This window comes from Phyllobates terribilis, unplaced genomic scaffold (assembly GCF_046119375.1).
Source record: "Phyllobates terribilis strain yellow unplaced genomic scaffold, ASM4611937v1 Scaffold_5__5_contigs__length_657084704, whole genome shotgun sequence".
In the NCBI taxonomy this organism is placed as follows: Eukaryota; Metazoa; Chordata; class Amphibia; order Anura; family Dendrobatidae; genus Phyllobates; species Phyllobates terribilis.
The window spans coordinates 296,291,334-296,435,512 of NW_027362765.1; the positions used below are offsets into that span (position 1 = coordinate 296,291,334).

The 144,179-nt window shown below is 46.5% G+C and overlaps 3 protein-coding genes across 3 annotated transcripts; 2 read left to right on the forward strand and 1 right to left on the reverse strand.

The window, feature by feature from the left end:
- The first annotated feature begins 2,622 nt into the window (after positions 1-2,622).
- On the forward strand, positions 2,623-80,493 carry ZDHHC5 (zDHHC palmitoyltransferase 5). Its single transcript, XM_073684352.1, has 12 exons — positions 2,623-2,817; positions 19,621-20,086; positions 23,850-23,971; positions 25,460-25,617; positions 64,410-64,582; positions 66,367-66,469; positions 66,576-66,667; positions 67,482-67,614; positions 70,864-70,987; positions 71,970-72,049; positions 76,759-77,189; positions 79,720-80,493. The coding sequence occupies exons 2-12, from the start codon at positions 19,983-19,985 to the stop codon at positions 79,856-79,858; spliced, it is 1,659 nt and encodes a 552-aa protein (XP_073540453.1). The 5' UTR covers positions 2,623-2,817; positions 19,621-19,982; the 3' UTR covers positions 79,859-80,493.
- Positions 80,494-106,206: 25,713 nt separating this feature from the next.
- TMX2 (thioredoxin related transmembrane protein 2) lies at positions 106,207-112,293 on the reverse strand. The gene is made up of 8 exons (XM_073684354.1): positions 112,010-112,293; positions 110,070-110,130; positions 109,342-109,455; positions 109,168-109,244; positions 108,618-108,724; positions 108,470-108,535; positions 108,196-108,325; positions 106,207-106,678 (listed from the first exon to the last, which is right to left on the reverse strand). The coding sequence occupies exons 1-8, from the start codon at positions 112,196-112,198 to the stop codon at positions 106,556-106,558; spliced, it is 867 nt and encodes a 288-aa protein (XP_073540455.1). The 5' UTR covers positions 112,199-112,293; the 3' UTR covers positions 106,207-106,555.
- A 219-nt stretch (positions 112,294-112,512) lies between these two features.
- MED19 (mediator complex subunit 19) lies at positions 112,513-120,107 on the forward strand. The gene is made up of 6 exons (XM_073684355.1): positions 112,513-112,837; positions 115,836-115,958; positions 116,835-116,968; positions 117,284-117,377; positions 117,452-117,549; positions 119,966-120,107. The coding sequence occupies exons 1-6, from the start codon at positions 112,579-112,581 to the stop codon at positions 120,020-120,022; spliced, it is 765 nt and encodes a 254-aa protein (XP_073540456.1). The 5' UTR covers positions 112,513-112,578; the 3' UTR covers positions 120,023-120,107.
- The last annotated feature ends 24,072 nt before the right edge of the window (positions 120,108-144,179 follow it).

Consider the following 144,179-nt stretch of genomic DNA (forward strand, 5'->3'; position numbering starts at 1 on the left):
AACAAGTCATCAATTCTGCATTTATCACCCACTCCTGGTTTTGGCTCCCACTCCTGGTTTTGGCTCCCACTGACCAAATACTGATAGTGGGGTCGTGGCCTTACTCTGAGACTGCAGGGTGAACGGTAACATAGGCAACATACTGAACACTAAAAATTAAATAAACCCTCCATTCTTCAGAACGGAGAGGATTTTTAATAGATGAATTGCAAATTTCACATGCACGTTCCAATTTTTACATATTTAGTAACTTGAGACAACTCCTTTTAAACTGACCAGACCCGTAGAAATGTAACAATACTTGAACATATGTGAAAGTAGAAGAAATAAGACACATGCAATTGGATGGAAACATTGTACTCGACAGCACTGCCCTTGAATAATCAAGCTCAGGATAGCCCCTTTAACGAGGTCATATTTAAAGGTAATTTGTCGGCTCCAAAATCTGTAGGTTGGCACTAGTCCTAGGGAAACTTGCACTAGCCATATGCTGAATTTAGGTAAAGGAAAGCTGAAGCAGCATCGTAGTAGCAAAGATTCCAGGAGGGGCTGAAACGTTGCTGTAACTTCATGGTTTAATAAAGGCACAACTTTCTACTTGAATCTTGATGTGCTGCCATTATTTCATCACATATTCTAAGTTTAAACCTTTTTTTGTCCGCATACGAAAATGTGGGAGGACCACGTGGTCCAGAGCACTCGTTCTCCCACAGTTTTGCGGTCTAGCTCCGCAGTATCTGTGCAGCCATGGGTGGTGCTAGATGGTGAAACACTCTGGACCTCAAGGACCTGCTCAGTGTTTCAAGCACCATAAATGGTTATATGTCAGCATAAGGTTTTCTCCAAAACTATTCAGTGGATTTTTAAACTAAAGAGTTGAGTCGGTCGGCGCTCGTGCAGTGACAGGGCCGTAAACCGTTCCAGCCGATCAGGTGAGCGCAGGTATATCAGCAATGCAGAAGCTCAGCTATGTATAGCCTATTGTCCAGGAACGGCTGGGCTTTCATAGAGGAGCTTTGCTGCATAGTGGGGAGGGGATAGTTCCAGCTCTCATAATGTCGTAGTGACCTTATGCAAGGTATATGGTAAAGTTCACAATTTTTATCCAGAAAAAATGGACGATATTTCATTAGTCTGGCATTTGTTCTTATACAGCAGCAGTGAATAAAATGAACAAGGTGTAAACCAATTTCCAGTGTGAGTAATGACAATGTATCTGGAAAAATCACATGTTGTATAAATGATCCTTATGGATGCACCCATACACTGAAGTAGGTGAGATCTCATCTGAGATACGGGAGAGCCTAATGCATGCTGCCATTTTTTCTTCACGTGGACAATCTGAGTAAAAAACAAAAAGGTCATCTGAACAGCCCAACTGAGTAACATTGGCCTGAGTGCTATCTGTGTGAAGTTAGTTTTTTTGCGGATAGCCCTCGACACGAAAATAGTCATGTGAACGTAGCCTGAGCCTCAGCTGTCAGCGCCCTCAGAGGACGCTGCAGTAAGCGGTGAAACGTGAATGATTTAAAATCAGCTACACTTTCTTTATAAAAATATGTGGTTTGTAGGGATGAGCGGACCCATGGAAGTTTGGGTTCTGGTACCTGACTGAACTTTAGTCCAAAGTTTGGGTACCAGAACTGCAGTCGAACTTGACCCTGAACCCCATTGAAGTCAATGGGGACCCGAACTTAGGACCTGGAACATCTCTCTCTCCATCTCTTTGGAGTTCAGGACCGGACAGTAGGTATCTGGTATGAACCCCCAACCTTACAGTTCGGGTTCGCTTATCTCTTATGGGCACTAGATTCTGTGATGGGGCGTTGATCCAGGGAACTTGTCTGATTGCAGTATGTGGAGTTGGGAAGGAATTTTCCTCTAATATGGGGTGATTAGTATCTGCATCATGTGGTTTTTGCCGTCCTCTGGATGAACATGTTAGGTGATGGGTTGAATTAGATGAACTTAAGTCTACCTTTATCCATTTCTGTACTTAGAGGGATGCTCCCATCTTGTACCTTTATGACATGGGCACAGGATCCTCCATCAGTGCACGGTAGATGCAGATCCCAGTAATGGGTCCAGTAATCCCCGGACCCATCGCTTACTGCTATCAGTCAGTTCATTTGTGGGGGAATTCTGACCACGTCCTCATTGACAGCAGCAGACGATAAGGCCGGATCTTGAGATACATGGGGTCCTCCTGGTGGGACCTGCATCTCCTACACACTGATGGAGGATCCTGAGCATAGGTCATGAATGTAGCAGATGGGAATACCTCATTAATGTGGAAATACTCATTGTTACCGAGTTGCAATGTTCACACATAGGCCTCTAGTAAAGACCAACCGATAGAAGTGTATATGTTGTGTTCTCCTCAGGAAGTGCAGAGTCTCTCCAGGGCTCAGCCTCCTCTGCTGACAGGCGGCGGCCATTTTGTCAGAGCCTATAAAGTGCTCGCAGTATAGCCAGCCTGTCTTCTCCTCTAGTAAATGCCATTCTCCGCGCCAACCAATCACAGCCTCGCTTCTCGTAAAGAACCAAATAGAGCGCAAGAGCTCGGAAATCACTGACGGGGGCGGGGATAACCCCTCAGCGAATCAGAAGCCGAGAGGAACGCCGCTGCTATTGACGTCACTCTCTGTAACATCCAATAGGACGTGACTAGGCCCGAGAGCTAGTTGAGTGAAGTCCAGGGAAACGCGAACCACCGGAGGCTACAGCGGAGAGGACTAACCGCAACAAATCGCGATAGACTCCCCGATTATATGTGGGAGGGGCCTGAAAACTACATCGACACCCTTTAATTGCCAGGTAAGAATAACAAAGTGGTGTTCGGGGCGTCCAGCTCCCGGTTGTTATGTCGACCCGGGATTGGAGCAGATATCACGATCTCTGCTGCTCCCCGCGTGATTATGTGTTACCTGTACTGAACTGTGCCGCCTGGGGTCGCGATGGGCTGCGTGACGGTCTGTGGAGGTACGAGTGGACGTCTGAGATTTCCCGTCTGTGTCCTGCCCGTCTCATCTATACATTACCCTGGTGGTGCCAGTGTGTGCCCGAATCACCCCACCTGTGCATGGCAGCACCCGATCACTACAGATCAGCCGCCCCCTGTGCCTGGCAGCACCCGATCACTACAGATCAGCCGCCCCCTGTGCCTGGCAGCACCCGATCACTACAGATCAGCCGCCCCCTGTGCCTGGCAGCACCCGATCACTACAGATCAGCCGCCCCCTGTGCCTGGCAGCACCCGATCACTACAGATCAGCCGCCCCCTGTGCCTGGCAGCACCCGATCACTACAGATCAGCCGCCCCCTGTGCCTGGCAGCACCCGATCACTACAGATCAGCCGCCCCCTGTGCCTGGCAGCACCCGATCACTACAGATCAGCCGCCCCCTGTGCCTGGCAGCACCCGATCACTACAGATCAGCCGCCCCCTGTGCCTGGCAGCACCCGATCACTACAGATCAGCCGCCCCCTGTGCCTGGCAGCACCCGATCACTACAGATCAGCCGCCCCCTGTGCCTGGCAGCACCCGATCACTACAGATCAGCCGCCCCCTGTGCCTGGCAGCGCCCGATCGCTAGGCATCGCCCCGCCCCCTGTGCCTGGCAGCACCCGATCACTACAGATCAGCCGCCTCCTCTGATGGTCCCTGACACGGGCTTAGATACATGCTTATTAGATACATTACCCTGTGTGCCCTGATCACCTACCCCCTGTGCCTAGCAGCACCTGAGTACAGGTTTCTATGGCCTTACCTATACATTTCCCTGGCTGTACCCGTGTATGCCCTTGATCACCCCCACCTGGACCAGGTATTGGTAGGCTGCCACTGCTTGTCTCTTTCTGTAGGAATCCTCCTAGTATTGACCTGTACCTATTTTCCATTCGTCAGCTCCATACCCCACACATCACCATGGTCCCACCCCAATGTTGGGATCTGGTGGAGGTTGCCTATTTTCTCTGGGGGTCCTCACATGGAGAGGACAGTCAGTGCCCTCTAGCATCCCGCTGCCCCATCCCCCATACATGTGCTGCTTGCTCTACACATCAAAATGTAGGCGGCCACATTGCTCATAGATCTATGTTGTTTTGTGATCGGGTCGTCAGACTGGATTGTCAGGTTTGTGGTCAGTACTTATTGGTGTTCCCTGGTCTCACAGGGCACGGTGCCAGCTGGGTACTCCAGGCATAGCGACACTTGTGCTAATGCCCATGTCTGTGTTAGTGACGCGCCCCCTGGGCCATATTCTTTTAGGGAGAATATCCGGAGCCGGATCAGATGGGGGTTGTAGTCTTCCGAGTGGCTGTGACCCGGTCCGTGCCCAGGGTGTCAAACTGAGTTGTATGTGGCAGTCCTACAGATGTTATTAAGTTCTTTATTGTCGACTACGCCACCCGTTGTATTGCGGTCACAATGGCCGCCGCTGCAGCAGGGTCCGCTGAGGCTGATGGTGTAGGTGCAGCTTGTGATAGTATAACCCCCAACGGGTGGGGTATAGCCTCAGGGGGTCAGGTGCAGAGGATGGGGGTTGTGGTGGTACAGCATAGGTGTTAAATGAAGACAGAGTCGGGTTATGCAGTTAAGGGTATTTACTCACTGCTGATGTTCCGGTCACTCCAGCTTCAAGTGACCTCCCGAGCCGTGCTGCGTCCACCAGGTCCTGGATCCAGCCAACCCCCAAGCGAGTCCGGAGCGTGACCCTGAGCTCTCCTTCTGTCCTTTCTCTGGCCGTCCCCACTAGTGATCCACCCAGGTCCAGCTCCCTCGGGCGTTCTGTTGGGAGACCCTTGGCCTTGGGTTCCCTGACCCTCCACGTGGTATGCCTTCGTGGTGGATGTGGTGGGTGGCCGTGGCAGACGCTGCCCACGGCCTCCGGTCTCTGGCTGGGGTGTGTTTTTGCCCCCACCAGCTTGGGTTCCGGTACCCTGATGCCGACTCTTCACCCGTGGATTGGATTTGGGGTCTTAGAGTCCTCTCTTCTGCTTCCCCCTCTGGGTCTCTCTTGCTTTCTCCTCTCTCTCTCTCTGGGGCTTCTCTGCTCCTCTTCCTCTGCTCTGCTCTGACAGACTGACCGACTGTGGCAGACTGACTGTGGCTGACTGACTTTCTCTCTGCAACTGACAGACTGACTCTGACAGACTGACCCTGATCTTTGATGGTGCCCACCTTATATACACCCTCTATGTGTGAGCTCAGGTGACCAGCACCCAATGAGCTCCTATCTTTACCCAGGCTGCTCCCCCTATCTGCCCCTACACTACTTGGGATGTACCACCCCCCTCCCACTCCAGCCAGGAACAGACTCGGTCGTACCTGCACATTTCTAAGTGGGAGTACCGTCGGCCTGTTCCTCGGAAATGGGATGTATGTAGTGCATGCAGCCTACCGAGCTCAGTTCCACACTCCATCCTTACCCGGGAGTGGAATATCACACCTCTGGATTGAGGTGCAATACCCCTGTAGCAGCCGAATCCTCAGGGTGCTACATTAGCTAACTTCCTTTCCCAGACAGCAAAGATAGAGGTCTTAGGAAAACAAGGGAAGAGTGGAGGGGTCATCCATGGCCTCCAGATGGTAGGCGTGCCCAAGCCTTCCCCGGGAGGAGCTGCTGAGGATCAAAGGTGTCTCAATGTTGCCCATTTAGGATGAGTGTATTCGTCACAAGCGGCCGCGGGTCATGGCTGTGCCCATGTTATCTATTGTTGATCGAGTGCCATGTGGTCTTTATTTACAGGCTGCAGGTATTGTTCTGCAAACATAAAAAGCCTGGTACTGCTGCATGAAGTCAACGTGGCAGTCCCGGCTGCTCCTACAAAGGGGTTTCTGAAACCCATTCCATACACCCCATCAGAGAATTGTAGGTTCAGGATCCTCGCCCCTAGGCCCTGTGAGGGAGCGGTTCTTCATTACACAGGCCATCCATGGATTTACATGGGCACAGTGTGGCCCTTACTTTCCTCTGCAAAAAAAATGTGATCACTTAAGGTATTCTCCCAAAAAAAGCTGCAGATTTCGCTGAATGTATGTCCTCTGTGATGGTGCACTAAAGCCTCCTTACAAATGGAACAAAAACGTCCATTTTTTCCCACCCATCTCCTTCATTTGAATGGGCGAGTTATGTCTGTACAACAGACCAGAGGAGGACATGTCTCCGGACATGTGAATAGCCCCATAGAATGTAATGTGCCCATGTTTGGTCAGTGGGAAAACAGACAGAACACGTATGACTGATAAGGCCTGAAGGATGGGTGATAAGTCATCGATCACTGGGGGTCCGACACCTGCAACCCCTAACAAGAATTCCGGTATATTACGGTCACTAGTTATAATGGGAGAGGTGTTGACAAAGTGGCTGTAATCGGAGGTATCTCCACTCTGGTTCATTCTGGTCAGTCTCCTGGTTCTGAGATTATACATTATAATGCAGTACCGGTGATGATTTTTGCCTCCTATGCACCTCAATGAGTGCAGGTTTACACAGGATGAGCACCGATGGGGGCAGCTCAATATGATTGTTCTGTCCTGCACTAGACAACAGTCTGATCACCCAACGGACAATTGTATTCTTAGTTCTTTGGTTGATCGCTGGTCTGTATACAGGGGCTGATAATGGGGGAAGAATGTCCCTACGAACTCTCATTCACCAATTCTGTACCAATGAATTAGCAGAGTTTCTAGATTATTGGGTTAAAATGTTTCTCATATTTTACACCTGTGAAGGATAGCACTGAAGCTAATGCTAGGCTGTGACTCATGGATGTGTCATTGTTGTGCTGAAGGCTATGCTTGTCACACAGTAGTACTTTCTAATCCTAATGGGAGCTATCACCGGCAGGTTCAGGTTATATAACTGTTTGCCTGAAAAAGTAGAAATCAGGAGTAGAACACTGTGCTTACACCCCCTGTTATGGGCAGGAGGGCTGTACTGCAGGAATGGCCGACAGACCATCACCTGTACGTCTGCCGTCATTGTGTGAGGTTCTGCTATTCTCATACAAGATCTCTGCTTGCTGCCATTCATTAGGGACCTTATGCATGTATGCAATGTGATGGGCCACCCCGTGGTCAATATAGAATAAACATGCACTTAGCGGAAACACCAACAGTAGGTCATCTTCTGAGGATACATGGCACGTCCTCTCTGATGCTATTGGGGGTGGTATTGAAACTGGGCCTATACTAATACATAGGCATTACTGACCAGGGACAGTGCCAACACTAGACTGCGGACTGATTGGTGTCAGCACTTACACTAGACTGTGGCCTGACTGGCGGCAGCCTTTGCGCGCCGGACTGTGGCCTGACTGGCGGCAGCCTTTGCGCGCCGGACTGTGGCCTGACTGGCGGCAGCCTTTGCGCGCCGGACTGTGGCCTGACTGGCGGCAGCCTTTGCGCGCCGGACTGTGGCCTGACTGGCGGCAGCCTTTGCGCGCCGGACTGTGGCCTGACTGGCGGCAGCCTTTGCGCAGTGAGTATGTGTCGCTTCAGGTCTGTGATGGGTTACTCTGCCATCTCCGGGGAATGGGTCACCTGAGTGAGACTTGCGTTGTGCATGTGCTGTATTATGGGTTACACCAGTTTATGATGGGAGATGCCACGGTCTGGAGATGCCGGGGGGCATATGAGAGCAGTATTTTTATCTCTGGAGCCGCCCTGCAAACATATGATCCTGTTAGTGGGAAATCTCTTAGCAGTAATTGGCTTTGATGTCGGTCTGCAGCATGTCGTTGTCTCGTGTACTGTATGTATTTATTAGGACTTGCTTCTCCAAGACCCTACCTTTTATTGCTTGTCCTAAGGGTGCGATTGAAATTCTGCCCACCTTCGGCTTTCAAAGGGCCACATGACCGTGAAAGAAAATGATGCAGCCAGGATGGGCAGAGTGTTGGCCTCTCCATTACCAACCCCCTTAGGATAGACCATAAATGATTGGTGGCTTTGCGACCTCTGGGAACCCCACAGATCAGAACAGAGAAGGGGCTTCATTGTTGTGCCTGTATGAAGAATAATGGGGGCTGATCAGCGGGCGGGGGAATCGGAGAGCAGACCCCAATAGTCAATGATGACCTAAGCTGTGATCTGGCAGGGGGTAGCAGACACTGCTGATATCTCCTTGACTCTTACCTCTTATTCTCTCTGACAGTGTCTTACCTCTTATTCCCTCTGACACTGGGGTTGTACGTTCACAACTTCTGGAGAGTCGTATACTATTGCGCTTTGTCTCCTGCAGCCTTCCCAGCGGCGCTTTGTCTCCTGCAGCCTTCCCAGCGGCGCTTTGTCTCCTGCAGCCTTCCCAGCGGCGCTTTGTCTCCTGCAGCCTTCCCAGCGGCGCTTTGTTTCCAGCAGCTTAGTAAGGTCCCAGGTGATCAAAGAGAGAGCGGAGCTGAGTGACCAGCAGATGTCAGGGAGGCGAAGCCACGATCCAGGGTCCCCAGAAGACTGGAGGCCATAGCACCCGTAGCAGACCATGTCATACTGGTTCTATAGGGCTGCAAAAATTTATTGTTGCAAACTGTACTTCCCCAGGGCCCCCTGCACCATAAATGATGGATGGGTTAATGGTGATCGTTGCGTGCGTGCTCTCCTGTTCCTATCACAGACAAGCAGTGCACTGCGTGAGTAACAGAGCCTCTAGTGCAGTGTGTGCTTGTCCAACACGTGCCCTGAAGGGGGTGCTACATAGCTGGACCTGGGTCCCTGGACAACCACGTATAAACATACTGAACCTCTGGGGCTTTGGGGGTTTGCAGTGTAGAGATGTGTTCCCTTTTTATTTGAGAAGTTGTTCATCCCGACAGTGGGAGACAATGAGCCACTATGGGATTGGGGGAATACCCCTGCTTGTTCCTCCTGGACCACCTTCTCTCTAATCATTTCCAACAGTTGGAATTCTGGGAAGCTGCAGGGCACAGCGGCCACTACTGGAGAAATGTGGTATTACATTCTACTCGTGGTCTGTTCTTTGCAGTGGCTCTCCACTCTGGCCACTAGAAAGGAGTATTGTATCGTCATTTGCGGGTGCCATGCCTGTGACGCGCTTGTCTAAACATTCCCCTTCTTGATAATCTTGGTGCACTCCAAGGCTTGCAGTCATACGTGCTGATTACCTACAGATTCCTTAGCAGAAGTCATCTTTCATTGTTAACCCTGGATTCCCTGTCCTGTTTTTAGGGTATTAAAGGGAATATGCTGCCAGATTTTTGCAATATAATCTGAGAGGAGCATGAGATAGCGACAGAGACCCTGATTCTAGTGATGTCACTTACTGTTTGCTGCAGTTTTGATAAAATCCCTGTTTTCTCTGCTGCAGATCTAGCAGTGCTCAGAATGCTGAGCTCTGTATAACCCTGTCCACACCACTGATTGGCAGCTTTCTGTGTATACTGTACATTGGTAGAAAGCTGCTGATCAGTGGTGGGGGTTATACTGAGCAGGAGGACACCTAGTCCTATAGTGATAATCTTCTGCTGATAAAACACTGATGTAATTGAGACAACAACGCACAGTCCCAGTAAGTGATACATTGCTGGAATCAGGGTCTCTACCTCTACACTATGCTGTTCTCAGATCACTTAGCAAATACCTGGTGACAGATTCCCGTTAAGAACCTAAATCTGACTGTATATTGTGAGGTACGATGCCAATGAATCGCCCCTTGTCTGGCAGCTGGCACTCCGGTGCATTTCTGGGAGGCGCTTTACGCCTTGTAGTTTGGATTACATTGTGCATTACCAGTAATTCTCTGGTGTATACATGTTAATGAAATACTTGGGTGGCGTGGTTAGTAGAGCCGCAGACTGCCATAAAAGTCCTCCTGGCTGAGGCTGCTGTCTGCAGAGTGCCGGGAACATTTAGTGCAGCCTGTGCTCTCTACATAAGCCGAGCAGCGGAGTCTCTTGTGCTGGAGCACAACCGGCAGATCGGGGGTCCGCTCTGGACAGTCAGCTTGGCCCAGCAGGTACAAGGGAAGCCATGACCATTACAGAAGCAGCCATGGACTGTCCAGCACCGATGGTCGGCTCATTGAAGAATAGACATCTGACTGTAGGAAGGAAATGAAAATGCCACATGGAAATTGTCTGAATGAAAACATTGTGAATTGCTTATTATGAACCCGATGGTTGATTCATGGAGCCCGAACCACATGCAGCATGTATCACACATGGGTCTTGTCATTTCAGCCACTTAGGTTTTACTTTAGACAGCTGCGGCGTTTCCGAGAAAACATACTTGTAAAAGCTGTCTACGGACTAAGCTGCACGGGAGACTAGTCCTAAGGCTTCTCCGCACCCTGCTCTCTCCTACTATACACATACAGTACAGACCAAAAGTTTGGACACACCTTCTCATTTAAAGATTTTTCTGTATTTTCATGACTATGAAAATTGTACATTCACACTGAAGGCATCAAAACTATGAATTAACACATGTGGAATTATATACTTAACAAAAAAGTGTGAAACAACTGAAAATATGTCTTATATTCTAGGTTCTTCAAAGTAGCCACCTTTTGCTTTGATGACTGCTTTGCACACTCTTGGCATTCTCTTGATGAGCTTCAAGAGGTAGTCATCGGAAATGGTTTTCACTTTACAGGTGCGCCCTGTCAGGTTTAGTAAGTGGGATTTCTTGCCTTATAAATGGGGTTGGGACCATCAGTTATGTTGTGCAGAAGTCTGGTGCATACACAGCTGATAGTCCTACTGAATAGACTGTTAGAATTTGTATTATGGCAAGAAAAAAGCAGCTAAGTAAAGAAAACCGAGTGGCCATCATTACTTTAAGAAATGAAGGTCAGTCAGTCTGAAAAATTGGGCAAACTTTGAAAGTGTCCCCAAGTGCAGTTGCAAAAACCATCAAGCGCTACAAAGAAACTGGCTCACATTAGGACCGCCCCAGTAAAGGAAGACCAAGAGTCACCTCTGCTTCTGAGGATAAGTTTATCCGAGTCACCAGCCTCAGAAATCGCAGGTTAACAGCAGCTCAGATTAGAGACCAGGTCAATGCCACACAGAGTTCTAGCAGCAGACACATCTCTACAACAACTGTTAAGAGGAGACTTTGTGCAGCAGGCCTTCATGGTAAAATAGCTGCTAGGAAACCACTGCTAAGGACAGGCAACAAGCAGAAGAGACTTGTTTGGGCTAAAGAACACAAGGAATGGACATTAGACCAGTGGAAATCTGTGCTTTGGTCTGATGAGTCCAAATTTGAGATCTTTGGTTCCAACCACCGTGTCTTTGTGCGATGCAGAAAAGGTGAATGGATGGACTCTACATGCCTGGTTCCCACCGTGAAGCATGGAGGAGGAGGTGTGATGGTGTGGGGGTGCTTTGCTGGTGACACTGTTGGGGATTTATTCAAAATTGAAGGCATACTGAACCAGCATGGCTACCACAGCATCTTGCAGCGGCATGCTATTCCATCCGGTTTGCGTTTAGTTGGACCATCATTTATTTTTCAACAGGACAATGACCCCAAACACACCTCCAGGCTGTGTAAGGGCTATTTGACCACGAAGGAGAGTGATGGGGTGCTGCGCCAGATGACCTGGCCTCCACAGTCACCAGACCTGAACCCAATCGAGATGGTTTGGGGAGAGCTGGACCGCAGAGTGAAGGCAAAAGGGCCAACAAGTGCTAAGCATCTCTGGGAACTCCTTCAAGATTGTTGGAAGACCATTTCCGGTGACTACCTCTTGAAGCTCATCAAGAGAATGGCAAGAGGGTGCAAAGCAGTCATCAAAGCAAAAGGTGGCTACTTTGAGGAACCTAGAATATAAGACATATTTTCAGTTGTTTCACACTTTTTTGTTAAGTATATAATTCCACATGTGTTAATTCATAGTTTTGATGCCTTCAGTGTGAATGTACAATTTTCAGTCATGAAAATACAGAAAAATCTTTGAGGTGTGTCCAAACTTTTGGTCTGTACTATAATATATATATATATATATATATATATATATATATATATATATATATATATATATATATATATATATATATATATAATATATATATATATATATAATAAATTTAGTTGTGCTCAAAAGTTTACATACCCCGGCAGAATGATAACAAAAAAGCTTTGTCTCCACTCATGGTTACTGGTTGGGTGAAGCCATTTATTGTCAAACTACTGTGTTTTCTCTTTTTAAATCTTAATGGCAACCAAAAACATCCAAATGACCCTGATCAAAAGTTCACATACCCTGGTGATTTTGGCATGATAACATGCAGAGAGTGTGATACAAATGGGTTTGAATGGCTACTAAAGGTAACATCCTCACCTGTGACCTGTTTGCTTGTAATCAATGTGTGTGCATAAACTCACTCAGCTTTTCTGGGATCCAGACAGACTCTTGCATCTTTCATCCAGCCACTGACGTCTCTGGATTGTGAGTTATGGGGAAAGCAAAAGAATTGTCAACGGATCTACGGGAAAAGGTTGAACTATATAACACAGAAAACGGATACAAAAAAAAATATCCAAGGAATTGATAATGCCAGTCAGTAGCGTTCAAACTGTGATTAACAAATGGAAAATCAGGGGCTCTGTAAAAACCAAACCACGGTCGGGTAGAACAACAAAAATTTCGGCCACAACTGCCCATGAAAATTATTCGGGATGCAAAAAAAACCCCACAAATAACATCAGTTGTAATTCAGGACTCTGAAAATTAGCGGAGTGGCTGTTTCAAGACGCACAATAAGGAGACACTTATGGGCTGCATGGTCGAGTCGCCAGAAGAAAGCCATTACTGCGCAAATGCCACAAAGTATCTCTCCTACAATACGCCAAACCGCACAGAGACAAACCTCAAAACTTCTGAAACAAGGTAATTTGGAGTGATGAGACCAAAATTGAACTTTTTGACAACAACCGTAAACGTTACATTTGGAGAGAGGTCAACAAGGCCTATGATGGAAGGAACACCATTCCTACAGTAAAGCACAGAGGTGGATCGCTGATGTTTTGGGGACGTGTGAGCTACAAAGGCACAGGAAACTTGGTAAAAGTTGATGGAAAGATGAATATAGCACGTTCTCAGCAAATACTGGAGGCAAATTTGCACTCATTAGCCCGGAAGCTGCGCATGGGACGTACTTGGATTTTCCAACATGACAACGATCCAAAGCACAAAGCCGATTCGACCTGTCATTGGCTACAGCAGAATAAAGTGAAGGTTCTGGAGTGGCTATCTCAGTCTCCTGCCCTCAATATCATTGAGCCACTCTGGGGAGATCTCAAGCGCGCAGTTCATGCTAGACAGCCCAGGAATTTACAGGAACTGGAGGTTTTTTGTCAAGAAGAATGGGCAGCTTTACCATCTGAGAAAATAAAGAACCTCATCCACAACTGCCACAAAAGACTTCAAGCTGTCATTGATGTTAGAGGGGGCAATACAAGGTATTAACTTGGGTATGTGAACTTTTGATCAGGGTCATTTTGATGTTTTTGGTTGTCATTAAGATGGAAAAAAAATTTTTTTGTTATCATTCATATTCTCTGAAACAAGACCAAGAAAGGAAAAATTCTGCTGGGGTATGTAAACTTTTTAGCACAACTGTATATGCATGTAATAAATATATTATATTATACTAAATATGAGGAATGGAAGACATGTTTGCCACCATAGATAGATAGATAGATAGATAGATAGATAGATTAGATTTACACATAATATTTTTTATCGTTGAGGTGTAGGATGACTAATTTCAGCACTTCAGGAACTGTTGTGAGGATGTCGGGCACAATCTCCAGCACGTGTCTAATATAGGAGTCTGACCATGGACTCCTGTTTCCTGTCTCTACTTCAACTGCTATAAAAATGGGGAAGGTGGGGTGCAGCACCAATGAGGATCAGTAATTGACAGGGGTATAGGTTTTTGGTGAAGGGTTGTTCTGTTACGATTTTACCATCTGGAGCTGTAGAACCGCCCAGAACCATGGAAAATGCAGCTCATTTTCTTCCATATGCCTTCTCTAACATTGCTTTGGACTTATAATTACATGTATAAGTTTTTCTTTGGGATCTGTAACTGGATTTAGGTTCTTAGGCTGAAAAAAATGGTGTAGAAACACCCATGTCCATATATTCTACAGTGAAGGGGGAAGAATTGAAACCATGTAAAATGAATTTTATGTGGGTATAGCCCCCTTTTAGAGCAATTGCAGGACACCTATATCTGCACACAGCATGCACGATGCCAAGACGGGCTGTTCTCTTGCGCTTTCCCAGTGCTGTATGTGAATGACTGACATGGGGAAGGATACTTGCATAGAGTATATTGATTCCTCATTTACATTGGCACTGCTATAGGTAGTATAATAAGTGCCGGGCTAAATGCCAGCAGGAAGATCCAGCTAGCTGTTGAACAAGCCTGGACATTGCACTGTGAAAAGCTCTGAGTTGGATTTTTTGGCTTTCTTCCATCACACCATGAATGTACTTGCATTACTTGTTTTACTCAAAAATGCACAAATTACTAATGAAAAAAACACCTACTTCAGGCTAAAAGTCATAAATCAGATGATACAGTGCAATTTCCACTCTTATAGCGTACGCTCTCTGGCTGGTTGTGTGTTGCGTGCTGTTTATGCCTGTGTGTAGCATGGTTTACTATATCACTGTTCCTTCTTCTCCCCGGCTGGTTGTGTGTTGCGAGCTGTTTATGCTTGTGTGTAGCATGGTTTACTATATCACTGTTCCTTCTTCTCTCCGGCTGGTTGTGTGTTGCGTGCTGTTTATGCCTGTGTGTAGCATGGTTTACTATATCACTGTTCCTTCTTCTCCTCGGCTGGTTGTGTGTTGCGTGCTGTTTATTACTGTATGTAGCATGGTTTACTATATCACTGTTCCGTCTTCTCCTCGGCTGGTTGTGTGTTGCGTGCTGTTTATGCCTGTGTGTAGCATGGCTTACTAGATCACTGTTCATTCTTCTCCTCGGCTGGTTGTGTGTTGCGTGCTGTTTATGCCTGTGTGTATCATGGTTTACTATATCACTGTTCCTTCTTCTCCCCGGCTGGTTGTGTGTTGCGTGCTGTTTATGCCTGTGTGTATCATGGTTTACTATATCACTGTTCCTTCTTCTCCCCGGCTGGTTGTGTGTTGCGTTCTGTTTATGCCTGTGTGTATAATGGTTTACTATATCACTGTTCCTTCTTCTCCCCGGCTTGTTGTGTGTTGCGTGCTGTTTATGCCTGTGTGTATAATGGTTTACTATATCACTGTTACTTCTTCTCTCTGGCTGGTTGTGTGTTGCGTGCTGTTTATGCCTGTGTGTAACATGATTTACTATATCACTGTTCCTTCTTCTCCTCGTCTGGTTGTGTGTTGCGTGCTGTTTATGCCTGTGTGTAGCATGGTTTACTATATCACTGTTCCTTCTTCTCCTCGGCTGGTTGTGTGTTGCGTGCTGTTTATTGCTGTATGTAGCATGGCTTACTAGATCACTGTTCCTTCTTCTCCTCGGCTGGTTGTGTGTTGCGTGCTGTTTATTACTGTATGTAGCATGGTTTACTAGATCACTGTTCCGTCTTCTCCTCGGCTGGTTGTGTGTTGCGTGCTGTTTATGCCTGTGTGTAGCATGGTTTACTATATCACTGTTCCTTCTCACCGGCTGGTTGTGTGTTGCATGCTGTTTATGCCTGTATGTAGCATGGTTTACTATATCACTGTTCCGTCTTCTCCCCGGCTGGTTGTGTGTTGCGTGCTGTTTATGCCTGTGTGTAGCATGGTTTACTATATCACTGTTCCTTCTTTTCCCCGGCTGGTTGTGTGTTGCTTGCTGTTTATGCCTGTGTGTAGCATGGTTTACTTTATCACTGTTCCGTCTTCTCCTCGGCTGGTTGTGTGTTGCGTGCTGTTTATGCCTGTGTGTAGCATGGTTTACTATATCACTGTTCCGTCTTTTCCCCGGCTGGTTGTGTGTTTTTTTCTGTTTATGCCTGTGTGTAGCATGGTTTACTATATCACTGTTCCTTCTTCTCCTCGGCTGGTTGTGTGTTGCGTGCTGTTTCTGCGTGTATGTAGCATGGTTTACTATATCACTGTTCCGTCTTCTCTCCGGCTGGTTGTGTGTTGCGTGCTGTTTATGCCTGTATATATAATTGTTTACTATATCACTGTTCCTTCTTCTCCCCGGCTGGTTGTGTGTTGCGTGCTGTTTATCCCTGTGTGTATCATGGTTTACTATATCACTGTTCCTTCTTCTCCCCGGCTGGTTGTGTGTTGCGAGCTGTTTATGCCTGTGTGTAGCATGGTTTACTATATCACTGTTCCTTCTTCTCCCCGGCTGGTTGTGTGTTGCGAGCTGTTTATGCCTGTGTGTATAATGGTTTACTATATCACTGTTCCTTCTTCTCCCCGGCTTGTTGTGTGTTGCGTGCTGTTTATGCCTGTGTGTATAATGGTTTACTATATCACTGTTCCTTCTTCTCTCCGGCTGGTTGTGTGTTGCGTGCTGTTTATGCCTGTGTGTAGCATGGTTTACTATATCACTGTTCCTTCTTCTCCTCGGCTGGTTGTGTGTTGCGTGCTGTTTATTACTGTATGTAGCATGGTTTACTATATCACTGTTCCGTCTTCTCCTCGGCTGGTTGTGTGTTGCGTGCTGTTTATGCCTGTGTGTAGCATGGCTTACTAGATCACTGTTCATTCTTCTCCTCGGCTGGTTGTGTGTTGCGTGCTGTTTATGCCTGTGTGTATCATGGTTTACTATATCACTGTTCCTTCTTCTCCCCGGCTGGTTGTGTGTTGCGTGCTGTTTATGCCTGTGTGTATCATGGTTTACTATATCACTGTTCCTTCTTCTCCCCGGCTGGTTGTGTGTTGCGTTCTGTTTATGCCTGTGTGTATAATGGTTTACTATATCACTGTTCCTTCTTCTCCCCGGCTTGTTGTGTGTTGCGTGCTGTTTATGCCTGTGTGTATAATGGTTTACTATATCACTGTTACTTCTTCTCTCTGGCTGGTTGTGTGTTGCGTGCTGTTTATGCCTGTGTGTAACATGATTTACTATATCACTGTTCCTTCTTCTCCTCGTCTGGTTGTGTGTTGCGTGCTGTTTATGCCTGTGTGTAGCATGGTTTACTATATCACTGTTCCTTCTTCTCCTCGGCTGGTTGTGTGTTGCGTGCTGTTTATTGCTGTATGTAGCATGGCTTACTAGATCACTGTTCCTTCTTCTCCTCGGCTGGTTGTGTGTTGCGTGCTGTTTATTACTGTATGTAGCATGGTTTACTAGATCACTGTTCCGTCTTCTCCTCGGCTGGTTGTGTGTTGCGTGCTGTTTATGCCTGTGTGTAGCATGGTTTACTATATCACTGTTCCTTCTCACCGGCTGGTTGTGTGTTGCATGCTGTTTATGCCTGTATGTAGCATGGTTTACTATATCACTGTTCCGTCTTCTCCCCGGCTGGTTGTGTGTTGCGTGCTGTTTATGCCTGTGTGTAGCATGGTTTACTATATCACTGTTCCTTCTTTTCCCCGGCTGGTTGTGTGTTGCTTGCTGTTTATGCCTGTGTGTAGCATGGTTTACTTTATCACTGTTCCGTCTTCTCCTCGGCTGGTTGTGTGTTGCGTGCTGTTTATGCCTGTGTGTAGCATGGTTTACTATATCACTGTTCCGTCTTTTCCCCGGCTGGTTGTGTGTTTTTTTCTGTTTATGCCTGTGTGTAGCATGGTTTACTATATCACTGTTCCTTCTTCTCCTCGGCTGGTTGTGTGTTGCGTGCTGTTTCTGCGTGTATGTAGCATGGTTTACTATATCACTGTTCCGTCTTCTCTCCGGCTGGTTGTGTGTTGCGTGCTGTTTATGCCTGTATATATAATTGTTTACTATATCACTGTTCCTTCTTCTCCCCGGCTGGTTGTGTGTTGCGTGCTGTTTATCCCTGTGTGTATCATGGTTTACTATATCACTGTTCCTTCTTCTCCCCGGCTGGTTGTGTGTTGCGAGCTGTTTATGCCTGTGTGTAGCATGGTTTACTATATCACTGTTCCTTCTTCTCCCCGGCTGGTTGTGTGTTGCGAGCTGTTTATGCCTGTGTGTATAATGGTTTACTATATCACTGTTCCTTCTTCTCCCCGGCTTGTTGTGTGTTGCGTGCTGTTTATGCCTGTGTGTATAATGGTTTACTATATCACTGTTCCTTCTTCTCCCCGGCTTGTTGTGTGTTGCGTGCTGTTTATGCCTGTGTGTATAATGGTTTACTATATCACTGTTCCTTCTTCTCCCCGGCTGGTTGTGTGTTGCGAGCTGTTTATGCCTGTGTGTATAATGGTTTACTATATCACTGTTAATTCTTCTCTCTGGCTGGTTGTGTGTTGCGTGCTGTTTATGCCTGTGTGTAACATGGTTTACTATATCACTGTTCCTTCTTCTCCTCGTCTGGTTGTGTGTTGCGTGCTGTTTATTACTGTATGTAGCATGGCTTACTAGATCACTGTTCCTTCTTCTCCTCGGCTGGTTGTGTGTTGCGTGCTGTTTATGCCTGTGTGTAGCATGGTTTACTATATCACTGTTCCGTCTTCTCCTCGGCTGGTTGTGTGTTGCGTGCTGTTTATGCCTGTGTGTAGCATGGTTTACTATATCACTGTTCCGTCTTCTCCCCGGCTGGTTGTGTGTTTTTTGCTGTTTATGCCTGTGTGTAGCATGGTTTACTATATCACTGTTCCTTCTTCTCCTCGGCTGGTTGTGTGTTGCGTGCTGTTTCTGCGTGTATGTAGCATGGTTTACTATATCACTGTTCCGTCTTCCCTCCGGCTGGTTGTGTGTTGCGTGCTGTTTATGCCTGTATGTATAATTGTTTACTATATCACTGTTCCTTCTTCTCCCCGGCTTGTTGTGTGTTGCGTGCTGTTTATGCCTGTGTGTATAATGGTTTACTATATCACTGTTTATTCTTCTCTCTGGCTGGTTGTGTGTTGCGTGCTGTTTATGCCTGTGTGTATAATGGTTTACTATATCACTGTTCCTTCTTCTCGTCGTCTGGTGGTGTGTTGCGTGCTGTTTATGCCTGTATGTAGCATGGTTTACTATATCCCTTTTCCTTCTTCTCCTCGGCTGGTTGTGTGTTGCGTGCTGTTTATGCCTGTGTGTTGCATGGTTTACTATATCACTGTTCCCTCTTCTCTCCGGCTGGTTGTGTGTTGCGTGCTGTTTATGCCTGTGTGTAGCATGGTTTACTATATCACTGTTCCCTCTTCTCTCTGGCTGGTTGTGTGTTGCGTGCTGTTTATGCCTGTGTGTTGCATGGTTTACTATATCACTGTTCCTTCTTCTCCTCGGCTGGTTGTGTGTTGCGTGCTGTTTATTACTGTATGTAGCATGATTTACTATATCACTGTTCCGTCTTCTCCTCGGCTGGTTGTGTGTTGCGTGCTGTTTATGCCTGTGTGTAGCATGGTTTACTATATCACTGTTCCCTCTTCTCCTCGGCTGGTTGTGTGTTGCTTGCTGTTTATGCCTGTGTGTAGCATGGTTTCCTATATCACTGTTCCCTCTTCTCTCCTTCTGGTTGTGTGTTGCGAGCTGTTTATGTCAGTTTCTGCCTTTTTGTAGCATGGTTTACTATATCATGGATCCTTCTTCGCAGGTTGTGAATTCAACCAGGAGTGCAGCTCCAACACGGACCGAACCCCCGCCCCCAGTGTCATCAGCCACATGGATTACCAAGGGATTACTGCAAAGAGGGAGACGGACTAATAAGGGGAGGGGGCAAAGGGCTGCAAGACATTGTATGCTCCCCTCACTCTGGAGATTTAGAGGAGGGGAGGCTTTCACTATTAGCGACCCCCGAATTATTTGTCGCTGATTTGTTCGATCATGTGGGGACATATCTAATAGCCTTTGTATACTGCCCCCTTTACTTTGCTTTTTGTATATATTTCTCACATTGCCTACTAGTGCTGTGTGGGGATATGCTGTACCCCCTAGTTCCATCCTCCCATCTTCACGATGCCTGCAGGAACTGTCAAGTCATTCAAACCCAGCAAGTACATCCCTGTGGCCGCAGCAACAGTGTTTCTAGTGGGATCCACAACGCTTTTCTTCGCTTTCACGTAAGTCTTGCAAGACAGTAAAAAGCTGTGTATGCAGAATACATGTGTGCCTTCATTAATCTTCTCATTTAGGCTAAGCTTGTACCCGTTTCTGGACACTGTTGGTGCACCTCCTATTACCTGACTCCACATGCTGACCGTCCATGCACTGGACACATTTACTATTAGACTTATTTTATACATATATTTATTGATCCTTTGTTTTCCTACCTGCTTCTTTCTGTGTCTCTTCATTTATCTTCCGTTTATTTGTCTGTCTGACACCCCCATCTGTCCCTTTAATTCTGTCCCAGATTTGGGGATTACTTAGTATATACAAACCATCTAAAGAGATTACACCAGTCTGAACCTCATGATATATCCATCAGCGCCTGACTACTTCGAAATAAAAAAACAACGCGGTGACCTCCCTTTAATCATTTAGTCACGTGACAACACAAAAAAGGGCCAAGCACGATTTATCCGTATAATAGAGGAGAACGCTGTGAAGAATAAAATAGTTCCTAATGTAAAGAAATAGGTATGGTAATAAATATGTGCAAAATATTGCTAACTATATCAAGAAAAGCAATGTAGTAAAATAGTACTAGATAAATAGAATCTAATAACTATGTACTAAAAAAAAAAAAAAAAAAAAAATACGGAAATCAGTAAAATAATAATTTTAATAATATTTTTTTCTATAGCGCCAACATATTCCATGGCAGTTTACATTTTAGATTTACATTAAATGTGCAAAAAATATTAATACCGTACTAAATATGTAAAACTATAGTAGTAAACAATATTATACTAAACACCAAAATAATTCTGTATATGTAATGTACTAAATATCTAAGCAAAACAACAACCCTACACAACGTGCAAGACCTAGGTATTCACATGAATGAATAAAGTGTAGCTTTTATGAAATAAAAAGTTAAAAAACATAAAAGTATGCAACACAAAAGACACTACTAAGAAGGAAACCCCCATGAAGAAGATACCGTAAATGGTACAGAGGGCAAAATGAGCTTGTGTACAACACAAAAGGAGTGATAGATTGGTAAGTACACATAATAAACAATTCACATTGGAGTGCCAAAAAGATAGTAATTCCCTGAAACAAGAGATAGACTAGATCATGTGCTGAGTTTGACAGCTCCCCAACCAAGCACAGCTGATCTGCGTTTCACAAATGCTTTGTCAGGGGTTTCTTTGTTTGTTTTTTAAATATGTAAAAAGAAATAGTGATAATATATAATATAGTACTAAGTATGTAAACCTATAATAATATACTACTACTAAATATTTTATAACACAAATAATACTAAACATAAAATGTACTAAATAGCTAAAAAAAAGTAATATACTAATAAATGTGCTCAAATTAGTACAAAAATGTAGGTTATAGTACTAAATACGTTAAATAGTAGCACTAAGTATAAAAAAAATAGAAATGCCGAGATATATGAAAAAAGGTAAAATAGCGCTTAATGTGTAAAAGTATTTACTACTAAATATGCAAGAAAAAAAATCGCACAAATGATGTAATAAAGTATTATAGAGCGGAGGGAGGCGGAGCAGCAGGGGAGACTTCTGACACCACACCAGGAGGAGCCTGCCCCCTCTGCGGACATGGGGAATAAAGCTGTACCTTCCCAAAAAGGTGCAGTGGGATGGAAAAGACCCCAAAATATGCAGGATAGACTCACCTGGTATCTGGCTGCACTACATCCTATGCACATCTTACCTTGTGATTTATTTTTTTTTTGTACTGTGCAGGATATTAGTTTGTAGAAGTGTAATAATAGGCACAACCTGTAGACAAGTGAGGCATTGTATCTGGTAGAGACACCTTTACATGTATGACATTCATATTCCTCTTACCTCCACACACTGCTTAGTTCTGTAGTTTTGTATTCTATGCTTTTATTCGTGTCTGCTGATACTAAGTCAATACATAGTTTCACTGCTGTAACTGTAAATAACTCTTTCCTAGCTTGTCTCCACACATGAATGATCCCTTAGTGGATTGTATATTGACTTTAGGTATATTTTCCATGGTGTCTCTCTTCTTTTTCTCTCTCCTGTTGCCTTTGAACCTTCTCTGCTTCTCCCACTGTACATTGTTCCCACCGTTTTATGAGCTTGATACGTGTTACTAGCTTGCATCTCTGTTTAGCTTCACCAAAGCAAGTTGTGGGCATGGTAAATGACTCACAGGGTGTAAAATATGTGTTGGATCCTTTTATTACAACATTGTAAAACCTAAGGCAATGTGTCACTGGGCCAATCCACTTAAATCACCCATGCCTATACAGCCCTCACCACTTCAAGGGGTTAACAGATGGAGTTGCACCCACAAATTGATATTTCCAGAGGTTTTCCATTGTCAAATTTCCTTAGCCCTTAGGCTTGAATTAGCTAAAATACTCATAAAATCAGCGTTACTCGCCTTCCCCCCGCTTCAAGTCCGGTTCTGTGCCGCTGCTTCAGTGTGTTTACATGCATCATAGGTAACATCATGACTATAGACTACAGTGCATGTTACCGCTGCAGCCAAACGCTGGACTCAGCGGTAATGCCGATTGTAGACATGAGTCATTGAGCCCAGTGATTGGCTGCAGTGGTCACATATAAAATGTGTAGTCATGATTACACTGAACTGCAGTCTGTAAACAATCACCAGAAGCAGCGGGGGAAGAGGAGTATGGCTAATTTTATTATTTGTAGCTAGCAGAAGTCTGTGAGCTGAAATCATTTGAAAATGGAAACCCCTTCCAAGGAGCATTGGTAGAATGGATTTTATTCCAAGCTCACTCTTTTGCAAAAATCTGCATAGTGACCAGTGGCAGGAGAGTATATTTTTCTAGAAGGCTAGGTTCGCTGAAGGCAATGTCCAGGGCCTTCCTCACAGACCATCATTTTTGGTGTTCTGTACTTATGAGGTATATAACTTGAAAATTTAGAAGCTAGCCTTAGTTGATGTAAATACTTTTATGCCCAAAATTGACAAAATGTCCACCACATTGGAGGATGTACATGGAAAGAAATCCAAGCAAGAATGAATTTACACAGACACACAATTAAGAATGAACTGGACTCTCCTGTGGGAAAACATTTCTCTGGCCCGGGACACTGTATGACAGATCTAAAAGTCTTAATACTGAAAGGTCATTTTAAGGAGGACAGAAAAATTTGGGAATTCAAACTGATAAGAATATTCAATTCCTTGACAATAGGACTCAATTTAACACCTGGATTTATGACTCACTACATGGATATAATTCACACCTCCACCAGAGGGACTCCAGATAATTAAACATTCCCACAGCCTTTCCATTTGTAAGGAAAAACCCTAATTTGATTTCCTTGGCTTATAAGAAGGCATCACCCCTCATGAACAAATGTCCTGCTGTAATATTTCTTGAATTAATAGGACAAACATTTATTTGTGTTATGCCTGATATATATATATATATATATATATATATATATATATATATATATATATATATATATATATATATATATATATACATATATATATATATAATTTTTTTTTTTTTTTTTTTTCCTGGTTAGCCAATAAAGGTATCACTCCAAGAATACTTTTGACAATTTTGGGCATAATAGTATTTACATTGATTTTTCTGGCTAACACAGTACCACAATATAATTTTGTATTGTACATCAAGCTAGGCTTAGGTCATTGGTGTTGAGTTATCCAGTAATATTCATCTACTGGTGATTTGCTGAACTCTTTAACTTGTCTTGTTAGATGCCCGTGGCTCAACGTGGAGGTGTCCCCTGCTCTCCCTGCGTATAATGCCATCATGTTCTTATTTGTTCTGGCCAATTTCAGCATGGCCACTTTTATGGACCCTGGAATATTCCCTCGAGGTAAGAACTGCATGTTTGCAATTCTGGCTCTTCTAATTTGTCTTTATGGCACTTAATGTACAGGTAAATTAATTAATTTTCTATCTTCACATACTGAACTTTTAAGGTCGCAGGTGATGCAAAATATGTTTTATTTTATTATTTTTTTGTTTCTAACTGGGGAGGGGTGATTCAAATGTTTTTATTTGTACATTTTTTATAGTTGTAATTTTTTTATTTTTATTTCTAGTCCCCTTAGGGGACTTGAACCTTTTTCTATCTACTGTAGTAATACTTTCTTGTAAATGAAGAAAATTACTTTCTTGTTTGAAGCCCAGTCACAGACTATTGTTGCAGTCAGATGCCGGCTGTTTAAGACTGCCAGCACCTGCCGTGTGTGGTACGGCTCACCTCTTGAGCCCGATCAGTACTTGGAGGCCTGATGTCAAGAAGGGGTTTATTTGTGTTAAAATCCTCTGCATAAACCTAGATTTAAAAGTAACTTGTCTCCTCTTAAAAATGCTATTTACCTGCAGATATGGGGTTAATCTGCAGGTGAATAGTATCACAATGCTACCTGGCCACCTTACTTTAGTAGCCTGGCCACCATACCTTACCACCTTAGTAGCTTAAATGCAGCTACTGGGATGAAGTTATTTCTTCCCGGGAGTCGCTGGCTTTCTGTTATAGGGGCGGTGCAGGGAGTGATTACTGTCAGCGCTCACAGCTTCGCACACTGTACAGTGAGTGGCAGCTGTAAGCACGCCCCGGCACTTTCACTAGGATCTGGTTCTGCAGCTCATCTATGCTCAGTGAGCTGTCAGTCAAAGTTGCTGGGGTGCACTTACAGCTACCACTCATAGTATAGTGAGCGGTGACTACCGGACAAGCTGCTGCTGGCGGGCATTTTCCCATGACTAAAAGCCAGCTGCTCCTGGGAAGATATAAGTTAATTTTCTCCCAGTAGCTGCGCTTTCAGTGTAGCGGCTGGATAGCATTGATTGCAGCGTTATTTACCTGCAGAATAACTCTATATCTGCAGGTAAAGTAACATTTTCCGAGGTGACCGGTTCCCCTTAAGTTCTTTTTGTTTTCTTAAATACTTGTCTTTTTGGCAGAAAACCATTTCAGGAAAGCAAACAGAGGGTTTATAAACAAAGCTGTCAGGCTGCTTCTATGATAGTCCCGCTCATTGTGAAATCTAACTAACCTGCAAAACTAGCAGAATACAAAAGACAATTTACATTTTTTCATAAAACCCAATTAGATAAATTTTTTCTAACATTTTATTTCAGTAAAACATGCCCCCAAAGGTGTCCATAGTCTATAAATGATAAAATTCTGCCAGGCTATAGCTACCACTAGGGGACGATGTAAGAGCTCGCTGCATGCTGTTCATACATTGAGCTCAATAATACGAATGTATGCAGTGAGCTCCCTCTAGTGGTGGCTGAAGTCAGCTTTAATGCCATTGTTTAAACCTTGGATTCATTGCTCACTTTTCTCTAGCGGAAGAGGATGAAGATAAGGACGATGATTTCCGAGCTCCCTTGTATAAGACAGTGGAAGTAAGAGGAGTACAGGTTCGCATGAAGTGGTGCTCGACGTGCCGGTTTTACAGGCCACCCCGCTGTTCTCACTGCAGTGTGTGTGACAACTGTGTTGAGGTAAGTTCTGTCTGGAGTTGCACTATGAAATACTTTGGTGGCATTGGTGTGACAGCTCATCAGAATGGAGCTAAGTCCATAATGTGTAGTTTTCTCCACTTCAATGGGCTATGAGCTGTTTGGACCTCCAGTTAATATGTAAGGTTCATTTCTTCATGACTTAATTGGAAATAGAAATTCTGTGCTGGTTCATTTTTATTTTTATTTTTTTATTATTGCTCCAAATTCTCATTTTTGTATAAATGTGTCTTCAGTAGGCTCCCTCTAGTGGCAGCTGTGGGCAGACACAATGGTATCATCTATAGTTAGGTCCAGAAATATTTGGACAGTGACACGTTTTGGCATTTTGGCTGTTTACCAAAACATACTCAAGATACTGTTATATCAATGGGCTTATGTGCAGGCTCTCAGCTTTGATTTGAGGGTATGCACATGCTAATTGGAGTAAGGGTTTAGGAATTACAGCTCTTTAATATGTAGCTGCATCTTTTTAAAGGGACCAAAAGTAATTGGACATATATCTTAAAAGCTCTTCAGTGAGCTGCACGGGCCATTCCCTTGTTAATCCATAAATTAAGCAGGTAAAAGTTTGGATCTGATTCTGGGTGTGGCATTGGCATTTGGAAGCTGTTGCTGTGAACCCACATCATGCGGTCAAAGGAGGTCTCAAATGGAGAGAAATATACCATCATTAGGTTTTAAAAAAGAAGAAATCCATCAGGGAGATGCCAGAAATGTTAGGAGTGGCCAAATCAATGGTTTGGTACATTCTGCAAAAAAAAAAGCACATTGTTGAGCTTTGGAACTCGAAAAGGTATGGATGTCCACGGAAGGCAACAGTGGTGGATGATTGCAGAATCCTTTCCATGGTGAAGAAAAATCTCTTCACAACATCCACCCAAGTGAAGAACACTCTCCAGGAAGTAGGTGTTTCAGTATTTGAGGCCACCATAAAGAGAAGACTTCATGAGAACAAATACAGAGGGTTCACCACAATATGGAAACCATTAATCAGCCTTAAACATAAAAAGTCCACATTAGACTTTGCCAAAAAACCTCTAAAGAATCCAGCCCAGTCCTGAAAAAGCATTCTTAAGACAGATGAAATTAAGACCAACCTGTACCAGAATGATGGGAAGAAGGAAGTATGTAGAAGGCTTGGAACTGCTCATGATCCGATCCAAAGCACAGCACATCCTGTGTAAAACATGGTGGAGGCAGTGTGATGGCCTGGGCATGCATGGCCTCCAATGGCTCTGGGTCACTAGCAGGGCCGGCTGCAGGTTTTTGTGGGCCCCAGGCAAAGGAGTCTCAGTGGGCCCCTTTATCACATTCCACGATTCATGATGCACAGATACGGCAGAGAAATATAGGTATAGTACAAGGCCAAAGATTTCACTTCTTCCATTACATGAGTGACATCTATTGTAATTTCTACAATAGCTCCGAAACCGGCGAATCCTCACAGCGCACAGTGTATGCCCTGGGGGGATCCAGAAGTTTTCATTTTAGACCGCACAGTATAGTCCTCCATACAGTATTATGGGCACCACAGAGTGCTCCATACAGAATAATGAGCCCCGTGTATTGCTCCATACAGTATAATAGGCCCCATATATTGCTCCATACAGTATAATAGACCCCATATAATGCCCCATATATTGCTCCATACAGTATAATAGGCCTCATATATTGCTCCATACAGAATAATGGACCCCATATAATGCTCCATATAGAATAATGGACCCCATATAATGCTCCATACAGAATAATGGACCCCATATAATGCTCCATACAGAATAATGGACCCCATATAATGCTCCATACAGAATAATGGACCCCATATAATTCTCCGTACAGAATAATGGACTCCATATAATGCTATATACAGCATAATGGGCCCCATATAATGCTCCATACAGCATAATGGGCCCCATATAATGCTCCGTACGGTATAATGGGCCCCATATAATGCTCCGTACGGTATAATGGGCCCCATATATTGCTCCGTACGGTTTAATGGGCCCCATGTATTGCTCCGTACGGTTTAATGGGCCCCATGTATTGCTCCGTACGGTTTAATGGGCCCCATGTATTGCTCCGTACGGTTTAATGGGCCCCATGTATTGCTCCGTACGGTTTAATGGGCCCCATGTATTGCTCCGTACGGTATAATGGGCCCCATGTATTGCTCCGTACGGTATAATGGGCCCCATGTATTGCTCCTTACGGTATAATGGGCCCCATGTATTGCTCCGTACGGTATAATGGGCCCCATGTATTGCTCCGTACGGTATAATGGGCCCCATGTATTGCTCCGTACGGTATAATGGGCCCCATGTTTTACCTCACAAAAAGAATCATCTGTGATCCCCTGCTGTAATGTCTGTATACTCTTTTGCTCCCCCCCCTGCCCAGGAGCTGTGGTATGATCAGACCATTTTCCAGCACGGTCAGACACAGCCATTACACAGTACACAGCAGGGGCACATTTATAAGATTATCTCAGCACAGGAACATTGTTTATGAACACATCCAATTGTGAAAGTTATTATTCCAAGATCTATTGATTAAAATGAACTTTCGTTCGTGGGTAAACCCCTTTAACTAAGGGTCTGATTACATTAGTCGATGTGTGCCACTTAATAACGACGGCCAATCAGCAACTTGCCATTTGGTGATTAAGTAATAGCCTGTATACACAGGTCCACTGCGCTTCAGATTTGCACTTAATGATCAGTAATAGATCGCTCAGTGCACATACGCTTCCATTGTTCTCAGCAGCACAAATCATGTACACACAGGACGATGCACTGTCAAGAACGATTATTTTTAAGACTGCAAATCATTTCACCCAACGAGCGAGAGTTTTGCTCACTTAGGTGATTGGCAGTCTGTTTACAATGCACGATTATCTTTCCTGGAAATGCTTGTTCATGATAATCTTGCAGTGTAGATACACGTTAAGGAACAAGGAAAGTGAAAATGTAGTGGAAGATGGGCAGTGCCTCGCCAGCTCTTCCCTATATATAATCAGCCACACACTGCAGCCTAGCACATATTATTCCCATCCATTTAGCTCCTTGGTACAATAGTGCTATCCAATCAGGAATCTCCAGGAACATCCACATGGCTGCTGATTTTCATACCTTCCAAATTGGATTAGAGACTGAAGGGTCCTATCACAGCTCTCCTGGACTGGTCACTGTCACACAAGGCCATGGCATTGTCCACAGCCAGTGTACACTGGAGACCAGCTTTATTATTCGAGACACTTCATTCCTCAGGAGACAAAGGGTTTCTGCAATATGTAAATGTCCAGAGACCCTAAGAACAGGGCATTTACAAGTACATACATAGGGGAACTTACCTAAGGGCCTGATTACACTAAGCAACTAACTAAATGACTGCTGATCAGCCATCATTTAATATCCTGTCCACACAGGCCAACCCCTACTTTAGATGCGCACTGAATCACCAGTCATAGATCAGCCAAAGCGCATAGGCTGCCATTATTCTCCACAGCACAGGTCCTGCTCACACAGGGTGGTAGGCTGACATTATTCTCCACAGTACAGGTCCTGTTCACACAGGGTGGTAGGCTGACATTATTCTCCACAGTACAGGTCCTGCTCACACAGGGTGATAGGCTGCCATTATTCTCCACAGCACAGGTCCTGTTCACACAGGGTGGTAGGCTGACATTATTCTCCACAGCACAGGTCCTGTTCACACAGGGTAATAGGCTGCCATTATTCTCCACAGCACAGGTCCTGTTCACACAAGTGATAGGCTAACATTATTCTCCACAGCACAGGTCCCGTTCACAGAGGGTGGTAGGCTGACATTATTCTCCACAGCACAGGTCCTGTTCACACAGGGTGATAGGCTGCCATTATTCTCCACAGCACAGGTCCTGTTCACACAGGGTGGTAGGCTGACATTATTCTCCACAGTACAGGTCCTGTTCACACAGGGTGATAGGCTGCCATTATTCTCCACAGCACAGGTCCTGTTCACACAGGGTGATAGGCTGCCATTATTCTCGACAGCACAGGTCCTGTTCACACAGGGTGATAGGCTGCCATTATTCTCCACAGCACAGGTCCTGTTCACACAGGGTAATAGGCTGCCATTATTCTCCACAGCACAGGTCCTGTTCACACAGGGTGGTAGGCTGACATTATTCTCCACAGTACAGGTCCTGTTCACACAGGGTGATAGGCTGCCATTATTCTCCACAGCACAGGTCCTGTTCACACAGGGTGATAGGCTGCCATTATTCTCCACAGCACAGGTCCTGTTCACACAGGGTGATAGGCTGCCATTATTCTCCACAGCACAGGTCCTGTTCACACAGGGTGGTAGGCTGACATTATTCTCCACAGCACAGGTCCTGTTCACACAAGTGATAGGCTAACATTATTCTCCACAGCACAGGTCCCGTTCACACAGGGTGGTAGGCTGACATTATTCTCCACAGCACAGGTCCTGTTCACACAGGGTGATAGGCTGCCATTATTCTCCACAGCACAGGTCCTGTTCACACAGGGTAATAGGCTGACATTATTCTCCACAGCACAGGTCCTGTTCACACAGGGTGGTAGGCTGACATTATTCTCCACAGTACAGGTCCTGCTCACATAGGGTGATAGGCTGCCATTATTCTCCACAGCACAGGTCCTGTTCACACAGGGTGGTAGGCTGACATTATTCTCCACAGCACAGGTCCTGTTCACACAGGGTAATAGGCTGCCATTATTCTCCACAGCACAGGTCCTGTTCACACAAGTGATAGGCTGCCATTATTCTCCACAGCACAGGTCCTGTTCACACAGGGTGATAGGCTGCCATTATTCTCCACAGCACAGGTCCTGTTCACACAAGTGATAGGCTGACATTATTCTCCACAGCACAGGTCCCGTTCACACAGGGTGATAGGCTGACATTATTCTCCACAGCACAGGTCCTGTTCACACAGGGTGATAGGCTGCCATTATTCTCCACAGCACAGGTCCCGTTCACACAGGGTGATAGGCTGCCATTATTCTCCACAGCACAGGTCCCGTTCACACAAGTGATAGGCTGACATTATTCTCCACAGCACAGGTCCCGTTCACACAGGGTGATAGGCTGACATTATTCTCCACAGCACAGGTCCCGTTCACACAGGGTGGTAGGCTGACATTATTCTCCACAGCACAGGTCCTGTTCACACAGGGTGGTAGGCTGACATTATTCTCCACAGCACAGGTCCTGTTCACACAAGTGATAGGCTGCCATTATTCTCCACAGCACAGGTCCTGTTCACACAGGGTAATAGGCTGCCATTATTCTCCACAGCACAGGTCCTGTTCACACAAGTGATAGGCTGACATTATTCTCCACAGCACAGGTCCTGTTCACACAGGGTGGTAGGCTGACATTATTCTCCACAGCACAGGTCCTGTTCACACAGGGTGATAGGCTGCCATTATTCTCCACAGCACAGGTCCTGTTCACACAGGGTGATAGGCTGCCATTATTCTCCACAGCACAGGTCCTGTTCACACAGGGTAATAGGCTGCCATTATTCTCCACAGCACAGGTCCTGTTCACACAAGTGATAGGCTGACATTATTCTCCACAGCACAGGTCCCGTTCACACAGGGTGGTAGGCTGCCATTATTCTCCACAGCACAGGTCCTGTTCACACAAGTGATAGGCTGCCATTATTCTCCACAGCACAGGTCCTGTTCACACAGGGTGGTAGGCTGACATTATTCTCCACAGCACAGGTCCTGTTCGCACAGGGTGATAGGCTGCCATTATTCTCCACAGCACAGGTCCTGTTCACACAGGGTGATAGGCTGACATTATTCTCCACAGCACAGGTCCTGTTCACACAGGGTGATAGGCTGCCATTATTCTCCACAGCACAGGTCCTGTTCACACAGGGTGGTAGGCTGCCATTATTCTCCACAGCACAGGTCCTGTTCACACAAGTGATAGGCTGCTATTATTCTCCACAGCACAGGTCCTGTTCACACAAGTGATAGGCTGCCATTATTCTCCACAGCACAGGTCCTGTTCACACAAGTGATAGGCTGCCATTATTCTCCACAGCACAGGTCCTGTTCACACAGGGTGATAGGCTGCCATTATTCTCCACAGCACAGGTCCCGTTCACACAGGGTGGTAGGCTGACATTATTCTCCACAGCACAGGTCCCGTTCACACAGGGTGGTAGGCTGCCATTATTCTCCACAGCACAGGTCCCGTTCACACAGGGTAATAGGCTGCCATTATTCTCCACAGCACAGGTCCCGTTCCCACAGGGTGGTAGGCTGACATTATTCTCCACAGCACAGGTCCCGTTCACACAGGGTGGTAGGCTGACATTATTCTCCACAGCACAGGTCCCGTTCACACAGGGTAATAGGCTGCCATTATTCTCCACAGCACAGGTCCTGTTCACACAGGGTGATAGGCTGCCATTATTCTCCACAGCACAGGTCCTATTCTCACAGGGTGATAGGCTGCCATTATTCTCCACAGCACAGGTCCCGTTCACACAGGGTGGTAGGCTGACATTATTCTCCACAGCACAGGTCCCGTTCACACAGGGTGGTAGGCTGCCATTATTCTCCACAGCACAGGTCCCGTTCACACAGGGTAATAAGCTGCCATTATTCTCCACAGCACAGGTCCCGTTCACACAGGGCGGTAGGCTGACATTATTCTCCACAGCACAGGTCCTGTTCACACAGGGTGGTAGGCTGACATTATTCTCCACAGCACAGGTCCCGTTCACACAGGGTGGTAGGCTGACATTATTCTCCACAGCACAGGTCCCGTTCACACAGGGTAATAGGCTGCCATTATTCTCCACAGCACAGGTCCTGTTCACACAGGGTGATAGGCTGACATTATTCTCCACAGCACAGGTCCTGTTCACACAGGGTGGTAGGCTGACATTATTCTCCACAGCACAGGTCCCGTTCACACAGGGTGGTAGGCTGACATTATTCTCCACAGCACAGGTCCCGTTCACACAGGGTAATAGGCTGCCATTATTCTCCACAGCACAGGTCCTGTTCACACAGGGTGATAGGCTGCCATTATTCTCCACAGCACAGGTCCTGTTCACACAGGGTGATAGGCTGCCATTATTCTCCACAGCACAGGTCCTGTTCACACAGGGTAGTAGGCTGCCATTATTCTCCACAGCACAGGTCCTGTTCACACAGGGTAGTAGGCTGACATTATTCTCCACAGTACAGGTCCTGTTCACACAGGGTGATAGGCTGCCATTATTCTCCACAGCACAGGTCCTGTTCACACAGGGTAATAGGCTGCCATTATTCTCCACAGCACAGGTCCTGTTCACACAGGGTGGTAGGCTGACATTATTCTCCACAGTACAGGTCCTGTTCACACAGGGTGGTAGGCTGACATTATTCTCCACAGTACAGGTCCTGTTCACACAGGGTGATAGGCTGACATTATTCTCCACAGCACAGGTCCTGTTCACACAGGGTGATAGGCTGCCATTATTCTCCACAGCACAGGTCCTGTTCACACAGGGTGATAGGCTGCCATTATTCTCCACAGCACAGGTCCTGTTCACACAGGGTGGTAGGCTGACATTATTCTCCACAGCACAGGTCCTGTTCACACAAGTGATAGGCTGACATTATTCTCCACAGCACAGGTCCCGTTCACACAGGGTGATAGGCTGACATTATTCTCCACAGCACAGGTCCCGTTCACACAGGGTGGTAGGCTGACATTATTCTCCACAGCACAGGTCCTGTTCACACAGGGTGGTAGGCTGACATTATTCTCCACAGCACAGGTCCTGTTCACACAAGTGATAGGCTGCCATTATTCTCCACAGCACAGGTCCTGTTCACACAGGGTAATAGGCTGCCATTATTCTCCACAGCACAGGTCCTGTTCACACAAGTGATAGGCTGACATTATTCTCCACAGCACAGGTCCCGTTCACACAGGGTGGTAGGCTGACATTATTCTCCACAGCACAGGTCCTGTTCACACAGGGTGATAGGCTGCCATTATTCTCCACAGCACAGGTCCTGTTCACACAGGGTAATAGGCTGCCATTATTCGCCACAGCACAGGTCCTGTTCACACAAGTGATAGGCTGACATTATTCTCCACAGCACAGGTCCCGTTCACACAGGGTGATAGGCTGACATTATTCTCCACAGCACAGGTCCCGTTCACACAGGGTGGTAGGCTGCCATTATTCTCCACAGCACAGGTCCCGTTCACACAGGGTAATAGGCTGCCATTATTCTCCACAGCACAGGTCCTGTTCACACAGGGTGATAGGCTGCCATTATTCTCCACAGCACAGGTCCTTTTCACACAGGGTGGTAGGCTGCCATTATTCTCCCCAGCACAGGTCCCGTTCACACAGGGTGATAGGCTGCCATTATTCTCCACAGCACAGGTCCCGTTCACACAGGGTGGTAGGCTGCCATTATTCTCCACAGCACAGGTCCCGTTCACACAGGGTAATAGGCTGCCATTATTCTCCACAGCACAGGTCCCGTTCACACAGGGTGGTAGGCTGACATTATTCTCCACAGCACAGGTCCCGTTCACACAGGGTGGTAGGCTGACATTATTCTCCACAGCACAGGTCCCGTTCACACAGGGTAATAGGCTGCCATTATTCTCCACAGCACAGGTCCTGTTCACACAGGGTGATAGGCTGCCATTATTCTCCACAGCACAGGTCCTGTTCTCACAGGGTGATAGGCTGACATTATTCTCCACAGCACAGGTCCTGTTCACACAGGGTGATAGGCTGCCATTATTCTCCACAGCACAGGTCCTGTTCACACAGGGTGATAGGCTGCCATTATTCTCCACAGCACAGGTCCTGTTCACACAGGGTGATAGGCTACCATTATTCTCCACAGCACAGGTCCTGTTCACACAGGGTGATAGGCTGCCATTATTCTCCACAGCACAGGTCCTGTTCACACAGGGTGGTAGGCTGCCATTATTCTCCACAGCACAGGTCCCGTTCACACAGGGTGATAGGCTGCCATTATTCTCCACAGCACAGGTCCCGTTCACACAGGGTGATAGGCTGACATTATTCTCCACAGCACAGGTCCTGTTCACACAAGTGATAGGCTGACATTATTCTCCACAGCACAGGTCCCGTTCACACAGGGTGATAGGCTGACATTATTCTCCACAGCACAGGTCCCGTTCACACAAGGTGATAGGCTGCCATTATTCTCCACAGCACAAGTCCTGTTCACACAGGGTGATAGGCTGCCATTATTCTCCACAGCACAGGTCCTGTTCACACAGGGTAATAGGCTGCCATTATTCTCCACAGCACAGGTCCTGTTCACACAAGTGATAGGCTGACATTATTCTCCACAGCACAGGTCCCGTTCACACAGGGTGGTAGGCTGACATTATTCTCCACAGCACAGGTCCTGTTCACACAGGGTGGTAGGCTGACATTATTCTCCACAGCACAGGTCCTGTTCACACAAGTGATAGGCTGCCATTATTCTCCACAGCACAGGTCCTGTTCACACAGGGTAATAGGCTGCCATTATTCTCCACAGCACAGGTCCTGTTCACACAAGTGATAGGCTGACATTATTCTCCACAGCACAGGTCCTGTTCACACAGGGTGGTAGGCTGACATTATTCTCCACAGCACAGGTCCTGTTCACACAGGGTGATAGGCTGCCATTATTCTCCACAGCACAGGTCCTGTTCACACAGGGTGATAGGCTGCCATTATTCTCCACAGCACAGGTCCTGTTCACACAGGGTAATAGGCTGCCATTATTCTCCACAGCACAGGTCCTGTTCACACAAGTGATAGGCTGACATTATTCTCCACAGCACAGGTCCCGTTCACACAGGGTGGTAGGCTGCCATTATTCTCCACAGCACAGGTCCTGTTCACACAAGTGATAGGCTGCCATTATTCTCCACAGCACAGGTCCTGTTCACACAGGGTGGTAGGCTGACATTATTCTCCACAGCACAGGTCCTGTTCACACAGGGTGATAGGCTGCCATTATTCTCCACAGCACAGGTCCTGTTCACACAGGGTGATAGGCTGACATTATTCTCCACAGCACAGGTCCTGTTCACACAGGGTGATAGGCTGCCATTATTCTCCACAGCACAGGTCCTGTTCACACAGGGTGGTAGGCTGCCATTATTCTCCACAGCACAGGTCCTGTTCACACAAGTGATAGGCTGCTATTATTCTCCACAGCACAGGTCCTGTTCACACAAGTGATAGGCTGCCATTATTCTCCACAGCACAGGTCCTGTTCACACAAGTGATAGGCTGCCATTATTCTCCACAGCACAGGTCCTGTTCACACAGGGTGATAGGCTGCCATTATTCTCCACAGCACAGGTCCCGTTCACACAGGGTGGTAGGCTGACATTATTCTCCACAGCACAGGTCCCGTTCACACAGGGTGGTAGGCTGCCATTATTCTCCACAGCACAGGTCCCGTTCACACAGGGTAATAGGCTGCCATTATTCTCCACAGCACAGGTCCCGTTCCCACAGGGTGGTAGGCTGACATTATTCTCCACAGCACAGGTCCCGTTCACACAGGGTGGTAGGCTGACATTATTCTCCACAGCACAGGTCCCGTTCACACAGGGTAATAGGCTGCCATTATTCTCCACAGCACAGGTCCTGTTCACACAGGGTGATAGGCTGCCATTATTCTCCACAGCACAGGTCCTATTCTCACAGGGTGATAGGCTGCCATTATTCTCCACAGCACAGGTCCCGTTCACACAGGGTGGTAGGCTGACATTATTCTCCACAGCACAGGTCCCGTTCACACAGGGTGGTAGGCTGCCATTATTCTCCACAGCACAGGTCCCGTTCACACAGGGTAATAAGCTGCCATTATTCTCCACAGCACAGGTCCCGTTCACACAGGGCGGTAGGCTGACATTATTCTCCACAGCACAGGTCCTGTTCACACAGGGTGGTAGGCTGACATTATTCTCCACAGCACAGGTCCCGTTCACACAGGGTGGTAGGCTGACATTATTCTCCACAGCACAGGTCCCGTTCACACAGGGTAATAGGCTGCCATTATTCTCCACAGCACAGGTCCTGTTCACACAGGGTGATAGGCTGCCATTATTCTCCACAGCACAGGTCCTGTTCTCACAGGGTGATAGGCTGCCATTATTCTCCACAGCACAGGTCCTGTTCACACAGGGTGATAGGCTGCCATTATTCTCCACAGCACAGGTCCTGTTCACACAGGGTGATAGGCTGCCATTATTCTCCACAGCACAGGTCCTGTTCACACAGGGTAGTAGGCTGCCATTATTCTCCACAGCACAGGTCCTGTTCACACAGGGTAGTAGGCTGACATTATTCTCCACAGTACAGGTCCTGTTCACACAAGTGATAGGCTGCTATTATTCTCCACAGCACAGGTCCTGTTCACACAAGTGATAGGCTGCCATTATTCTCCACAGCACAGGTCCTGTTCACACAAGTGATAGGCTGCCATTATTCTCCACAGCACAGGTCCTGTTCACACAGGGTGATAGGCTGCCATTATTCTCCACAGCACAGGTCCCGTTCACACAGGGTGGTAGGCTGACATTATTCTCCACAGCACAGGTCCCGTTCACACAGGGTGGTAGGCTGCCATTATTCTCCACAGCACAGGTCCCGTTCACACAGGGTAATAGGCTGCCATTATTCTCCACAGCACAGGTCCCGTTCCCACAGGGTGGTAGGCTGACATTATTCTCCACAGCACAGGTCCCGTTCCCACAGGGTGGTAGGCTGACATTATTCTCCACAGCACAGGTCCCGTTCACACAGGGTAATAGGCTGCCATTATTCTCCACAGCACAGGTCCTGTTCACACAGGGTGATAGGCTGCCATTATTCTCCACAGCACAGGTCCTATTCTCACAGGGTGATAGGCTGCCATTATTCTCCACAGCACAGGTCCCGTTCACACAGGGTGGTAGGCTGACATTATTCTCCACAGCACAGGTCCCGTTCACACAGGGTGGTAGGCTGCCATTATTCTCCACAGCACAGGTCCCGTTCACACAGGGTAATAAGCTGCCATTATTCTCCACAGCACAGGTCCCGTTCACACAGGGCGGTAGGCTGACATTATTCTCCACAGCACAGGTCCTGTTCACACAGGGTGGTAGGCTGACATTATTCTCCACAGCACAGGTCCCGTTCACACAGGGTGGTAGGCTGACATTATTCTCCACAGCACAGGTCCCGTTCACACAGGGTAATAGGCTGCCATTATTCTCCACAGCACAGGTCCTGTTCACACAGGGTGATAGGCTGACATTATTCTCCACAGCACAGGTCCCGTTCACACAGGGTAATAGGCTGCCATTATTCTCCACAGCACAGGTCCTGTTCACACAGGGTGATAGGCTGCCATTATTCTCCACAGCACAGGTCCTGTTCTCACAGGGTGATAGGCTGACATTATTCTCCACAGCACAGGTCCTGTTCACACAGGGTGATAGGCTGCCATTATTCTCCACAGCACAGGTCCTGTTCACACAGGGTGATAGGCTGCCATTATTCTCCACAGCACAGGTCCTGTTCACACAGGGTGATAGGCTACCATTATTCTCCACAGCACAGGTCCTGTTCACACAGGGTGATAGGCTGCCATTATTCTCCACAGCACAGGTCCTGTTCACACAGGGTGGTAGGCTGCCATTATTCTCCACAGCACAGGTCCCGTTCACACAGGGTGATAGGCTGCCATTATTCTCCACAGCACAGGTCCCGTTCACACAGGGTGATAGGCTGACATTATTCTCCACAGCACAGGTCCTGTTCACACAAGTGATAGGCTGACATTATTCTCCACAGCACAGGTCCCGTTCACACAGGGTGATAGGCTGACATTATTCTCCACAGCACAGGTCCCGTTCACACAAGGTGATAGGCTGCCATTATTCTCCACAGCACAAGTCCTGTTCACACAGGGTGATAGGCTGCCATTATTCTCCACAGCACAGGTCCTGTTCACACAGGGTAATAGGCTGCCATTATTCTCCACAGCACAGGTCCTGTTCACACAAGTGATAGGCTGACATTATTCTCCACAGCACAGGTCCCGTTCACACAGGGTGGTAGGCTGACATTATTCTCCACAGCACAGGTCCTGTTCACACAGGGTGGTAGGCTGACATTATTCTCCACAGCACAGGTCCTGTTCACACAAGTGATAGGCTGCCATTATTCTCCACAGCACAGGTCCTGTTCACACAGGGTAATAGGCTGCCATTATTCTCCACAGCACAGGTCCTGTTCACACAAGTGATAGGCTGACATTATTCTCCACAGCACAGGTCCTGTTCACACAGGGTGGTAGGCTGACATTATTCTCCACAGCACAGGTCCTGTTCACACAGGGTGATAGGCTGCCATTATTCTCCACAGCACAGGTCCTGTTCACACAGGGTGATAGGCTGCCATTATTCTCCACAGCACAGGTCCTGTTCACACAGGGTAATAGGCTGCCATTATTCTCCACAGCACAGGTCCTGTTCACACAAGTGATAGGCTGACATTATTCTCCACAGCACAGGTCCCGTTCACACAGGGTGGTAGGCTGCCATTATTCTCCACAGCACAGGTCCTGTTCACACAAGTGATAGGCTGCCATTATTCTCCACAGCACAGGTCCTGTTCACACAGGGTGGTAGGCTGACATTATTCTCCACAGCACAGGTCCTGTTCACACAGGGTGATAGGCTGCCATTATTCTCCACAGCACAGGTCCTGTTCACACAGGGTGATAGGCTGACATTATTCTCCACAGCACAGGTCCTGTTCACACAGGGTGATAGGCTGCCATTATTCTCCACAGCACAGGTCCTGTTCACACAGGGTGGTAGGCTGCCATTATTCTCCACAGCACAGGTCCTGTTCACACAAGTGATAGGCTGCTATTATTCTCCACAGCACAGGTCCTGTTCACACAAGTGATAGGCTGCCATTATTCTCCACAGCACAGGTCCTGTTCACACAAGTGATAGGCTGCCATTATTCTCCACAGCACAGGTCCTGTTCACACAGGGTGATAGGCTGCCATTATTCTCCACAGCACAGGTCCCGTTCACACAGGGTGGTAGGCTGACATTATTCTCCACAGCACAGGTCCCGTTCACACAGGGTGGTAGGCTGCCATTATTCTCCACAGCACAGGTCCCGTTCACACAGGGTAATAGGCTGCCATTATTCTCCACAGCACAGGTCCCGTTCCCACAGGGTGGTAGGCTGACATTATTCTCCACAGCACAGGTCCCGTTCACACAGGGTGGTAGGCTGACATTATTCTCCACAGCACAGGTCCCGTTCACACAGGGTAATAGGCTGCCATTATTCTCCACAGCACAGGTCCTGTTCACACAGGGTGATAGGCTGCCATTATTCTCCACAGCACAGGTCCTATTCTCACAGGGTGATAGGCTGCCATTATTCTCCACAGCACAGGTCCCGTTCACACAGGGTGGTAGGCTGACATTATTCTCCACAGCACAGGTCCCGTTCACACAGGGTGGTAGGCTGCCATTATTCTCCACAGCACAGGTCCCGTTCACACAGGGTAATAAGCTGCCATTATTCTCCACAGCACAGGTCCCGTTCACACAGGGCGGTAGGCTGACATTATTCTCCACAGCACAGGTCCTGTTCACACAGGGTGGTAGGCTGACATTATTCTCCACAGCACAGGTCCCGTTCACACAGGGTGGTAGGCTGACATTATTCTCCACAGCACAGGTCCCGTTCACACAGGGTAATAGGCTGCCATTATTCTCCACAGCACAGGTCCTGTTCACACAGGGTGATAGGCTGCCATTATTCTCCACAGCACAGGTCCTGTTCTCACAGGGTGATAGGCTGCCATTATTCTCCACAGCACAGGTCCTGTTCACACAGGGTGATAGGCTGCCATTATTCTCCACAGCACAGGTCCTGTTCACACAGGGTGATAGGCTGCCATTATTCTCCACAGCACAGGTCCTGTTCACACAGGGTAGTAGGCTGCCATTATTCTCCACAGCACAGGTCCTGTTCACACAGGGTAGTAGGCTGACATTATTCTCCACAGTACAGGTCCTGTTCACACAAGTGATAGGCTGCTATTATTCTCCACAGCACAGGTCCTGTTCACACAAGTGATAGGCTGCCATTATTCTCCACAGCACAGGTCCTGTTCACACAAGTGATAGGCTGCCATTATTCTCCACAGCACAGGTCCTGTTCACACAGGGTGATAGGCTGCCATTATTCTCCACAGCACAGGTCCCGTTCACACAGGGTGGTAGGCTGACATTATTCTCCACAGCACAGGTCCCGTTCACACAGGGTGGTAGGCTGCCATTATTCTCCACAGCACAGGTCCCGTTCACACAGGGTAATAGGCTGCCATTATTCTCCACAGCACAGGTCCCGTTCCCACAGGGTGGTAGGCTGACATTATTCTCCACAGCACAGGTCCCGTTCCCACAGGGTGGTAGGCTGACATTATTCTCCACAGCACAGGTCCCGTTCACACAGGGTAATAGGCTGCCATTATTCTCCACAGCACAGGTCCTGTTCACACAGGGTGATAGGCTGCCATTATTCTCCACAGCACAGGTCCTATTCTCACAGGGTGATAGGCTGCCATTATTCTCCACAGCACAGGTCCCGTTCACACAGGGTGGTAGGCTGACATTATTCTCCACAGCACAGGTCCCGTTCACACAGGGTGGTAGGCTGCCATTATTCTCCACAGCACAGGTCCCGTTCACACAGGGTAATAAGCTGCCATTATTCTCCACAGCACAGGTCCCGTTCACACAGGGCGGTAGGCTGACATTATTCTCCACAGCACAGGTCCTGTTCACACAGGGTGGTAGGCTGACATTATTCTCCACAGCACAGGTCCCGTTCACACAGGGTGGTAGGCTGACATTATTCTCCACAGCACAGGTCCCGTTCACACAGGGTAATAGGCTGCCATTATTCTCCACAGCACAGGTCCTGTTCACACAGGGTGATAGGCTGACATTATTCTCCACAGCACAGGTCCTGTTCACACAGGGTGGTAGGCTGACATTATTCTCCACAGCACAGGTCCCGTTCACACAGGGTGGTAGGCTGACATTATTCTCCACAGCACAGGTCCCGTTCACACAGGGTAATAGGCTGCCATTATTCTCCACAGCACAGGTCCTGTTCACACAGGGTGATAGGCTGCCATTATTCTCCACAGCACAGGTCCTGTTCTCACAGGGTGATAGGCTGCCATTATTCTCCACAGCACAGGTCCTGTTCACACAGGGTGATAGGCTGCCATTATTCTCCACAGCACAGGTCCTGTTCACACAGGGTGATAGGCTGCCATTATTCTCCACAGCACAGGTCCTGTTCACACAGGGTAGTAGGCTGCCATTATTCTCCACAGCACAGGTCCTGTTCACACAGGGTAGTAGGCTGACATTATTCTCCACAGTACAGGTCCTGTTCACACAGGGTGATAGGCTGCCATTATTCTCCACAGCACAGGTCCTGTTCACACAGGGTAATAGGCTGCCATTATTCTCCACAGCACAGGTCCTGTTCACACAGGGTGGTAGGCTGACATTATTCTCCACAGTACAGGTCCTGTTCACACAGGGTGGTAGGCTGACATTATTCTCCACAGTACAGGTCCTGTTCACACAGGGTGATAGGCTGACATTATTCTCCACAGCACAGGTCCTGTTCACACAGGGTGATAGGCTGCCATTATTCTCCACAGCACAGGTCCTGTTCACACAGGGTGATAGGCTGCCATTATTCTCCACAGCACAGGTCCTGTTCACACAGGGTGGTAGGCTGACATTATTCTCCACAGCACAGGTCCTGTTCACACAAGTGATAGGCTGACATTATTCTCCACAGCACAGGTCCCGTTCACACAGGGTGATAGGCTGACATTATTCTCCACAGCACAGGTCCTGTTCACACAGGGTGATAGGCTGCCATTATTCTCCACAGCACAGGTCCTGTTCACACAGGGTAATAGGCTGCCATTATTCTCCACAGCACAGGTCCTGTTCACACAAGTGATAGGCTGACATTATTCTCCACAGCACAGGTCCCGTTCACACAGGGTGATAGGCTGACATTATTCTCCACAGCACAGGTCCCGTTCACACAGAGTGGTAGGCTGCCATTATTCTCCACAGCACAGGTCCCGTTCACACAGGGTAATAGGCTGCCATTATTCTCCACAGCACAGGTCCTGTTCACACAGGGTGATAGGCTGCCATTATTCTCCACAGCACAGGTCCTTTTCACACAGGGTGGTAGGCTGCCATTATTCTCCCCAGCACAGGTCCCGTTCACACAGGGTGATAGGCTGCCATTATTCTCCACAGCACAGGTCCCGTTCACACAGGGTGGTAGGCTGACATTATTCTCCACAGCACAGGTCCCGTTCACACAGGGTGGTAGGCTGACATTATTCTCCACAGCACAGGTCCCGTTCACACAGGGTAATAGGCTGCCATTATTCTCCACAGCACAGGTCCTGTTCACACAGGGTGATAGGCTGCCATTATTCTCCACAGCACAGGTCCTGTTCTCACAGGGTGATAGGCTGACCTTATTCTCCACAGCACAGGTCCTGTTCACACAGGGTGATAGGCTGCCATTATTCTCCACAGCACAGGTCCTGTTCACACAGGGTGATAGGCTGCCATTATTCTCCACAGCACAGGTCCTGTTCACACAGGGTGATAGGCTACCATTATTCTCCACAGCACAGGTCCTGTTCACACAGGGTGATAGGCTGCCATTATTCTCCACAGCACAGGTCCTGTTCACACAGGGTGGTAGGCTGCCATTATTCTCCACAGCACAGGTCCCGTTCACACAGGGTGATAGGCTGCCATTATTCTCCACAGCACAGGTCCCGTTCACACAGGGTGATAGGCTGACATTATTCTCCACAGCACAGGTCCTGTTCACACAAGTGATAGGCTGACATTATTCTCCACAGCACAGGTCCCGTTCACACAGGGTGATAGGCTGACATTATTCTCCACAGCACAGGTCCCGTTCACACAAGGTGATAGGCTGCCATTATTCTCCACAGCACAAGTCCTGTTCACACAGGGTGATAGGCTGCCATTATTCTCCACAGCACAGGTCCTGTTCACACAGGGTAATAGGCTGCCATTATTCTCCACAGCACAGGTCCTGTTCACACAGGGTAATAGGCTGCCATTATTCTCCACAGCACAGGTCCTGTTCACACAGGGTAATAGGCTGCCATTATTCTCCACAGCACAGGTCCTGTTCACACAGGGTAATAGGCTGCCATTATTCTCCACAGTACAGGTCCTGTTCACACAGGGTAATAGGCTGCCATTATTCTCCACAGTACAGGTCCTGTTCTCACAGGGTGATAGGCTGCCATTATTCTCCACAGCACAGGTCCTGTTCACACAGGGTGGTAGGCTGTCATTATTCTCCACAGTACAGGTCCTTTTCACACAGGGTAATAGGCTGCCATTATTCTCCACAGCACAGGTCCTGTTCACACAAGTGATAGGCTGCCATTATTCTCCACAGCACAGGTCCTGTTCACACAAGTAATAGGCTGCCATTATTCTCCACAGCACAGGTCCTGTTCACACAAGTGATAGGCTGCCATTATTCTCCACAGCACAGGTCCCGTTCACACAGGGTAATAGGCTGCCATTATTCTCCACAGCACAGGTCCCGTTCACACAGGGTGGTAGGCTGACATTATTCTCCACAGCACAGGTCCCGTTCACACAGGGTAATAGGCTGCCATTATTCTCCACAGCACAGGTCCTGTTCACACAGGGTGATAGGCTGCCATTATTCTCCACAGCACAGGTCCCGTTCACACAGGGTGGTAGGCTGCCATTATTCTCCACAGCACAGGTCCTGTTCACACAGGGTGGTAGGCTGACATTATTCTCCACAGCACAGGTCCCGTTCACACAGGGTGGTAGGCTGACATTATTCTCCACAGTACAGGTCCTGTTCACACAGGGTAATAGGATGCCATTATTCTCCACAGCACAGGTCCTGTTCACACAAGTGATAGGCTGCCATTATTCTCCACAGCACAGGTCCTGTTCACACAGGGTGATAGGCTGACATTATTCTCCACAGCACAGGTCCTGTTCACACAGGGTGGTAGGCTGACATTATTCTCCACAGCACAGGTCCTGCTCACACAGGGTGATAGGCTGCCATTATTCTCCACAGCACAGGTCCTGTTCACACAGGGTGGTAGGCTGACATTATTCTCCACAGCACAGGTCCTGTTCACACAGGGTAATAGGCTGCCATTATTCTCCACAGCACAGGTCCTGTTCACACAAGTGATAGGCTGCCATTATTCTCCACAGCACAGGTCCTGTTCACACAAGTGATAGGCTAACATTATTCTCCACAGCACAGGTCCTGTTCACACAGGGTGATAGGCTGCCATTATTCTCCACAGCACAGGTCCTGTTCACACAAGTGATAGGCTGACATTATTCTCCACAGCACAGGTCCTGTTCACACAGGGTGATAGGCTGCCATTATTCTCCACAGCACAGGTCCTGTTCACACAAGTGATAGGCTAACATTATTCTCCACAGCACAGGTCCTGTTCACACAGGGTGATAGGCTGCCATTATTCTCCACAGCACAGGTCCTGTTCACACAAGTGATAGGCTGACATTATTCTCCACAGCACAGGTCCCGTTCACACAGGGTGATAGGCTGACATTATTCTCCACAGCACAGGTCCTGTTCACACAGGGTGATAGGCTCCATTATTCTCCACAGCACAGGTCCCGTTCACACAGGGTGATAGGCTGCCATTATTCTCCACAGCACAGGTCCTGTTCACACAAGTGATAGGCTGACATTATTCTCCACAGCACAGGTCCCGTTCACACAGGGTGATAGGCTGACATTATTCTCCACAGCACAGGTCCCGTTCACACAGGGTGGTAGGCTGACATTATTCTCCACAGCACAGGTCCTGTTCACACAGGGTGGTAGGCTGACATTATTCTCCACAGCACAGGTCCTGTTCACACAAGTGATAGGCTGCCATTATTCTCCACAGCACAGGTCCTGTTCACACAGGGTAATAGGCTGCCATTATTCTCCACAGCACAGGTCCTGTTCACACAAGTGATAGGCTGACATTATTCTCCACAGCACAGGTCCTGTTCACACAGGGTGGTAGGCTGACATTATTCTCCACAGCACAGGTCCTGTTCACACAGGGTGATAGGCTGCCATTATTCTCCACAGCACAGGTCCTGTTCACACAGGGTGATAGGCTGCCATTATTCTCCACAGCACAGGTCCTGTTCACACAGGGTAATAGGCTGCCATTATTCTCCACAGCACAGGTCCTGTTCACACAAGTGATAGGCTGACATTATTCTCCACAGCACAGGTCCCGTTCACACAGGGTGGTAGGCTGACATTATTCTCCACAGCACAGGTCCCGTTCACACAGGGTGGTAGGCTGACATTATTCTCCACAGCACAGGTCCTGTTCACACAAGTGATAGGCTGCCATTATTCTCCACAGCACAGGTCCTGTTCACACAGGGTGGTAGGCTGACATTATTCTCCACAGCACAGGTCCTGTTCACACAGGGTGATAGGCTGCCATTATTCTCCACAGCACAGGTCCTGTTCACACAGGGTGATAGGCTGACATTATTCTCCACAGCACAGGTCCTGTTCACACAGGGTGATAGGCTGACATTATTCTCCACAGCACAGGTCCTGTTCACACAGGGTGATAGGCTGCCATTATTCTCCACAGCACAGGTCCTGTTCACACAGGGTGGTAGGCTGCCATTATTCTCCACAGCACAGGTCCTGTTCACACAAGTGATAGGCTGCTATTATTCTCCATAGCACAGGTCCTGTTCACACAAGTGATAGGCTGCCATTATTCTCCACAGCACAGGTCCTGTTCACACAAGTGATAGGCTGCCATTATTCTCCACAGCACAGGTCCTGTTCACACAGGGTGATAGGCTGCCATTATTCTCCACAGCACAGGTCCCGTTCACACAGGGTGGTAGGCTGACATTATTCTCCACAGCACAGGTCCCGTTCACACAGGGTGGTAGGCTGCCATTATTCTCCACAGCACAGGTCCCGTTCACACAGGGTAATATGCTGCCATTATTCTCCACAGCACAGGTCCCGTTCCCACAGGGTGGTAGGCTGACATTATTCTCCACAGCACAGGTCCCGTTCACACAGGGTGGTAGGCTGACATTATTCTCCACAGCACAGGTCCCGTTCACACAGGGTAATAGGCTGCCATTATTCTCCACAGCACAGGTCCTGTTCACACAAGTGATAGGCTGCCATTATTCTCCACAGCACAGGTCCTGTTCACACAAGTAATAGGCTGCCATTATTCTCCACAGCACAGGTCCTGTTCACACAAGTGATAGGCTGCCATTATTCTCCACAGCACAGGTCCCGTTCACACAGGGTAATAGGCTGCCATTATTCTCCACAGCACAGGTCCCGTTCACACAGGGTGGTAGGCTGACATTATTCTCCACAGCACAGGTCCCGTTCACACAGGGTAATAGGCTGCCATTATTCTCCACAGCACAGGTCCTGTTCACACAGGGTGATAGGCTGCCATTATTCTCCACAGCACAGGTCCCGTTCACACAGGGTGGTAGGCTGACATTATTCTCCACAGCACAGGTCCTGTTCACACAGGGTAATAGGCTGCCATTATTCTCCACAGCACAGGTCCTGTTCACACAGAGTGATAGGCTGCCATTATTCTCCACAGCACAGGTCCTGTTCACACAGGGTGGTAGGCTGACATTATTCTCCACAGCACAGGTCCCGTTCACACAGGGTGGTAGGCTGACATTATTCTCCACAGTACAGGTCCTGTTCACACAGGGTAATAGGCTGCCATTATTCTCCACAGCACAGGTCCTGTTCACACAAGTGATAGGCTGCCATTATTCTCCACAGCACAGGTCCTGTTCACACAGGGTGATAGGCTGACATTATTCTCCACAGCACAGGTCCTGTTCACACAGGGTGGTAGGCTGACATTATTCTCCACAGCACAGGTCCTGCTCACACAGGGTGATAGGCTGCCATTATTCTCCACAGCACAGGTCCTGTTCACACAGGGTGGTAGGCTGACATTATTCTCCACAGCACAGGTCCTGTTCACACAGGGTAATAGGCTGCCATTATTCTCCACAGCACAGGTCCTGTTCACACAAGTGATAGGCTGCCATTATTCTCCACAGCACAGGTCCTGTTCACACAAGTGATAGGCTAACATTATTCTCCACAGCACAGGTCCTGTTCACACAGGGTGATAGGCTGCCATTATTCTCCACAGCACAGGTCCTGTTCACACAAGTGATAGGCTGACATTATTCTCCACAGCACAGGTCCTGTTCACACAGGGTGATAGGCTGCCATTATTCTCCACAGCACAGGTCCTGTTCACACAAGTGATAGGCTAACATTATTCTCCACAGCACAGGTCCTGTTCACACAGGGTGATAGGCTGCCATTATTCTCCACAGCACAGGTCCTGTTCACACAAGTGATAGGCTGACATTATTCTCCACAGCACAGGTCCCGTTCACACAGGGTGATAGGCTGACATTATTCTCCACAGCACAGGTCCTGTTCACACAGGGTGATAGGCTCCATTATTCTCCACAGCACAGGTCCCGTTCACACAGGGTGATAGGCTGCCATTATTCTCCACAGCACAGGTCCTGTTCACACAAGTGATAGGCTGACATTATTCTCCACAGCACAGGTCCCGTTCACACAGGGTGATAGGCTGACATTATTCTCCACAGCACAGGTCCCGTTCACACAGGGTGGTAGGCTGACATTATTCTCCACAGCACAGGTCCTGTTCACACAGGGTGGTAGGCTGACATTATTCTCCACAGCACAGGTCCTGTTCACACAAGTGATAGGCTGCCATTATTCTCCACAGCACAGGTCCTGTTCACACAGGGTAATAGGCTGCCATTATTCTCCACAGCACAGGTCCTGTTCACACAAGTGATAGGCTGACATTATTCTCCACAGCACAGGTCCTGTTCACACAGGGTGGTAGGCTGACATTATTCTCCACAGCACAGGTCCTGTTCACACAGGGTGATAGGCTGCCATTATTCTCCACAGCACAGGTCCTGTTCACACAGGGTGATAGGCTGCCATTATTCTCCACAGCACAGGTCCTGTTCACACAGGGTAATAGGCTGCCATTATTCTCCACAGCACAGGTCCTGTTCACACAAGTGATAGGCTGACATTATTCTCCACAGCACAGGTCCCGTTCACACAGGGTGGTAGGCTGACATTATTCTCCACAGCACAGGTCCCGTTAACACAGGGTGGTAGGCTGACATTATTCTCCACAGCACAGGTCCTGTTCACACAAGTGATAGGCTGCCATTATTCTCCACAGCACAGGTCCTGTTCACACAGGGTGGTAGGCTGACATTATTCTCCACAGCACAGGTCCTGTTCACACAGGGTGATAGGCTGCCATTATTCTCCACAGCACAGGTCCTGTTCACACAGGGTGATAGGCTGACATTATTCTCCACAGCACAGGTCCTGTTCACACAGGGTGATAGGCTGCCATTATTCTCCACAGCACAGGTCCTGTTCACACAGGGTGGTAGGCTGCCATTATTCTCCACAGCACAGGTCCTGTTCACACAAGTGATAGGCTGCTATTATTCTCCACAGCACAGGTCCTGTTCACACAAGTGATAGACTGCCATTATTCTCCACAGCACAGGTCCTGTTCACACAAGTGATAGGCTGCCATTATTCTCCACAGCACAGGTCCTGTTCACACAGGGTGATAGGCTGCCATTATTCTCCACAGCACAGGTCCAGTTCACACAGGGTGGTAGGCTGACATTATTCTCCACAGCACAGGTCCCGTTCACACAGGGTGGTAGGCTGCCATTATTCTCCACAGCACAGGTCCCGTTCACACAGGGTAATATGCTGCCATTATTCTCCACAGCACAGGTCCCGTTCCCACAGGGTGGTAGGCTGACATTATTCTCCACAGCACAGGTCCCGTTCACACAGGGTGGTAGGCTGACATTATTCTCCACAGCACAGGTCCCGTTCACACAGGGTAATAGGCTGCCATTATTCTCCACAGCACAGGTCCTGTTCACACAAGTGATAGGCTGACATTATTCTCCACAGCACAGGTCCTGTTCACACAGGGTGGTAGGCTGACATTATTCTCCACAGCACAGGTCCTGTTCACACAGGGTGATAGGCTGCCATTATTCTCCACAGCACAGGTCCTGTTCACACAGGGTGATAGGCTGCCATTATTCTCCACAGCACAGGTCCTGTTCACACAAGTGATAGGCTGACATTATTCTCCACAGCACAGGTCCCGTTCACACAGGGTGGTAGGCTGCCATTATTCTCCACAGCACAGGTCCTGTTCACACAGGGTGATAGGCTGACATTATTCTCCACAGCACAGGTCCTGTTCACACAGGGTGATAGGCTGCCATTATTCTCCACAGCACAGGTCCTGTTCACACAGGGTGGTAGGCTGCCATTATTCTCCACAGCACAGGTCCTGTTCACACAGGGTGATAGGCTGACATTATTCTCCACAGCACAGGTCCTGTTCACACAGGGTGATAGGCTGCCATTATTCTCCACAGCACAGGTCCTGTTCACACAGGGTGGTAGGCTGCCATTATTCTCCACAGCACAGGTCCTGTTCACACAAGTGATAGGCTGCTATTATTCTCCACAGCACAGGTCCTGTTCACACAAGTGATAGGCTGCCATTATTCTCCACAGCACAGGTCCTGTTCACACAAGTGATAGGCTGCCATTATTCTCCACAGCACAGGTCCTGTTCACACAGGGTGATAGGCTGCCATTATTCTCCACAGCACAGGTCCCGTTCACACAGGGTGGTAGGCTGACATTATTCTCCACAGCACAGGTCCCGTTCACACAGGGTGGTAGGCTGCCATTATTCTCCACAGCACAGGTCCCGTTCACACAGGGTAATAGGCTGCCATTATTCTCCACAGCACAGGTCCCGTTCACACAGTGTGGTAGGCTGACATTATTCTCCACAGCACAGGTCCCGTTCACACAGGGTGGTAGGCTGACATTATTCTCCACAGCACAGGTCCCGTTCACACAGGGTAATAGGCTGCCATTATTCTCCACAGCACAGGTCCTGTTCACACAGGGTGATAGGCTGCCATTATTCTCCACAGCACAGGTCCTGTTCTCACAGGGTGATAGGCTGCCATTATTCTCCACAGCACAGGTCCCGTTCACACAGGGTGGTAGGCTGACATTATTCTCCACAGCACAGGTCCCGTTCACACAGGGTGGTAGGCTGCCATTATTCTCCACAGCACAGGTCCCGTTCACACAGGGTAATAAGCTGCCATTATTCTCCACAGCACAGGTCCCGTTCACACAGGGCGGTAGGCTGACATTATTCTCCACAGCACAGGTCCTGTTCACACAGGGTGGTAGGCTGACATTATTCTCCACAGCACAGGTCCCGTTCACACAGGGTGGTAGGCTGACATTATTCTCCACAGCACAGGTCCCGTTCACACAGGGTAATAGGCTGCCATTATTCTCCACAGCACAGGTCCTGTTCACACAGGGTGATAGGCTGACATTATTCTCCACAGCACAGGTCCTGTTCACACAGGGTGGTAGGCTGACATTATTCTCCACAGCACAGGTCCCGTTCACACAGGGTGGTAGGCTGACATTATTCTCCACAGCACAGGTCCCGTTCACACAGGGTAATAGGCTGCCATTATTCTCCACAGCACAGGTCCTGTTCACACAGGGTGATAGGCTGCCATTATTCTCCACAGCACAGGTCCTGTTCTCACAGGGTGATAGGCTGCCATTATTCTCCACAGCACAGGTCCTGTTCACACAGGGTGATAGGCTGCCATTATTCTCCACAGCACAGGTCCTGTTCACACAGGGTGATAGGCTGCCATTATTCTCCACAGCACAGGTCCTGTTCACACAGGGTAGTAGGCTGCCATTATTCTCCACAGCACAGGTCCTGTTCACACAGGGTAGTAGGCTGACATTATTCTCCACAGTACAGGTCCTGTTCACACAGGGTGATAGGCTGCCATTATTCTCCACAGCACAGGTCCTGTTCACACAGGGTAATAGGCTGCCATTATTCTCCACAGCACAGGTCCTGTTCACACAGGGTGGTAGGCTGACATTATTCTCCACAGTACAGGTCCTGTTCACACAGGGTGGTAGGCTGACATTATTCTCCACAGTACAGGTCCTGTTCACACAGGGTGATAGGCTGACATTATTCTCCACAGCACAGGTCCTGTTCACACAGGGTGATAGGCTGCCATTATTCTCCACAGCACAGGTCCTGTTCACACAGGGTGATAGGCTGCCATTATTCTCCACAGCACAGGTCCTGTTCACACAGGGTGGTAGGCTGACATTATTCTCCACAGCACAGGTCCTGTTCACACAAGTGATAGGCTGACATTATTCTCCACAGCACAGGTCCCGTTCACACAGGGTGATAGGCTGACATTATTCTCCACAGCACAGGTCCCGTTCACACAGGGTGGTAGGCTGACATTATTCTCCACAGCACAGGTCCTGTTCACACAAGTGATAGGCTGCCATTATTCTCCACAGCACAGGTCCTGTTCACACAGGGTAATAGGCTGCCATTATTCTCCACAGCACAGGTCCTGTTCACACAAGTGATAGGCTGACATTATTCTCCACAGCACAGGTCCCGTTCACACAGGGTGGTAGGCTGACATTATTCTCCACAGCACAGGTCCTGTTCACACAGGGTGATAGGCTGCCATTATTCTCCACAGCACAGGTCCTGTTCACACAGGGTAATAGGCTGCCATTATTCTCCACAGCACAGGTCCTGTTCACACAAGTGATAGGCTGACATTATTCTCCACAGCACAGGTCCTGTTCACACAGGGTGATAGGCTGCCATTATTCTCCACAGCACAGGTCCTGTTCACACAGGGTGGTAGGCTGCCATTATTCTCCACAGCACAGGTCCTGTTCACACAAGTGATAGGCTGCTATTATTCTCCACAGCACAGGTCCTGTTCACACAAGTGATAGGCTGCCATTATTCTCCACAGCACAGGTCCTGTTCACACAAGTGATAGGCTGCCATTATTCTCCACAGCACAGGTCCTGTTCACACAGGGTGATAGGCTGCCATTATTCTCCACAGCACAGGTCCCGTTCACACAGGGTGGTAGGCTGACATTATTCTCCACAGCACAGGTCCCGTTCACACAGGGTGGTAGGCTGCCATTATTCTCCACAGCACAGGTCCCGTTCACACAGGGTAATAGGCTGCCATTATTCTCCACAGCACAGGTCCCGTTCCCACAGGGTGGTAGGCTGACATTATTCTCCACAGCACAGGTCCCGTTCACACAGGGTGGTAGGCTGACATTATTCTCCACAGCACAGGTCCCGTTCACACAGGGTAATAGGCTGCCATTATTCTCCACAGCACAGGTCCTGTTCACACAAGTGATAGGCTGACATTATTCTCCACAGCACAGGTCCTGTTCACACAGGGTGGTAGGCTGACATTATTCTCCACAGCACAGGTCCTGTTCACACAGGGTGATAGGCTGCCATTATTCTCCACAGCACAGGTCCTGTTCACACAGGGTGATAGGCTGCCATTATTCTCCACAGCACAGGTCCTGTTCACACAGGGTAATAGGCTGCCATTATTCTCCACAGCACAGGTCCTGTTCACACAAGTGATAGGCTGACATTATTCTCCACAGCACAGGTCCCGTTCACACAGGGTGGTAGGCTGCCATTATTCTCCACAGCACAGGTCCTGTTCACACAGGGTGATAGGCTGACATTATTCTCCACAGCACAGGTCCTGTTCACACAGGGTGATAGGCTGCCATTATTCTCCACAGCACAGGTCCTGTTCACACAGGGTGGTAGGCTGCCATTATTCTCCACAGCACAGGTCCTGTTCACACAAGTGATAGGCTGCTATTATTCTCCACAGCACAGGTCCTGTTCACACAAGTGATAGGCTGCCATTATTCTCCACAGCACAGGTCCTGTTCACACAAGTGATAGGCTGCCATTATTCTCCACAGCACAGGTCCTGTTCACACAGGGTGATAGGCTGCCATTATTCTCCACAGCACAGGTCCCGTTCACACAGGGTGGTAGGCTGACATTATTCTCCACAGCACAGGTCCCGTTCACACAGGGTGGTAGGCTGCCATTATTCTCCACAGCACAGGTCCCGTTCACACAGGGTAATAGGCTGCCATTATTCTCCACAGCACAGGTCCCGTTCCCACAGGGTGGTAGGCTGACATTATTCTCCACAGCACAGGTCCCGTTCACACAGGGTGGTAGGCTGACATTATTCTCCACAGCACAGGTCCCGTTCACACAGGGTAATAGGCTGCCATTATTCTCCACAGCACAGGTCCGGTTCACACAGGGTGATAGGCTGCCATTATTCTCCACAGCACAGGTCCTATTCTCACAGGGTGATAGGCTGCCATTATTCTCCACAGCACAGGTCCCGTTCACACAGGGTGGTAGGCTGACATTATTCTCCACAGCACAGGTCCCGTTCACACAGGGTGGTAGGCTGCCATTATTCTCCACAGCACAGGTCCCGTTCACACAGGGTAATAAGCTGCCATTATTCTCCACAGCACAGGTCCCGTTCACACAGGGCGGTAGGCTGACATTATTCTCCACAGCACAGGTCCTGTTCACACAGGGTGGTAGGCTGACATTATTCTCCACAGCACAGGTCCCGTTCACACAGGGTGGTAGGCTGACATTATTCTCCACAGCACAGGTCCCGTTCACACAGGGTAATAGGCTGCCATTATTCTCCACAGCACAGGTCCTGTTCACACAGGGTGATAGGCTGACATTATTCTCCACAGCACAGGTCCTGTTCACACAGGGTGGTAGGCTGACATTATTCTCCACAGCACAGGTCCCGTTCACACAGGGTGGTAGGCTGACATTATTCTCCACAGCACAGGTCCCGTTCACACAGGGTAATAGGCTGCCATTATTCTCCACAGCACAGGTCCTGTTCACACAGGGTGATAGGCTGCCATTATTCTCCACAGCACAGGTCCTGTTCACACAGGGTGATAGGCTTCCATTATTCTCCACAGCACAGGTCCTGTTCACACAGGGTGATAGGCTGCCATTATTCTCCACAGCACAGGTCCTGTTCACACAGGGTAGTAGGCTGCCATTATTCTCCACAGCACAGGTCCTGTTCACACAGGGTAGTAGGCTGACATTATTCTCCACAGTACAGGTCCTGTTCACACAGGGTGATAGGCTGCCATTATTCTCCACAGCACAGGTCCTGTTCACACAGGGTAATAGGCTGCCATTATTCTCCACAGCACAGGTCCTGTTCACACAGGGTGGTAGGCTGACATTATTCTCCACAGTACAGGTCCTGTTCACACAGGGTGGTAGGCTGACATTATTCTCCACAGCACAGGTCCCGTTCACACAGGGTAATAGGCTGCCATTATTCTCCACAGCACAGGTCCTGTTCACACAGGGTGATAGGCTGACATTATTCTCCACAGCACAGGTCCTGTTCACACAGGGTGGTAGGCTGACATTATTCTCCACAGCACAGGTCCCGTTCACACAGGGTGGTAGGCTGACATTATTCTCCACAGCACAGGTCCCGTTCACACAGGGTAATAGGCTGCCATTATTCTCCACAGCACAGGTCCTGTTCACACAGGGTGATAGGCTGCCATTATTCTCCACAGCACAGGTCCTGTTCACACAGGGTGATAGGCTTCCATTATTCTCCACAGCACAGGTCCTGTTCACACAGGGTGATAGGCTGCCATTATTCTCCACAGCACAGGTCCTGTTCACACAGGGTAGTAGGCTGCCATTATTCTCCACAGCACAGGTCCTGTTCACACAGGGTAGTAGGCTGACATTATTCTCCACAGTACAGGTCCTGTTCACACAGGGTGATAGGCTGCCATTATTCTCCACAGCACAGGTCCTGTTCACACAGGGTAATAGGCTGCCATTATTCTCCACAGCACAGGTCCTGTTCACACAGGGTGGTAGGCTGACATTATTCTCCACAGTACAGGTCCTGTTCACACAGGGTGGTAGGCTGACATTATTCTCCACAGTACAGGTCCTGTTCACACAGGGTGATAGGCTGACATTATTCTCCACAGCACAGGTCCTGTTCACACAGGGTGATAGGCTGCCATTATTCTCCACAGCACAGGTCCTGTTCACACAGGGTGATAGGCTGCCATTATTCTCCACAGCACAGGTCCTGTTCACACAGGGTGGTAGGCTGACATTATTCTCCACAGCACAGGTCCTGTTCACACAAGTGATAGGCTGACATTATTCTCCACAGCACAGGTCCCGTTCACACAGGGTGATAGGCTGACATTATTCTCCACAGCACAGGTCCCGTTCACACAGGGTGGTATGCTGACATTATTCTCCACAGCACAGGTCCTGTTCACACAGGGTGGTAGGCTGACATTATTCTCCACAGCACAGGTCCTGTTCACACAAGTGATAGGCTGCCATTATTCTCCACAGCACAGGTCCTGTTCACACAGGGTAATAGGCTGCCATTATTCTCCACAGCACAGGTCCTGTTCACACAAGTGATAGGCTGACATTATTCTCCACAGCACAGGTCCCGTTCACACAGGGTGGTAGGCTGACATTATTCTCCACAGCACAGGTCCTGTTCACACAGGGTGATAGGCTGCCATTATTCTCCACAGCACAGGTCCTGTTCACACAGGGTAATAGGCTGCCATTATTCTCCACAGCACAGGTCCTGTTCACACAAGTGATAGGCTGACATTATTCTCCACAGCACAGGTCCCGTTCACACAGGGTGATAGGCTGACATTATTCTCCACAGCACAGGTCCCGTTCACACAGGGTGGTAGGCTGCCATTATTCTCCACAGCACAGGTCCCGTTCACACAGGGTGGTAGGCTGCCATTATTCTCCACAGCACAGGTCCCGTTCACACAGGGTGGTAGGCTGCCATTATTCTCCACAGCACAGGTCCCGTTCACACAGGGTAATAGGCTGCCATTATTCTCCACAGCACAGGTCCCGTTCACACAGGGTGGTAGGCTGACATTATTCTCCACAGCACAGGTCCCGTTCACACAGGGTGGTAGGCTGACATTATTCTCCACAGCACAGGTCCCGTTCACACAGGGTAATAGGCTGCCATTATTCTCCACAGCACAGGTCCTGTTCACACAGGGTGATAGGCTGCCATTATTCTCCACAGCACAGGTCCTGTTCTCACAGGGTGATAGGCTGACATTATTCTCCACAGCACAGGTCCTGTTCACACAGGGTGATAGGCTGCCATTATTCTCCACAGCACAGGTCCTGTTCACACAGGGTGATAGGCTGCCATTATTCTCCACAGCACAGGTCCTGTTCACACAGGGTGATAGGCTACCATTATTCTCCACAGCACAGGTCCTGTTCACACAGGGTGATAGGCTGCCATTATTCTCCACAGCACAGGTCCTGTTCACACAGGGTGGTAGGCTGCCATTATTCTCCACAGCACAGGTCCTGTTCACACAGGGTGATAGGCTGCCATTATTCTCCACAGCACAGGTCCTGTTCACACAGGGTAATAGGCTGCCATTATTCTCCACAGCACAGGTCCCGTTCACACAGGGTGGTAGGCTGACATTATTCTCCACAGCACAGGTCCCGTTCACACAGGGTGGTAGGCTGACATTATTCTCCACAGCACAGGTCCCGTTCACACAGGGTAATAGGCTGCCATTATTCTCCACAGCACAGGTCCTGTTCACACAGGGTGATAGGCTGCCATTATTCTCCACAGCACAGGTCCTGTTCTCACAGGGTGATAGGCTGACATTATTCTCCACAGCACAGGTCCTGTTCACACAGGGTGATAGGCTGCCATTATTCTCCACAGCACAGGTCCTGTTCACACAGGGTGATAGGCTGCCATTATTCTCCACAGCACAGGTCCTGTTCACACAGGGTGATAGGCTACCATTATTCTCCACAGCACAGGTCCTGTTCACACAGGGTGATAGGCTGCCATTATTCTCCACAGCACAGGTCCTGTTCACACAGGGTGGTAGGCTGCCATTATTCTCCACAGCACAGGTCCCGTTCACACAGGGTGATAGGCTGCCATTATTCTCCACAGCACAGGTCCCGTTCACACAGGGTGATAGGCTGACATTATTCTCCACAGCACAGGTCCTGTTCACACAAGTGATAGGCTGACATTATTCTCCACAGCACAGGTCCCGTTCACACAGGGTGATAGGCTGACATTATTCTCCACAGCACAGGTCCCGTTCACACAAGGTGGTAGGCTGCCATTATTCTCCACAGCACAGGTCCTGTTCACACAGGGTGATAGGCTGCCATTATTCTCCACAGCACAGGTCCTGTTCACACAGGGTGATAGGCTGCCATTATTCTCCACAGCACAGGTCCTGTTCACACAGGGTAATAGGCTGCCATTATTCTCCACAGCACAGGTCCTGTTCACACAGGGTAATAGGCTGCCATTATTCTCCACAGCACAGGTCCTGTTCACACAGGGTAATAGGCTGCCATTATTCTCCACAGCACAGGTCCTGTTCACACAGGGTAATAGGCTGCCATTATTCTCCACAGTACAGGTCCTGTTCTCACAGGGTGATAGGCTGCCATTATTCTCCACAGCACAGGTCCTGTTCACACAGGGTGATAGGCTGCCATTATTCTCCACAGCACAGGTCCTGTTCACACAGGGTGATAGGCTGCCATTATTCTCCACAGCACAGGTCCTGTTCACAAAGGGTAATAGGCTGACATTATTCTCCACAGCACAGGTCCTGTTCACACAGGGTAATAGGCTGCCATTATTCTCCACAGTACAGGTCCTGTTCACACAGGGTAATAGGCTGCCATTATTCTCCACAGTACAGGTCCTGTTCTCACAGGGTGATAGGCTGCCATTATTCTCCACAGCACAGGTCCTGTTCACACAGGGTGGTAGGCTGCCATTATTCTCCACAGTACAGGTCCTTTTCACACAGGGTAATAGGCTGCCATTATTCTCCACAGCACAGGTCCTGTTCACACAAGTGATAGGCTGCCATTATTCTCCACAGCACAGGTCGTGTTCACACAGGGTGATAGGCTGCCATTATTCTCCACAGCACAGGTCCTGTTCACACAAGTAATAGGCTGCCATTATTCTCCACAGCACAGGTCCTGTTCACACAAGTAATAGGCTGCCATTATTCTCCACAGCACAGGTCCTGTTCACACAAGTGATAGGCTGCCATTATTCTCCACAGCACAGGTCCCGTTCACACAGGGTAATAGGCTGCCATTATTCTCCACAGCACAGGTCCCGTTCACACAGGGTGGTAGGCTGACATTATTCTCCACAGCACAGGTCCCGTTCACACAGGGTAATAGGCTGCCATTATTCTCCACAGCACAGGTCCTGTTCACACAGGGTGATAGGCTGCCATTATTCTCCACAGCACAGGTCCCGTTCACACAGGGTGGTAGGCTGCCATTATTCTCCACAGCACAGGTCCCGTTCACACAGGGTGGTAGGCTGACATTATTCTCCACAGCACAGGTCCCGTTCACACAGGGTGGTAGGCTGACATTATTCTCCACAGTACAGGTCCTGTTCACACAGGGTAATAGGCTGCCATTATTCTCCACAGCACAGGTCCTGTTCACACAAGTGATAGGCTGCCATTATTCTCCACAGCACAGGTCCTGTTCACACAGGGTGATAGGCTGACATTATTCTCCACAGCACAGGTCCTGTTCACACAGGGTGGTAGGCTGACATTATTCTCCACAGCACAGGTCCTGCTCACACAGGGTGATAGGCTGCCATTATTCTCCACAGCACAGGTCCTGTTCACACAGGGTGGTAGGCTGACATTATTCTCCACAGCACAGGTCCTGTTCACAAAGGGTAATAGGCTGCCATTATTCTCCACAGCACAGGTCCTGTTCACACAAGTGATAGGCTGCCATTATTCTCCACAGCACAGGTCCTGTTCACACAAGTGATAGGCTGCCATTATTCTCCACAGCACAGGTCCTGTTCACACAAGTGATAGGCTGCCATTATTCTCCACAGCACAGGTCCTGCTCACACAGGGTGATAGGCTGCCATTATTCTCCACAGCACAGGTCCTGTTCACACAGGGTGGTAGGCTGCCATTATTCTCCACAGCACAGGTCCTGTTTACACAGGGTGATAGGCTGCCATTATTCTCCACAGCACAGGTCCTGTTCACACAGGGTGATAGGCTGCCATTATTCTCCACAGCACAGGTCCTGCTCACACAAGTGATAGGCTGCCATTATTCTCCACAGCACAGGTCTTGTTCACACAGGGTGATAGGCTGCCATTATTCTCCACAGCACAGGTCCTGCTCACACAGGGTGATAGGCTGCCATTATTCTCCACAGCACAGGTCCTGTTCACACAGGGTGATAGGCTGCCATTATTCTCCACAGCACAGGTCCCGTTCACACAGGGTGGTAGGCTGACATTATTCTCCACAGCACAGGTCCCGTTCACACAGGGTGGTAGGCTGCCATTATTCTCCACAGCACAGGTCCTGTTCACACAAGTGATAGGCTGCCATTATTCTCCACAGCACAGGTCCTGTTCACACAAGTGATAGGCTGCCATTATTCTCCACAGCACAGGTCCTGCTCACACAGGGTGATAGGCTGCCATTATTCTCCACAGCACAGGTCCTGTTCACACAGGGTGGTAGGCTGCCATTATTCTCCACAGCACAGGTCCTGTTTACACAGGGTGATAGGCTGCCATTATTCTCCACAGCACAGGTCCTGTTCACACAGGGTGATAGGCTGCCATTATTCTCCACAGCACAGGTCCTGTTCACACAGGGTGATAGGCTGCCATTATTCTCCACAGCACAGGTCCTGTTCACACAGGGTGATAGGCTGCCATTATTCTCCACAGCACAGGTCTTGTTCACACAGGGTGATAGGCTGCCATTATTCTCCACAGCACAGGTCCTGCTCACACAGGGTGATAGGCTGCCATTATTCTCCACAGCACAGGTCCTGTTCACACAGGGTGGTAGGCTGCCATTATTCTCCACAGCACAGGTCCTGTTCACACAGGGTGATAGGCTGCCATTATTCTCCACAGCACAGTTCTTGTTCACACAGGGTGATAGGCTGCCATTATTCTCCACAGCACAGGTCCTGCTCACACAGGGTGATAGGCTGCCATTATTCTCCACAGCACAGGTCCTGTTCACACAGGGTGGTAGGCTGCCATTATTCTCCACAGCACAGGTCCTGTTCACACAGGGTGATAGGCTGCCATTATTCTCCACAGCACAGGTCCTGTTCACACAGGGTGATAGGCTGCCATTATTCTCCACAGCACAGGTCCTGTTCACACAGGGTGATAGGCTGCCATTATTCTCCACAGCACAGGTCCTGTTCACACAGGGTGATAGGCTGCCATTAGCAATGATCTTTTTTACTGCACATAAGATCATTTCACCCGACAAGCGTTTTGCAGCCTGTTTAGAGTTCACGATAATTGTGAAACAATCTCTCCTAGGAAAACTTATTCAAGATAATCATTCAGTGTAAATGGACTCTAAAGGGCAAGGGTACAAGGAAAGGGAATATGTTATAGGGCAAGGTAGTGGAAGATGGGAACTGCCTAATTATCTGTGTGCTACCTTTTATATATCAGCCACACACTGAAGCAAAGCCCATATTATTCCCATCCCTTTAACACTTCCATACAATAGTACCATCCAATCAGGTCATTGTCTTCCAGGAGTTCTCCAGGAACAATAACATGGCCGCTGATGTCCATACCTTCCTAAATGGATTAGAGATTCAAGGGTCATTTAGAGGGTGATATCACAGCTCACCTGACTGGTTATTCCTGCCCAAGGCCATGGCATTGTCCAGCAATCACAGCCACTGTACATTGGAGACCAGCTTTGTTCTTAGAGACACTTCATTCCTCAGGAGACTAAGGGTTGATGTAATATGTTAATGTCCAGAGACCCTTCCTAGAAATTTAGTTTTTTCTTTGCAGCAAATGGTCCTGTTAATATTCATCCTTCCAGCCACAGGTTGTAAAGACATTTCAATGTTGGCTTCTAAGAATGCGTGCTTTATATTTACATGATATACATCTCTTATCCTACAACCTTTTAGTATGAGAGTCACCACAGTGACTCCTTGATGGGCTCCTTAAGCCCATTATACACATGAGCTTGCTTACTAATGATGCTTCGACTGATTGATCCTTCGACAGCTATCTTGGCAGTCTCTCCAATACACAGGAGCACTCATTCAGCTGAACACTCCTGTGTTCTCTATGAGAGAGCCAATACCAGAATATATGTCTGGCAGAGGCTTATCTTCAGGAGAACAAAACGATCAGCATTCTGAAATTGGACAATCCAAATCCTTAAAATTGTTGTCCGGCTTTAAGGCCCCGTCACACTTAGCGACGCTACAGCGATCCCGACAACGATACGACCTGTCAGGGATCGTTGCTGCGTCGCTATGTGGTCACTGGTGAGCTGTCAAACAAGCAGGCTCACCAACGATCAGGGGAGCAGCGACATCGTGGAAAGAATCTTTCCACGATGTCCTTCTTCTGGTTACCAGTCTGCTGAAGCAGGAGCAGGCTGGTAACCATGATGAACAGCGAGTTACTAGGGGCACACGCGCACCTAGTAACCCGCTGTTTATCATGGTTACCACTCTGCTATGGTGAGCGGGAGGTTACCGCTAACAGAGTGGTAATCATGATAAACAGCGGGTTACTAAGTGCGCGTGCGCCCCTAGCAACCCACTGTTTATCATGGTTACCAGCCTGATCATTGGTCCCGCTGTTCACACACAGCGATGTGTGCTGGCCAGCGGGAGGGCAAAGACCAAAAAAAGGTCCAGGACATTCTGCAGCGATCAGCGACCTCACAGCAGGGGCCTGATCGCTGCAAAGTGTCACACATAGCGACACCGCTGGTGAGGTCGCTGTTGCGTCACCAAAACCGTGACTCGGCAGCGATCTTGCTATGTGAGACTGGGGCTTTAGGCTATGTGCCCACGATGCAGAAATGCTGCATATTTTTTCCGCTTCTCCCTGGCAGGAAAAAACGCATGCGGTTTTTACATGCTTTTTTCCCGCCAGGTAAAGTCGTTTGTCAAGCGTTTTTGCATGCATTTCTGCATGCGGGTTATCAAGCGCTTTCCAAGCGATTTTAGCATCACTTGGAAAAGTGCTTGACAACTTGTTCACACTATATAAATCCATGCAACCGGCATGGATTTATAGTAGTGTGACCACGTTGGTTAAAAAAATAAATAAAATTATACTTGCCTTCCAATGTCCTCCCGGTGTTTTCTCCGCTGCGTCCGGTGTTTTTGGCGGCTTGCGGTGGTGTGAAGGACCTGTGGTGATGTCATTGAGTCATGTGACAGGTCACATGACTCAATGACATCATGGCAGGTCCTTCACAACACCGCGACCCATACAGCAGACCAAACGGAGGGGAGAAAACACCGGGAAGACATCAGAAGGTGAGTATAATCTTTATTTTTTATTTTATTTATTTTTTTTTTACAGGTTCTATGGTACTGAGGTCTGGAGGAGAGTCTCCTCTCCTCCAGACCTGGGTACCATATCCGCACATTGAACCGTGTGATATCCGCATGTGCAGATACAGTGATGCGGATGTCATGCGGTCCAATGCAAGTCAATGGCGGCGATTACGCTGCGTGTCCACAAAATTAATGGACATGCTGCGTATTTTTACGCAATGATAATCCGCAGTGGAAATTTCCGCAGCATGTGCACAGCACATGCGGATTATCATTGGGGAACATGGAGCACGTATTACCAAGCGTTTTTTAAGCGTTTTCGCTGCGTAAATTCCATGGCAAAAACGCTTGAAAAACGCATAGTGGGCACGCAGCCTTATGATACAAGTCTGCAGTCACCTTGTGAGAGAAATCTCCAGTGCTAGTGCCAACAGCAAGCGGTCATGTGACAGTAAGTATGGGATTTGCATACTTTCGGCCACATTCTGACTAGATGTGTCCGGCCTCACTCAGTACATTTGTTTTGATCGAGGCCGTGCACATCTAGTTGGCACTTGACCGCATGTATCCAAATCACATACTTGCGGTCATGTGCCTGCTACTCAAATAGAGGGCTTGAAAGCTTGTACCCCAAGGCCAGACAACCCCTTAAACTCCCCTGACAAGCAATTGTCCATGTCCCCCATACACACTATATAGTCAGGCAAACCTGTCAATATCAATGGGTTCAGCTAATATTAGTCTAATGTGTATGAGGGGCTTTAGACCCCTAGCAAACACTAGATTGAGAACCACTTCTTGTCAGTGGCTCTCTGGTTCCTGAGTGGGGGACTTCCCTGCATGACCTCCATATGCCCTAACAAAACCACATTTGCTCCTGCCTTGATTTGGATGGTTGACCACTGCTGATTTGTATTCTTTCTCCTTGCAGGAGTTTGATCACCATTGTCCATGGGTAAACAACTGTATTGGACGTCGGAACTACCGCTACTTCTTCCTTTTCCTGGTGTCTCTGACATTGCACATAATGAGCGTCTTCATCTGTGGCCTTTTCTATACATTAGGACATCCAGACCAGCTCCGAGACATTCCAGCAGCTGTTACGTATCCTTCTATCTGACCCTACCAGAGTGGTGTCTATGTAGATGGATTATTACACATGACCCTGTGGTGCTCATCTGTGCCCTTGTGACTCCCGCCCTGTCATTTATTTCTCCACTCCCTATTGTACCTTTGTATATTTCTCCTCTTCCTATTGCACCTTAGTATATTTCTCCTCTTCCTATTGCACCTTAGTATATTTCTCCTCTTCCTATTGCACCTTAGTATATTTCTCCTCTTCCTATTGCACCTTTGTATATTTCTCCTCTTCCTATTGCACCTTTGTATATTTCTCCTCTTCCTATTGCACCTTTGTATATTTCTCCTCTTCCTATTGCACCTTTGTATATTTCTCCTCTTCCTATTGCACCTTTGTATATTTCTCCTCTTCCTATTGCACCTTTGTATATTTCTCCTCTTCCTATTGCACCTTTGTATATTTCTCCTCTTCCTATTGCACCTTTGTATATTTCTCCTCTTCCTATTGCACCTTTGTATATTTCTCCTCTTCCTATTGCACCTTTGTATATTTCTCCTCTTCCTATTGCACCTTTGTATATTTCTCCTCTTCCTATTGCACCTTTGTATATTTCTCCTCTTCCTATTGCACCTTTGTATATTTCTCCTCTTCCTATTGCACCTTTGTATATTTCTCCTCTTCCTATTGCACCTTTGTATATTTCTCCTCTTCCTATTGCACCTTTGTATATTTCTCCTCTTCCTATTGCACCTTTGTATATTTCTCCTCTTCCTATTGCACCTTTGTATATTTCTCCTCTTCCTATTGCACCTTTGTATATTTCTCCTCTTCCTATTGCACCTTTGTATATTTCTCCTCTTCCTATTGCACCTTTGTATATTTCTCCTCTTCCTATTGCACCTTTGTATATTTCTCCTCTTCCTATTGCACCTTTGTATATTTCTCCTCTTCCTATTGTAACTTGTATATGTCTCCACTCCCTATTATACCTGGTTTATTCTTTTAAACCTAATTATTCCTAGTGTAGTCCTACAATCCCTACAACCCTTGCTTTATTTATTTGATCCCTATTTTACCTTGTGTATTTTTATTTTTTGCTGTATCTGGTTAATTCTTCCAATACTTACAATACCTGGTTTATTCCCCCACTCCCTATTATAGCTTGTTTATTACAACAATCCATACCAGATCTTTTTTTCTTTAATTATGTTTTTTATTGAAAGCTTTTTACATTTTACAAAAAAAAAAAAACACGGACAATACAAAACCCAACCCACCCTCCTCCCCCTTACAAAGAGAATACCCCAAAACGAAATGCTTATTGTGCATCATCACATAAGAAAATATATAATGTACAGTAAGTATAGAATGACCTAATGCCTCAAGTCCCCACTATATACTTATTTTTACAATCCCTGCTGTGCCGATTGTTTTCCTTCAATCCCTACTGTACCTAGTTTATTCTTCCAATCACCTCTGTACTAGTTGTTTTCCTTCAATCCCTACTGTATCTAGTTTATTCCTCCAGTTCCTATTGTACTTGATATATTCCTCCAGTCCCTACTATAACTGATTTGGTACTCTCCTGATATTTCTTCAATCCCTACTGCACCTTGTGTATCCCTTCAATCCCTGCTGTAGCTGATTTATTTTTCGAGCCCCTGTTCTATCTGGTATTTCCAATTCCTACTGTAGCTTGGTATTTCCTCTAGTCCCTACTATACCTGATTTATTCCTCCAATCCCTACTCTACCTAGTTTATTATTACAACAATATTGCTAGCTCTTTTCTCTTAACACAGTCTCAGTATTTCAGTCATGTGCGTTGCTGGCCTATTTTTCTTTCCCGTGGCTGGTCTCACAGGATTTCATATTGTTCTGGTTTCCCGAGGTCGTACGACAAACGAGCAGGTCAGAACCCTTTTATAATGTACTAATGTATAATTTGCTGTAGGTTCAATGTATGTGTTAGTCAGCGTGGGATCCTTGATTTTTACTTTTTTCTACTATCCTAAAGGTCACTGGAAAGTTCCGAGGAGGAGTTAATCCTTTTAGTAATGGATGTTGTCGGAATGTGAGCCATGTACTTTGTAGCTCTCCACCACCCAGGTAGGTCTTTAGTCCTGGTTTCTGTCACTTTAGAGATGGGACACTACATTTCCAACAGAAAGGAATACTCCAGGAGAATTTAATACTAACTGTTTCTAGACTGCCAATAAGATATTTTATTAGAACACAAATGAAAACACAAAAATGTAAAAAAAAAATGCAGCGTAGGGGACTCTGAAATATTTCCAATGAAATAGAAATATAATTATGAAATAATAATACCCAGGGATCTGTAAACATCAAAAAATATTTCTTATCACATCAATCCATAAACCAATGTTATACAACATATAGCGCATTTAACTGATGGAAGCATACCATGATGCTATGCTAAGTATCTAACTGATTAATCAGGTATATCACACAATGAATTCAAAACAAGCATGGGTTGGGTGGAGATCAGGTAAGTAAAAGCTCCACTAAATGGCTGTGTATATAAATAAGGTGCTGGAAGGTGCTCCACCATACACCCTTACATCCCAGTGTAAACCATGCTTGTATAGACAGATAAATAGTGAACCGAAAATAATCAAATACCTTAAATAAAGCAGTGATCCCAGGAAAATGAAGTATATGGTCAGCGTCCCCTCACCCCGACGTGCGTTTCACCGTCAGCTTTCTTCTTTCAGCAACCCCTACTCGCCATTCTGCTTTTGTATACATTTTTGTGTTTTAATTTGTGTTCTAATAAAATATGTTTTTAAATTGATGGATCGCTTCTGTACTCGGACATAAAGTTCTCTGGGTTGTTTGTTGAGACTCGGTGAATGTAAGCCTGTGTATAATATGCCGATATGTTGTCTCTTTTTTTCAGATATATAAAGCGCAGTCCTAATCAGTCAGTTTTGCCTGTATCCCCTCCATTTTTACGACCTGAAGTGTCGGAGAGTCAGATTGGCCTTAAAATACTGGATAATGGTATACAGAGCCCTCTTCAACACTACCAGGTATGATGTCTCCAAGGAACCCTCTTTCTTGTAACCTAACTTGGGCAGCATTGCTTGTATCTGCTGGCTGTGGAGCTGCCATGGTAACATTATCCTGCTAGCTCAGGATGACCATCCTGCTTTGTGACCTTTACACTTAGGAGAGATGAGGTCACATGATGAATATTCTTGCAAAGTCTCTTAGTTACCATGGCAACCCCAGAGCAACTACGCATATAATGCATCGCAGGAGATGGAGAAGCCACACCTGTCACTTTATATGGACCTACTTATTAATGTTACCAAACTAGCACCATCCGATAGATCTGCTTTATCGGTCTACTACCCTGTTTCCTCAAAAATAAGACCTACCTCAAAAGTAAGCCCTAGCATGATTTTTCAGGACTTTTGGAGTATGCTTAAAATATAAGCCCTACTCCAAATATGAGCCCTAGGTACAGTTCAATAAGGAAGTTTCCAGGCAGCTAAAAAAGTTAATACAGCAGAACCCTTCATCAAGGAAAGTAGACACCCCCAATAGAAACTAGAAAGAAGACCCCCCCCCCCCCCCCCTCAATAGAATTGCATCCACCAGACCGCAAACAATTAGAGTTGGCGAGTGACGATGGTGGGTGGGCACTCGCACAGATCTGCGTTACTCTCGGGTCCCTCTCCGTACCAGCTACATTGCTCTGCAGCTCTCGTACACAGATCGGATACCAGTATCACTCCGCTCCCAAGGGTGAGCGATACTGCTTCTGGTCACCAGGGGGAGCCAACCGCTGTCAGGGGGACCGGACAGTGACGCAGATCTGTGTGAGAGCCCATCCACCAATGGCACTTGCCAATTGTAATTGTTTGGGGTCTGGTGAGTGATTCTTTTGGGGGGTGGGTTCTGCTTTCCTTGATGAAGGGTCCTGATGTATTTACTCTTTTACATTGACCATAACAAAAATTCAGCCACCAGAGAAAAGCATTAGGGAGACTAGAAGTCTTTTTATATATGGTGTATAAGTATCATGTAATTACAGTATAAGTAGTGGAAATTTTTTACCATAAATGTGGCTATAAATACGATAGCATTGAAAAAGACCTATTCACAAATATATTGCCATGAATAAATTATAAAGGTAAATCTGTATTACTTGTATCAAATATCACAAAAGGTTAAAAACAAGAGGAGCACTTTATAATTTATTCACGGCTACACCTCATTTGTGAATACCGTAGATCTGTGTAACTTTTTACATGTACCGTATACCCGTGCGGTAACTGCCTGGATACTTTTTTACTGATTCTGCTTTTCTTGATGTATAGACGTCCATCGTTAACTGCGGTACAGTACCGTATGTATCGATAAACGGAGGAACAAGGAGTATACCGTACTCGTACGGTACATTTTGACCCACGGACAACATGAATTAAAAAAGAACAAGCTATTCCGTCGAATACAAGCATGGAATCGTGGAGGACTCCCTGGCCAAAAATCTTACTGCCTTCTGCAAAAAGAAGATGTTAGATGTCCGAATGGTCCGAAATATGGCGAGCAGAGGACGATAACCTCAACAAACAGGTGTGCAAGGGAAGTGCTAAGAAGCGCACGTGTGGATCAGGTGCCTGAGGTAGAAGACATGGTCTTTGAAAGGGTTGCTGATAGGAGAACAAAGGCTTTGGTTGTGCACAGGGCTGACACTCAAGAACCTGCCCTTACAATGCCACCACAATTAGAAATATCCCCAGAAGATCTCAAAGCATCACATCAGTGGCTGGACAGCTTCCTTCAGCAATGTGAACTGTCTCCAAGAAGATCCACAACACTGTGATGCTGACGTTATTGAATGTGCACTTGCATTCAAGTCCTTTCTTGGTGGGATTATCTTTTCTCAATACCAACTTTCCAACATGATTGCTATGGATGAAGCTGTAGTGTTTATGGACCAAGGATCACAAAGGAGAATTGATCAGCGAGGTGCCTCCTCAGTCTACGTTCTCCCCACTGCTTATTAACATGCGTGTGTTACCTGGATTTTGGCAATTCGTCTGGATGGAACTAAAGTCCCACCTCGAATCATTACTAAGGGCAAGAAGGAGAAGATGAACCTGCTTCAGGTATTTATATTCTTCAAACCAAAAAAGCCTGGTTCACACAAGCAGTTATAAGGAGATGGGTCGATTTAATTATGCCACTTGTTTTGCGAGGTGGCCAAAGAGGCCAGCTAGTCTGGGATTCGGCCAGTACACACCGCGCTGAAGACATGAAGAACTTCCTTCACGAGAGAAAAATAGACTGACTGCCTATCTCCAGACTCTTGATGTTGCAATAAACGAGCCATTCAGGGACCATTTATGCATGGAACCTAATGACTACATTGAAAGTAGAATGGAGAGGATTCAGCGTTGCAACTTTGTGAAGCCTAGACTGCAAGAGGTTGTGACTTGGGTGAAGAATTCAAGGGAGAAAATCACTGACGGTTGTGTTGCCAATGCGCTACCAGCAGGCTACATGGACAAGAGGTGCTCATTTAAGGAAAGAGCTATTGCTAGACCTGAGAATCTGGGGCCATTGATTCTAAAGACTATGGTCACAAGAAATTCACAATCGTATTCAGGGTTTAGAAAGTTCCGCTGATGATGAAGTGACCGTGTTGGAATAAAATGTTGATTTTTGTTCATGAATACCAATTAATGTAGATTGTTATTCATGGGAAAAGGAAATACCGTAGGATCTCAAGAAATTCATGATGGAATTCAAGGTTTGGAGAGTTAGAATGATGCTCCAGAATATGATGACATTATTATATTTCAATAAATGTTTGTTTGTTTTTTTGTTCAAGAATAACTGTGGATTGTTTATGGAAAAAATAAGACATCCCCTGAAAATAAGCTTTCAGAGCAAAAAAATAATATAAGACCATGTCTTATTTTTGGAGAAACACGGTATATGGCATGCATTACCAAGTATGGGATCTGCGTCCTCCATTAACCGTTTCAATACCTGGGGAAGTGAAGCTGAAAGTTTTCTGTTATTGGTGCAATAGAAAGATTTGAGAGTGTGCACTTTTATATCGCAACATAAGGTGACAGTGCTTACTATGGCATTATGTCATGGGACTGACAAGTAATTACTAAGTAGTTCTCTTTATAAGGGTTGTCTCGTCACCGACGTGACCAGAGTGATGAATTGAGGCGGTTACGGTGGTCTTCACTACACTGCCAGTATTCTATGATGAGACCATTTCTAACATTATCCCTCTTTTTACCATTTTATAGTCCCGGAGCAGTCTGGAGTTGACAGAATCTCAGTCAGCCGATGCTGAACCTCCACCTCCACCAAAACCTGACTTGAGTCGCTACACCGGACTGCGAGGCCAGTTAAGCCTGGGGGACAGAGAAGGTGAGTTACTTGATGCGCCACCGTCCTATTAGTGCTCCCTGTGGTTTGAGTCCATAATGATGCCACATTCAGTAAAATCCCAGTTATTGCAGTCTTCTAATGGCATTCTCAATATTCACCAAGATTTCCTGGGTTCTACACCCTAACGAGTGAAGTGCATCGATTAGCTATGAAATACCTCTTTAAGATTACCTGTAACCAGGTGAAAAGTGGCCAATTTTTGCTATAATTTTATTCCCACTGTTCCCCTGAGTATGCCGTGTTTTTTTATTTTATGAATTTTTGTAATATACTTCCATTACCTTATTTTGCTTCCTTCTCTTCCCTGCTTCAATGTCGGAGTCATGCTCCTTGAGAATCCCCTTTCAATTGCTGCTCAACAAGAATCCGTAGACTATACTCAAAAATTTTTTTGTATGAGAATCCTTCTGTCTTGAGTACAGGATGGGGACCAGAGAGTCTACGACGAAGGCCACGGCCCCACTATCCGTATTCGGTCAGTATTTTTTCTCAGGAGCCAAAACCAGGTGAGGAACAATCAGAGAAAAGGTATAATAGAAACAAGTCGCCAATTCTGCATTTATCACCCACTCCTTAGAAAAAATACTGACCAAGTACTGATAGTGGGGCCGTGGCCAAAGTCCTATTCACTGATTGATTGAAAGCAGTGTATGGATGTTTCCAGCAGCAGATGAAAGTAGCCTCTAAAGGAGCATACATTGGGCATTGATATAGGAATGCAGAATAGTATTTGGGGGATAAAGAAGCAAAAGAAGGTAATAAAGTATAAAAGAAATATAAGGTAATGAAGTATGTTACAAAAAATCATAACTTTGCAATGCCTGGAGGATAATGAATTCAAACAATAAAGTTTAGATACTCTTTATGGCAGCATGCAGGGTGTTATTTGTTTTGCATGTGTGTGGTGTTCATTTTGGCAACTTATATAATTTTTAACCAGACAATTCCCTTTTGAACACAGAGAGCCCACCTACTCCTACTATGTATAGATTTCGGCCGGGCTTCAGCAGTGCAAGTGGTGGACCAGCACCCATTTCAAAGGTGAGATACCATTTGGATATGTTCTAACTCGTCTACATCTTCCTGGTTGGAGAAATGCTAGTCCTCGAGTCCTTTCTGCAGTTTAGCATTTGCTGTGGTGTTAAGTGTAATATATTCTATACCCTTTTATCAACCATTTCAGGCTGGAGACTTCTGACTCTAATGTCCTTTATTAGCACAACAGAAAACCTTGAAAATGGCCTTGTCCAAGATTCTTTTATATGATTCAGCAGGCCTTTAAGATGGTTCCTCTTGCCAAAGGTCTGGCTATCAGGCCATGGTCGTATATAGATGAGCATTATTTCATGTTAAAGGCATAGGACAGGATCTGCTAAACTTGACTGCTACTCTTTCAGAAACAGCACCACTCCTGTCCACAGGATGTATGTGGTAATGCATTAGTCACATTCAGGGCTCATTCAGACATCAGCGACTTTTTTCATATGTAAAAATTGGGCTGAGATTCATCAGTGTTTTTGATAAGACTGTCATCAGAGTTTGGTCACTGTTCGTTTTTACCATCAGAATTTGGTCCAAGTTTTATCAGTTTTTCTTGGGTGAAAAAAAAGCAGATAAAGGTTTCCCAAGCCTCTCATACCAAACCGTTCTGATGCCATCAGAGCACGGTCTGATTTTTTTTTTTTTTTTCATGGACCCCTAGGTTTGCATTGGCAAGTTTGATCTGATTCTCAGATCAAAATTGGACATGTCTCCATGATCTAGGCTGCAAAATATGCAGAGATGTGAATAGCTCCATAGACTGTAATAGGGATGAGTTCTAGCTGTGAAAATCACGGGCAGGACTTGTACAAGAAATAGCAATGTCTAAATGAGGCCTTATTTTAATGGAGCTGAGCTGCAGTTCTGGACACAACCCGACAGGTTTGATACTGCTACAGCAGCCATGTTATTGTAATTGTGTAGACCTCCTTAACCCCTTCTCGACCCGTGTCACACCGTTTGTGACATGGAAAACAGTTCCTTCCCGACCCATGTCACAGCGTCTGTGACATGGAGGGAAAGAGCCCCTGCAGCGCCTGCGAGCAGGGTCGCTCAGGTGTCACAGTTGCTACTGCAACTGGACATCCTGAAGTCGACCCCCCGGGGGGTGGATTAACCCCCCCCCGTGCCTGGGACCCCTCCGATTGGCTGTTTCATTTTCACTTTTAGTGAAACTGCCAATCGGTATGAATTAAATATTTCACCAATGAAAATTGGTGTAATATTTAAATCTGGGCATTGCCTGATGCTTACAGCATCAGCCATTGGCTGGGGGGAGTGTCACCTCGGTTCCCCCCCTCCCCCCAGATCTGATTGGGGGGCTAGCGTCACATGGATACTAGCCCCAATCAGATATGGAGGGATGGCTGAAACCTCCCAGCACCTTCCCAACCCTAGATCGTCTGCTGCGGACCCCCTGCTGCGGACCCCCTGCTGCGGACCCTGTGGATTGCGTCTGCCACCGCTGATCAGCGGTAAGTATTGCCGACCCCCCCCCCCCTCTCCACCCCCCGCCCCCCTCTCCACCCCCCCTCCACTTTCATACCTGCACCCCGACCTCCGCTCCCTCTCCCACGTCTTCATCCACCGGCTGCTGCTCTCCTTCTGACAGCCGGTGGACTGTGATCACAGCAGCAGCAGGCTCAGTGTAAATGCCCTGCTCCTGTGATCAAACCCACCATCCCCCAGTCCCAGTGATATCACCCCCCACCTCCCAATAATCACCCCCTCCCCCAGTGTTCACCCCCCCTGTTCCCAGTGATCACCCCCCCCCCCGAAAACCCAGTAATCAGCCCCCTGCTCCTGCCAGCTCCTGCTCCCCTTTCTGCCCCAGTAATCACCCCCCGATGCTGCCGGCCTCCATCCCCCCTTGCTGCTGCCGGCTCCTGCCCCAGTGATCACCCCCCTTGCTGCTGCTTCTGGCTCCTCCATCTCCTCAGCCCGCTCCTACGCCTGACCGCCCCCTACGCCTGACCGGCCCCACACGTGACTGCAGAAGGTTACACCAAGCACACACACGTACACTCACACTATAATAAAGTTTTGATTTTTTTTTTTTTTTTTACACACGCACAAAGCACACAAAATGTCCCGCCCGTCCCGCTCATCCCAGTCAAGGGCGTACTCAGCTGAGGAGGCTATGTCAGGTTGGTGTGTGTGTGTGTTGTAGTGTATGAGATTGTGTGTGTGTGTGGTGTATGCACTACAATATACCACACCGCACACCAACCTGACATGCACTACACAATGGTGTCCGCTAACAAATTGGAACCATGTTGCGTTTGGAGAGTCCCTGTGTGCCCAAACATTGGAGCTCCCCAACAAGTGACCCCATTTTGGAAACTAGACCCCCCCAAGGCACCTATATAGATGCATAGTGAGCACTTGGAACCCCCAGGTGCTTCACAAATTGATTGATAAAAATGAAAAAGTGAAAAAAAAAACACTTTTTTATTTTTACGGATTAATTTGCTAAGGACCTGGGGGTCCCAAGTGCTCACTATGCATCTAGATAGGTGCCTTGGGGGGTCTAGTTTCCAAAATGGGGTCACTTGTGGGGGAGCTCCAATGTTTGGGCACACAGCGGCTCTCCAAACGCAACATGGTGTCTTCTAACAATTTGAGCCGACAATTTGTTAGCGGACACCATGTTGCATTTGGAGAGCCGCTGTGTGCCCAAACATTGGAGCTCCCCCATAAGTGACCCCATTTTGGAAACTAGACCCCCCAAGGCACCTATCTAGATGCATAGTGAGCACTTGGAACCCCCAGGTGCTTCACAAATTGATTCATAAAAATGAAAAAGTGGAAAAAAAAACACTTTTTTGATTTTTACGGATTAATTTGTGAAGGATCTGGGGGTTCCAAGTGCTCACTATGCATCTAGATAGGTGCCTTGGGGGTATAGTTTCCAAAATGGGGTCACTTGTAGGTGAGCTCCAATGTTTGGGCACACAGCGGCTCTCCAAACGGGACATGGTGTCCGCAAACAAATTGAATGGAAAATCGGCTCAAATTGTTAGCGGACACCATGTTGCGTTTGGAGAGCCCCTAATGTGCCTAAAAAGTGGAGCTCCCCCACAAGTGACCCCATTTTGGAAACTAGACCCCCCAAGGCACCTATCTAGATGCATAGTGAGCACTTGGAACCCCCAGGTGCTTCACAAAATGATCTGTGAAAACAAAAAAGTACTTTTTTTTTCACAAAAATTTTCTTTTAGCCTAAATTTTTTAATTTTCACATGGGTAACCGGATAAAATGCATCCTAAAATGTGTTGGTCAATTTCTCCTGAGTACACTGATACCTCATATGTGGTCATAAACCACTGTTTGGGCGCATGGCAGGGCTCAGAAGAGAAGGAGCGCAATTTGACTTTTGGAGCTAATTTTCCATTCAAAAAGTAAAATGGCGCTCCTTCCCTTCTGAGCCCTGCCGTGTGCCCAAACAGTGGTTTATGACCACATATGAGGTATCAGTGTACTCAGGAGAAATTGACCAACAAATTTTAGGATGCATTTTATCCCGTTACCCATGTGAAAATTAAAAAATTTAGGGTAACAGAAAATTTTTGTTCGAAAAATAAAAATGTTCATTTTTTTCTTCCATGTGGCTTTAGTTCCTGTGATGCACCTGAAGGGTTAATAATCTTCTTGAATGTAGTTTTGAGTAGCTTGAGGGGTGCAGTTTTTGGAATGGTGTCACTTTTGGGTGTTTTCTGTCATAAAGACCCCTCAAAGGGACTTCAAATGTGATGTGGTAACTAAAAAAATGGTTTTGTAAATTTTGCTGGAAAAAAGATAAATTGCTGATGAACTTTGAACCCTTCAAACTTCCTACCAACATTTTTTTTTTTCCAAAATTGTGCTGATGTAAAGTAGACATGTGGGAAATGTTATTTATTAACTATTTTGTGTCACATCACTCTCTGGTTTAGTAGAAAAAAAATTCAAAATTTGAAAATTGCAAAATTTTCAAATTTTTTCCCATATTTTTGATTTTTTCACAAATAAACGCAAATATTATCGACCTAAATTTAATACTAACATGAAGCCCAATATGTCACGAAAAAACAAGCTCAGAATCGCTAGGATCCGTTGAAGTGTTCCAGAGTTTTTACTTCGTAAAGGGACACTGGTCAGAATTGACAAAAATGCCAAGGTCTTTAGGGTCAAAATAGGCTGGGTCCTGAAGAGGTTAAAGGGGCATTCCAATCTTAGATATTTCTATGTACAGATGAATCTCCATGGATGTCGGTGCACTCCCCCTTCCATTGAGCGCTTCTCACCCAGAAGTTGTAATGACAATGTCAGGCCATGCCATAAATTCCTGATTGCTGTGGGACTAACCTCTGGGACCATCATCTATCTTGAGAAAGGGCCTCTTGCTCCCACCACTGTGAATGGCTTTGATCACTCACTTCTATGGGTATTCCCAACATGATAGGAAAATCACTCTGAACTTAGGCCTGACAAAACAAGTCCGACTTCTTGTAGCTATGTCCCCACTCCCACCTGGCGCCAAGATCTTTACTGAAGTTAAGCTACTTTATCAACATGCTGCAAGCTCTGGAGTGAGCAGTCACACCTGATAGTCTGGTTGCAGAAGCAGGGAGTCCTTGACAAAATGTATAAAATAGTCCACAAATGCTCAGGACAGGTAGACACTGGGCAACATGGAGTTATTATCCTTATTTCTGTCTTGTTTCAGCTTCCCCGTGTAGACAGCCTGCAGGACTCCCCTATGCCAAACTCAGATCTGTCTCGTCCTCCAAGTTCTCGCTCAGAACCCAGTCTAGAAGCAGACTCATGCCATGCACCGCCAGCTCGGTCCTCCAGTCTGCGCTCTGCCACAGGGACATCTGCACCACTTCCATCTCTTCCTTCAGAAGGAACAACGTCCACCTCATACAAGAGTCTAAATCAGACACAGAATGGCAGCCTGTCCTACCAGAGTCTATTGAGCCCATCTGATGAGACCGAGCCTGAAACTGCTGGATACTCTTCACCGTATCTCTCAGCTCGAGAACGCCTTCGACCAGCTTGTCCTCCGCCAATTGCCCCCCGTTACGGCAAGCCACGAATCACTCACCATCGTCCGGTAGATACTGATGCCGCAGCTCTGCCATTGTTGACGTTAAAGTAAGTGTTATGCTCGTGCCTTCCATGTTCATGTCCTCTTGAGTCTGGGCAGCCATAGGTGATGTTCTCACCATCAGGTTTTGGTGCATTTTTGTCGCTGCTGAGTTTTATGTGCAGATTTTCCCCAAACAATTGCATTAGATTCGGAAAATCCACACATGTAATCTGCACATGACTATATCAATAAAGTTTTGTCAAAACCAAATACCAGGAAGTATCAAAAACAAATCAGCTTTATTTAAATCATGACACAACAAAAAGAGACAAAAACCTCAGCGTCAAAAACGCAATGAAAACAATGAAGTAACCAAATACTCATCGTGGGAATATAGTGTAAAGTCTTCTGGTCTACAGTAGTTTCTCCTTGAATGTCTCAGTGCCGCTACTTTTGAATGGAGTAACGGGGGGTGGGGGGCGTTGAGCCAGTATATAAGGGCCAATTTTGAAGGGCCATGTTTAAGAGCCCAACAAGAATGGAATCCTAGGAGCAACCTGAGAGACCAAAAGACATTCTGCTTCCCCCCCAGTGATGTGTCTAAGGAGATCTGTGCTGCTGTTATTACATGGCTACAGTCCTATCTCCACACAGATATTACACCATGTGGTAATATGATGTGGACAGTGGATGGGAGCATTATTCAGGCACTGTATGGAGGTATTAACTGGACAGTGAATGATAGTTTTAGTTGCCAATTGAATGGCAGTATTATGTCAGGACTATATGGCACTATAATTTGGATACTGTATGGACTTATTTTATAGGCATTGTATGGAGGTATTACTTTATACATGCCACTTTTAATAAGATGGTTTCTTTAGAAGAGGCTGCTTGCCTGTTGCCCATTCCTCATTTTCTAATTAGAGCTTTTTAACTATTTTCAGCATTAGTCTCTTATTAACCCCTTAACCCTCCGTCACATACAATAGGCCTGACAAGCACATCTCTTTTATTTGGCGGGAGTTTTGAAATGTTTGTATTTCAGAGTTATTAGTTTTATGTTAAGTAAATGGTTTTTTTTTGCACCTGATTATGTGTAGTCTCTTTTATTACATCCCTATGAAGGTCACTGATCACTTTTAGAGCACTGAAATTGCAAACATTAGATATTATAGGTATTTTTCTAGCCTGCGCCTGACAGTCACATTGTATGTGAACTCGTTAGAACCGATATTGTATGTAACGGAGGGTTAAGGACCCTAGGATTTTCCGTTTTTGCATTTTCGTTTTTTGCTCCCCTTGTTCCCAGAGCCATAGCGTTTTTATTTTTTGGTCAATATGGCCATGTGAGGGCTTATTTTTTGCAGGACGAGTTGTACTTTAGACCGACCTTACTGGTTTTACCATATCGTGTATGGGAAAAAAATTCCAAGTGCATTTAAATTGCAAAAAAGTGCAATACCACATATGTGTTTTTTTTTATTTTTTTTTTTACCACGTTCACTGAATGCTAAAACTGACCTGCCATTCTTATTCTCCAGGCCATTTCGATTTTGTAGATACCAAACATGTATAGGTTCTTTTTTATTTAAGAGGTGAAAAAAAAATCCAAAGTTTGCTAAAAAAAAAAAAAATATGGCGCCATTTTCCGAGACCCGTAGCGTCTCCATTTTTCATGATCTGGAGCCAGGTGAGGGCTTATTTTTTGCGCGCCGAGCTGAAGTTTTTATTGATACCATTTTGGGGTAGATCCAATGTTTTGATCGCCCGTTATTGCATTTTATTGCAATGTTGCGGCGACCTAAAGACGTAATTCTGGCGTTTAGAATTTTTTTCTCGTTACACCGTTTACCGATCGGATTAATTCTTTTTATATATTGATAGATCGGGCGATTCTGAACGCGGAGATACCAAATATGTGTATGTGGTGTTTTTTTTTTATTATTTTAATTTGAATGGGGCGAAAGGGGGGTGATTTAAACTTTTATATTTTTTTAAATTTTTTTAATATTTTTAAAAACCTTTTTTTTACACTTTTTGCTTGCTTCTATAGTCTCCATAGGAGACTAGAAGCAGCAACTGTCCGATCGCCTCTGCTACATAGAGGTGATGAGCAGATCACCTCTATGTAGCAGAAATGCTCCTGTGCTATGAGCGCCGACCACTAGGTGGCGCTCATAGCGATCATTACATGACAACCACTGGGGTCTGCTGGAGACCCAGGGTTGTCATTCCCACCCATCAGTGACCCGCGATCACATGACGGGGTCACCGATGGGCGTGGTAAGTGATGCGCTTACTGCGCGGTGCTGTTAAATACCGCTGTCAGAGATTGACAGCGGCATTTAACATGTTAACAGCCGCGGGTGGATCGTGAGTCCACCCGCGACTGTTGCGGGCACATGTCAGCTGTAATAATCAGCTGACATGTTCTCGGTTCAGTGCAGGCTCATCGCCGGAGCCCTCACTGAACAGGGGGTGATTACAGCTTGGTGCGTACTATTACGCACCAGGCTGTAAAGGGGTTAATTGATGTTTTTTGTATTTAAGAATCTCTTTTCCTCTAACCTGCTGTCTTGTATTTCTCTGCAGGGATGAGTCTCCTGGGAAGTCGGTGCACTCTCGAAGCAACGGCCAAGCTACTGTCTCGCCTCCAGTGAGCCCTTCTCGCCCAGGAGGTGTAAAGACTGTGTCGGGCGTCGGGGGGACAACGTATGAGATATCCGTATGAGAACTTCCAGACACAGACGGTCAAAGTGACCATGTTATCTTATCAGTGTGAGAATCAAAAATGGCCAATGGACCCCGCTGTGTGTGCCCCCCTCATTTCCATGGAGTCGCTTGTGGGATCTTGTTTCTTTTTAAACTTTTAAAAAATTTCCCAATTCACTTTATTCTGAGCTTTCTGGGGACAGAAGATGGGCAGTGTGACACCGATGCGTTTTTACTGAGCTCCACCTGTCTTTTAATGATAAAACAGTTATTCCTTACTCCGTATTCATTTTGACTCTTCTGCTGACACCAGAGAGTGCCGGCTGCCGCCATGTGTTCTCTGAGATGATGCTTACGGTTACACCTGGTGATTTTGCTTTCAGGTCAAAGGTCCTTCTCTTTCTTAGGCGTGGAAGTTGGGGTGCATTTCTTTTTTTAATATTTTATATTTTTTTATTTTCCTGTATCTGAGAAGGAACGTGATCTGCACAAGTTTATAAATACAGATGAATATATGATATTATTTTACAGCTGGGGAGCAGGCAATAAATACCCCTCCACCTCCACACAAGGGAGAAATGAGGGAGGGTGCCTTCATTTTTATGATTTCATTTAAAAATAAATAAAACAAAGACCAAATTGTTGAGACATGTATGATGGGTGTGATGGCCGATTACTTAATATACCAATGTTTTATGATCGGAAGAAAAAATCTTGTATTTCACCTTTGCTCAATTGATTTATTTGCTTTCCATAATATTTGCTCATTTTTCTCCCCTTCATCAATCTTTTTTTTTCTCATTCCTAGGGCTAATTCAGACAGCAGTTTTCGTATACAAGTACTATCCATGTTTTTCATGGATAGCACTCATACCTATAGTAGTAAATGGGGCCGTTCACATGTCTGGGACAAGTCCAATATGGGTCTAAAGTGTCGGTTCAAAATCTGCAATGTAAGTCTATTAGTCCGGGAAAAAATATCGACCAGCACTTGGATGCCATCTGAGTGCGGTCTGATTTTCACTGGCTACTGAAAAAAAACTGATGGCCAAACTCTGATGGTAAAAACTGACACTGACCAAACTCTGCTAAAAATAAACACTGATGAAGCTCGAACGAGAAAAAACTGACGTCTGAATGAGCCCTTAGGCCGGTTTCACACACCCGTGAAATAGAGATCCTGCTAGGATCGGAAGACACTGGGTCTCTCGGCTTGACCAACTTGGGGTGAGAGACCCAACGATCAGGCAAAGTCTTCTGTAGCCCGCACTTTCTATGTCTCACGGATATGGGAAACCGGCCTTATTCGCTAGACTTTCCAGTCCATGCTTGCTCAAATCATTACATTTTCCTCTTGCAGATCCAGCTGTCAGTCTTTGGGGAATGTTCCCTTCGGAAAATCTGCAAAATAGCTCCACCAAAAGGAAGGAATGTAACTATACCTGCCTCTCTTTAGGCGGCACAGTTTTGGAGTTTTTGTTTCTTCGTGTCTGTTGAATTAACATAGAATGGTAGAGTTAGAAGGGACCTCTGGGGTCATTGTGTCCAACCCCCTGCTCAATGCAGGATTCAATAAACCATCTCAGACAGATGTCTCTCCAGCCTCTGAAGACTTCCATTGAAGGAGAACTTACCACCTCTCCTGAAAGCCTGTTCCACTCATTGATCACCCTCACTGTCTAAACGTTTTTTCTAATATCTAATCTGTATCTTCTACCTTTCAGTTTCATCCCAGTTAGGATTTCTTCGTGTGCACATTTGTTTGTCACAAGGATCTTTCAGGATCTGGTGCCTTTATTGTACGTGTTTAGGTGGGGAGTGGCCATCAGGTTCCACAATCCATTTTTTTCCTTCAGGGAGAATTAAACTAGATTTTCAGGCCTGTGGGCTATGTGTATGGGTTCAACCTAGGCAAATACCAGCACACAAACAAGTCTCCTTATAAAGGGGTTGTCTGAAGAGATGTATTGTTTAAAACTCAATAGTGTGTGAAAATAAGTTGTCTTTGTTCAACATAAATGAGTACACCCCCTTTTGAAAAGTAAGCTTCTGATCAATATCTCATGGATTTCAAGAAAAACTCCCAACATTTTGACAAGACTGAGTTTTATAGAACATTTTTAACCTAAAACATGAAAGGAAGGTTAATAATATAAGTTTCATTACAAAATCTTTTAGTTTATTTAGTTTCACTCAGATTAGTTCATGCAAAAATGAGTACACCCACTTCAAAAACCATAACAGATGGTATTTTGTATGACCTCCATGATTTTTAAGGACCGCACCAGGTCTTCTAGGTATGGAGTCAACAAGTTGGTGACATATTGCAACATCTATCTTTCTCCATCCTTCTAGAAGACCTCTTTTAGAGCCTGGATGCTGGATGGAGAGCGATGCTCAGCTTGTCTCTTCAGAATTCCCCATAGATTTTTCAGTTGGGGTCAAATCAGGAGTTATACTTGGCCACCAAATCACTTTCATTCTGTTGTTCTTCAGAAATGCAATTCACTTGTAGCTGGAGTGCAGGTGCAACTTCAGTCGTGGATGCTGATGATGTGCCTGAAGACTCCAAAACCATGTGGAAATGAGACAAGAACTACAGTATGTGTAGTAGCTGTGGGGTTAAGATAGATGGATGGATAGTTATGAGGTCACTGACTTTAACGATTCCCCTTTTCATTCTGGAACCAGACCAGCTACCTGTGACCCCTGTAGGCAGTTCTAGCACGGAGGGTTAGCTTTTACTGAAGCTCTTCCTTTATTGGAGACATCTTCTAAACCACCTTTGTACGCTGTCTAAAGATGAGTGTCTCTGGTGTAGCTGATCCGAGTCATGGTTGAAGGCTCTTTAGAGGATGGTCACATAAGTTTTGAAGACAAAGGAATATACTATGAGAGTTTCGAACGTATGAAAGTAAATCCCTGGAATCTTTTTATTGCAGATATATAATTGTTCACACTGGTTTTTGGCCCTGTTCTATGGGAGTGAGGATAGTGAGGCTTATTGTGGAGTTCAAAAAAGATGAAGTTAGGCCGCTTTCTTCCTGCTGGATTTTACCATCTGTATTAGATTGTGACGTTAGGATCCCACAATCAGCATATGATTGGAAGACCTATCACATAAGGAAGGGTTGTCCTGGGTTTCACCCCAAGAGTAGAAGACATAGCTGTGGCTGGTATATCTTCAGCGTTATGGGTGCCCTCACATAAAACCTGGCCAATTGGACATGCTACTGTAATGGATTTTTAAGACTTCTCCCTCTTTAGATTCTACTGCTGTTTTTCAAAGAAAATATTTCGTTACATGGAGCATATCTAGAACTTTGCTGCTTTAGGTCTCATGCACATGGAGTTCCTGTGGAACTGTACCACCACGCTGCCAGACTGCTCCACATTTGGTCCCCTTTACACGTCTGTGTTTCCAGTACATTTTGTATCCTTTTTTTTACGGATACCACACCTATAGCCTATGGGGCAATGCACATGTCCATTTTTTTTTCTGGCAGCACGGATGACAAAGGCCAACACAAGTCTATGGGTCCGTGAAAAACATGTAGAGTAATGCGTCTAGGTCGGAGTACTCCTATTGCTGCATATACATTAAATGGAAGTATACTCGGGACTACAGAACAGGAGAAGGACTTGGGTATTCTGGTTACAAGTAAGCTGAGCAGCAGTACTCAATGTCAAGCAGCAGCCGCAAAAGCAAACAGGATTTTAGGGTGTATAAAATCCTGCAATGTCAATGTAGTTACCCCTTTATAAATCACTGGTGAGGCCACATCTAGAATATGGGATCCAGTTTTGGGACCCACATTTTAAACAGGATATTCATAAGTTAGTCAGTTCAAAGGCGGGCAACTAGATTATTACAGGGGATGGAAGGCCTCTCATATGATGAGAGGTTGGAAAAGTTGGGCTTGTTTAGGGTAGAAAAAAGACGACTCGGAGATCTCATTTATATCAATAAATGTATGAGTGGTCAGTACAAAGGTCTAGCACATGACTTATTCCCTCCAAAGACCATATTAAGGACCAGGGAGCACTCATTATGGGTGGAAGAAAGGCGATTCCGGCAGCTAAATAGGAAAGGGTTCTTTACAGTCACAGCAGTCAGACTGTGGAATGTCCTACGAAAAGAGGTAGTGATGGCCGACACTATAACAACTCTCAAAAAAGGGCTGGATGATTTCCTTGATACACATAACATTGTGGGTTACAGTTAAATTAGTGACTAAAAGTACAATTGAGGGAGGAAGGTTGAATTTGATGGACCTAGGTCTTTATTCAACCTATGTAGCTATACAGCACATGGATGCCATCCACGTGCTGTCCGTGTTTAACATTGCAAAGTATACAAGAAGCTTTGTAACTTATTTTCTTTATCTCTTCATTGGGGGACACCGGACCATGGGTGTATGCTGCTGTCGCTAGGAGGTTGACACTATGAAAAAAAAGGAAAATAGCTCCTTCTCCGCAGTATGCACCCGCCTACAGGCACCAAGCTCACCAGTTTAAGCTTAGTGTCTGTAGGAGGTAGACCTGGATCTTCACAGATCCAACCCTGTTGTGTTTATTAACCTTTCTTTTTTCTTTTTCAGATACAGCTCTTCAGGCTAACAGGGCACATTGCGTCCCCTGTTAACCCACTAGCGACCGAGAGAGCAATGTGGCTACCCCCACATTGCCCACTCTCGGACCCGCTGAGCAGGACTTATCCCCTGTCACCTCAGGGTGATCTCGGTGGCCAGTCCTAGCCTGTTCCCCACCCCAGCCCCCTCCTCGGAGCGGCCTGGGAGACGTTGGTCCCTGCGGGTGACCCCCCCCAGTTTCCTGGGGTTGACACCGTCTCCTGCACTGTCCAGGACCGGACAGTGCGAGAAGGAGGAAAAGCCAGGATCCCTTCCTATCCAGGAAGGCATCCTGAGACCATCCTCAGAAGGAGAAAGGAAGGGACGGTTCCCGGACCCGCGCTTTTCTCCGTCGGGGGGGGGCGTGTCCGGTGGGCGGTCCCGCTCCGACTGCTATACGCCCCCCCCCTTTTTGACCAACCAGGGCCGAGGTGCATAGTGACGCTTCCGTCACGCCCTCGTGCCTTCTGCGGACCTATCACGGCGGGCCTCTCAAGCCCGCCCCCCTTCCCATCTACCTATCGGAGCCTCGTCGCGCTCCGTCATCAACTCTGCGTCCTCTGCACCGACGCCATCTCTCTGCCGCATGCAGCTCCCCGCTCTGTCAGCACCTATTGACACGCTCCAGCCTCACCTTCGGAGCCTTCAGGGGGACACGGGACCGCTTCTCTACAGGATCGGGTAGGCTCTGTCCTGACACCGACCCCCCCCTGCTCACACTGCTCCCCTCTGCAGTATCCCTGGTCAGGCACATATGCCCAAACCCAGGGAGCCCTCAGTCCGTCCCTCTCACATCGTCACATACTACGCCTGTGCTCTTTGCGGTACTAAGTGGCCCGCGGGTCTCACTACGGCCTTCTGCTCGACCTGCAAACCTCCCGCCATGCTGGCACCCCAAGATCCCCCCGCCGCTCAGGACGTGGTAACCCCCTCCCCTCCGGAGTGGGCTGTTGCTATGTCACAGTCTGTCTCTGACCTCACCAACGTTTCTCAATCTCTGGTGCAGGTCTTAGAACGCTTGCCAGAACGTTTGCCTATGCTATCCACGGCCACCCGCGCTCCGAACATCCCCACAGACGATTCGCAGGCACCCCTGACCCCTCCTCACAGGGGCAGACTGACGGCACGTTCTCAGAAACTTACCCACGCAAGCTCATCCTCCACCTCTCCAGACTCCAAGATGCTCCCTGCGTCTCACACCTCTTCCCCGGAGGTCGCCCAGGGATCTAACTCTGCTTCAGATTCAGACTCTGGTTCTGACTCACACCAGGATTCCAAGGTCCAGGACATGATAGACAGCCTTATAACAGCTGTCAATCAGACTCTGCATGTTACAGAAGACGAGAGCCCTTCCCGGGATTACTCAATTTCCTTCAAAAAGATTAAGCGTCCTGCACGCACCTTTTCTAACCATGCAGAATCTGACAGTGTTTTTCAAAGGCTGTGGGAGCATCCAGAAAAGCGCTTTACAGGAAAGAAACAGTTAAACATCCTATACCCCTTTAACCATGACCTTGTCAGCAAATGGACGGAGTCCCCATCTGTGGACCCTCCCATCTCTCGCCTTTCCGCCAAGACAGTACTGTCTCTTCCGGATGGTTCCTCCCTTAAGGATACCACGGATAGACAGGTTGAGGCCCTCACTAAGTCAGCCTTTGAGGCCGCGGGCACCTCGCTTTGCCCTTCCTTCGCCTCAACTTGGGTATCGAAAGCGGTGTCCGCGTGGGCCAAACAGCTCAGACAGGGCATCCTAGCAGGCGTCTCCCCGGACGATCTGGCCGACTTAGCTGATCAGATCGGCCATGCCGGAAAATATTTACTTACTGCGTCCCTCGACTCCGCTGCATGCTCAGCCCGGGTTTCCAGTAATCTCGTTGCCTTACGTAGAATTCTTTGGCTTAAAGCCTGGAACGCCGACCCGGCTTCCAAAAGATCTCTAACTAATCTTCCTTTTCAAGGTTCCAGGCTGTTTGGATCCAAGCTAGATCAGATCATCTCCGATGCTACTGGGGGTAAGAGTACCTCTCTCCCCCAGCCCAGACCCAAACGCCCTTTTCCTAGGAGACGCCCCCTTCAATTCCGGTCCTTTCGTCAGTTCGCTCAACCGAACCCCTCCTCTCAACAGGACCGTACTCCAGCACAGCGGTACAGTCATGGACCTTCCTTTAGGCCCACGCCTAACTGGCGCCCAAAGAGTCGCTCCTCCAAGTCCTCTGGATCACGATCCAACAGGTTTTCCTCAACATGACAGGTCACTCCCACCTGGGACTTCTCCCAGGGTGGGCGGCCGTCTCCTTCTGTTCAGATTCTTGGCTCCCGGCAATAGAAGATGCCTGGGTAAAAGAAATTGTGACTTCCGGCTACAAAATAGAGTTCCATTCCAGTCCACGATCACGCTTTCTCAGGTCCCACCCCCCACAACCATCTCTGCTTCCCGGTTTCCTCCAAGCCATCACCTCTCTTCTGTGCTCAGGAGTCATAGTCCCGGTTCCCGTTGGACGGCTCACTACGTCCGATTCTGGACCTCAAACAGCTAAACCGACATGTACGCATCAGACAGTTCAGGATGGAGTCCCCCAGGTCGGTAATCGCCTCGATGGAGGCCGGGGAATATCTATGTTCAGTGGACATTCAGGATGCATACCTTCACATCCCAATTTGCGCATCACATCAGAAGTTCCTACGCTTTTCCTTTTAAGAACGCGCATTATCAGTTCACTGCCCTCCCCTTCGGCCTCGCCACAGCCCCGAGGGTTTTCACGAAGGTGGTGGCGACAGTTATGGTCATTCTTCGAACAAGGGGAATTGTAATCATCCCCTCAACAGCCTCCAGATCACCTTGAACACTCTCTCCCGGTTAGGCTGGCTGATCAACACAGACAAATCCTCCCTGGTCCCATGCCAACACCTAACCTTCCTAGGGATGCAGTTCGACATGACCCGTGCCCGGGTCCTCCTTCCGAGGGAAAATATAAACTCCCTACGACAAGCAATCCACATCCTCTCCGACCCAGGTCCATACTCCCTTCGCCTATGCATGAATGTCCTGGGAAAGATGGTAGCGGCCATGGAGGCAGTTCCGTTTGCCCAGTTCCATACCCGGTCTCTTCAACTAGCCCTTCTCTCAGCTTGGGACAAGAATCCGTCATCTCTAGTTCGACGCATCAAGTTACCTCGTCAAGTAAGACGGTCCCTAACCTGGTGGTCCCGCCCTTCTTCCTTCAGACCGGGGAGATCATTCCTTCCGCTTCGCTGGCAGGTGGTCACGACCGATGCCAGTCTCATCGGTTGGGGAGCAGTTTTTCTACAACACACGGTCCAGGGCCGGTGGAGTCCCCACAAAGTCTCCCTTCCCATCAACATTCTGGAGATAAGGGCGATTTACCTGGCGTTGCGTCACTGGCAGAAGATCCTGGCAGGGTCCCCAGTCCGGGTACAATCGGACAATGCCACGGCTGTGGCATACATAAACCATCAGGGAGGAACGCGCAGCAAGCCCGTTTTAAAAGAAGTGGCAAGAGTGCTACTTTGGGCTGAGAAAACGGTCCCGGCAATCTCCGCAGTCCACATTCCAGGGATCGACAATTGGGCGGCCGACTTCCTCAGTCGGCAGGGCCTCGCCTCAGGAGAATGGTCTCTCCATCACGAGGTGTTTCACCAAATCTTGCGGTGGGGCACGCCGGCCGTCGACCTTATGGCGTCCCGGTTAAACCACAAGGTCCCATCCTTTGCTAGTGGATCGCGGGACCGAGCTACAATTGCTCAGGACGCGCTAGTCATATCATGGTCATAGTTCCAGCTGCCCTCTTTCCACCTCTACCTTTTATCCCTCGAGTCATCAAAAAGGTCAAGACAGAAGGAGTACCAGTTCTCCTAGTAGCCCCAGATTGGCCCAGAAGCGTCTGGTACACAGATCTGGTAAATCTGCTTGTCGACTCCCCCTGGAGACTACCAGACCGTCCGGACCTCCTCTCTCAGGGTCCTATTCTTCATCAGAGTTCTTGTTCTCTGAATTTAATGGTATGGCCGTTGAGACCGCGGTGTTGAAGACGGCGGGCTTTACTGACAATGTCATTCAGACCCTAATTAACGCCAGAAAACCCGCTACCTCGCGCATATACCACAGAACTTGGAGAGCCTTTTTTTGGCACTGTGAACAAGATCAACGGACTCCTATGTCTTTTTCTTTGCCAGTCATTTTGGCTTTTCTTCAGTCTGGCCTAGAGGCGGGACTCTCTCTCAGCACTCTCAAGGGCCAAGTTTCGGCCTTGTCCATTCTATTCCAATGTAACTTAGCTAGCCGTCCTCAGGTCAGGACCTTTCTACAAGGGGTGGCCCACCTGGCGCCCCCCTATCGCCCTCCAGTGGAACCATGGGACCTTAATATGGTCCTAAGCGTCCTACAACAGCCTCCTTTTGAACCCATTCAGGACATTCCAGCCTCTCTCCTTTCCTGGAAGGTGGCTTTTCTGGTGGCTGTTACCTCTATTAGAAGGGTCGCAGAACTCGCAGCCCTCTCCTGTCGGTCGCCTTTTCTGGTATTCCATCAGGACAAGGTAGTGCTCAGGCCGGTGCCTTCCTTTTTGCAAAAAGTGGTTTCCGCTTTTCACATTAATGAGGACATCGTTTTGCCTTCCTTTTGCCCTGCTCCAGTGCATCCACGGGAGAAGTCTCTGCACAAACTGGACCTGGTCAGAGCTCTACGTGTGTACCTTTCCAGAACTGCCTCCCTTCGGCGCTCGGATGCCCTTTTTGTCATCCCTGAGGGGCATCGCAAGGGTCTCCCTGCTTCCAAGTCATCCATCGCCCGTTGGATACGTTCGACCATCTTGGAGGCACATCGCATCTCGGGCAAACCTCCCCCTCCCGGAGTAAGGGCTCACTCCACCAGGGCGGTGGGGGCCTCTTGGGCGGTTCGCCATCAGGCTTCGGCCTCTCAAATCTGCAAGGCCGCAACGTGGTCTTCTCTTCACACCTTTTCAAGGTTTTACAAGGTCCACACTTATTCTTCGGCTGATGCCAGTTTTGGACGGAAGGTCCTGCAGGCGGCAGTTGCCGAAGTCTGACCTAGTCTGTGACTATCTTCTGTTCTCCCACCCAAGGGACTGCTTTGGGACGTCCCATGGTCCTGTGTCCCCCAATGAAGCGATAAAGAAAGAGGGATTTTGGGTACTCACCATAAAATCTCTTTCTTGGAGCCTTCATTGGGGGACACAGCACCCTCCCTGTGTTTGGACTTATGTCCTGTTGGCCCTGTTGGGCATCTCATTTAGTTTTTCACGGTTGTGCCCCGTTGGGCATTACATAGTTGTTTTTTTATTGTGCTTCTCCTACTGCTTTAGCCACTAACTGGTGAGCTTGGTGCCTGTAGGCGGGTGCATACTGCGGAGGAGGAGCAATTTTCCTTTTTTTGCCTAGTGTCAACCTCCTAGCGACAGCAGCATACACCCATGGTCCTGTGTCCCCCAATGAAGGCTCCAAGAAAGAGATTTTACGGTGAGTACCCAAAATCCCTCTTCTTTATCCACACTGGAAAAACACTGATGACCACACATAAAAAAGGTTGGAAAACACTAATGACACCGGTACTGGTTTTTCCCATACAAGTTTTTATACAGACCTATGAAGGAGTCCTTATTCTGTTGATAAAAAAGTGCCACTGTGTGAAATAAGCAGCACACGAAGTCTGCTTCCATAGACGTCTATGGGTGACCTACTAGAACTCTCTGTAACTTAGGGGTTGTACAGAGCAATGGAAGGGTTGACATATAATAACTTGAGTGCTGAGGATGTATGTAATAAGCCATGACTAAATGATTGCTGTAACTAGAATGTAAAGCTCCCCATACACATTAGACAACTGTCGTTTGTCTGAAATTGGACATGCCAGATCCTCAACATCATATGTTGGCACCCCAATACACATTAGACCATTGACTGAACCCATAGATATCAGCGGGCTCAGCTGGCATTAGTCTAATGTGTATGGGGGGCCTTAGGGGATAACTTCCAAACTTTGGAGATCTCTATATCAATGGAATAGGGGATAATTTCCTGATTGCTGTGGGGCTGACCACTGGGACCCCACTGACCTCAAGAACCACCGCGGATTTTGAATGGAGGGATGGTCATGTGCACTACCGCCCCATTCATTCTTACGGAGTGCCAAAAGACCAACCAAGTACAGCACTCTGCTATCACCGGTGGTCCCATCAAGAATGAATTGATTGGCAGTGTGCACGATCGACCACCCCCTAATTCAGCCTGGACTCTTGAGCGGGAATGTTCTCTGGATTGGTTGGGGTCCAGCAGTAGGACAGTTATCCCTTTTCCCATGGATAACAGATAATTTCAAAACTTGACAGTACCTTTTTAACCCCTTTACCCCCGAGGGTGGTTTGTACATTAATGACCAGGCCAGTTTTTACAATTCTGACCACTGTCGCTTTATTAGGTAATAACTCTTGAACACTTCTACGGATCCCACTGATTCTGAGACTGTTTTTTCATGACATATTGTACTTCATGATAGTGGTAAAATTTCTTCGATATCACTTGTGTTTATTTGTGAAAAAACAGAAATTTGGCGAAAACTTTGAAAATTTCCTAATTTTCAAACTTTGAATTTTTATGCCCTTAAATCAGAGAGATATGTCACACAAAATAGTTAATAAATAACATTTCCCACATGTCTAGTTTACATCAGCACAATTTTGAAACAAAATTTTTTTTTTGTTAGGAAGTTATAAGGGTTAAAAGTTGACCAGCGATTTCTCATTTTTCCAACAAAATTTAAAAAACATTGTTTTAGGGACCACACCACATTTGAAGTGACTTTGAGGGGTCTTTATGACAGGAAATACCCAAAAGTAACACCATTCTAAAAGCTGCACCCCTCAGGGTGTCAAAACCACATTCAAGAAGTTTATTATACCCTTCAGGTGCTTCACAGGAATTTTTGGAATGTGGAAGAAAAAAATGAACATTTCACTTTTTTCACAAAAATGTGAATTTAGACCCCAATTTTTTTATCTTCACAAGGGTAACAGGAAATAATGGACCCCAAAATTTGTTGTGCATTTTCTCCTGAGCACGCCAATACCCCATATGTGGGGGAAAATCACTATTTGGGCACATGGAAAGGAAGGAGCACCATTTGACTTTTTGAATGTAAAATTTGCTTGAATAATTAGCGGACGTCATGTTGCGTTTCGAGAGCCCCTGATGTGCCTAAACAGTGGAAACCCCCACAAGTGACACCATTTTGGAAACTAGACCCCTCAGGGAACTTATCTAGATGTGTGGTGAGCACCCTGAACCCCCAGGTGCTTCACAGAAGTTAATAACATCAGAAGTTAATCTAACGTTTTCCACAAAAATGTTTTAGCCCTAATTTTTTTATTTTCACAACGGTAAGAGGAGAAAATGGACCCCAAAAACTCTTTTGCAATTTCTCCCGAGTACGCTGATACCCCATATGTGGGGAAAATACAGTGTTTGGGTGCACGGCAGAGTTCAGAAGGGAAGGAGCACTGTGTGACTTTTTGAACACAAAATTGGCTGGAATTGAGAGCGGACGCCATGTCACGTTTGGAGAGCCCCTGATGCTCCTAAACAGTGGAAACCCCCCACAAGTGACCCCATTTTGGAAACTAAACCCCTCAACAGTTTGCATCAGTACTCGGGTATGTACCTTGTATCGCGGATGCTCAAGTCCCCTTGCCGCATGTTTCACGGTTATTAGACACCCCCAAAAACACATGCGGGGATCGCTCGTGCATGGCAGGCAATCCATGCAACTTTTTTTTGGCCACGAAGCATATGGGGCAGAGACTCAAGCATGTCACTCGAGCACCCGCGATACTCGGTGCATACCCGAGCACCCGATGCAAACTCAAGTAGCGAGCACTTGCACTCAAGACTAGTCGCAATACGTCATCATTTTTTTTTTCTTTACTTTTGAAAGAATCCCAACCCCAACCAACCCTAACACTAGAGTTTATTTGTTACACTGTTCCTCGTGTGGTACCAGTGATTAGGTGACTTTATTCTTCGGGTCTGTGTAATTTCAGCGATACCAGATTCATATCGGGTTTTTATGATTGACAGCTGTCACACATTAAGACTTTTTTTTTTGCAAAGACTAGTTTTTCCATCGCCATATTTAGAGAGCTATAATTTTTCCATAGTTTGGCCTGCAGAGTCATGTGATGGCTTATTTTTTGCAGGACAAGTTGATGTTTTTATTGCCATCATTTTTGGGCACGTGACATTTTTTGATCGCTTTCTATTCTGATTTTTGGGAGGCAGAATAAACAAAAACCAACAATTCCGGAATGTTTTTTTTTTTTTTTATGCAGTTCTGCATGTGGTAAAATTGATAAGGCAGCTTTATTCTTCGGGTCAGTACGTTTACATATTTTTTCTATTTTTTTTGCATAGCTTTATTCTGAGAGCTGTAACTTTTTTATTTTTGGGCTGATGGAGCTAGATTGCGGCTTGTTTTTTGCGGGACAAGGTGACGTTTTCAGTTGTACCATTTTTATTTACATTCGGCTGTTTGATCGCGTTTTATTCCATTTTTTGTTTGGCAGTATGATGATAAAAAAAAGTGTAGTTTTTTGCTTTGTGCTTTTTTCTTTACTGTTCACTAAAGGGGTTAACTAGTGGGACAGTTTTATAGGTCAGGCCATCAATGCTAAATGTGTACTTTTATTGTTTTTGTTGTTTTTTTTCATAATATTTATGGGTACAGTATATTATTTATTTTTTGGGGATTTTTTTTTATATATTTTTTTTCACTTTTACACATTGTCCCACTATAGGACTTTCAAAGTAAGAAAAGTGTCAGTTTTTACATTCCGATCGGCTGTATAGCACAGGGAGAAGTTACTTTGATCACGCACTGCGCATGACCAAAGTAACTTGTTGTCATGATGACATCGGGTCACCATGACAACATCCAGGACCCGGCAGGAGACAGCGAGGAGGTAACAGCGCTTACCTCTAGGGTTGAGCGAGTATGTTCTGTCAGAGTATGCCCGGGCCGATCTCCGAGTATTTATAGCTGCTCGGTGATGAGGTTAAATCGCTCCCGTGTGCATGATTTGCAACTGTTAGACATTCCTCACATGTAATAAAACTGTCTAACAGTCGCAAATCATGCACACGGGAGCGATTTAACCTATTCACCGAGCAGCTATAAATACTCGGAGCTCGGCCCGAGCATACTCGGCGAAAGGGTTAATAGAACATACTCGCTCAACACTACTTACCTCCTCTTGCTCCCGGAATGCTGCGATCGACACCCGGCGGCGATAGCCCCGCACCGCTTGTGTGCTGGCGCATTATGCGTAATAGTACGTAGCTGGTCCATAAGGCCCAGAGCGCAACTACGTACTATTACTGACATGGTTGTAAAGGGGTTAAGGGCTTTCTATCGACAACAGGAGTTAGGCTATGTGCCCAATTTGCAGAAATGAAGCAGAAAATTTCAGCATGTCCTCTCACGGAAAAACGCATGCGGAATTCCGCGCGCGTTTTCGACATGCGGAATTGCCTTGCGTTTTTTATTGCATTGCAAAGGCAATTCCGCTTGCAGAAACGCAAAATTAATGGACATGCTGCGGATTTTTGTGCGCATCAAAAACGCTGCGGAAAAATCCGCAGCATGGGCATAGAACATGCGGAATCCCCTTGGGGACCATGGGGGCCGGATTACCTAGCGTTTCACAAGCGTTTACGCTGCGGAAATTCCGCAGCATATACGCTTGAAAAACACTCCGTGGGCACATACCCTTAAGCTGTAAGTGCAACATTTAGGAGTAGGATGACATGTTATTTCTGGTTTAAGCGTGTAAAGAAATCATTATCTTCTCTGCAGTAAGGAGGCGTAGTTATACATTCACTTTTCTTCATATGGTAAGCCCCTTCCCATAGTGTGACTTAGGTGTAAGTAGAAAACCAGATGACTGTAACACCTATGAGCATACAACTTGACATAAACTCAGTAAATGATATGTATGAGCTCTGTACTTCTTATCCTTTTGTTTTAGGAGAGATTGTGTACCTCCATGGTCGGCCTGGCTAAAAAAAAAAAAATTTAGCCACAAGGATGACACTTAAAAGGGGTTTTCCCATGAACAAAAGTTGATTTTTATCAATAGATCTTGGAATAATAACTTCCACAATTGGATGTGTTTAAATAAAATGTTCCTGTGCTGAGATAATCTTATAAATGTGCCCCTGCTGTGTACAGGGTGGGCCATTTATATGGATACACCTAAATCTGAAACAACGGATACTGGAAGCCTGTGCTAGCATTTCTTCTGCGGTGTTGCTATCAGTGTGTCAAGAGTGGGAGAAGAGGGTTGTATTGACAATCCAACACAATGGGCAGCACTATGAACACATTTTATAAGTGTTGATAAACTTGTGAAAAACTCATGAAAGGATAAAGTTATGTTAAAACCAAGAACACCATTGTTTTTCTTATGAAATTCTCAATAAGTTTGATGTGTCACATGACCCTCTTACCATTGAAAAAAATAAAATTGGATCCAAAATGGCCGACTTCAAAATGGCCACCATGGTCACCACCCATCTGGAAAAGTTTTCCCCCTCCCATATACTAATGTGCCACAAACAGGAAGTTGATATCTCCAAGCATTCCCCTTTAATTTAGGTGTATCCATATAAATGGCCCACACTGTACTGTGTAATGTCTGTGTCTGACCGTGCAGGAACATGGTCTGATCATACCACATCTCCTGGGCAGAGGAGGAAGCAAAAGATTATACAGACATTACAGCACGAGATCACAACTGATTCTTTTTGTGAGGTAAAACATTGTTTAAAAACAGACAGTGAAATGTTTTACCTCACAAAAAGAATCCTCTGTGATCCTGTGCTGTAATGTGTATTATCTCTTGCTTCCTCCCCCGCTCAGGAGCTGTGGTATGATCAGACCATGTCCCTTTACGGTCAGACACAGCCATTACACAGCACACAGCAGGGGCACATTTATAAGATTATCTCACCACAGGAACATTTTATTTAATCACATCCAATTGTAGAAATTATTATTCCAAGATCTATTGATTAAAATCAACTTTTGTTTGTGGGAAAACCCCTTTTAACCGGTTCCCGACTGCCCACTGTAGATAAACGTCGGCGCTTGCTGGGCTCTGTGCAGCGCCGACGTTTAAAAACGGTGGGTGGTCTCGCAGCGCTCAGGACCCCCAGGGTCCTGCAAGCTCTGCGATTCTGGTGCAGAGCGTTAGCTCTGACACGGGACATCATCGGGACCTGATTGGATCAGGTCCCAGTGATGTTAACCCTTTGCTATGTTCTATATGCCGCGATCTATAGTGATCGCGGCATATAGAAGGAGGAGAGGGGGTCGTCTTACTTACCTCTCCGACGACCCCTGATAGCTTCCAGGACCTGGGGTTGCTATGGCAGCTGGAGGTCACATGACCGCCTCCAGATCTGCCATATAGTGTCCTGCCTGGCTCAGCCTGCAGCTGAAGCCTGGCAGGAGACTCTGTGAAACAGTCAGCGAAGATCTCATGTAATGTCTATTACATTACATGAGATCAGTGATCAGAAAAATAAAAATTAATGTCCCATACAGGGACTAAGTAAAAATGTGAAAAAAGTAAAAAAAAAAGTTTTTAAACTGTAAAAAACAAACAAAATAAAAATAAAAAAATAAAATATTAAACCAATCAATCCGTATATTTTTACAAAACCAAAAAAAGTACACATATTTGGTATCGCCTTGTCCGAAACAACCCGAGCTATAAAACTGTCACACTAATTAACACACCGTAATAAAAATAAATAAAAAACGGAGCAAAAAAATGCTTTTTCATCATATCGCCAAACAAAAAGTGGAAAAAAATGCGATCAAAAAGCAGAATAGAAATAAAAATGGTACCGCTGAAAACGTCATCTTGTTCCGCAAAAAAAAGCCGCCATACAGCTCCATCAGACGAAAAATAAAAAAGTTATAGCGCTCAGAAAGCAATGCAAAAAAAATATTTTTCTATAAAATTGTTTTTATTGTGTAAAAGCGCCAAGACATAAAAAAAAATACAGTAAGTGTAGTATCGCTGTAGACGTACTGACCCGAAGAATAACGCTGCCTGATCACTTTTACCACACGCAGAACGGCATAAAAAAAAAACCTCAAAAAACAATTCCTGAATTGTTTGTTTTTGTTAATTTTACCTCCCAAAAAACAGAATAGAAAGCGATCAAAAAATGTCACATACCCAAAAATGGTACCAATAAAAATGTCAACTCGTCCCGCAAAAAACAAGCCGTCACATGACTGTCAGCCGAAATATGGAAAAATTATAGCTCTCAAAATATGGTGATGCAAAAGCGTCTTTTAGTGTGTGACAGCTGTCAGTCATAAAAACCCGATATAAATCTGGTATCTCTGTAATCGCACCGACCCGAAGAATAAAGTAATCCAATCAGTTATATCACACGAGGAATGGTGTAAAAAATAAATAAAACCAATTCTTCACCTGCTACTGATTTGTTTATTATGTCTCCCAAAGATCGCAGTAAGGCTCTGCCCACATTTATCCTGCGCTCTGCGTTGAGCTCTTACGCCAGAGTTTCCGTGTAAATCTCTGAAATACGTGATTCAGACGGAACCCATGACGGAAGATTCCCTGTAATGAGGCAGATATAGGCCACTGTGGACGCCGTCTAGCCTGGGATCCCACGGTGTCATTTTTTTTTAGGCGTGCATAAAAGTGCAGTTGGCCACAGTTTTGTGCACTTCTGAAAAAAAGGACACCGCTAAACAGAGGCCAGACGGAGTCCAGAGTAACTCTGCTGCCTCATTACAGTAAATGGATCTGGCAGGGGTTTCATCTGAATTACATCACTTGGAAATTTAGATGGAAACCCCGATGTAAGTGCTCAGCCTAGAGCGCCGGATAAATGTTACGTAACATGTTCCCAATAAAAGCTTCAACTCAGTCCTCAAAAAAAGCTAGTCCCCACTCAGGTCCGTCATCTGTTAAAAATATAAGGGACTTCCAAGTTACTGGTAGCAGAAAGGCTCTGGAAAAGCGAAATGGCCCTTGCCCCCCAAAAGTAATTCAGAAAATGTTGTGCTCCCAAATCCAAATGCCTATTCTACAATAATTTGTTCTCCAATTGTCAAATAGCACTCCGCCCCCCCCCCCCAGATCTCGCCGTATGGCTGAGTGGTACGATACAGCCACATATGGGGTATTGCCACTTTTAGAAGAAATTCTGTGACACATTTCGGCACCATTTTTACCCATTGCCCTGTGTGAAAATGTAAAATCTGAGGGTAAAACATTTTTTTGTGGTAAAAATATAATTATGCTTTTTTCACTGTCCAATGGTATAAATTAAAAAATTAAAAAATACTCACTACTTCCCTAGATGAATTCCTTGAGAGGTGTAGTTTACAAAATGGGGTCACTTGTGGGGGTTTCTGCTGTTTCGGCATGTCAGCGACTCTTCAAATGTGACATGGCGTCTGTGCCTATCCCAGCCAACATAGCGCTCCTTTCTCTTCCAAACCCTGCCGTACACCAAAGCAGTGGTTTTCCCCACATATGGGGTATCAGCATACTCAGGAGAAATTGTACAACAAATTTCATGGTGCAATTTCTCCTGTTACCCTTATGAGAATGCAAAATTAAGAGATAAAAAACGGTTTTGTGGGAAAAAATGTGAAAATTTTATTTTTACAGCTCAATATTATAAACTCCTGTGAAGCACCTGGGGGTTCAAGGTGCTCACCACACATCTAGATAAGTTCCCTAAGGGGTCTAGTTTCCAAAATGGTGTCACTTGTGGGGGGTTTCCACTGTTTAGGCACATCAGGGGCTCCCCAAATGCAACATGGCGTCTGCTAATTATTCCATCAAATTTTACATTCAAAAAGTCAAATGGCGCTCCTTCCCTTCCAAGCCCTGCAGTGCGCCCAAACAGTGGTTTTCCCTCACATATGGGGTATCAGCACGCTCAAGAGAAATTGCACAAAAAAATTTGGGGTCCATTTTTTCCTGTTACCCCTGTGAAAATAAAAAAAAATAGGGTCTAAAGTAACATTTTTGTGAAAAAAGTTAAATGTTCATTTTTTTCTTCCACATTCCAAAAATTCCTGTGAAGCACCTGAAGGGTTAATAAACTTCTTGAATGTGGTTTTGAGCACCTTGAGGGGTGCAGTTTTTAGAATGGTGTCACTTTTGGGTATTCTCTGTCATAAAGACCCCTCAAAGTGATCTCAAATATGATGTGGTCCCTAAAAAAATGTTTTTGTAAATTTTGTTGGAAAAACGAGAAATCGCTGGTCAACTTTTAACCCTTATAGCTCCCTAACAAAAAAAAAAATTTGGGTTCCAAAATTGTGCTGATGTAAAGTAGACATGTGGGAAATGTTATTTAGTAACTATTTTGTGTGACATATCTCTCTGATTTAAGGGCATGAAAATTCAAAGTTTGAAAATTGCAACATTTTCAAAATTTTCGCCAAATTTCCGATTTTTTTCACAAATAAACGCAAGTGATATCGAAGAAATTTTACCACAATCATGAAGTACAATATGTCACGAAAAGATCCTAGTTACTTACCGGTAACGGGATTTTACAGAGCCCATGACAGCACCACCTGAGAGAGGGTATCCGCCCACCAAGGACAGGAACCTACTGAATAAAAAGGCGGTACCTCTCCTCCGCATCAGTTTTTTGTTTCAGAACATGAGAGGGCCTCCGAAGACAGGTTAATACATAACCACCACCTCAACATATGTACTAAACACCTTAAAAAAAGTGCACACCACAGTGATAAAGGGGAGGGAATTAATAGGGTGCTGTCATGGGCTCTGTAAAATCCCGTTACCGGTAAGTAACTAGGATCTTTTCCCCTTCTCCCATGACAGCACCACCTGAGAGATTTATAGAGATTAAATACCAGAGGGAGGGATCACCGCTTGCAACACCCTTCTACCAAAGGACAGATCAGTAGAAGAGGAAAGGTCAAGACGGTAATGTTTGTAAAATGTAGCAGGGGATGACCAAGTTGCCGCCTTACATATAATGTCGATGGGCACATCCGCCTTCTCAGCCCAGGAAGCAGCTACCGCTCTGGTGGAATGGGCCTTCAGGTTCTCAGGAACCGGCAGATTGCTAGAAGAGTAGGCTAAGGTAATAGTATCCCTGACCCATCTAGCTATGGTCCCCCTTGTAACCTTAAGTCCTTTCCTAGCCCCCTGAAAGGATATAAATAAAGCGTCACTCTTTCTCCAGGCTTTTGTCACTTCCAAATACTGGACTAACACCCTCCTAACATCTAAGGTGTGAAGCTTATATTCCTCAGAATCCCTAGGATTAGGATAGAAGGAAGGGAGAGTGATTACTTGCGTCCTATGGAACTTGGAGGCTACCTTTGGAAGATAGGCCGGGTCTGGTCTTAAGATTACTCTATCCATACATACTTGAGTGAATGGATGGTTAATGGATAGTGCGTGTAAGTCACTGACTCTACGAGCTGATGTCAGGGCCACCAATAGCGCAGTCTTTAAAGTTAAGATGTTAATGCTTCCAGAACTAAATTAAGGTCCCAAGGAGGCATTCTTGGAACAGGAATAGGTCTGGATCTATGACAGGCTTTAATAAATCTAATGATCCATCTATTTGCTGCCAAGTCATAATTATACAGTGCCCCCAGAGCAGATACCTGTACCTTAAGAGTACTGGTGGCTAGTCCCATGTTTAACCCCTTCTGGAGGAATTCTAGTATGGCCTCAATAGGAACCCTCCCTTTGGCAGACTGACCCGAGGTAGACAAGAACTTAACAACTAGAATCTATGGTAGAACCTGGGCTATCGGCTTTCTACTTGCTAGAAGGGTAGTAACAAGATCTGGAGAAAACCCCCTTTGCGTCAATAGCGACCTCTCAAAATCCAAGCCGTCAAATGCAGGCCCGCTCTTTGGGGATGACAGACTGGGCCCTGCCTGAGGAGATCCGGGATGTCCGGAAGAACCCATGGATCTGCTTGGGACATTCTCTTCATCCAAGTGAACCATGGTCTCTTGGGCCAGAACGGGGCGATCAATATAACCCTCGCCCGTTCCTCTCGGATCTTCCTCAGGATAGTAGGGATCAGTACTAAAGGGGGTAAGGCATAAGCTAGAGTGAAATCCCACTGAATCTGCAGCGCGTCCACCGCAAACGCCCCCTCTTTTGGATTCAGGGAGCAAAAGGTTTCGGTCTTCCGATTGTGTCTGTTTGCAAACAGATCTATCTGGGGCTGTCCCCACCGATCCACAATCTGCTGAAAAACGGCTGGATTCAACTCCCACTCTCCTTGTTTCAAGATGTGACGACTCAAGAAATCGGCCTTTATGTTCTCTTCCCCTTTTATATGCAGTGCCGAGAGCGTAACCAGCCGACTCTCGGCAAACCTGAAGATCTGATCCGCTATTAACATCAGAGGGAGAGACCTGGTACCCCCCTGATGATTGATGTAGGCGACTGTTGATCTGTTGTCTGACATTATCCTGACGTGAGGACCCTGAAGAACAGAACTGAATTCTTTTAGCGCGTTTCTGGCTGCCAACAGCTCTTTCATGTTGGAAGAGAGGCTTGTCTCGCTGTCCGACCAGAGGCCTTGTACAGAACGATCCCTTAGGTGAGCTCCCCAACCTTCCGCACTTGCGTCTGTTGTAATTGTATCCGACACCTGGAAGGTCCAAGGAACCCCCAAAGATAGGTTGACCGGAGATGTCCACCAGTCCAGGGAGTTGATCACAACATCTGGAAGAGATATTTTCCCATTCAGGCGACCTTTGAGCCGCCTGTCCGCTGCCAGAATCTCCTGTTGAAGACATCTGGAATGGTGCTGGGCCCACTGAACCGCCGGAATGCAAGACGTCATTGTACCCAACAGAGACATTGCACTCCTCAGGGTGATGGTCGGATTGCTGACAATCTGAGATGTTAGGGATCTGATCTTCAGTTTCTTTTCCTCTGGCAGAAGACAGGTTTGGTTTTCCGAGTCCAGAATGAGACCCAGGAAAGACTGAACCCTCTTTGGTTCCAGCCTTGACTTCTCCAGATTTAACAGCCAACCTAGGCGTCTTAGACTGGCCATGACGTCCGCCAGGGCTAGAGCACAGAGTTGACTTGATCTGCCCACTACTAAGAAGTCGTCCAGATAAGGGATGACTAAAATATCTCTTTCCCTCAAGTGCGCTGTGACCTCCAGAATGATTTTTGTGAAGACTCTCGGCGCCATGGAAATGCCAAAGGGAAGAGCTGCGAACTGAAAATGCCTTACGTGCCTGCCGAATTGTACAGCTACTCTTAGAAACTGTTGATGATCTGGCAAAATCGGGACGTGGTAGTAGGCGTCCTTCAGATCGAGGACGCACATAAAACAGTCCGGAAATAACATCTTTATGGCTGATTTTATTGTTTCCATCTTGAAAGGCCTGTAGATTAAATGGTCGTTCAGTCTCTTTAAGTTCGCAATGGTCCTGAAGGAGCCGTCCGGCTTCTTTATTAGGAAGAGGGTCGAATAGAATCCTCTTCCTTGCTCGGGTGCAGGTGTTTCCACCAGAACTCCTTTCCTGAGCAGAGAGAGAACTTCCTGCTGTAAGGCTATCTGTTCCACTAAACCTCTGGGGGCTGATATTTTGACAGTGTTCTTGGGCCTGCTCTTGAACTCTAGTGTGAGCCCCCTCCTGATTATCCCTAAGATCCAAGAATTGGATGAAATTTTCTTCCAGGCAGGCAGGAAGTGGGACAATCTTCCTCCCACCTGGGGGGAACTGTCACTTAGGGGCTTTCTTATTCTCGGAGGAGGGACTCCCAAACATGAAGCCTCTGCTATACGGCTTTCGGTCTTTCCAGCTACCTTGGTCTCTGGGAGCTTTACTGCGGCTGTATTTTCTCTTCCGAAAGGAACTGTTAAATCGGGAACCAGACACCGTGGGAAATCCATGTTTTTTGTCTGCGGCTTTATCTAGGATGTCATCTAGACCTTTGCCGAACAAGAAGTCCCCCTCACAAGGGATTGAGCACAGTTTAGACTTTGACTGCACATCTCCTGGCCAGCTCTTGAGCCATAGCGCCCTACGGGCTGCATTAGAGAGGTTTGCAGACCGGGCAGCCAGCCTAACAATCTGCCGATGCATCTGCCAGGAATGCAGCCGCTCCCTGCACAAGAGGAAGGTCTGATAGAATTTTCTCCCTGGACACATTCCCCCTGATCTGGTCTTCCAATTGTTGAAGCCAGATCATCATAGATCTAGCAGTGCAGGTCGCTGCTACTGCCGGTTTAAGGGCCCCTGCTGACGACTCCCAGGTTTGCTTAAGGAAGGACTCCGCTTTTTTATCCAGCGGGTCTTTTAAGGCTCCTAAATCCTCAAAGGGCAGAGTGGATTTTTTTGAAGATTTTGAAATGGCCACGTCAATCTTAGGGGTTTTGTCCCATTTAGCCGCATCCTCATCCTCAAAGGGGTACCTCCGCTTGGAGGATGACGGCAGCTGACCCTTCCTCTCCGGTTTCTTCCATTCCCTTTCTATCAGAGATTTAATCCTGTCATTGACCGGGAATGAGCGTCTCCTCCTTTGGTCTAAGCCCCCGAACATAACATCCTGGACTGTTCTGGGCACTTTGGTATCGGTAATACCCATAGTCCCTCTGACGGCTTTAACTAGTCTCTCAGTATTATCAACCGAAAAACAAGGTCTGCCCCCCCCATTATCATCCGAAGACTCCGATGACGATGAGGAGTGATTAGAGGAGGAAGGCAGTTCTCTCGTAAAACGGGACTCCACTGATTCCTCTGATTCTGAAGAAACTAGTTTTCGCTTCTTCTTTTTGAGTGAGGTTAAGCCTCTTAAAGACTCTCTGACCTCTGTCTGGATTAGATCCTTTAATTCTAAAGAAAACCTGGGGGACTCCTCTGCAATGGTTTTCTGAATACAGTCCGAGCAAAGGTTTTTGGCATAGGAGGTGGGAAGACCGATTTTGCATAAAGCACACTCCCTGTTTTTATTTTTAGCACTACACTTCTTCGCCTCCTGCCCCAAGAAATAAAAGGAGAAGAAGGAGGAAAAGAGAGAGAGAGAAGAGCACATTATTCAAGGTGAGACTTTCACGAAGATCACTCACCACACTGCCGTTCAGACTAGGGTACCGGAGGCGGTGGTTGCCGTTCACATGAGGGCTCCCATCTGGCGGAGGTGGACTGACGAAGTCTTTTCTGACCAGTCTTGCCGGAACTCGTACGCCCCTCACTGCTGTGACTTTGTCGATGGGAAGATTCCTGTTCCATTTGTTTGAGCTGCTTGCGCTGCTTTGATGGCTGTGGCTGCTGCTGTACTTCCTGTGGCGGTGACAGCTGCTGCCCAGGTGACTGCGGTTCCTCATTCATCATGGCGGGGATGCAGACACCGCCATCCTGATTGCTCCCCATCCTTAAAAGCAGTAGGGCTCCACCTCCTTTAGGCTCCTCCCCTTCCGGCAGCGTGCTCATCTCTCTTTTTCCTTTTTTAATTTTAGCCAGCTGGCACGCTACCCGCAGATCCACCTGCCTCTGCGCGTGCGCAGCCCAGCGGCACCCGGCGCGCTTGCAGCGGGATGACAGCTTCCCACCCGCGCATGCGCAGACCCGGTTTCCGGCGCACTCCGTGATAGGGCGCGTCAGCACCCCGCGCGTGCGCAGCCCGGACTTCCGGCGCGCTCCGTCAGAGGGTGCGACGCGACCCCCACGTGCGCAGCCCGGAAGACCTGCCGGCCGGCGTGCTCAGTTCATCTTTGCGAGGCGCAGGCCCCGGCGCACACGGGGAGGCATCCGAAGGAAAACAGCACCTCCTCCCCACACGCAGACCCGGGCAGCAGCCAGACGGGCTGGGAACAGGGACCATCTGCTGCTTCCACGGCCTCCAGGCCGCACCGTCCATAATCCAGGTACGTGAGGTACCACCTGGTGAGGCTCCCATCAGGGACAGGAACCAAAAACTGATGCGGAGGAGAGGTACCGCCTTTTTATTCAGTAGGTTCCTGTCCTTGGTGGGCGGATACCCTCTCTCAGGTGGTGCTGTCATGGGAGAAGGGGAAAAAACAATCTCAGAATCAGGGGGATCCGTTGAAGCGTTCCAGAGTAATTACCTCATAAAGTGACAGTGGTCAGAATTGTAAAAATTGGCCCGGTCACGAAGGCAAAAACAGGCTCTGGTGCGAAGTGGTTAATATATTTTAACTTTTAACATGTCACATTTTAATGCAGTTCTGCATGAAGGCGCACCTGAGTGTAAAGTGCTAGAAATCTACAAGAACCCGAGAGCATGATATCATTTTTGGTTTAGAATTCAGGTTTTATTTCTATTAAAATATGTTCCCAACAGTAGAAGCCTCGTCACCTCTGCCCTCATGTGATGGAGATAAGCATTAACCCCTTAACAATTTATGTTTGCAGTCATTTTTTTCTTCCCTTCTTCAAAAAAGCCCAAACTTTATTTTTCTACCGACATACATTTGAGGGCTTATTTTTTGTCAGTCGATTGTAGTCTACCTTATGATGATCGGAAAATGGGGGGAAAAAAAATTCCAACTGAGGTGAAATGGTGAAAGAAAATTATGCAGTTCCGCCATTTATTTTATTTTTTTTTTTTGCGGGGGTGGAGTTTGTTTTTAAAGTGTCAATTTGAGGTACAATTGACCTAGGAACACAATTCTACAGGTCAGTTTCATTACTGCGATTCCAAGCATTTAAAGTCTTTCTTCTACTATTTTTGTGGCTTAAAAGAAAAAAAAAAAATCGAAAGTTTTGAAAAAGAGGGTTTCATTTTTTGAGACCAGGAGCTTTTTTTTTTTTAATGGTATCATTTAGAGGTAAATACTACGATTTAATAGTTTTTTTTTAATGCATTTTTGTGGGAGGTTTGGGGATCCAAAAAAATCTAAAAATTTTTTTGCTTTTTTTTAATATTTAAGACTATTGTATGGGTTAAACATTTTTCTATTTTGATAACTTGGACTTCTACAGATGTAGTGATACTAAATATATTTTCTTAAACTTTATTTTTCACTGGGAATAAGGGAGTGATTGTTTATTTTTTTCCCCTTTAATCTCCTATAGGGGACTGAAATCTACAATTGTTTGATCACTGCTAGAGGCAGATGCTGACTAACACGGCCAGCATTTGCCCTGAGGCGTAGGCTCCGTTTGTGAACCTAATTCACACACAAGGACCTGCTCAATGTATCTGTCTTTGAGTGTAAAAAAAAAAAGTGGCTGGTTAGAAGGTATTGATGACCTATCCTAAGGCTATGTCGCCAGTGTTAGATCTATAGGGGTCTGGCGCCCCACCCATTAGCTTTTATAAGGACCATCTGGATATGAACACCTTAAACAGAGCTGCACGCCATAACTCCATCCAATGTAGTGTCCGCTGCCGGATACTGCAGAACAGCCGTTATTCAAGGACAATCCTGTACACAGAAAACACTGCTGACATCCGCACTTCCACCCTTTAAGCAAGTCACAGGCAGGAAAATGGAGACTAGTAAAATAGCCATAAATAAGGGGTCTGCTTTTCTACCATTATGTTATTACAGGTAACAATCAGAGTGGCATTACTTCTGGAGAAAGCAGACCCTATTTTCTAATCGGAGACAAGCCATTAATGACGTTCAGGAGAACATGCAGGGAGACTTTAGAAATGGTTAGAGGAACCCTTTATTATAGGCTCTCACGGACTAATCGGAAATGTCCATCATTTGGATTACAAGACTCTTCTGGTCGTGAGAAGACATCACAATGTACACATGATGGACGGCAGAGACACAGTTCAGTCTTGAGAATGTTGGTAAGAACGAGCAGAATTAGTGTAACAGTGGAGGGAAGAAGGACCGACACACATGGAGACATCAGTCTCCTGGGCTGCCTCTTACTATACATTCATTAAAAATGCCGTGATGAGGTTGAATGAAGAACTCAATCATTAATGGAGTGGTAGTTCTATTCTATTTACAGAAGAGGATGGGGGGCATGAGCTGCAGTCTCCAGGTTACTGGTCCTTCTTGCTCTCTGTGGGGGGATTCTCCTCAGTTTCTGCCTCATCTTGGTTCTTATAGGTCTTCTTCGCTTGCTGGTACAGCTCGTTCAGGTTGAACTCTCTGATAACATTTTCCTGATATACAAGGAGAAAAAAAAAAAAAAAAGGATTATTTTCCCACACGAGACCTCTTCACCAGAGGACCGGCCGCTGACCAGCTGTCGTCATCCGCTGCAGGACGCTCATTTATAACATGGTTGCACCGAGTCCTCCAGACAAAGAGCTGCACTTTGCAGGGACTCTGCTCTCGGTAATAGAGTGGGATTCCATTTCAGTTTTCCCCTGATGTTATGGTTAAACTTCTACACGGCCATTTTCCCCCCCAAAAAATTTGACAAAAACAGTATGGCTGCCATGTGGTAGGTACCCAGCTACAAGAATTAATAGACATTTAGGACACAACCATTTAGCTGTCATATTTTTCCTGTCTGTGATATTAACAATTAGTGGGCCAACCCCAAGTCTCTTGCCCTGAACCAACAGCCTCAGGAACCATTCACATAAGTGGTTCTGAAACACAGAACAGATGTAAATCTTTCCATTACTGGTTCTGCTCCTGACTTTGGGCTTGTTCAGCCAAGTACATAATTGGTCCATGTGTGCCATAGACCCATTATACCCAGTGTGTCAGTGCACATAGCCGATATCTCCTACCCACTCGCAGACATTGTCTGTATAGAAAAAAAAATTTGCAGCATGCACGACTATGGTCCATTTTATAGACCAGTATAATGCATGCAATAAAAGTCATCTCCAGCACTCGTCATCAATATAGAGAGACACACGAAGCCGCACAACACGCCAGTCACATCCACAATTTGCAATATGGCCACCTGAACCCGGCCTTTGGCTTACAAATACTGATGCAAAATCATGAAGTATGAATACAGCCTTATAGGCATATATGATGCTTTTAGTTCAGGTCTGAAACAGCCAGGCCAGAATCAATATGTCCAGTATACAGTCATTAATGTTAGAATTCCTGTGCCACTTACACTGTGACTCGGGAGTGAAATAGTTAGATTCCTGTGTCTTATCACCATAGACCACGCTCATCATACTGAGCATTTCGCCCCTGAAAGCAGATTCAGCTTTTTGGAAATTGCCAAAGGGACATCAAATGTACAAGTATATGCAGATTACTAGTAACAGCGAAATGATAAGGAATTAACCAAAAAAAGAATTATTAGGTGCAACTGACGACCTTCTCCAGCAATAGGAGCTGTCACTGTAACGAGCACTGGTTTACAATGTACAAGGCGTTTTGGCCAAGAACAAGACCCTGTCAGGTATCCCAATTACCTGAAGGAGGCCTGGATTTAGCCAATGTACGTTATTACCCAAATTAAACTAAATTACTAGTGTTAACTACAGCACCCTACATAATCACTTATCTGTAGAGAACAGCATTTTTACATCTGATGTGCAAGTATTCCCTGGGGAGGTTACCATACACAATGGGTGGGCGCGAGCCCCAGGACATAAGAACTGGATGTTCTGCATTGTACAGCTGAGACAAGATAGGCAGGATTACACTAATCAGAGCGAACACATGGCTCTATTCACATTAGTGCTCCTACAAATAGGGTTACCTGAGAGAAGGTCCAAGACACAGCACGTCCTTTTTTATCCACCTGTGGTCGCCGCAAGATCTCCTTGCCACCTTGAAACAAGATAAGCGTGGGAAGTTGCTTGGACAGCGGAGAGGTGCTGACGTTGTACCTGTAATCCATAAATCATGTGAATGGTGGAACAGGGCACTCCAGGACTAACACAAGGCTTTACCGCTCCACTTATGAAGGACGCTGGCAGGAGATCCTGCAGGGCAGAATGATTGTGAAGCCTCAATTACCCAGAAGTTCTTACCGAGTGCTGACGTCTGGATATCGACCTATATCCACTTTACCAAACTTCAGTCCGGCACAGTTATATCTGTAGGCAGGAATGAGAAACATCAGGTTAGGAGAAAGCACATCTGTGTGTTACAATGCGACAGAGCGGAAAAAGAACATACTTTAGTGACAGCTCTGCATATATGGGGGCAAATGACTGACATTCAGATGACCAGTTTGCAAAATATTCCACAATCCATGAAACGCGTCGATCAGACTGCATCTCCTCCTGCAAAGAAAATGTAGACAATGACGGTAAAGGAATGCTGCACTCAATCACAGAAGTGATAAAAACTAGTGATGAGTGCCAGTGCTTGTTATACGAGTTTGCCTAGGGTGCTCTGGGTATGCACCGAGTGTTGCGGGTGATAGAGTGGCATGTTCAAGTCCACGCGCCCACATGTTTCGCAGCCGTTAGACCGCCACAAAACATGCCAGTGCTGCCAATAGCAACTGCCCATGTACATTTTTCATAGGAGATGCATAGGATTGGGACTTCATGGCAACACAATGCAGTGTAATATATAGCCCTTATAGGTGAAGGACGGGATCAGAAAGCACAGAGCAACAAAGCCCAGAGTCAGACCTGCCGAGGGGGCGGACAACTTCATATTTCTGTGCCATTTATATTCCACAAATAACCCCTGTTAAGTGATCCCTCCGGGCATTTACCTCGATTGTTTTGTCACTGAAATATTTGATATGCTCAGGGCCCAGATAGAGAGGAGGCTTACAAGTCATCAGGAAGACTGGGGAGGAAAACAGTGGAGAAATCAGTGACAGCAGTTCACACTTAAGAATAATAGCAGCGTTCTTTAAAGATTTATTTAGGTCTTTAGGACTCACCTAGGCACAGGGTGACATACAATAGGCCCATGCGAATATCCAAGCGGAAGAACAGAATTGTATTGGCCACCTTGCTGAACATGAAGATATTCCCGATGTGTTGTTCAATGGTAACTGAAAGAAACAATGCGGCATCACAACCAGTACTGCCCCGCGCCAACCCAGATTAGCCATGGCTGAGTAAAGCAGCCGTCAGGGCCTCATATGTCTGACATATCACTACTTATACACCGGGTGTCTATGGAATAAAGTTCCTCCTTGTGGCAACTGCCAAGTCAGTGTAAGGACACTTATAGGCCATGCAATGCTAACTGGGAATTTAATTATGCAAATAGCTTCTTCAGAGAGGAAAAGGCCTGGAAATGTAGTCCTACCTATTAGATATAGCAATCCTATAAGTCAGTATCGACCCAGTATCCCAAGTCATGTAGCAAGGCCCTTTATTGACTTTTAGGATTGCTACCCCCAATAGATGGCACTGGAGCCCCTGTCCTGCTATTTGCATTCTTCATACACTGACATGGTGGCAAAGGAGCAAGAACAAGAAGGGGCACTTTCTGTAAAGTGGATAGGGCTTGTCTCTCCCGCGCGCTGGTGCACCCGGAGTTATGGTTTCCCATTTAGCTTAGAGCTCTATGGCGACAAGGAACAGCTGCAATTTATAGCAAAATGGTGACATAAGCGCCTATCAGGATTCTAACGTTATGTGGACAGCACTCAAGACTTACTACTCCGCCTGTTCTTCATCATGACGATGGCGCTGAGAAACATCAAGATCTCCACTTCTCTCTGAGGAACAAAAAAAAAAAGGAAAGAAGTCAGCTACCTACTGTTTATGGTGTTTGCCTCTGCAGCAGTGTCATTTAGTCTCCAGTCTTCTCACTACTTCAGTTAGTCCCTCCCCCATGCTTTATACCGCAGCTCTGCTAGTTTGAGCTACTTTCCATTACAGAAAGCAGAGAATGATTCGGAGTTACACACAATCCGCAGGTTTTAATAGTTTTAAAGGGAGTGGACTTTAAATATAAGAATCTTTCTCTTTGGTACCAAAGAGGGAATGGGGTTTAACACCACTACTGAGAAATATTTACTAATACTGGCTTCCTCCACAGCCCTGATACCCGGCACAGGTCACAGACAGGAGATTGGTGCAGCCATCCATATATGATCACAGGGTGTGCCCAGTACTTCGGCTTAGCCAATACAAAAGATGGCGGATCAGTGGTGCCAGGTACAGTCACATTTACTGAGCAGTAATATCCGTCACAGACCAGTTATGTCCAGATCATCAGCGTAAACCATCATTGTATGATCAGAGGAACAAACAACCAGGGCAGTACCCAATGCAGCTGTGCCAGGCACTACAGCTTGTACAGGTGGCGGGGGGGCAGCGGTGCCAGGCACTACAGCTTGTACAGGAGGCGGGGGGGGGGCAGCAGCGGTGCAAGACACTACAGCTTGTACAGGTGGCGGGGGGGGCAGCGGTGCAAGGCACTACAGCTTGTACAGGTGGTGGTGGGATGCCAGACACTACAGCTTGTACCGGTGGCGGTTTGTGTGCGTGTGTGTGTGTGGGGGGGGGCAGCGGTGCCAGGCACTACAGCTTGTACAGGTGGCGGGGGGTGGAGGCAGCAGTGCAAGGCACTACAGCTTGTACAGGTGGCGGCGGGGCAGCGGTGCCAGGCACTACAGCTTGTACATGCGGTAGGGGGGGCAGCAGTGCCAGGCACTACAGCTTGTACATGCGGTAGGGGGGGGCAGCAGTGTCAGGCACTACAGCTTGTACAGGTGGGGGGTGGGGGGGCAGCAGTGCCAGGCACTACAGCCTGTGCAGGTGGTGGTGGGGGCAGGTACTACAGCTTGCACAAGTGGCGGTAGGGGGGCAGCGGTGCCAGGCACTACAGCTTGCACAGGTGGCGGTAGGGGGCAGCGGTGCCAGGCACTACAGCTTGCACAGGTGGCGGTAGGGGGCAGCGGTGCCAGGCACTACAGCTTGCACAGGTGGCGGTAGGGGGCAGCGGTGCCAGGCACTACAGCTTGCACAGGTGGAGGCAGGTCAGTGGTGCCAGGCACTACAGCTGGCACAGGTGGCAGCAGGGCAGCAGTGCCAGGGGGGGGGGCAGCAGTGCCAGGCACTACAGCCTGTACAGGTGCTGGTGGGGGGAAAAGCAGTGCCAGGCACTACAGCTTGTACAGGTGGTAGGGGGGGCAGCGGTGCCAGGCACTACAGCCTGCACAGGTGGTAGGGGGGGGGCAGCGGTGCCAGGCACTACAGCTTGTACAGGTGGTAGGGGGGCAGCGGTGCCACGCACTACAGCTTGTACAGGTGGTAGGGGGGGCAGCGGTGCCAGGCACAGTCCCATTTGTAAAGACAATACTGAGCTGCAGTGGAAGGGGTACAGCCGATCAGGTGCAGCCTGGGTGAGACCCCCAGATCACACACTGGCATGCCAGGGAATAGGAGCGGTCACTACAATCCTAGGAATGGAAATGAGACCGCTCACATTATTGGAGGTAAATGCCTCCCAGGTGCGGGCATGTGTGCCAGGCTATACCCTTGTGAGGAGAGGGGCACAGGTGTGGGATCATCCCCAGCCTGGCACACTATCATGTAGCAGAGTTGTACACGTGCCCACCCTGTGCCCTTGAGCACCTGCAGTATACTCACCCAGTCAAAGTCACAGGGGTTGCCATCCTCCCGCTGGCTCGGCAGCGCAGTGCACAGAGGGGGGACCTTACGGATCAGGAGGAAGGACGCTGAGAGCAGCGCAGACAGCAGGTAATAGGGCTGTGACACCCAGCGCCATAGTCCGGGCGCCGCATACACCAGAGCGAGCAGCGGAGCGATCACCGCCATACTGTCTGCCTGAGAGATTCAACTGGAAATGCACAGAAACCCAGAGCAGCAGGAACTAGCCCAGAACGCATGGACCAATCACAGTGCGATATACTACACTAGCCAATCAGACGCAGGAGTGCCCAGGATAAACGTTACATCACACACCTCCGACCTATCAGGGGCGGCGACAGTGACGAATGAGGACCGAGAATGGGCCTGTGCGTGGAGACCTGCAGGCGCGCGTACTGATTGACTGGAGGAAGAGAAGGCGCCGCCCACCGGATGTGGCAAGCGGATTCTCTGAACTTGCGAGAGCAGGAGGCGGGACTTAGTATAATGTTCCGATTGGTCGGTCGTCAGAAAGAGGCTGCGTTTGATTGGCTGGATATCAGTGCAAGATGTTGGAGGGCTTCTCTGGTCTGTTCGTCCCTTCAGATCCGCCACCAGCACTCCCCTCTGGGCCAGGGGTCCCGGCGGTTGTCTCTGGGGTCGGCGTTGGGTTTGGGGCAGGTAAAACTCATCCCGTTTCTGGAGCGCCCAACTCGTTAGTTCCTGGCCCTCCCCTGCCGCCTCCGCCGGCTCTGTCTGCAGGTCCTGCTGGGGAGGATGGAGGCCGGCGCTCGTCTGGCCCCTTCTACCTGCTCCGAGAACAGCCAGGTGAGTAGTGCCCTCTCACAGGTGTCCTAGCCCGAGCCATTACACTGAGGGTATCCGAAACCGGTCCTGAACCGGAGCATGGCACAGACCCGGTGTGGGGGGTTTATCCCTAGGGGATCGCTGCCCTCCGGACCCGGTGTGAGGGCTTTATCCCTAGGGGATCGCTGCCCTCCGGACCCGGTGTGAGGGCTTTATCCCTAGGGGATCGCTGCCCTCCGGACCCGGTGTGAGGGCTTTATCCCTAGGGGATCGCTGCCCTCCGGACCCGGTGTGAGGGCTTTATCCCTAGGGGATCGCTGCCCTCCGGACCCGGTGTGAGGGCTTTATCCCTAGGGGATCGCTGCCCTCCGGACCCGGTGTGAGGGCTTTATCCCTAGGGGATCGCTGCCCTCCGGACCCGGTGTGAGGGCTTTATCCCTAGGGGATCGCTGCCCTCCGGACCCGGTGTGAGGGCTTTATCCCTAGGGGATCGCTGCCCTCCGGACCCGGTGTGAGGGCTTTATCCCTAGGGGATCGCTGCCCTCCGGACCCGGTGTGAGGGCTTTATCCCTAGGGGATCGCTGCCCTCCGGACCCGGTGTGAGGGCTTTATCCCTAGGGGATCGCTGCCCTCCGGACCCGGTGTGAGGGCTTTATCCCTAGGGGATCGCTGCCCTCCGGACCCGGTGTGAGGGCTTTATCCCTAGGGGATCGCTGCCCTCCGGACCCGGTGTGAGGGCTTTATCCCTAGGGGATCGCTGCCCTCCGGACCCGGTGTGAGGGCTTTATCCCTAGGGGATCGCTGCCCTCCGGACCCGGTGTGAGGGCTTTATCCCTAGGGGATCGCTGCCCTCCGGACCCGGTGTGAGGGCTTTATCCCTAGGGGATCGCTGCCCTCCGGACCCGGTGTGAGGGCTTTATCCCTAGGGGATCGCTGCCCTCCGGACCCGGTGTGAGGGCTTTATCCCTAGGGGATCGCTGCCCTCCGGACCCGGTGTGAGGGCTTTATCCCTAGGGGATCGCTGCCCTCCGGACCCGGTGTGAGGGCTTTATCCCTAGGGGATCGCTGCCCTCCGGACCCGGTGTGAGGGCTTTATCCCTAGGGGATCGCTGCCCTCCGGACCCGGTGTGAGGGCTTTATCCCTAGGGGATCGCTGCCCTCCGGACCCGGTGTGAGGGCTTTATCCCTAGGGGATCGCTGCCCTCCGGACCCGGTGTGAGGGCTTTATCCCCAGGGGATCGCTGCCCTCCGGACCCGGTGTGGGTGGTTTATCCCCAGGGGATCGCTGCCCTCCGGACCCGGTGTGGGTGGTTTATCCCTAGGGGATCGCTGCCCTCCGGACCCGGTGTGGGTGGTTTATCCCTAGGGGATCGCTGCCCTCCGGACCCGGTGTGAGGGCTTTATCCCTAGGGGATCGCTGCCCTCCGGACCCGGTGTGAGGGCTTTATCCCTAGGGGATCGCTGCCCTCCGGACCCGGTGTGAGGGCTTTATCCCCAGGGGATCGCTGCCCTCCGGACCCGGTGTGAGGGCTTTATCCCCAGGGGATCGCTGCCCTCCGGACCCGGTGTGGGTGGTTTACCCCCAGGGGATCGCTGCCCTCCGGACCCGGTGTGGGTGGTTTACCCCCAGGGGATCGCTGCCCTCCGGACCCGGTGTGGGTGGTTTACCCCCAGGGGATCGCTGCCCTCCGGGGCCGGTGTGGGTGGTTTACCCCCAGGGGATCGCTGCCCTCCGGGGCCGGTGTGGGTGGTTTACCCCCAGGGGATCGCTGCCCTCCGGGGCCGGTGTGGGTGGTTTACCCCCAGGGGATCGCTGCCCTCCGGGGCCGGTGTGGGTGGTTTACCCCCAGGGGATCGCTGCCCTCCGGGGCCGGTGTGTGTGTGTGTGGGGGGGGGGGGTTTATCCCTAGCGGATTGCTGTCCTCGGGGCTGGTGTGGAGGGTTTATCCCCAGGGGATCACTGCCCTCCAGGGCCGGCGTGGGGGGCGGTTTATCCCTAGGGGATCGCTGTCCTCCGGGGCCGGTGTGGGTGGTTTATCCCTAGGGGATCGCTGTCCTCCGGGGCCGGTGTGGGTGGTTTACCCCCAGGGGATTGCTGTCCTCCGGGGCCGGTGTGTGTGTGTGTGTGGGGGGGGGGGTTTATCCCTAGCGCAGGGTTCCCCAACTCCAGTCCTCAAGGCCCACCAACAGGTCATGTTTTCAGGATTTCCTTAGTAATGCACAGGTGATAATTCCATCATCAGCACAGGCAATAGTTACATCACCTGTGCAATACTAAGGAAATCCTGAAAACATGACCTGTTGGTGGGCCTTGAGGACTGGAGTTGGGGAACCCTGCCCTAGCGGATTGCTGTCCTCGGGGCTGGTGTGGAGGGTTTATCCCCAGGGGATCACTGCCCTCCAGGGCCGGCGTGGGGGGCGGTTTATCCCTAGGGGATCGCTGTCCTCCGGGGCCGGTGTGGGTGGTTTATCCCTAGGGGATCGCTGTCCTCCGGGGCCGGTGTGGGTGGTTTATCCCTAGGGGATCGCTGTCCTCCGGGGCCGGTGTGGGTGGTTTACCCCCAGGGGATCGCTGTCCTCCAGGGCCAGTGTGGGGGGGTTTATCCCTAGGGGATTGCTGTCCTCGGGGCTGGTGTGGAGGGTTTATCCCCAGGGGATCACTGCCCTCCAGGGCTGGCGTGGGGGGCGGTTTATCCCTAGGGGATCGCTGTCCTTGGGGCTGGTGTGGAGGGTTTATCCCCAGGGGATCACTGCCCTCCAGGGGCGGTGTGTGTGGGGGGGTTATCCCTAGGGGATTGATGTCCTCGGGGCCGGTGTTTGGGGGGGGGGGTTTAACCCTAGCAGATCGCTGCCCTCCAGGTCGGTGTGTGTGTGTGTGGGTGGGGTTCTCCTCTTTGTGTTGGTCTTTGAAGCTTGTACCTCCAAGATGGGTGTAGGAGCACATTCTTAATTGGTTTCTTCCAGGCTATAGATCCTGGTTTTCTTTAGATCTTACTATTCTTTGATTTGCCTCTTTCAGGGCTCTCTGACCTCACAGGCAGCGTTAATCTTATTCTACATTATAATCTGGAACATTCATTTGGGAAGTTCTGTGGCAAGAAAGTCAAAGAAAAACTCAGCAACTTTCTTCCGGACCTCCCAGGTAAGAAGTGAAAATGTCCACTGTCTAGACATATGGTCTTCGCGGAGGGACGAGGCCTGCTCTGGGCAGAGATGAGTCATGATACTGCGGGTTTCCATGTGGCCGTCCATTTCCACCTGGCTGCCCACGGATTACGTTGATTGCCGCCCACGCGATCAGCTGTCTTAGGCCACGACCCCACTATCAGTATTTGGTCAGTATTTTTTTCTCAGGAGTGGGAGCCAAAACGAGGAGTGGGTGATAAATGCAGAATTGGTGACTTGTTTCTATTATACCTTTTCTCTAATTTTTCCTCACCTGGTTTTGACTCCCACTCCTGAGAAAAAATACTGACCGAATACTGACCAAATACTGATAGTGGGGTCGTGGCTTTAGAAGGAAAGTATGAAAGCTTCAGTGCCTGCCATCACTAGGGGGTGGCTAAGCCCCTGAGGCCTAGCCACCCCCTTGTGAAGGCTCGGTCCCTCCAGGAATATAGCTGGGCTGGTACAGGAGAGCTGGTGAAGATGGCAGCCTCCTGGGCACAGACCTCACATTCAGCATGAATTATAGACTGTCATAGTGCCTGAGTTTTCATCACTGTGGGTCTGGGTGCTGTGACCCCCTTCCCCCCACTGATCAATGAACTCTCCTGGAGATTGAAGACAGGCTGAATAGAAAGTGTAATCCATAGTTGCCACTGGAATTTAACCCTTCTTACTCCTGCATCTCTCTCTCCTCTTCCTATACCGGAGGAAACAAAGCTGTCAGAGGATATGTGATCTATCATTGGACAGAGGGGCCCATGTCACACAACACGCTGCATTGCTGGTGCAGGCTAGTAAGTTCTGACCTAATGTCAGCAGTCATTTCCCTTTCTCCTTGTCCTCTTTGTAGGTATGATCGATACCCCCGGCTCTCAGGATAATAGCAGTCTACGATCTTTAATTGAAAAGCCACCGATCTGTGGGAATTCTTTCACTCCTCTGACTGGCGCTCTACTAACGGGATTCAGACTACATGCAGGCCCGGTGAGAGGAAATGTCTTTGTGAGATACCATTGCTGGTAGTGACTGGTTTTCTTGTACTATACCCCTATAATTGCATGGTTTCCCCCTGATCATGGGACCCAAACCTGTCCTCACACTGACGATATGAGACTTGATCTTATTGTCCTCTGTAGGAGGTGATGGGCCACTAAGGTCGGTTACATGTCTTCAGTGTGGGCAGCTTTTCAGAGCTGTATATTTGGACTGTGCATTAGCCACATCCATGTAGTGCTGGGCTTGTACAGTCACATTGCTCTGTGCTCTGCTTCATGTACTTGTTCTTCCATCTTCCTTCAGCTTCCAGAACACTGTCGTCTAATGCACATACAGCCCCCAAAGAAAAAGAACAAGAAACACAAGCAAAGCAGAACACAGGAGCCGGCTCCTCCAGGTCTGTATCATGTATGGGGGTATGTCACGGGCGAAGCAATGATCTCCAGCTTACTGTTCTGGCTTCTGCTACAGAAACCCCGTCAGATTCTGATCACAGGAAAAAGAAAAAGAAACAAAGAGAAGATGACCCAGAAAGGAGGAGAAAGAAGAAAGACAAGAAGAAAAAGAAGGTAAGATGGTTGGGCAGAGGGAATGGATGGATCAAAGCCAGAGCAGAACGCTGCACCCTGTGATTCCTTTCTTATTTGTCCTTCAGCTTACCAGCTGCATTTTATATTGGATTTTAATTGGAATTACGCAGCACTATGTGTGAGCCTGGCGATGGCAAGTGCACCGCTGATTGTCAGTCACTCAACTACAGGCTGTCAGTCAGTTGGACACTTGTCATCAGCGGGTTCATGCATTGCTTACTGCTTGTGGAAGCCTAAATGTAATGCTAGTGAATGGCTATCCGTAATTCATTATTGCGCAGATATCGCTCCTTGCAATACATAAGACAGTATGCGCCCCCTGGTGGTGGTTGCAAGTAGCATGAATTTTGGGAGCTAACATAGAGGATTATATTTACAGCTTACTGTGGGGGGGGGGTGTCTGTCTGATTATTGTTGACTTGTGTCTTACTTCAAGTATTGGGACCCCTCCCACAGGAGCTCTTATGACCTCCCATTCTACATCCATAGACATTAATATGGAGCTGGCCCCCACCCTGCAGCTATGACAGTCTCCACTCATCTGGGAAGACTTTCTACAAGATTTTGGAGTGTGTGTTAATTTTTTTCCCGTTCATCCAGAAGAGCATTTGTGAGGTCATACACTGAGGATTCTGAGCCCGGCCCCCTCATCTAACATTTCTTGTTCACCCATAATGGTATGTGACGGGAATGAGGTCTGGATTTTGTGCGGTCAGTCAAGTTCTTGCCCACCAAACTCCCCCAACCATACCTTTTTAAAGACCTTGCTTTGTGTACCGGGGCACTGTCGTGCTGGAACAGAAAAGCGCCTTCCCCAAACCATTCCCAAAAACTTGGAACCTAAAGTTGTCCAAAATGTCTTGGAATGGGGAAGTATTGAGATTCGCCTTCAGTGGAAATAAAGGGCCTAGGCTGACCCCTGTAAAACCATCCCATAGCATTATCCTTCCTGCACCAAAATTAGAGTGGCAGAATGCAGTCGGGCAGGTAACTATCTCCTGGCATTCATCAAACCCAGACAAATCCATCAGATGCCAGATAGAGAAGTGTGATTCTTCAATCCACAGAACATGTTTCTTCTGCTTTAGAGTGGTGGTTTTACACTACTCCATCTGACATTGGGCATTGTGCTTGGTGACGTAAGGCTTTCTTGCAGTTGCCTGGCCATGGAATCCCATGCCATACAGGTCCCGGTGCACAGTTTTCGTGCTGATAATGCCAGAGGAGGTTTGCGCTCTGCGGTTATTGACTCAGAGTAGCTTTGGCGACTTATGTACCATACCCCTCAGCACACTTAGACCCTACTCTGAAACTTTACGTCGTCTGTCACTTTGTGGCTCCTAAACGCTTCCACTTTTCAATAATACCACTCATTTGAATGTAGAAGACTTCGGAGGGAAGAAATTTCATGAAGTGACATGTTACACTGGTGACGTCCTATTTCAGGACCACGCTGGTACCATTAAGCTCTGTAGAACGAGCCGTTCACAAATGTTAGTAAAGGCAACTGCAAGCTGAGGGGCTGGATTATATATACCTGTGATAATGGGAAAATCTGAGCTCACTGATTAAGAGGAGTGTCCCAATATTTGTGTCCAAACCATGTATACTCTGTGAGGGGCTTTGGGAGTTGTAGGCGGATAAATGGTTCACTGTTCTATTGTGCATGGCATTGCCCAGCAGCCCATATACAATAGCACAGATCAGCGGAGGTGTGGAGGGAGACACAAAGGGGAAAAGGGTATATATATTTGGGGTGGAATCCGTACATTAGCAGATAATGGCTTCTTAGTACTTTTAACCCCTTAGAATGAAGGGGCAGCTGTCCCTCCAGCAGTTCTCCCCCTCGGTCATGCCCTCGGCCATCTGCTGAGTTGGCTCTGCACAGCTGGGTCCCTGTGAATGGGGCTGTGTTTAGTTCTCTGCTCAGCGGGTGGACAGGAGCACTGTGCAGAGAAAATCTGTGAGGGCACAGTACTTGGGGTATGTTTTTATGTGCCGTTTTTCTGTTTGACGCCGTATATTTGATGCATAACATACATTGCATTTTACAGTACCAGCATAATTGATGAGCTTTCTGAAATCTCATGTTTACAATGTTATTTTTTTTTTTCGCTCATATTTTCAGACCTGCTGCATTCTTGCCGAGTTCCAGCATGTCAATCTTTTCAGTGTTTTTGCTGCACTTTTCGCCCATTCAAATGAATTGGTGAAAAATACAAGAACACTAAAAAAAAATAATTAAAGATGCAGCACAAACGTCCCTGTGTTGAGGATCCGTGTGAGCCCTGCTAGTTGGGCCCCCTAGCGATCAAGAAGTAGTGGAATATCCTAGCAGTATACCATGACATCTCTTCTCACACCTTGTAACCTGTGACTTTTCATTCCTTTCCAGAATCGCCATAGTCCTGAGCACCCAGGAGCCGGAAGCTCACAAACTGGATTACGCTGAGAAATCCCCCACTGTTTGTACATACAATTTTCTGTTACTTTTATAGGGTTTGTTCGTTTTAATAAAGCTCCCTCTGTCCCCTGAACAGTTTGTGTGACTTTACTTTCTACACTGTAATCTGTAAGCCTTTCTGTATGAATATTGGGGGCCATGTTTTAAAAGGGGTAATTTGGTTTGATAAAATGTTGTTGTTTGCACTATGAAAATCTATACAGTGTTCCAGTATACTTTCCCACAGTCGTAGCTCGGTGTGCAGTAATTTACTAGGGTCCATCATTGTTTAATCCTAGGAGATTGGGATATAAATCTGCCCTGGTCTCAACTATAAGCATTGCTTTTAGGGGAGATCTGATGAGGTATATCATAATTTCTACCTTATTGATGGTGGTCACCACTGCTAGATAACTGATACCAGAAGGGATGCCATTTGACAGCTGTAGAAAGGGCCACACAGGAGCATGGGTGCAATCAGTAGTCATGGAGGGTGATATCTGGTATCAGTGTTATTTGTGCTGTTACTGATCTATAAATACTATGCATGAAAAATGAAATGGGAGTTTTGAATAGATTAGTAGACTTTCACCCTTCCTTTTAGATATGGAAACTGAAACCATATTGTCAGCTGTTCTTAAACTACAACTCCAAGCATGCAGCTGTCAGGGCATGTTGGGAGTTGTAGCTTCCCAGCAGCTGGGGCACCACAAGTTGCTGACCCCATGTAAAATCCATAAATAATTCTGCATGCTGAGTAATACTACACACTGAGGATGTTTAATTGCAAAAAAAACTCTATTTGGAGTGTGCAAGTACAGAAGTATAGCAAAGGTTTATAGACGGACAGAAGGCAGTGTGATCACAAAAGTAAGGAAAGACCTGCTCTATTGATTGTGGTGAAGCATGGCGGATTCCTTTTTTTCGGCATATATTAGTCGACCATCTTTTGCTAAGAATTTTCAAATAAATGGCTGTAAGAGTTGAACTTGGTCGTGTTTAATCCATCGTGAATGGACAGCGTCATCTATAAATAATCATATGACTCAATGGTAACACCACCAATGTTTAGACAGTCTGACCACTGGACGCTCTGCCAATCAACACTAAAAAGGAGACCTTGCGCTTATCTAAGTGCCTTTTCACCTTCATTCACATGGGGTGAACCTGGTACTGTATCTGTGTAGAGCCCCTACATCTAGGTAATCGATGAAGGGGACCCGGTGCTTGCATGTTTACTGCATTCTGTTCCTACTGGTAATCAGCAATGGGGCGTCTGAAGTGCGATCCATAGATTAAGCAGAGCTGGCCTCTTCTCTGAATTAAGCAGAGCCACACGGAGAGCAGGAGTGACATCTCTACAAACATGGCAGGCACAGTTTGTGCTAGAACTGACTTGCCGAGCATCACTAGGAAAGGCTGCAGATGACAATGTTCACACTAGGCGACTGTACAGCTACTGGATGTCACAGGCAGTATTTCACTGTGTGGCTTAGACAGATGAAGTCCAATGTGGTTTTCCAAAAAAATTGTGGAAATTCTACAAAGAATAAAAAGGTCCTGTGGCTGTCAGATAATGAGCAGGGCCTGAAGTTATTGGGTGTCCATCACCATCATCTACGCATGCAGCAGGGTCAGCTGTAACACCACTGGATCCACCAGTCACAAACATTGATACCAGCTGTGTATAGAGGTGGTACCTGCTGTCCTTATAATCCTGCCTCTGAATATAATGAAAATGGGAATTAAAGGAACTCTGTCAGTACAGAATGAGTGTTCAAACCAAGTACAGGCGCTCGGTGCTTCATGGCGGGGACAACCATTTATATACACCTTCCCACCTGCTTGTTGTCCCGCTATCTACACCATCCCTCCCCTCTTATTTGATGGACAGATCTGGCTTCATAGGGACAGAGAAGGGAAGAGAGTAAGGGAAAACAAGCAGGTGGAAAGATGTATGTAAATGACTGGCCCCACCATGAAGCACCTGTACTTGGTTTGTACAGTCATTCTGTGCTGACAGAGACCCCCTTTAACATAAGACTTGCCTGTGTTTTGACTGTACAAAATGGAAATAGTCACACAAATGCAAGTTGCAAAAATGTGGGTGTTTTTTGGCCTCCAACAATCTATAATCCTGTACAAATTTGCGGTCTTAGCTGTATCCGACTGCCATATTCTCAGCTGTGTGGTCGTAGCCGCATCCGACTGCCATACTCTCAGCTGTGTGGTCCTAGCCGCATCCGACTGCCATATTCTCAGCTGTGTGGTCCTAGCCGAATCCGACGGCCATACTCTCAGCTGTGTGGTCCTAGCCGAATCCGACGGCCATACTCTCAGCTGTGTGGTCCTAGCCGAATCCGACGGCCATACTCTCAGCTGTGTGGTCCTAGCCGCGTCCGACTGCCATACTCTCAGCTGTGTGGTGCTAGCCGAATCCGACTGCCATACTCAGCTGTGTGGTGCTAGCCGAATCCGACTGCCATACTCTCAGCTGTGTGGTGCTAGCCGCATCCGACTGCCATATTCTCTGCTGTGTGGTGCTAGCCGCATCCGACTGCCATATTCTCAGCTGTGTGGTGCTAGCCGCATCCGACTGCCATATTCTCAGCTGTGTGGTGCTAGCCGCATCCGACTGCCATACTCTCAGCTGTGTGGTGCTAGCCGCATCCGACTGCCATAGTCTCAGCTGTGTGGTGCTAGCCGCATCCGACTGCCATAGTCTCAGCTGTGTGGTGCTAGCCACATCCGACTGCCATACTCTCAGCTGTGTGGTCCAAGTTACATGTGACTGCAAAACACTTGGCTCTGATTGCTACAGTAGTGTTCAAAATAATAGCCGTCCAATATGACTAACCAGATTAATCACTGTTTTTGGTATAAATTATATTACCACATGTCAAACAATTTACCAGTTGGTTTTCTTAGAATCTTCTGCACCAACAGACTCCGCATTCATGATCTGCATGTTTTTGAGTCTGTGTATTTGAATAATGAAAACGGGAGACTACCATTTGAATGAATTGAAGAATAGCCAGAATGGCAAAGGCTTAGCCAATGATTAGCCCCAGGATGATCAAAGACAGTCTCACAATACCTGTAGTGATGAATGAGTATGTTCGGTTAACCCTTTCAGCGAGTATGCTCGGGCGAGTACCGAGTATCTTCAGCATGCTTGGTGATATGTTTGAATCACTCCCGTGTGCATGATTTGCGACTGTTTGACAGCTTTAATGCATGTGAAAAATGCTTAAGAAACAAGCATTCCTCACATGTATTAAAGCTGTCAAACAGTTGCAAATCATGCACACGGGAGTGATTCAAACATATCACAGAGTATGCTGAAGATACTCGCCCGAGCATATTCACCGAAAGGGTTAACTGAACATACTCGCTCATCACTAGTTACCTGTGAGTACTGGTTCAAGCATCATAATATGGGCATGTTTCTCTTACTATGGTGCAGGACCTATTTACTGCATACCAGGGCTCATGGACCAGTTTGCATACATTACAATACTTGAAGAGGTTATGTTGCCTTATGTTGAAGAGGATATGCCCTTGAAATAGTTGTTTCAATAAGACAACGACCCTTAACACACCAGTAAACAAGCAAAATTTTGGTTCTAGTCCAATAAAATTGAGGTTATGGAGTGGCCAGCCCAATCCCCAGACCTTAATTCAGTAGAACACTTGTGGGGTGACATAAAAAAATACCGTTTCTGAGGTAAAGCCAACAAATACCAAAAAATTGTGGGATGTAATCAAAGCATCCTGGGCAGGAACAGTTTTCAGGTGCTAGAAGGTGGTTAACTCTATGCAACATAGATGTGAAGCAGTTCTAAAAAACTGGGTATACAACTAAATATTAGGTTAGTGATTCACAGGAATGCTAAAAAAAAAAAAAAAGATTACACATTGTGAGTTTGTAAAAACAAATGCAGACACAGCTATTTTTTAGAACAGCCCAATGTTCATTTTTTGTTTTCTGTAAAGTAGTTAAAAAGTATATACATTTCTCTTCATGTTTTGAATTAGAAAACAGTGTGCAATGTTCCCAATGCATGGAAATAAAAACTAATATAAAGATTTTGTGCTTAACTCATGTTTATGAACACACTGTTGTATATACTCTGCTGTGTGGTCATGGCTGTATCTGAATGCCATACACTTTTCTGTGTGGTCCTAGCCTAGGACCACACAGCAAAGTATATGGCAGTGAAATTCAGCTAGGACCACACAGCAGAGTATATATGGCAGTGGGATACAGCTAGGACCGCAAAGCAGAGTATATATGGCAGTGGAATACAGCTAGGACCACACAGCAGAGTATATATGGTAGTTAGATACAGCTAGGACCGCACAGCTGAGTATATATGGCAATGGGATACAGCTAGGACCGCACAGCAGAGTATATATGGCAGTCAGATACAGCTAGGACCGCACAGTAGAGTATATATGGCAGTTAGATACAGCTAGGACCACACAGTAGAGTATATATGGCAGTTAGATACAGCTAGGACCACACAGCAGAGTATATATGGCAGTTAGATACGGCTAAAACCTCACAGCAGAGTATATATGGCAGATAGATACAGCTAGGACCACACAGCAGAGTATATATGGCAGTTAGATACAGCTAGGACCTCACAGCAGAGTATATATGGCAGTTAGATACGGCTAAAACCTCACAGCAGAGTATATATGGCAGTTAGATACAGCTAGGACCACACAGCAGAGTATATATGGCAGTTAGATACAGCTAGGTCCTCACAGCAGAGTATATATGGCAGTGGGATACAGCTAGGACCGCACAGCAGAGTATATATGGCAGTTAGATACAGCTAGGACCACACAGCAGAGTATATATGGCAGTGGGATACAGCTAGGACAGCACAGCAGAGTATATATGGTAGTTAGATACAGCTAGGACCTCACAGCAGAGTATATATGGCAGTGGAATACAGCTAGGACCTCACAGCAGAGTATATATGGCAGTTAGATACAGCTAGGTCCTCACAGCAGAGTATATATGGCAGTGGGATACAGCTAGGACCTCACAGCAGAGTATATATGGCAGTTAGATACGGCTAGGACCTCACAGCAGAGTATATATGGCAGTTAGATACAGCTAGGACCTCACAGCAGAGTATATATGGCAGTGGGATACAGCTAGGACCACACAGCAGAGTATATATGGCAGTGGGATACAGCTAGGACCACACAGCAGAGTATATATGGCAGTGGGATACAGCTAGGACCGCACAGCAGAGTATATATGGTAGTTAGATACAGCTAGGACCACACAGCAGAGTATATATGGCAGTGGAATACAGCTAGGACCTCACAGCAGAGTATATATGGCAGTGGGATACAGCTAGGACCGCACAGCAGAGTATATATGGTAGTTAGATACAGCTAGGACCTCACAGCAGAGTATATATGGCAGTCAGATACAGCTAGGACCTCACAGCAGAGTATATATCTCTTTGTAAATGTTTTTTCCCAGCAATATGCGCTCCTGAAGGATGATGATGGAACTTGATATTCGGATTCAAAGAATTTTTATTTCAAACTAAAATACAACCGGTTTCGACTTCTTTGAGTCTTCCTCAGGTATAACATCATGCATATAAACAGATCTATCTACACACTTTTTATAGCAGATATCCTTGCTTGTCATTTTGGGTGGAGACTGAAAGATCTGTTTTTCAGACACACCCAGATACTCAGATATGCAGGATTTTGCACTCTGAGGAATCTAACAAAACCCATATACTAAATGACTTTCATACAGTTTAAAAAAAAAAAAAAAATTTCTACACACCAATTTTTTTTTTTTTTTTTTTTTTTTTTTTTTTTTTCTCCTTTCCTTCCTTCCTTCACACAGAAAGTATTTTCTTTTCTAAAAACACTATAAATATAATTATAATTTTACCATATATAAAATGTCTTCTAAAATGTTATTGAACATACTAAAAGTTTGATTTCATACAGAAATGTAAAATCCTGCAAAAATGTACATTATGACAAAATTTAAAACCTTTTCTTTCTTCATATTAAAACCATTATCAAATACAATTTAGTAGAAAAAAAAAAAATATATATATATATACATACATATACATACACATACACATATATATATATACATACATACATACACACATATACACATACATGCACACATGCATATATACACACGAAAAAATATATATATATATGCATGCACATGCATACCTGTCGACATTTGCATGTCAAATACCCTCTATAATATCATTTAATCCATCTGGGTATAATGTACCCAGACGGAAGATCCAATATGATTCTTTCCGGTTTAAACTTTGTACCCTATTAGTACAATTCTCAGGTATTTGCTCCAACGGGGTCACGGAAATATTAAATATTTTATTATGCTTCAAACATAAGTGCCGAGATAAGCTCTGTTTTAAAAACCCATTTTTGGTATTGTGCCTGTGGCCATTCATACGGGATCGTAGGGACTGGATGGTCCGACCCACGTATTGCAGGCCACAGGTACAGGTAATGACATATATTACAAAATCACTATCACATGTTAATTTTTGTGTGATTGCTATAGTTTCACCCGTACTGTACGATGTAATGTACTGAGTCATATGATTGATGATTTTGCAGGTACAACATTTTCGGGAGCCACATCGATGGACCCCCGATTTGAAAGCATCCGTTTTATTTGTCCTAGTTTTTTCTTTTTTCTTAATACATTCCTGTTCCCCATCTTTGGTCATTCTGAGATTACTAGGGGCAATTATACCCTTCACTGTTTGGCCCCTACGAAAGGTAATATTGGGTCTATCTGGTAGAAGTTTTTTCAAAAATGTATCCTTTTTCAACAAGTACCAGTATTTATTTAAAATGTTTCTTATCTCCGTATTACTACGATTGAAAGCGGTAATAAAGTTATACTGCCACCCATCTTTTTTTCTTTCCTTATTCTTATTAATTATCTGCTTGGGCTTTTCTCCTCCTTCCTTCGTTATCCCCTCCTCCACATCCTTATTTTTGTTATTCTCTCTAGATAAGCACTCCTGCTGAGTTCTTGCTAGATTAGTTCTGTATGCTGCCATAATTAATCGTTTTGGATATTTCTTATCTGTAAACCTATTGATCAGAATTTTTGATTGTTCCACATAATCTTCCTTATTTGTATTATTTCTCCTAATTCGACGAAATTGGCTATAAGGAATGTTTTGCTTCCATTTTTGATGGTGTGCGCTCCGAAAATCAAGGAAGCCATTAGTATCAGTTTTCTTAAAGTACGTTTTAGTGCTGATTTTTTTATTTTTATGGGATATTTCTAAATCGAGGAAATTTATTTTTTCTTTATTGACCTGTGCAGAAAACGTGATCCCCCAGTCATTCCTATTTAATGTCGTGATGAATTCTCGAGCTTCAACCTCAGTACCTTTCCAAAAAATGATTAGATCGTCAATATAGCGACGATAATATAATAGGTTGTTACAGTGGGGGTGCTGACACAAGGGCGATGAGGACTCGAAGCATCCCATGAAAAGATTTGCGAAACTTGGGGCTACCCGAGTCCCCATCACTGTGCCAAGCCGCTGTATATACAATTGCCCCTGGAAAGTGAAAAGGTTATGTTCCAATATAAATTTTAGACCCATTATTAAAAATAGTCTCTGATTTTCTGGCATATCTACTATCCCATTCAAATAATGTGAAACTGAATTGATTCCCAATATGTGTTCAATATTGGAGTAGAGAGCATGTACGTCTAAGGTTATGAACATGTAATCTTCTTCCCATGCAAAATGTTCACATTCTTTTATTAATTGACTGGAGTCTAGGAGAAAAGAGGGTAATTTTCTAACTAGATCCTGTAAGTGCAGATCGATGTAATGTGACAGTTGACTGGTTAGTGACCCTATACCCGAAATAATCGGTCGTCCGGGAGGTTTCACAGGGTCTTTATGCACCTTTGGCAGGTGATAAAAGAGGGCTGTATTTGGATTTTTGTTAGTCAGGAATCGTTTTTCCCTTTTATTTATGATGTCTTGTTTGAAGGCAGTGTCTATCAACCTATGATATTCTTCAATATGTTTTTTGGAAGGGTCAACATCTAATTTTTTATAATATTTTGCGTCTGATAATATATTGTATGCTTCCTCCAAATAGTCATCTCGGTCCTGAATGACAATACCCCCTCCTTTATCTGCCCCTCTAATCACGATTTTTTCATTGTCCTTTAGTTTTATTAAGGCTTCTTTTTCTTCCTTTGAAATATTCGTTTTTTGAATAGATCTTTTATTCCTGGTTCTTACTCCAGAACTCATGTTTTCTGTTTTCCCTTTTTGTATGTTTTTCTCTCCAGTCCTATTTAATCCCCGAAATTCCTCGGATACCAAAGCGTAAAAAGTATCCAAATGGCTGCCCCGGTGGTGAGTGGGGTTAAAATTGGATTTGGGGCGGACATTTTTATGTATACTATTACTGGGTTGTATGGTATCAGCTTTTTCAATAGTTTTTCCTTCATTCGTATCTTTACACCCTGCTGTTCGATCCATTATAGCAAAATGTCTAATAAGTGTTAATTTGCGGACATATTTATTTAGATCTAGGAATAAATCAAAAGGCCTGGCTCTCTGTGTGGGACAGAAGCCCAGACCTTTAGATAGAATTGCTTCTTCAGCCTTAGAGAGTTGGTATTTAGATAAATTAAATAATTTTATCGTACTGTTCTCTACATTCCCTTCAATATTATTCTTTTTTATACACCTCCTTCTTATGGGGAGACCAGAGTTTTTTTCTTTTCTCCCTCCTCTAGAACCTCTGGTCCTCCTTTTCTTTTTGAGGATTGCAACGGTGTTGGAGGAAAATACTTTGTGATCAGATTCTTCTTTTGTACCTGTATTGGAGACGCTACCAGCGAGCCAGTCTCCAGACTGGGTAAAATGATCTCCGTGGGTGGTCGTGTTGGTCTTGGTACAATCTCTAAAAAAGATATATTTGAATTTGCTGGAGAAGGAGATGGTGCTTGCACTACTGTGGTGTAAAGATTAGGTGATTCAGTGGTGTTATGTGTTGTGAAAATACTATAGTTAGAGCATAATTCAGATATGTGATTCTGTGGTCGTATTATTACCTGTGATTTTGTATTAGACTCTACTAAATTGGGAGAAAGAAAGGAGAAGAGTGAATTGTTGAATTCCTCTTCCTCCATAATTGATATATCTCCCTCAGAATTATGTGTACTAGTCTCCTCGCTAGCTGCCCCATAAATTCTTTTCTTATGTAACGGTAGAGAAATCGCACCTGGAGTGGAAGATATGACCCTAGTATTTTGTTTCTCTGGTTCCAAAATATTATTATTTTTATTCATGTTATTTTTGATATTCATTTTTGGAATAGCCCCTGCTTCCAACGCAGTAAAGGTTCTTTGGGGTTTAAATGAACCCTCCATACGGGCAGAATTAGTCTTAGAATTATAAAAGGTACGCAAACCCTTTACTATTTCATTTTGTTTTTTCAAAAACCTATTATTATCTACCTCTAATGCGGTTCCTATGGAGTTTACCTGACCAGAGGTTTTTGGTTTTGTGGCAACTTCATTATTTTTAGTCACTCTCCACCCCGGCTGCGGTTTCTCCGGATGTTTATTCACCCGTTTTTTTAGGTCAAAAAAATCTCTGCGAACCTTTTTGGTCTTCATCTCAATTAAATTGCTTTCAAAAGTTTGTAAATTTCTATTTGTATCCCTATTAAGTGCTTCATACAGAGGTAAAGAACTATACTCTACTAGTTCTCCAAGATCACTTTCACATAATGCCGCAAAATTTTTTGCCAACTTATTACGTTTTTCTATTAAAAGTTTCATAAGGTTGTAGGAACAATCATCTAATATATTGTACCATTTTTCCGTGAATTCCTTATCTTCTATGAATGTGCTATTAAAATGAATCCGCAGACCATTTGGGATAATTTTCTGCTCCAAACAGATATTCAAAAAGTCTGCGTTCAGCTGGTGTTTAATTTCACCTTTCATATTTTTCTCAAAGCTAAAAAATAACCTGGAGATATTTTTCTTAGTTTCATTATCAATCTCCAAAGGATTAGACTTATGTATGTCAACTACAGGTGTAGATAAGATTAAAGTGGAAAGGATATTTTTACGTCTCTCAATTCGATTAGTGAAATGTTCCATGTTATAAGCCGCTGCTGTCCTCTTCCTTGGCCTTTAGGAAGTTTCTCCTCTGTAGCTGTTCAGATGCGATCCTCACAACACGATATATATGAAACAAGAGGGGATTGTAGGGAGAGAAAATAGGAAGCGCAGGCTTCTAAGTGTAGTAGTTAGATTCCAAGGGTATATACTCAGTATAAATCCACTCACCTATTTGGTATCTTGAGGTAAAGCATGTAAATCCAATCAGTGGATCACTCCATTCCTCTTTCCATTCAGTTTGCTGCAGAAATCTGGGAGCTGATGAGAGCACTGGACAGAGCTTTCATAGGCGATACCACTTTGTAAATGTTTTTTCCCAGCGATATGCGCTCCTGAAGGATGATGATGGAACTTGATATTCGGATTCAAAGAATTTTTATTTCAAACTAAAATACAACCGGTTTCGACTTCTTTGAGTCTTCCTCAGGTATAACATCATGCATATAAACAGATCTATCTACACACTTTTTATAGCAGATATCCTTGCTTGTCATTTTGGGTGGAGACTGAAAGATCTGTTTTTCAGACACACCCAGATACTCAGATATGCAGGATTTTGCACTCTGAGGAATCTAACAAAACCCATATACTAAATGACTTTCATACAGTTTAAAAAAAAAAAATAAAATTTCTACACACCAATTTTTTTTTTTTTTTTTTTTTTTTTTTTTTTCAAAGAAGTCGAAACCGGTTGTATTTTAGTTTGAAATAAAAATTCTTTGAATCCGAATATCAAGTTCCATCATCATCCTTCAGGAGCGCATATTGCTGGGAAAAAAACATTTACAAAGCAGAGTATATATGGCAGTTAGATACGGCTAGGACCTCACAGCAGAGTATATATGGCAGTGGGATACAGCTAGGACCGCACAGCAGAGTATATATGGCAGTGGGATACAGCTAGGACCTCACAGCAGAGTATATATGGCAGTGAGATACAGCAAGGACCGCAAAGCAGAGTATATATGGCAATAGGATACAGCTAGGACCGCACAGCAGAGTATATATGGTAGTCAGATACAGCTAGGACAGCACAGCAGAGTATATATGGTAGTTAGATACAGCTAGGAACTCACAGCAGAGTATATATGGCAGTGGGATACAGCTAGGACCACACAGCAGAGTATATATGGCAGTGGGATACAGCTAGGACCTCACAGCAGAGTATATATGGCAGTGAGATACAGATAGGACCACACAGCAGAGTATATATGGTAGTCAGATACAGCTAGGACCACACAGCAGAGTATATATGGCAGTTAGATACAGCTAGGACCTCACAGCAGAGTATATATGGCAGTTAGATACAGCTAGGAACTCACAGCAGAGTATATATGGCAGTGGGATACAGCTAGGACCACACAGCAGAGTATATATGGCAGTGGGATACAGCTAGGACCTCACAGCAGAGTATATATGGCAGTGAGATACAGATAGGACCACACAGCAGAGTATATATGGTAGTCAGATACAGCTAGGACCTCACAGCAGAGTATATATGGCAGTTAGATACGGCTAGGACCTCACAGCAGAGTATATATGGCAGTGGGATACAGCTAGGACCTCACAGCAGAATATTTATGGCAGTTAGATACAGCTAGTACCTCACAGCAGAGTATATATGGAAGTGGGATACAGCTAGGACCGCACAGCAGAGTATATATGGCAGTTAGATACGGCTAGGACCTCACAGCAGAGTATATATGGCAGTGGGATACAGCTAGGACCTCACAGCAGAGTATATATGGCAGTCTGATACGGCTAGGACCTTACAGCAGAGTATTTATGGCAGTGGGATACAGCTAGGACCGCACAGCAGAGTATATATGGCAGTCAGATACGGCTAGGACCGCACAGCAGAGTATGTATGGCAGTGGGATACAGCTAGGACCACACAGCAGAGTATATATGGCAGTTAGATACAGCTAGGACCTTACAGCAGAGTATATATGGCAGTGGGATACAGCTAGGACCTCACAGCAGAATATTTATGGCAGTTAGATACAGCTAGGACCGCACAGCTGAGTATATATGGCAGTTAGATACAGCTAGGACCTCACAGCAGAGTATTTATGGCAGTGGGATACAGTCAGGACCACACAGCAGAGTATATATGGCAGTCAGATACGGCTAGGACCTTACAGCACAGTATTTATGGCAGTGGGATACAGCTAGGACCACACAGCAGAATATTTATGGCAGTTAGATACAGCTAGGACCGCACAGCAGAGTATATATGGCAGTGGGATACAGCTAGGACCGCACAGCAGAGTACAGTTATATGAAAAAGTTTGGGCACCCCTATAAATCTTAAGCTTAATGTTTTCTTAAAATTGGTGTTTTTGCAACAGCTATTTCAGTTTGATATATGTGATAACTGTTGGACACAGTAATGTTTCAGCCTTGAAATGAGGTTTATTGTACTAACAGAAAATGTGCAATCTGCATTCCAACAAAATTTGACAGGTGCATAAGTATGGGCACCCTTATCATTTTCTAGTTTTAAATACTCCTACCTACTTTTTACTGACTTACTAAAGCACTTTTTTTGGTTTTGTAACCTCATTGAGCTTTGAACTTCATAGCCAGGTGTATGCAATCATGAGAAAAGCTACTTAAAGTGGCCACTTGCAAGTTGTTCTCCTGTTTGAATCTCCTCTGAAGAGTGGCATCATGGGCTCCTCAAAACAACTGTCAAATGATCTGTAAACAAAGATTATTCAACATAGTTGTTCAGGGGAAGGATACAAAAAGCTGTCTCAGAGATTTAACCTGTCAGTTTCCACTGTGAGGAACATAGTAAGGAAATTGAAGAACACAGGGACAGTTCTTGTTAAGGCCAGAAGTGGCAGGCCAAGAAAAACATTAGAAAGGCAGAGAAGAATTATGGTGAGATCAGTCAAGGACAATCCTCAGACCACCTCCAGAGAGCTGCAGCATCAACTTGCTGCAGATGGTGTCACTGTGCATCAGTCAACTATACAACGCACTTTGCACAAGGAGAAGCTGTATGGGAGAGTGATGCGAAAGAAGCCGTTTCTGCAAGCACACCACAAACAGAGTCGGCTGAGGTATGCAAAAGCACATTTGGAGAAGCCAATTTCTTTTTGGAAGAAGGTCCTGTGGACTGATGAAACCAAGATTGAGTTGTTTGGTCATACAAAAAGGCATTATGCAAGGCGGCAAAAAAAACAGCATTCCAAGAAAAACACTTGCTACCCACAGTAAAATTTGGTGGAGGTTCCATCATGCTTTGGGGCTGTGTGGCCAATGCCGGCACCGGGAATCTTGTTAAAGTTGAGGGACGCATGGATTCCACTCAGTATCAGCAGATTCTTGACAATAATGTTCAAGAATCAGTGAAAAAGTTGAAGTTACGCAGGGGATGGATCTTTCAGCAAGACAATGATCCAAAACACCGCTCCAAATCTACTCAGGCATTCATGCAGAGGAACAATTGCAATGTTCTGGAATGGCCATCCCAGTCCCCAGACCTGAATATCATTGAACATCTGTGGGATCATTTGAAGAGGGCTGTCCATGCTCGGCGACCATCAAACTTAACTGAACTGGAATTGTTTTGTAAAGAGGAATGGTCAAAAATACCTTCATCCAGGATCCAGGAACTCATTAAAAGCTACAGGAAGCGACTAGAGGAAGATCTACTAAATATTAATGTCACTTTTCTGGTGAGGTGCCCATACTTATGCACCTGTCAAATTTTGTTTGAATGCAGATTGCACATTTTCTGTTAGTACAATAAACCTCATTTCAAGGCAGAAACATTACTGTGTCCAACAGTTATTACATATATCAAACTGAAATAGCTGTTGCAAAAACACCAATTTTTATAAAACATTAAGCTTAAGATTAATAGGGGTGCCCAAACTTTTTCATATAACTGTATATATGGCAGTGGGATACAGCTAGGACCACACAGCAGAGTATATATGGCAGTGGGATACAACTAGGACCTCACAGCAGGGTATATATGGCAGTGGGATACAGCTAGGACCTCACAGCAGAGTGTATATGTCAGTGGGATACAGCTAGGACCTCACAGCAGAGTATATATGGCAGTTAGATACGGCTAGGACCTCACAGCAGAGTATATATGGCAGTGGGATACAGCTAGGACCTCACAGCAGAATATTTATGGCAGTTAGATACAGCTAGTACCTCACAGCAGAGTATATATGGAAGTGGGATACAGCTAGGACCGCACAGCAGAGTATATATGGCAGTTAGATACGGCTAGGACCTCACAGCAGAGTATATATGGCAGTGGGATACAGCTAGGACCTCACAGCAGAGTATATATGGCAGTCTGATACGGCTAGGACCTTACAGCAGAGTATTTATGGCAGTGGGATACAGCTAGGACCGCACAGCAGAGTATATATGGCAGTCAGATACGGCTAGGACCGCACAGCAGAGTATGTATGGCAGTGGGATACAGCTAGGACCACACAGCAGAGTATATATGGCAGTTAGATACAGCTAGGACCTTACAGCAGAGTATATATGGCAGTGGGATACAGCTAGGACCTCACAGCAGAATATTTATGGCAGTTAGATACAGCTAGGACCGCACAGCTGAGTATATATGGCAGTTAGATACAGCTAGGACCTCACAGCAGAGTATTTATGGCAGTGGGATACAGTCAGGACCACACAGCAGAGTATATATGGCAGTCAGATACGGCTAGGACCTTACAGCACAGTATTTATGGCAGTGGGATACAGCTAGGACCACACAGCAGAATATTTATGGCAGTTAGATACAGCTAGGACCGCACAGCAGAGTATATATGGCAGTGGGATACAGCTAGGACCGCACAGCAGAGTACAGTTATATGAAAAAGTTTGGGCACCCCTATAAATCTTAAGCTTAATGTTTTCTTAAAATTGGTGTTTTTGCAACAGCTATTTCAGTTTGATATATGTGATAACTGTTGGACACAGTAATGTTTCAGCCTTGAAATGAGGTTTATTGTACTAACAGAAAATGTGCAATCTGCATTCCAACAAAATTTGACAGGTGCATAAGTATGGGCACCCTTATCATTTTCTAGTTTTAAATACTCCTACCTACTTTTTACTGACTTACTAAAGCACTTTTTTTGGTTTTGTAACCTCATTGAGCTTTGAACTTCATAGCCAGGTGTATGCAATCATGAGAAAAGCTACTTAAAGTGGCCACTTGCAAGTTGTTCTCCTGTTTGAATCTCCTCTGAAGAGTGGCATCATGGGCTCCTCAAAACAACTGTCAAATGATCTGTAAACAAAGATTATTCAACATAGTTGTTCAGGGGAAGGATACAAAAAGCTGTCTCAGAGATTTAACCTGTCAGTTTCCACTGTGAGGAACATAGTAAGGAAATTGAAGAACACAGGGACAGTTCTTGTTAAGGCCAGAAGTGGCAGGCCAAGAAAAACATTAGAAAGGCAGAGAAGAATTATGGTGAGATCAGTCAAGGACAATCCTCAGACCACCTCCAGAGAGCTGCAGCATCAACTTGCTGCAGATGGTGTCACTGTGCATCAGTCAACTATACAACGCACTTTGCACAAGGAGAAGCTGTATGGGAGAGTGATGCGAAAGAAGCCGTTTCTGCAAGCACACCACAAACAGAGTCGGCTGAGGTATGCAAAAGCACATTTGGAGAAGCCAATTTCTTTTTGGAAGAAGGTCCTGTGGACTGATGAAACCAAGATTGAGTTGTTTGGTCATACAAAAAGGCATTATGCAAGGCGGCAAAAAAAACAGCATTCCAAGAAAAACACTTGCTACCCACAGTAAAATTTGGTGGAGGTTCCATCATGCTTTGGGGCTGTGTGGCCAATGCCGGCACCGGGAATCTTGTTAAAGTTGAGGGACGCATGGATTCCACTCAGTATCAGCAGATTCTTGACAATAATGTTCAAGAATCAGTGAAAAAGTTGAAGTTACGCAGGGGATGGATCTTTCAGCAAGACAATGATCCAAAACACCGCTCCAAATCTACTCAGGCATTCATGCAGAGGAACAATTGCAATGTTCTGGAATGGCCATCCCAGTCCCCAGACCTGAATATCATTGAACATCTGTGGGATCATTTGAAGAGGGCTGTCCATGCTCGGCGACCATCAAACTTAACTGAACTGGAATTGTTTTGTAAAGAGGAATGGTCAAAAATACCTTCATCCAGGATCCAGGAACTCATTAAAAGCTACAGGAAGCGACTAGAGGAAGATCTACTAAATATTAATGTCACTTTTCTGGTGAGGTGCCCATACTTATGCACCTGTCAAATTTTGTTTGAATGCAGATTGCACATTTTCTGTTAGTACAATAAACCTCATTTCAAGGCAGAAACATTACTGTGTCCAACAGTTATTACATATATCAAACTGAAATAGCTGTTGCAAAAACACCAATTTTTATAAAACATTAAGCTTAAGATTAATAGGGGTGCCCAAACTTTTTCATATAACTGTATATATGGCAGTGGGATACAGCTAGGACCACACAGCAGAGTATATATGGCAGTGGGATACAACTAGGACCTCACAGCAGGGTATATATGGCAGTGGGATACAGCTAGGACCTCACAGCAGAGTGTATATGTCAGTGGGATACAGCTAGGACCTCACAGCAGAGTATATATGGCAGTTAGATACGGCTAGGACCTCACAGCAGAGTATATATGGCAGTGGGATACAGCTAGGACCTCACAGCAGAATATTTATGGCAGTTAGATACAGCTAGTACCTCACAGCAGAGTATATATGGAAGTGGGATACAGCTAGGACCGCACAGCAGAGTATATATGGCAGTTAGATACGGCTAGGACCTCACAGCAGAGTATATATGGCAGTGGGATACAGCTAGGACCTCACAGCAGAGTATATATGGCAGTCTGATACGGCTAGGACCTTACAGCAGAGTATTTATGGCAGTGGGATACAGCTAGGACCGCACAGCAGAGTATATATGGCAGTCAGATACGGCTAGGACCGCACAGCAGAGTATGTATGGCAGTGGGATACAGCTAGGACCACACAGCAGAGTATATATGGCAGTTAGATACAGCTAGGACCTTACAGCAGAGTATATATGGCAGTGGGATACAGCTAGGACCTCACAGCAGAATATTTATGGCAGTTAGATACAGCTAGGACCGCACAGCTGAGTATATATGGCAGTTAGATACAGCTAGGACCTCACAGCAGAGTATTTATGGCAGTGGGATACAGTCAGGACCACACAGCAGAGTATATATGGCAGTCAGATACGGCTAGGACCTTACAGCACAGTATTTATGGCAGTGGGATACAGCTAGGACCACACAGCAGAATATTTATGGCAGTTAGATACAGCTAGGACCGCACAGCAGAGTATATATGGCAGTGGGATACAGCTAGGACCGCACAGCAGAGTACAGTTATATGAAAAAGTTTGGGCACCCCTATAAATCTTAAGCTTAATGTTTTCTTAAAATTGGTGTTTTTGCAACAGCTATTTCAGTTTGATATATGTGATAACTGTTGGACACAGTAATGTTTCAGCCTTGAAATGAGGTTTATTGTACTAACAGAAAATGTGCAATCTGCATTCCAACAAAATTTGACAGGTGCATAAGTATGGGCACCCTTATCATTTTCTAGTTTTAAATACTCCTACCTACTTTTTACTGACTTACTAAAGCACTTTTTTTGGTTTTGTAACCTCATTGAGCTTTGAACTTCATAGCCAGGTGTATGCAATCATGAGAAAAGCTACTTAAAGTGGCCACTTGCAAGTTGTTCTCCTGTTTGAATCTCCTCTGAAGAGTGGCATCATGGGCTCCTCAAAACAACTGTCAAATGATCTGTAAACAAAGATTATTCAACATAGTTGTTCAGGGGAAGGATACAAAAAGCTGTCTCAGAGATTTAACCTGTCAGTTTCCACTGTGAGGAACATAGTAAGGAAATTGAAGAACACAGGGACAGTTCTTGTTAAGGCCAGAAGTGGCAGGCCAAGAAAAACATTAGAAAGGCAGAGAAGAATTATGGTGAGATCAGTCAAGGACAATCCTCAGACCACCTCCAGAGAGCTGCAGCATCAACTTGCTGCAGATGGTGTCACTGTGCATCAGTCAACTATACAACGCACTTTGCACAAGGAGAAGCTGTATGGGAGAGTGATGCGAAAGAAGCCGTTTCTGCAAGCACACCACAAACAGAGTCGGCTGAGGTATGCAAAAGCACATTTGGAGAAGCCAATTTCTTTTTGGAAGAAGGTCCTGTGGACTGATGAAACCAAGATTGAGTTGTTTGGTCATACAAAAAGGCATTATGCAAGGCGGCAAAAAAAACAGCATTCCAAGAAAAACACTTGCTACCCACAGTAAAATTTGGTGGAGGTTCCATCATGCTTTGGGGCTGTGTGGCCAATGCCGGCACCGGGAATCTTGTTAAAGTTGAGGGACGCATGGATTCCACTCAGTATCAGCAGATTCTTGACAATAATGTTCAAGAATCAGTGAAAAAGTTGAAGTTACGCAGGGGATGGATCTTTCAGCAAGACAATGATCCAAAACACCGCTCCAAATCTACTCAGGCATTCATGCAGAGGAACAATTGCAATGTTCTGGAATGGCCATCCCAGTCCCCAGACCTGAATATCATTGAACATCTGTGGGATCATTTGAAGAGGGCTGTCCATGCTCGGCGACCATCAAACTTAACTGAACTGGAATTGTTTTGTAAAGAGGAATGGTCAAAAATACCTTCATCCAGGATCCAGGAACTCATTAAAAGCTACAGGAAGCGACTAGAGGAAGATCTACTAAATATTAATGTCACTTTTCTGGTGAGGTGCCCATACTTATGCACCTGTCAAATTTTGTTTGAATGCAGATTGCACATTTTCTGTTAGTACAATAAACCTCATTTCAAGGCAGAAACATTACTGTGTCCAACAGTTATTACATATATCAAACTGAAATAGCTGTTGCAAAAACACCAATTTTTATAAAACATTAAGCTTAAGATTAATAGGGGTGCCCAAACTTTTTCATATAACTGTATATATGGCAGTGGGATACAGCTAGGACCACACAGCAGAGTATATATGGCAGTGGGATACAACTAGGACCTCACAGCAGGGTATATATGGCAGTGGGATACAGCTAGGACCTCACAGCAGAGTGTATATGTCAGTGGGATACAGCTAGGACCTCACAGCAGAGTATATATGGCAGTCAGATACAGCTAGGACCTCACAGCAGAGTATATATGTCAGTGGGATACGGTTAGGACCTCACAGCAGAGTATATATGGCAGTAGGATACGGTTAGGACCTCACAGCAGAGTATATATGGCAGTGCTATACAGCTAGGACCGCACAGCAGAGTATATATGGCAGTGCTATACAGCTAGGACCGCACAGCAGAGTATATATGGCAGTGGGATACGGTTAGGACCTCACAGCAGAGTATATATGGCAGTGCTATACAGCTAGGACCGCACAGCAGAGTATATATGGCAGTGCTATACAGCTAGGACCGCACAGCAGAGTATATATGGCAGTGGGATACCGCTAGGACCACACAGCAGAGTATATATGGCAGTGGGATACAGCTAGCACCGCACAGCAGAGTGTATATGTCAGTGGGATACAGCTAGAGCCTCACAGCAGAGTATATATGGCAGTGGGATACAGCTAGGACCTCACAGCAGAGTATATATGGCAGTCAGATACGGCTAGGACCTCACAGCAGAGTATATATGGCAGTCAGATGCAGCTAGGACCTCACAGCAGAGTATATATGGCAGTTAGATACAGCTAGGACCTCACAGCAGAGTATATATGGCAGTGGGATACAGCTAGGACCTCACAGCAGAGTATATATGGAAGTAGGATACATCTAGGACCGCACAGCAGAGTATATATGGCAGTGGGATAAAGCTAGAGCCTCACAGCAGAGTATATATGGCAGTGGGATACAACTAGGACCTCACAGCAGAGTATATATGGCAGTGAGATACAGCTAGGACCACACAGCAGAGTATATATGGCAGTGGGATACAGCTAGGACCTCACAGCAGAGTATATATGGCAGTGGGATACAGCTAGGACCACACAGCAGAGTATATATGGCAGTGGGATACAACTAGGACCTCACAGCAGAGTATATATGGCAGTGGGATACAGCTAGGAGTTCACAGCAGAGTATATATGGCAGTGGAATACAGCTAGGATCGCACAGCAGAGTTTATATGGCAGTGGGATACAGCTAGGACCTCACAGCAGAGTATATATGGCAGTCAGATACAGCTAGGACCTCACAGCAGAGTATATATGGCAGTCAGATACAGCTAGGACCTCACAGCAGAGTATATATGGCAGTCAGATACAGCTAGGACCGCACAGCAGAGTATATATGGCAGTTAGATACGGCCAGGACCACACAGCAGAGTATATATGGCAGTGGGATACAGCTAGGACCTCACAGCAGAGTATATAAGGCAGTGGGATACAGCTAGGACCGCACAGCAGAGTATATATGGCAGTGGGATACAGCTAGGACCGCACAGCAGAGTATATATGGCAGTGGGATACAGCTAGGACCGCACAGCAGAGTATATATGGCAGTTAGATACAGCTAGGACCTTACAGCAGAGTATATATGGCAGTGGGATACAGCTAGGACCTCACAGCAGAATATTTATGGCAGTTAGATACAGCTAGGACCGCACAGCAGAGTATATATGGCAGTGGGATACAGCTAGGACCTCACAGCAGAGTATATATGGCAGTGGGATACAGCTAGGACCGCACAGCAGAGTACAGTTATATGAAAAAGTTTGGGCACCCCTATAAATCTTAAGCTTAATGTTTTCTTAAAATTGGTGTTTTTGCAACAGCTATTTCAGTTTGATATATGTGATAACTGTTGGACACAGTAATGTTTCTGCCTTGAAATGAGGTTTATTGTACTAACAGAAAATGTGCAATCTGCATTCCAACAAAATTTGACAGGTGCATAAGTATGGGCACCCTTATCATTTTCTAGTTTTAAATACTCCTACCTACTTTTTACTGACTTACTAAAGCACTTTTTTTGGTTTTGTAACCTCATTGAGCTTTGAACTTCATAGCCAGGTGTATGCAATCATGAGAAAAGCTACTTAAAGTGGCCACTTGCAAGTTGTTCTCCTGTTTGAATCTCCTCTGAAGAGTGGCATCATGGGCTCCTCAAAACAACTGTCAAATGATCTGAAAACAAAGATTATTCAACATAGTTGTTCAGGGGAAGGATACAAAAAGCTGTCTCAGAGATTTAACCTGTCAGTTTCCACTGTGAGGAACATAGTAAGGAAATTGAAGAACACAGGGACAGTTCTTGTTAAGGCCAGAAGTGGCAGGCCAAGAAAAACATTTGAAAGGCAGAGAAGAATTATGGTGAGATCAGTCAAGGACAATCCTCAGACCACCTCCAGAGAGCTGCAGCATCAACTTGCTGCAGATGGTGTCACTGTGCATCAGTCAACTATACAACGCACTTTGCACAAGGAGAAGCTGTATGGGAGAGTGATGCGAAAGAAGCCGTTTCTGCAAGCACACCACAAACAGAGTCGGCTGAGGTATGCAAAAGCACATTTGGAGAAGCCAATTTCTTTTTGGAAGAAGGTCCTGTGGACTGATGAAACCAAGATTGAGTTGTTTGGTCATACAAAAAGGCGTTATGCAAGGCGGCAAAAAAAACACAGCATTCCAAGAAAAACACTTGCTACCCACAGTAAAATTTGGTGGAGGTTCCATCATGCTTTGAGGCTGTGTGGCCAATGCCGGCACCGGGAATCTTGTTAAAGTTGAGGGACGCATGGATTCCACTCAGTATCAGCAGATTCTTGACAATAATGTTCAAGAATCAGTGAAAAAGTTGAAGTTACGCAGGGGATGGATCTTTCAGCAAGACAATGATCCAAAACACCGCTCCAAATCTACTCAGGCATTCATGCAGAGGAACAATTGCAATGTTCTGGAATGGCCATCCCAGTCCCCAGACCTGAATATCATTGAACATCTGTGGGATCATTTGAAGAGGGCTGTCCATGCTCGGCGACCATCAAACTTAACTGAACTGGAATTGTTTTGTAAAGAGGAATGGTCAAAAATACCTTCATCCAGGATCCAGGAACTCATTAAAAGCTACAGGAAGCGACTAGAGGAGGATCTACTAAATATTAATGTCACTTTTCTGGTGAGGCGCCCATACTTATGCACCTGTCAAATTTTGTTTGAATGCAGATTGCACATTTTCTGTTAGTACAATAAACCTCATTTCAAGGCAGAAACATTACTGTGTCCAACAGTTATTACATATATCAAACTGAAATAGCTGTTGCAAAAACACCAATTTTTATAAAACATTAAGCTTAAGATTAATAGGGGTGCCCAAACTTTTTCATATAACTGTATATATGGCAGTGGGATACAGCTAGGACCACACAGCAGAGTATATATGGCAGTGGGATACAACTAGGACCTCACAGCAGAGTATATATGGCAGTGGGATACAGCTAGGACCTCACAGCAGAGTGTATATGTCAGTGGGATACAGCTAGGACCTCACAGTAGAGTATATATGGCAGTGGGATACAGCTAGGACCTCACAGCAGAGTATATATGGCAGTGGGATACAGCTAGGACCTCACAGCAGAGTATATATGGCAGTTAGATACAGCTAGGACCGCACAGCAGAGTGTATATGTCAGTGGGATACAGCTAGGATCTCACAGCAGAGTATATATGGCAGTGGGATACAGCTAGCACCGCACAGCAGAGTGTATATGTCAGTGGGATACAGCTAGGCCCTCACAGCAGAGTATATATGGCAGTGGGATACAGCTAGGAGTTCACAGCAGAGTATATATGGCAGTTAGATACAGCTAGGACCACACAGCAGAGTATATATGGCAGTGGGATACAGCTAGGAGTTCACAGCAGAGTATATATGGCAGTGGGATACAGCTCGGACCACACAGCAGAGTATATATGGCAGTTGGATACAGCCAGGAGTTCACAGCAGAGTATATATGGCAGTTAGATACGGCTAAGACCACACAGCAGAGTATATATGGCTGATAGATACAGCTAGGACCGTACAGCAGAGTATATATGGCAGTCAGATACAGCTAGGACATCACAGCAGAGTATATATGGCAGTCAGATACGGCTAGGACCACACAGCAGAGTATGTATGGCAGTGCAATACAGCTAGGACCGCACAGCAGAGTATATATGGCAGTGGGATACAGCTAGGACCTCACAGCAGAGTATATATGGCAGTTAGATACAGCTAGGACCGCACAGCAGAGTGTATATGTCAGTGGGATACAGCTAGGACCTCACAGCAGAGTATATATGGCAGTGGGATACAGCTAGGACCACACAGCAGAGTATATATGGTAGTGGGATACAGCTAGGACCACACAGCAGAGTGTATATGTCAGTGGGATACAGCTAGGACCTCACAGCAGAGTATATATGGCAGTGGGATACAGCTAGGAGTTCACAGCAGAGTATATATGGCAGTGGGATACAGCTAGGACCGCACAGCAGAGTATATATGGCAGTCAGATACAGCTAGGACCGCACAGCAGAGTGTATATGTCAGTGGGATACAGCTAGGACCTCACAGCAGAGTATATATGGCAGTGGGATACAGCTAGGACCTCACAGCAGAGTATATATGGCAGATAGATACAGCTAGGACCGCACAGCAGAGTATATATGGCAGTGGGATACAGCTAGCAACGCACAGCAGAGTGTATATGTCAGTGGGATACAGCTAGGCCCTCACAGCAGAGTATATATGGCAGTGGGATACAGCTAGGAGTTCACAGCAGAGTATATATGGCAGTTAGATACAGCTAGGACCACACAGCAGAGTATATATGGCAGTG

Coding starts and splice junctions, on each gene's coding strand:
- MED19 (XM_073684355.1), top strand. CDS start 112,579: ATGTTGGAGGGCTTCTCTGGTCTGTTCGTCCCTTCAGATCCGCCACCA. Junction 112,838..115,835: donor CCTGCTCCGAGAACAGCCAG/GTGAGTAGTGCC, acceptor TGCCTCTTTCAG/GGCTCTCTGACCTCACAGGC. Junction 116,969..117,283: donor TCAGACTACATGCAGGCCCG/GTGAGAGGAAAT, acceptor ATCTTCCTTCAG/CTTCCAGAACACTGTCGTCT.
- ZDHHC5 (XM_073684352.1), top strand. CDS start 19,983: ATGCCTGCAGGAACTGTCAAGTCATTCAAACCCAGCAAGTACATCCCT. Junction 66,668..67,481: donor TGTAGCTCTCCACCACCCAG/GTAGGTCTTTAG, acceptor TCTTTTTTTCAG/ATATATAAAGCGCAGTCCTA. Junction 77,190..79,719: donor CTGCCATTGTTGACGTTAAA/GTAAGTGTTATG, acceptor ATTTCTCTGCAG/GGATGAGTCTCCTGGGAAGT.
- TMX2 (XM_073684354.1), bottom strand. CDS start 112,198: ATGGCGGTGATCGCTCCGCTGCTCGCTCTGGTGTATGCGGCGCCCGGA. Junction 109,245..109,341: donor GTATGTCACCCTGTGCCTAG/GTGAGTCCTAAA, acceptor TTTCCTCCCCAG/TCTTCCTGATGACTTGTAAG. Junction 108,536..108,617: donor TATGCAGAGCTGTCACTAAA/GTATGTTCTTTT, acceptor TCCTGCCTACAG/ATATAACTGTGCCGGACTGA.